Source organism: Erinaceus europaeus, chromosome 4 (genome assembly GCF_950295315.1).
Source record: "Erinaceus europaeus chromosome 4, mEriEur2.1, whole genome shotgun sequence".
NCBI classification, from domain to species: Eukaryota; Metazoa; Chordata; class Mammalia; order Eulipotyphla; family Erinaceidae; genus Erinaceus; species Erinaceus europaeus.
The window spans coordinates 125815187-125937082 of NC_080165.1; the positions used below are offsets into that span (position 1 = coordinate 125815187).

The following is a 121896-nucleotide window of genomic DNA, read 5'->3' on the forward strand; positions in this document are numbered from 1 at the left end:
AGCAGAAGTTCTTTCAGTCTCTGATGGGAAACATTTTGATCACTGTCTCCAGACATTAATCTCTTTTCACTGATTTAGCTTCTGTCCAGAAAATTCAGAAAAAGAAAGATATTCCATAAATGCAATTTATATGAGGCATTTGTATTTGACTTTCTTTTGATTCATATGATTCTCCTTTTATAGAATTATCTAATTTCACCAAATCTGCCCAAAGGGCCATCTTTTCCATTTGATTCTTCAGAAATGAAAATCATTTTCACAGGAAATTTTTGACCAATCTTTTTTTGTTTCACTAAGAAAAAAGTATCTCTTTTGTCTACAGAAACTAGAGGTATTACAATTATCAGTATCCCTGCTCAGGTCCACGGTTCCAGCCTTCAAAAACAAAAGGAAATCTGTTCACAGAGGTCTCCAATAAGCAGAGAAGATGATGTCTCAGAATGCTAGCAAATCCTGGATGACTGTTTTTTGAAATAGAGATACCCTCTTGGCAGGAGAAAGTGGATAGCTCCCAGCCTTAACAAAAAGTTAGGATATTAAGGCAGTTTCTCAATTTGATGGCTGTCTCCAATTGCAGAACTTGAACAACAATCCAAAACAACTAAACTGCCAAGAACACATAGGCATAATTCAACGTTGGACATTTGTTGTTTAGGTTTAGAAGCTTACTTCATTTAAGAAAAAGGAAACTAAAGGGAAGCTAGTTCTATGATTACCGCTGTTGAGATATATTCAGAATTCTCCCAGATACTGTAATGATGAAACAGTACAAGTTTTAGTATTTTCATTGTTGTCCACAGCTTTATCTCCCCAGGCTCACAGACAACATGTTTGCTCAAAATGCCCCCATTTTGGATCAAAAACTGTCAAGTCATAGCCGAAGATAACTTATCTGTTAGAATAGTGTCTTGCAATGCATGTAGCCCAGGCTTAAACCCTCATAGCACAAGACAGTATCAAGGAACCAGGGGAAGCTGCAGCACGGTCTCTCTCTCTCTCTCTCTCTCTCTCTCTCTCTCTCTCTCTCTCTCTCTCTGTCTAGAATAAAAAGAAAGAAAAAGTCTCAAGGCAATTCTATACAATCCTAAAGTGAGCCACACATGCTTGAAGACTTGCACCACCAATAACAAACTACCAAGCCATTAGTCTGCTGCTGCAGTGGCAAACTGCATAACATATTGAGCTTTAACCCAGTGGTGCGTGCAGGCAGGCAGGTGCCATCTTATAGCCAGTTAGGGCAAAGCAAAGCAAGAGGAAGTTCCTTCATGATCTTCCATGATTTGACCTTGTTTGCAGTTCACAGTGAACAAATTGTTCACTCTTTCAATCATAATGGAACTACAAGAATTAGATTCTACCAGCTTCCAGCTACACACTTTGATATCTTAGAATGACATCTATCACAGCATGATAAACTGTACCAACGTGTCAACAACTGTCCTGTAAACCATTATTTCCCCCTGATAAAATGGAAATAAAATAAAATAAAATGGGTCAGGCAATGGTTTACTTGGTTGAACACACATATTACCATGTTCAACCTCTTGACCCTCATCTGCAAGGGAAGGGAAACTTCATGAACAGTGAGGCAGTACTACAGGTGTCTCCCTTTCTTTCCCCCTCTCTACCTCATCTTCCTTCTCATAATACAAAATAAATAGATTTATGTCAGTGGTGACACCATGGAGAATGAGTACTATTTGGAGTATTGATTTACACTTAGCAGGTAGCCAGAGAGCTATATTGGGGAAGTGATGATCAGACAACTTCTTACTTGGGCTTGCTGATTTTTGTGATTAAAATGTTTAGAAAGGCAACAATGTAAATAATATGTGCACATTTCTATATTTAAAAATGTCAGATATTTTACAAAATATTTTTGTCTTTAATTTTAAAACAATTGTGACAGGAAGTGTTCAAGCCCCCAACATTCCTTTCATTAAGCAATATACCATGGCTAGTGGAGTCAACATCCTGGCATTTTATCAAGCCTCACCCCTAGTTTACCTTCTTTCCTTTCCTTCAGGGCATGATGAATGACCTTCCCACCAGTTCTAGCATCTCTAAGCAAGATTGAATATCCTGACTAAGGACTCTCAGAGATTATACCAAAACAGCCTGGGCCTGTGATTCCTATCACACATAAGCTGGGGGTGTTGAGTTCTGGACACAGAGCACTTCTGCCTCACCTGGCCTAGGAGATGAATCCAGTCTTGATCCTGGTTTACAAAGTGTTTTCCTTCCTTCCTTCCTTCCTTCCTTCCTTCCTTCCTTCCTTCCTTCCTTCCTTCCTTCCTTCTTTCCTTCCTTCCTTCCTTCTTTCCTTCCTTCCTTCCTTCCTTCCTTCCCTCCTTCCTTCCTTCCTTCCCTCCTTCCTTCCTTCCTTTTTTTTTTTAATGAGAGCACTGCTCAACATTAGTTAATGGTGGCATGGGGAACTGAACCAGAGATCTTGAAGCCTCAGGCATGAGAGCATTTGCATAACCATTATGCTATCTCCCCCGACCTAAATTGCATTTCTTTCTGATAGATTCTTTATTTTTCTGTGTTCACAATCTGGCCTTGATTACGGCTTACTCCAGGCAGAAAATAAAGGAAGGAATCCGATTCCTTGTCTATCTGCCTAAGGAGTTCCTACTGTCTTGTAAATTTATATGTAGTCATGAAGCATCTTTCCACCTTTGCACATCAACGTCTGAGTGTCACCTGTCCCTAGTCTGAGCACTTGTCTCAGCATCTATCTATGTTACCCAAGATAAGCTCATGAAATAGAAACAACTATATCCTCACTGTATATACAGTTTTTCCTGTCTAAAGCCAGAGAATTAGTATGAAAACTGTCAACGAAAATGGCATAAACAAAAAGGCATTTTTGTGGCTAGGCAGAGCCATACTCAGTTAAGAGGGCATATCACCATCTCAGGAATCTGGGTTTGAGCCCCAGCTCCCCACCTGCAGGAGGAATAATCCACAGGTGTTGAAGTGGGTCTTCAGATGTATCTCTTTCTCTCTTCATATCCGTAGCCCCTCTCCTCTCAGTCTCTTGCTGTCCTGACAAATAAAAACAAAACAGAAAGAAAAAATGGAAAAAATTGCCACCAGGAGCACAGGTGATAACTCTGGTGACAATAAAAAATAAAAAAGAATTTTCCATGCATTTATAAGAATAAATTTTTGAACATTTCCGTATCTCCAAAATAACATCAAGTCATTACAAGCAACCACAACAACAACAAAAAAAAGGTTTCAATTCGGGTTTTTTGTTTGTCTGTTTGTTTGTTTGTTCTATAAAAAGGAAACACTGACAAAACCATAGGATAAGAGGGGTACAACTCCACACAATTCCCACTACCAGAACTCTGTTTCCCATCCCCTCCCCTGACAGCTTTCCTATTCTTTATCCCTCTGGGAGTATGGACCCAAGATCATTGTGGGATACAAAAGGTGGAAGGTCTGGCTTCTGTAATTGCTTCCCCACTGAACATGGGCATTGACTGGTTGATCCATACTCTCAGTATGTCTCTCTCCCCTTCCCTAGTCGGGTGGGGATCTGGGGAATTGGAGCTCCAGGACACATTGGTGGGGTCGACTGTACAGGGAAGTCTGGTTGGCATCATGCTAGCATCTGGAACCTGGTGGCTAAAAACAGAGTTAACATATAAAACCAAACAAATTGTTGATTAATCATGAACCTAAAGGCTGGCATAGTGCAGATGAAGAGTTGGGGCAGGGGGGCAATCTCCGTTTAGTAGATAGCTAGTAGGCATATTTTAGTTATATTCGAAAGGGTCTGTGGCTATACTAGTGTTTTTTTTTTCTCCTTTTTTTTTTTTCTTCCACCTGAGCCTGAAATCTGATATGCAGGTAAATCCAATTTATTGTCTGGGGAGATGATGTCATGGCTGGATCAGGGAAGAGAGTAGCTCCCAAATATGGCAAAGGTGCATAAATACTGTTAACTATAAACCCCATAGATTTTATCTGATCTGGGGCCCATTTACAGCTTAAGAGCCTATGTGACCTGTGCATCCCTGTAGATATAGGCTCATTCTGTGGTCATGAGTAGGAATGTCCCAAGCTGCCCCAATATCAGGACCCATCTTCAGGTGTAGCATAGAGTATATTGTCCAGCCTCCCTTTGGAGGATGGAAACATTCTTTACCGTTGTTGATTCAAGTTGAGGGCAAGGTCCTATGGGGGACCACAGAGGAGTCTATTTTGTTGCTCCTGATAGAAATGACCGGTAGAAATGGAGAGAGAGATTTATTTGAGTTCTAGGCCTATCAAGTCTGTTTGGGAGACTCAGGACTCCCCGATTAGGGCCCCAGCTGGTAGAATGGCCTGATAGTGACTAAAGAGTCATTGTTAAAATATGCCAGTCTCTTGCCCTTATTCAGCTTTTATAGTCCTTGCTTTGATAAGATTAGCTTTGGAATGAGTGACAGAAGTGTAATAGAAGTAGGTGAGGAGGGTATCTAAGTCTAATTAGATACTATTTCATTAGGAACTTGATACTGACTCACTGCAGACTATTGTGTACTTTTGCTTTCAGGTATATATTTTGCCCTAATTTATGGATACATGTGAATATATGCTCTAGCTCAGGGGACCTGGTCTATATCTATGTTTTAAGACTTTGTTAGGAAATGAACCACTTAGAATGGAATTAGAGAATCCTATGAAAGGAAAGGTCTCACCCGAGCAATGAGGGTGAAGGGTTGACATTCCATGTCTGACGTCTCTGGACATAGTCTGAAGTGAAGCGTGCTGAGGTGGTACACAATATGTTGATTATATTGGGATCAGCAGATGCAATATCATTTGGTATGAATTGAGAGAAGCGTGCATGAAAGTGAGCCCCACCCTAAAGGTTCCAGGACTGGGGGAAATATAGGCTTTAAAGAGTAAGTGGGAGGTTCCTGCTCTCTTAGGATTTAAGAGGGCAATAGATAGTTATTGCTATAATCACATTATTTGGCAGTTGGTTTAACTCTGAAACATAACTTGTTAGGATTTGTTTTATCATATACAACATCACCATAGTGTCATTTGACATTATTTATATATAGCTGTGCCACGATTTGCTTCTGTTCTCCCTGGTCTAAGCTATTAAGAGAGTCAACATATCAAAGACTCAGCCTATGGTCTGTACATTAAAAAGTTGGAGACATTTAATCAATTTTTCCCCTCTCATATTAAGTAAATAGTGATTTATATGATTACAAATTGACAGGAGTGTGCATAAACACCATTCCCACCACCAAAAGACTGTGTCCCATTCCATCCTTCCCTGCCCCGCCCCCCTAAAAATCCACCCTAACCCTCAACCCAGAGTTTTTACTTTGGTGCCCTACTCCAAATTCAGTCAAATCCTACTTTGAATTTCCCTCTCTGCTCTTCTTTCTCAAATTCTGTTTATGAGTGGGATCATCCCATGCTTGTCTTTGTCTTTCTGACTTACCTCATTTAACATAATTCCTTCTAGCTCTATCCAGGATGGGTCAAAGAAGGTGGGTTCATTGTTCTTAATAGCTGTGTAGTATTCCATTGTATATATATACCACAGCTTTCTCAGCCATTCATCTATTGCTAGGCACCTGGGTTGCTTCCAGGTTTTAGCTATTATGAATTGTGCTACTATGAACATAGGTGTACACATATCTTTTAGGTTGGGCATTATGGAATCCTTGAGGTATATCCCCAGGAGAGGAATTACTGGGTCATATGGAAGGTCCATGTCTAGCCTTGTGAGAGTTCTCCAGACTGCTCTTCACAGAGGCTGGACCAATTTACATTCCCACCAGCAGTGTAGAAGGGTTCCTCTGTCCCCACAGCCTCTCCAGCACTTGTTGCTGCTGTCCTTTTTGATGTATGCCATTCTCACAGGAGTGAGGTGATATCTCAATGTTGTCTTTATTTGCATTTCTCTGACAATCAGTGACCTGGAGCAATTTTTCATATGTTTGTTAGCCTTTTGGATCTCCTCTGAAGTTAACGTTCTGCTCATATCCTCTGCCCATTTTTGGATGGAGTCATTTGCTTTTTTGGTGCTAAGTTTGCTGAGCTCTTTATATTCTTTAGTTATTAGTCTCTTGTCTGGTGTATGGAATATGGAGATCTTCTCCCATTGTGTGAGGGGTCTCTTTGTTTGTGTGATAGTTTCTTTGGCTGTGTAGAAGCTTTTCAATTTGATGTAGTCCCATTGGTTAGTTTCTGCTTTAGTCTTCCTTGCAGTTGGATTTGTATCATCAAAGATGTCCTTGAGGTTTAGGTGGGAAAGTGTTCCACCAATGTTTTCCTCTAAGTATTTGATAGTTTCTGGCCTAACATCCATGTCCTTGATCCATTTGGAGTTGATTTTTGTTTCTGGTAAGATATTGTGGATCAGTTTCATTCTTTTGCATGTTTCAACCCAGTATTCCCTGAACCATTTATTGAAGAGAGCTTCCTTTCTCCATTTAATACTTTTAATAATACATTTAATACATTTAATAATACATTTAATACTAATCATTTAATAATACATTTAATATTAATCTTTATCAAAGATTAGATGTCCTTAAGTGTGGGGGTTTAGTTCTGGGATTTCAGTTCTGTTCCACTGGTCTGTCTGTGTGCCTGTTTTTGTTCCAGGATGTTTTGATGATGATGGCCTTACAGTATAGTTTGAGATCTGGGAGTGTGATTCCTCCATTACTGTTCCTTTTCCTCAAGGTTGTTTTGGTGATTCTAGTTGTTTTCTGGTTCCAGGTAAATGATTGTAGTTTTTGTTCTATTTTCGTAAAGAAGCTTGGTGGACCTTTGGTGGGTATCACATTAAATTTGTATATGGCTCTGGGGAGAATATTCATTCTGATGATATTAATTATTCCTATCCATGAGCATGGGATGTCTTTCCATTTCTTGGTATCATTTTCTATTTCCTTGAATAGTGACTCATAGTTTTCAGTGTACAAGTCTTTCACTTCTTTGGTCAGCTTTACTCATAGGTATTTTATTGATTTTGCTGCAACAGTGAATGGCAGTGATTTCTGGATGTCTTCTTCCTCAGATTTAGCATTTGCATAAAGAAATGCCACTGATTTTTGTACATTGATTTTGTAGCCTGACACCTTGCTATATTGCCTAATAACTTCCAGTAGTTTTCTGCTGGATTCTCTAGGTTTTTCTATGTATACTGTCATATCATCTGCAAATAGTGAGAGCTTGACTTCTTCCCTTCCAATCTGTATCCCTTTAATTTCTCTCTCTTGCCTGATTGCTATGGCAAGAACTTCCAATACTATGTTGAAGAGTAATGGTGATAATGGACAGCCCTGTCTAGTCCCTAATCTGAGGGGAAATGCTTTTAGCTTCTGTCCATTGAGTATGATGTTGGCTGTAGGTCTGCTATAGACGGACTCCACTATCTTGAGTAATTTCCCATCTATTCCAATTTTTGGTAGTGTTTTGAGCATGAATGGGTATTGGATTTTGTCAAAGACTTTCTCTGCATCTACTTAGATAATCATGTGGTTTTTGGTTTTACTTTTATTGATGTGGTGAATGGCATTGATTGAATTGCTTATGTTTAGCCCACTTTGCATCCCTGGGATAAATACCACTTGGTTGTGATGAAAACTCTTTTTGATATACTGCTTTATCTGGTTGGCCAGGATCTTGTTCAATATTTTGGTATCTATGTTCATCAGAGATAATTGGTCTTTAATTTTCCTTTTTTGTTGTATCCCAATCTGCTTTTGGTATCAGGGTGATCTTGACTTCATAGAAGATGGAATGGAGTGTCCCTGTTTCTTTGATCTTGTGGAAGACCTTTAGAAGTATAGATATTAACTGTTTCCTGAAGATTTTGGAGAATTCATTTGTAAAGCCATCTAGTCCAGGACTTTTGCTATTGGGAAGAGTCTTAATAACTGTTTCAATTTTTTTGTCTGTGATTGGTGCATTTACACTTTGTAGTTCTTCTTGGTTCAGTTTTGGAAGGGCATATGTTTCTAGGAATTCTTCCATTTCTTCTAGATTCTCTGGCTTGGTGGCATATAGTTCTTCATAGAAATTTTCGCATGATTGTCTGGATTTCTGTGGTGTCCATTGTGATATCTCCTTTATAGTTTACAATTCTATTTATTTGAGTCTTTTTTTTTTTTTAGTGAGTCTGGCTAAGGGCTTGCCAATTTTGTTTAATTTTTAAAAGAACCAACATCTCATTGATCTTTTGTATGGTTCTCTTATTTTCAATGTTGTTTATTTCTGCTCTAATTTTAGTGATTTCCATTCTTCTGATTTCTTTAGGGTTCCTTTGTTCCTCTTCCTCTAAGTCCTTAAGGTATACAGTAAGGTTGTTTATTTGAGATTTTTCTTGTTCTATAATGTGTGATTGTATGGCTATGAGTTTCCCTCTCAGTACTGCTTTAGCTTTGTCCCAAATATTTTAATAGCTTGTGTCTTTATTTTCATTTGTTTCCATGAACGTTTGAATTTCTTGCATGAGTGCCTCTCTGACCCAGCAGTTCTTAAGCAGCATGTTGTTGAGTTTCCAAATTTTTTTACTTTTAGTAATTTTCTGTTTGCTGTTGAACGTTAGCTTTACTCCACTGTGGTCTGAGAAGATACTTGGGATAATTTCAGTGCTCTTGAATTTGTTGATACTCTTGTTTCTTTGTTGATTCTCTGCTTCACTGATATGTCTAAGTGTGAAAAGTGGGATATTGAGGTCTCCCATTATTATTGTATTACGATTGATATATTTTTGTAATTCTTTCAATAGGTATTTGATGTATTTATATGGTCCCTCATTGGGTGCATAGATATTAATCATTGTTAAGTCTTCTTGGTTGATAGATCCTCCAATCATTATGTAATGGCCTTGCCTATCTTTTGTTCCTTTTTTAATTTAAAATCTATTGTGTCAGAGATGAGAATGGCTGTTCCTGCCCTTTTTTGTGACCCATTAGCCCATATGATGGTTTTCTATCCATTCACTTTAAGTCTGTGTTTGTCTTGTTGGTTCAGGTGGAATTCTTGTAAGCAGCATATGGTTGGGCTGTGTTTTCAGATCCATCCTCCCACTCTGTGTCTTTTAATGGATGAGTTTAAGCCATTGACATTTATTGATATTGTAGATTTAATGTATTGTAGTGCTATTATTCAACTATTTTTTATTTGCTCTGATATATGCCAAGTATTGTAGTGATGTTCTTATTTATAAGAGGTCTTTTAGAACCTCTTTCAGGGCAGGCTTGGTGATGGTTTCCTCCTTTAACTGTTGCCTGTCTGAGAAGGTTGTGATCCCTAGTTTGAATGAAAGTCTAGCAGGATATATTATCCTTAGTTGAAACCCTTTTTCATTCAGGCTCGATAGATATCTTGCCATTCTCTTTTGGCTTTTAGAGTTTGAGTGGTGAAGTCTGCTGATAGTCTTATGGTTTTTCCCCTGTATGTGACTCTTTGTTTTTTGCTTTCAGCCTTTAGGATCCTTTCTTTATCCTTACTACTTTTCATTGTAACTATGATGTGTCTTGGTATCTTCAGGTCTGCGTTGATTCTGTTTGAATTTTAATTCTCTTGAATTTTAATGTCCTTTCTATTGTTTAGGTCTGGAAAGTTTTCTTCTATTATTTCCTCTAGAATTTTTACTTCCTCTTCCTCTCTTTCTTCCTTGGTAGGCCAATTATATGAATATTACTTGAATATTACTTCCTTTGAGATCATCCCATATGTCTCTGTTGTTATTTTCAGTGACTCTCAATCTTTTTTGAGCTCTTTTACCTCTTTTTTAGTTTTCTCTATCTCATCCTCTGTCTGGCTAATTCTGTTTTCTGCTTCTGTTAATCTGCTTTCCCTTCCTTCAGCTTCTTTCTTCAGTTCAGTTATAGTACTAGCTTGTTCTGTTAATTGGCCTTTTAGCTCAGATATTTCAGCTTTCTGTTCTCTAATCACCTTGAGGTAACCAGTATTTTCCTTGCAGGTCTCATCTGTTGTTTCCCTATTTATTATAGCCCTTTCCTCCATATTTGTCCTCATTTCTGTGATTATTAGGTTTATTACTTCTTGTATACTTTTCTTATATAATGTTACTTCTGACTGATTTGGAGTTTCTTCTGGGCTCCTGTCCTGATTCATTGAGGTATCAATTTTATTTTCTCTTGATTTAACCTTTTTTTATTGATGTGGTTTTTATTTTTCTGTTCTGTCACTCTTTAGTTGTTGTGTTTTGAGTTCAAGCCATGCTATATTAAAGACCTTTCACAAATGTAGGCACAAACCTCAGAAATTACAAAATAGCAACTGAAGCAAGGATTGATGCAGTTCAACCAATACCAGTTAGCCAAACAACACTTTCAGTCCAAGAAAAAATAGCAACCAAGGCCAAAAGAAAAAGAAAGATAAAGGAAAAAAGGGAAAGCAAGAATAGACAATTATGCAAATCTACTGTCCACTATAAATTCTAGGGATAGCATGAGGAGAAAATGAAGTAGAAAAGAGAGAGAGAGACACAGAGAGAGAGAGAGTCCACTCTGAGTCATATTTCTTACCCAAAATAATTCGCAAATGAGTATCAGTGAATTCAGAAAGCAAAGAAGGAATAATAGAAAGAAAAAAAAGCAGTGAAAGGAATGAGTTTTTTTGTTTGTTTGTTTGTTTGGTTTTTAATTAGCTAGGAGGAGAGGAAAAGGAGAGTGGAAGGAAGAGGGTGAGAGGAACAAGTTCCTCTCAGAATGGATAGATAGGGCACCCAGTCACCTATCAATGGAAAAACAACGACAGTTAATTTTGGTCAACCTGAAGAAGGAGGAGGGAAAAGGGACATGTGTATATAATGATAGTAATAATAAAATAAAATAGAGTAAAAAACCCTAGCAGTCAGTCTGATGCTTGGACTGCTCCAGATTGGCTGCAGGCAGCCTGAGCAAAGACAGCCAATTATAAGAAGTATCCAAAAAAAAAAAAAAAAAAAAACCACAACAACCTCCAGGTAGTCTTTCCTAGGCAGGGTTGTGGCTCTGACTGGTCAGGTATTTTGTCACTCAAATAGAGCTCCAGCCACCTAAAAAAAAAAGAAGGAAAACAAAAAGAAAAAGGCTTGGAATGACACCCCTGGTGAGCCAGGAATCTTGGTAAAGAAAATAGCTCTGCAGGAAGCCTGATAGGAGCAGGTGTCCATCCCCTGGGAGCTGGATCTGGAGTGGAGGGGGAACAGTAAGTTCAGAAATAATCAAGCCAAAGATTTTCCTTTCTTTGTCCTTTTAGCTTCTTTTTGACAGCTCAAGAATGGGTTTTAGGATTCTTTTTTGGTGTCAACCTGACCACCTCTTATTCACCCTCCTACTGGCAGCCGAGTATCCTACCCTATGCAGAGAATTCCAGGTTTTAAGCTCCTTCTTTTTGGAGCTCATGCCAGCTGTTGTTTCTAAGTCACCATCTTGGCTCTGCCCCCAGTTATTTCTTTTCTAAGAGTTATTTACTTACTATGAGAGAGGAAGGAAATAGGAAGGACCAGAGCATATGGTGGTGCCAAAGATTGAACCTGTGGCCTCTGGGGTTCCAAGCATGCAAGTTGGTACTCTAAAAGGCTGAGTTATCTCCTCAATTCATTATTTAGTTTATTTTCAGAATCTGTTTTCATAGGCAAATAGGTTGTTTTTTTTTTTTAATGAGTGGAATATTATCGGTGGTTTTTATAATGCCAGAGATGATAATTATAGTGTGGAAGCGCTCGCGCCCCATGAGGAGCTGGCCAGTCTTGCAATGATGTTATTCCTTGCGCCCACCTTTGCTGCAGTTTTTATGAGATGTTTGTGAAATGACAGAGTGCAATCAAGAGTAACGCCAAGATAGACTGGCTGGGCTTCATGCCGGATTCTCATATCGCCAAGCGAGGCCGAGGCATGGTGTAGATGGAAAACAGATGATACCGTTTTTGCAGTGCTAGGGATTAGTCGCCATTTTTTACAGTAATCAGATATCAGAGACATGTCTTTCGTGAGTGTTTCCTCGAGGATGTTGAACTTGGATGCCTGAGTTGCACAGCAGATGTCATTGGTGTAGATGAACTTCTTGAAGAAGTTTCTGGGAGGTCATTGATGTAAATATTAAATAGCATAGGAGCCAGAACAGAGCCCTGGGGAGGCCACTTGAGACAAGTCTCCATCTGCTAGACTTGTCACCCAGATGCACCCGGAATCTTCTGTTTTGGAGAAGAAACGATATAGTGTTGGCCACCCATGGAGGCAGGCGTCTTGAGATCTTGACTAGGAGACCACGGTGCCAGACCATGTCATAGGCTGCTGTGAGATCAACAAAGACAGCACCCGTCTTTAAATTCTTCTGGAATCCATTTTCAATGTAAGTTGAGAGGGCCAGGGCTTATGCATTATGCTATTCCACTGCAGAATACTGTGCCCCAGTATGGTTCCGCAGCCCCCATGTCCACTTGGTCGATTCCAAATTATATTCCTCCATGAGGATCATTTCTGGAACCATCCGTTCCACCCCGGTTCCATGGCTGCCAGTTCTTAGCCACATCGCCCCGCCAGATATTCGTCGGGATGCGGCATCATCTAAGTTCATTTCCCACGTCTACGTTCGACCGGACCTGCCAATATATGCGGATATCTTCGCCCACCCTGTCCAACGCTTGACATCTCGTCACCCAATCTGGTCCCCTATGCCTACACTGAACTTCTCTGTTCCAGCCTCTTGGAAACAGAGTTGGCAGTCAGCTGAGGTCAAGAACAAACACCTCATCACAGACCCCTGCAAGCGTCAACCCGGCTTTGACCTAGCACGTTATGATTGGGCCCTCCTCAATCGCTATCGCACAGGCCATGGCTGGTGCGCCGCTATGTTCCATCGCTGGGGAGCCAGAGACGACCCGAACTGCCCCTGCGGCTACAGACAGACTATGACCCACATAGTCAACGACTGCCACCTCTCCAGATTCAAAGGAGGTCTCGAAACTTTACATCAGGCTCAACCTGACGCTGTTGACTGGCTACGGAAGAAGGGCAAACACTAGAAGAAGAAGTGGTTTTCATTTCTTGCTTTCTCTTTCTATATCATCTTTCCTTCCTGCTGTGAATGGTGGCTCTACACATAAGTATGAATCTGGGTCATTCAAAGCAAGGGACTTGCATTTTGGGGGCATCAGTCTTCAATTCCAAAGTAAAAACAGTTTCTGTTCCAGTTGATTAATTGGAATTAATTTACCTCTTTAATATTCTCTGCTCTGAACAAAAGATACAAAAACAAGGCTATTAAACAAATTACTACAAATGGGACACAAGCCATGGAGTCTTCTAATTTGCATAACTTACCAGATTCTTGCTCTCAAAATAGAAACAACACTTTTGGGGGGTAGGGGATAGTGTAATGGTTATGCAAACGCATTCTCATGCCTGAGGCTCTGGAAGTCCCAGGTTCAATCCCCTGACCCACCATAAACCAGAGCTGAACAATGCTCTGGTGTTTGTCTTTCTCTCTGCATCTCTCTCAAAAATAAAAATTAAATTAAAATAAAATACTTTTTCTAAAAAAGAAAGAGCACTCTACAGTTTATTGAGAATTGTTTTTTATATATATTTATTCCCTTTTTTTGCCTTTGTTGTTTTTTATTGTTGTAGTAGAGAATTGATTTTTTTTTTGTCTGAAATTGTCAGTTTCAAAAAGCTTTAATTTTACAATAGCTTAGAGGCAAAGTATAAAATTTCCCATTTAAGTCTGCCTTTCCTTGCAGCTTCAGACTACAAGTCAATGGCAAATGTGATCTGATAGTCTCTGCCTTTATTTACCTTACACACTTTCAATCCAACTATCCAATGGCTCTGAGATACTCTAGTAGCAGCCAGGTAAAAATATTCTAATGTCAGTTTTGAGAAGAGAAGGTATTTTATCCTTCTTGAACTGTTCACATGCTCCTAAGAAGAGTCCACAGAGCTCTAGTTCATCTTGGATATCAGTTGGCACATAAGCAGATTTTTCAGAACCCCCTGGACTGTCCTCAGACATACCAGAGATCAAGGGTCCCGATTTGTTGCCTGATACCTCTTGCCCTCTATTGCAGACCCACCTTTGCTCAACTATCGGCACCAACATTCAAAGCTTACCACAGCTCTCCAAGAACCCTCTCCAGGGGCTATTATCTAGCATTTTCTGTTCCACTAGTGAGGGAACACCACCAATGACATCATCAGGATGATTAAGTCCAGTAGTAGTATAAGAAGTGACTATGTCAACAGGGCAGTCTCCCTCCACTTCCGGTCCCTTCTCTACCTGTGTTCTGATCCAGCAGGGCCTCCCTCATTCCTATTTCTAGGTTTCTAGCCTTAGCTTCTTCTGACAAAACATTCTATATAATAGTTCTGACCCAGAAGTCTCAAATTATCTGAGATTTCTGCCCTCAACTTTGAAAGTTTTTGCTCACAGATACATTTTTCTTTGGTTCTGTAAGATTTCAAAGTTAGTAAGAATGACAACTTCTCAGTTGTGAGATAGCTCACCAGAGAGGGTATGTACCTTGTCATGTTGTGAGGTTTAGGCTTAAGTCTGGGCACCAAATAGGGGATTGCCATGACAACAGGGGAAGTTCTCATGCTATGCTCTCTCTCCCTGTCTCTGTTACTCTCTCTTTCTCTCTATGTGTCTCTATCTCAAGGGTAAGGAGCACCAGTCTTCAAAATCATTTGGTCTGGCCCTGCCAAGGCAATAGGGGCTTTTTACATAGTAACTACGTGCTGACTTTTAAGTTGATAAGTTTATATGACCTACAAATGACATTTGGCAGGAAAAAATGTTCCTTGTCCCTATTCTAGGAGATCCTACACCTCCAGAAAAGCTATGAAAAGGTTCTGAGAGGAATTCCTTCCTTTTAACCACCCCAGGAGGCAAGTAGGTTAAAGTGAGGGGCAGATAGTACTGAGGTTTGACCATGAGGGCTGGACACAAGCTTCTATGTTCCACCAGCTTGCCAGGGTGCTGAGTCATGCTATTTACTGATGATAATCCTGCTTCCACCCTCCACCTTCTTCCTCTCTGGTAACCTCAATTCTGTTGTCAAGATCCAGGTTATTGTTTAAACCATTCAGTTGATTTGTTTCCTTAATATTGCGCATATAGGCAAAATCATCCATCCATCCATTCATTCATTCATTCATTCATTGTCATCCTTCAGGCTTATGTTACTTTAGAATCCCCTCAAGTATTTCCCTTTACTCCCATTTTATAAAGTGACATGTATTTAGTAAACTATAGCAAAGTAGGAAAAAAAAATAATAAAGCCTGAGCAACCTTAAAAATCTGACTATACTGGAGTAGGGCACCAAAGTAAAAACCCTGGGGTGAGGTGGATATTCAGCTTCGGGGGGGGGGGGGGAGTGAGATAGGACACAGTATTTTGGTGATGGGAATGGTGTTTATGTACACTCCTATTAATTTGTAGTCATAGAAATCACTATTTAATTAGTATGAGAGGGGAAATTGATTATATGCCCCAAACTTTTTAAAACACAGACTGAGTCTTTTTAATACATAGGCTGAGTCTTTGATATGCTGACTCTCTCAAAAGTCTAGACCAGGGAGAATAGAAGCAACTGGTGGCACAGCTATATACAAATAATGTCAAAGGACATAAAATATGGTGATGTTGTGTATGATACAGCAAATCCTAACAAAGGGATTTTTCAAAGTTAACCCAATCACCAAATAATGTGATGATAACAATAACTATCTATTGTCTTCTGGAAACTTAAGACAGCAGGAAACTCACATTTCCACCATAGAGCCTATATTCTTTCCAGTCCTGGAACATTAGGGTGGGCTCACTTTCCTGCATGCTTCTCTCAATTCATACCAAATAATATTGCATCTGCCAATCCCAACCTAATCAGTGCAATGAGTACCACCTCAGCATGCTTCACTTCAGACTGTGTCCAGAGACTTCACGTGTGGAATGACAACCCTTCAGCTTTATTACTCGGGTGAGACCTTTCCTTTCACAGTATTTTCTAATTCCATTCCAGGCATTCACTTCCTAACAAAGTCCTAAAACCTAGATATAGACCAGGTCCCATGAGATAGAGCATATGTTAACATGTATCCATAAACTAGGGCAAAATATATACCTGAAAGCAAAAGCACAAAATAGTCTGCAGTGAGTACCCCCCAACATTTCATCTGCACTATTCCAGCCTTTAGGACCATGACTTCTCAAGAATTTGTTTGGCTTTGTATATTAACTCTCTTTTCAGCCACTTGGTTCCAGATACTAACTAGCATGATGCCAACTAGAATTCCCTGGACAGAAAACCCCACCAATGTGTCCTGGAGCTCTGCTTCCCCAGAGTCCCACCCTACTAGGGAATGAGAGAAGCAGGCTGGGAGTATGGACCGACCAGTCAATGCCCATGTTCAGTGGGGAAGTAATTACAGAAGCCAGACCTTCTACCTTCTGCATCCCACAGTGACCTTGGGTCCATACTCCCGGAGGGCTAAAGAATAGGAAAGCTATCAGGGGAGGGGATGGGATACAGAGATCTGGTGGTGGGAATTGTGTGGAGTTTCACTCCTCTTATCCTACGGTTTTGTTAATGTCTCCTTTTTTAAATAAATAAAAAACTTTTTTTTTAATCTGACTACAGAGGCCCGGGTAGTAGTGCACTGGGTTAAATGCACATAGTACAAAGAGAAAGGACCAGCACAAGGATACCCAAATGCAGGGGGGATGGCTTCACAAGCAGTGAAGTAGCTCTGCAGGTACCTATCTTTCTCTCTCCCTCTCTACCTCGCCCTCTTCTCTCACTTTCTCTCTGTCCTCTGCAATAAAATGGGGGAGGGGAGGAATGGCCTCCAGGAGCAGTGGATTAGTAGTGCTGGCACCGAGCACCAGTAATAAGCCTGGAGGCAAAAAAAAAAAAAAAAAACCTACTATAAAACACAACTCTCTGTCTTCCCCTTTGCTTTCCATTTCTCTCTGTCCCATCCAACAACAGCAATAACAATAATAAAAACAAGGGCAACAAAATGGGGGAAATGGCCTCAAGGAGCAGTGGATTCATAGTGCAGGCACAGCCCCAGCGACAATCCTGGAGGCAAAAAAAAAAAAATACAAAACAACCACCAAAAAAAAAAAAACACAACTCATTCAATAAAGTAATGTTGAAAGTGGAGGTGAATCCTAAGGGTCCCCCCTTCTCAGTAAAACAAAACTGGTTTTGCAGAACATGAAACGTATTTAGAACCCTTTACTTATTGAAGGCTTTTTGATTTGAGTCAACAGAAAACACTGTGTGTCTTAGACAAAATAAACATGGGCTGTATTTTATGAATACTATTTTATGTATTTCATGTATGTTATGAATAGAGAGCAACAGATGAAAGATCATAAATAGTAAAAGGTGAACAGATCAAAGCCTCAGACAGGAACTTAATCCAGAAGTTCTAGAATAAAAGGCCCTTACAGTTCCTTCAGTTATTGCTACTTAAAAAAAAAAAAAGTGAGCTTTGGTCTAACAATCAGAGAATACTTGATTGGCCTTGTTTTGGCTATACACCAGACCTTGACCATTGAGAGGGCAAGTATTTGACTGACAATCCCACCAATCCTCGGGCCTCTGACAAGGTACATCAGCAGAAGAAGAGGGAATAGGTGTCTGGACAACAAGAGCAACAGTTATCTACCGCATTCACTGTCTTCTACCATTGTTATGGTTACCAACAGGTTAAAGTTATCAATAAAAATATCTTTATATTCAAATATTGGTTTTGAATGTGTACCCGTCATCAGTGACTATGAGAACTGACTGATTTTTAGTTTCTGAAATTTAGGAAGCATGTAGAAAATTAAATTTATGAATTAAAAGCAATGATTTATTGATGCATAATAAATTGTTTCAAAGAAAGTGGGCCATTTTAATTTAAGCAAACAAAAATATTAACCTTGATAGCAAAAGTTTAAGAACTCTTAACTTTAGTCATCTTTTCTGATAGGAGATAATAGTTATAATATATGTGCTATCAGTGAAGCCTTGCTTCAAGTTTAACACAGTGATAAGTGATAACACTTATCAAACATTAACGTCCATATAAATTATTTGGGGGGAATCTCATTAAGATGTAGAATCTGAATTGATAGCCTTGACAGCATTTGGGGGATCTTATTAAGATTAACCTTGATAGCAAAAGTTCAAGAACTCTGTTAATGTTTTTTCATTTTCTTTGCTAGGAGATAATAGTTGTAATATACGTGGTATCAGTGAAAACTTGCTTCAAGTGTGAAGAGAATCATCAGCCAGGGAGACACAAATTGCAATATAGCAGAAAGCACAGTCCTCCAATAACTTGCCATGCACTGACATTAGCCTGTTTTCTTTAAAATGCACTTACATGCATTGTACTTGCAATCATCACTTTTTAATTTCTTTAATTTACTCATAAAATAAAAAAAAATTGACAAAACCATAGGATAATAATAGTACAATTCCTTACAATTCCCACTATCAGAGTTCCATATCCCACCCCCTCACTTGAAAGCTTTCCTATTCTTTAACCCTTTGGGAACATGGGCCCACGCTCATTATGGGGTGCAGTAAGTGGAAGGTCTGGCTTCTGTAATTGTTTCTTTGCTGAACACAATCATCACTTTTATTAGCTAGAAGCCACTTACCTTTTAGCAGCTTCAGTGAAGAAAAAATAGTGAAACCTAAATTAGTCTTTTTAAAATTAAGTAGACTTAACTTACATAAATAGTGAATTCCCCACCCCCAAATTTGTAGATTGAAATCTTAGTCCCTTTTTTTAATTTTTTATTTATAAAAAGGAAACATTGACAAAACCATACAATAAGAGGGGTACAGCTTTGCACAGTTCCCACCACCAGACCTCCGTATGCCGTCCCCTCCACTGACAGCTTTCCTACTCTTTAACCCTCTGGGAGTATGGACCCAAGATCATTGTGGGATACAGAAGGTTGAAGGTCTGCCATCTGTAATTGTGTCTCCACTGAACATGGGCGTTGACAGATCAATCCATACTCCCAGTCTGTCTCTCTCTCTTTCCCTAGCGGGGAAGGACTCTGGGGAAGCAGAGCTCCAAGGCACATTGGTGGGTTGTCTGTCCAGGGAAGTCTGGTGGTCATCATACTAGCATCTGGAACCTGGTGGCAGAAAAGAGAGTTAACATACAAAGCCAAACAAATTGTTGAATAATCATGGACCTAAAGGCTGGAATAGTGTAGATGAAGTGTTGGGGGTCCTCCATTTTGTAGATAGCTAGTAGGCATATTTTAGTTATATTTCAAAGGGCCTGTAGCTATACTAGTGTTTCTTGTTTGTTTGTTTGTTTGTTTGTTTGTTTTGCCTGAGCCTTAAATCTAATACACAAGTGGATCCTAATTATTGTCTGGGGAGATGATGTGATGGCTAGGAAAAGGACCAGAAAGCTGGATCAGGGAAGAGAGTAGCTCCCTAGTATGGGAAAGGGGTATGAATATTACTGTAAACCCCATCGATTTGATGTGATCTGGGGCCCATATTCAGCTTAGGAGCCTGTGTGACCTCTGCATCCCTCTAGATCTGAGCTCACATTCTGTGGTCATGAGTAGGAACATTCCATACTGCCCCAGTATCGACCCATCTTCCTCAGGTGTAGCATAGAGTATATTGTCCAGCCTCCCTTTGGAGGATGGAAACATTCTCTCCCATTGTTGATCCAAGTTGAGGGCAAGGTCCTATGGGGGCCCACAATGGGGTCTATTTTGTTGTTCCTGACAGAAATGACCGGTAACAATGGAGAGAGGGATTTATTCGAGGTCTAGGACCATCAAGTCTGTTTGGGAGACTCAGGACTCCCCGATTAGGTTCCCAGCTGATGGGGTGGCCTGATAGTGACTAAAGAGTCATCCTTAAAGTATGCCAGTCTCTTGCCCTTATTCAGCTTTTGCAGTCCTTGCTTTCCTAAGGTTAGCTTTGGAGTGAGTGAGAGAACTGTAATAGGAAGTAGGTGAGGAGGGTATCTAAGTCTAACTGGACACTATTTCATTATGAACTTGAAACTGACTCACTACAGACTAATGTGTATTTTTGCTTTCAAGTATATATCTTGCCCTAACTTATGGATACATGTGAACATATGCTCTCTCTAACGGGACCCGGCCTATATCTAGGTTTTAGGTCTTTGTTAGGAAGTGAACCTCCTGGAATGGAATTAGAGAAAACCATGAAAGGAAAGGTCTCACCCAAGTGATGAGGGTGAAGGCTTGGCAATCCATGCCTGACGTCTCTGTACACAGTCTGAGGTGAAGCATGCTGAGATGGTACTCATTGCATTGATTAGGTTGGAATTGGCAGATGCAATATCATTTGGCCTGACTTGAGAAAAGCATGCAGGAAGGTGAGCCCCACCCCAGAGGTTCCAGGATTGGGAGAAACATAGGCTCTATAGAGGAAGCGGGAGATTCCCATTGTCTTAGGGTTTAAGAAGACAATACATAGTTATTGCAATAATCATATTGTTTGGCAATTGGGTTAACTTTGAAAAATCCCTTTGTTAGGATTTGCTGTATCATACACACCATCACCATATTTTATGTTCTTTGACATTATTTGCATATAGCTATGGCACAGGTTGCTTTTGTTTTCCCTGGACTAAGCTTTTAAAAGACTCAGCATATCAAAGACTCCGCCTATGTATTAAAAAGACTCTTAGTCCTTAAGTGATGATATTGGGAGGTGGGACCTTTGGAAAGCAATTAGGGTTTGAGGTTAGAGACTCATGAATAGGATTAGCAATATTATAAGAGACTTTTGACAGTTTAGTCACTCCTTTCACCTTGTGAGGTTATCTCAAGAAGACAACATTCTGTGAATTAGAAAGTAGGGTTTTGAATTACACTAAGTCTGTCAGTGCCTTGTCATTAAATGTGCTGATCTGAAAAATCATGAGAAATAATTTTCTTTTGTTCAAAATTCTATTGTGGAGCTGGATGGTGGCATATCTTACTGAGCACGTTACAATGTGCAAGGAGCCAGGTCAAGCCCCAGTCCCCACTTGTAGGGGGAAATCTTCTCAAGCAGTGAAGCAGGGCTGCAGGTATCTCTCTGTCTCTCTCTTTCTCTATCTCTCCTCCCCCTCATAATTTCTCTCTGTTTCTATCCAACAGATAAAAGTCTATGGCCTTCATAGGAGCTAAAATAGACTGTTACTAAGTGCCCCCCCATTTTTAGCACAAAAACTATACAAATAATTCCATTTTTCTCTGATATAAGAGTAGACAAAAGTGATCTATATTAAATTTTCAAAATGTTGGTCAACTCAGAAATCTAATATACTGTCATGCTCCAGCATGTAATCAGAATAGGAGGATTCATTTTGAAGTCAAAAGATTACAGGGAGACCTTGAAACAAATCAATTATGTGCCCACTGGACAAAACCCAGACCTTGTCCTCACCTCCAGCAGGGACTGGCCACATCCTGTGAGCAAGGCCAACCCAGATCTTCTGGATTCTGTGAGGTCTTATATCTGCACCTTGTCACTGATGCACTGAGTGATGGATCAAGCAGTGAATGACTTGTTCTCTCTGTAGAGAGACACAGAGTCAACAGTGTTCTTATAGCACACTTGGCCTAACTGGCCTTCAGGAGAGGGGGCACTGGTCACACCCGTTCTGGCATTTCACTTCTCCTACTGGACAGCTTGAGTCAGAGAGCCTATGATAAGATAAAAGTAAAACAGAAGCAGCAGATGTCAGCTTCCAGGGCAAGCACTATTTTTAGAAACTGTAGGTAATCAAATAGCTAAGCCTTAAGGGAAACATCTCCTCAGTGCTTAATTTTGAATTTTTGACATATGTGTCTGAATTTAAGGAATATAAGAACAATCCCACAACCAGGTTTAGAGTAAGTCTATGGAAGAAAGGAAGAAAGAAGAAAGCAGAACCTCCTCATGAAGAATAAAAGCTACAAATCATTTGAAATAAAGCTAAAAGGTGTACGTAATCTTTCCTTTGTTCTTAATGGTCTTTGTCAGGTATTTTTGTTTGTTTGTTTTTGTTTTTTCACTAGAATACTAGCATTACATGGCTGGGGGAAGGGGCTGGTGCTGTAGAAACATCAAAGTCAGCAAAAATAGTTTATGCCCACATTTCCATAGTTAATGATTTCCCCCCCATCTTTTTTTTAAATATTTATTTTATTTATTTATTCCCTTTTGTTGCCCTTGTTGTTTTACTTAGTTATTATTGTTGTCGTCGTTGTTGGATAGGACAGAGAGAAATGGAGAGAGAAGGGGATGACAGAGAGGGAGAGAGAAAGATAGACACCTACAGACCTGCTTCACCACCTGTGAAGCATCTCCCCTGCAGGTGGGGAACCAGGGGCTCGAACCAGGATCCTTACGCTGGTCCTTGTGCTTTGCACCACCTGTGCTTAACCCACTGCACTACAGACTGACTCCCTCCCCCTATATTTTCTCCAGATAAAGTTTCTGAATATTTTCTCAGAGCCATTTTGGACACAACAATGTGCGGTTACATACTCCCTACAGGAGTGTGAGAAATGATTTAACTCTATACAATCAGGTACTATGATTAGGCGTTGGAAACACCACGATGAGGGGGATAGGGGTCTCATCATGAGAATCCTACAGCCTAGAGAAGACAATAGCTAATAGTCATAGGTAGTACAGCAAAATGGTCAAATAATCTCATTAGTAAGATGTAGGTTCAAATCCCACTTCTTACATTACTCACTGCAGAACCGTTTCACTTACCTGTGTGTTTCAGTTACATTATCGCCAAGATGGATGTAATCTCAAGAACACAGAGTGGTTATAAAAGTTATATATTGGGAGTCGGGCTGTAGCTCAGCAGGTTAAGCGCAGGTGGCACAAAGCACAAGGTCGGCATAAGGATCCCGGTTCGAGCCCCCGGCTCCCCACAAGCGGTGAAGCAGGTCTGCAGGTGTCTATCTTTCTCTGCCCCTCTCTGTCTTCCCCTCCTCTCTCCATTTCTCTCTGTCCTATCTAACAACGACAACATCAATAACAATAATAACTACAATAACAATAATAATGAAAAACAACAAGGACAACAAAAGAGAAAATAAATAAATAAAATATTTCTTATAAAAAGTTACATATTACAAAAAAGCACATATCACTGGGCCAGCGAGATAGTTCATCATCAGGTGCCTTGCTATGGCATTAGAGAGACTCTCCCTCTCTGTCTATTTTAATGGCAAACTGCCTAGAGCAGTAAGGATTTGGCTCTACCAAAGCAAAAAAAAAAAGTGCATATTATATATAACAGCCTATCAAAATTTAGTCTACACCAAGGCAAAGGACTCTGGGGTGAAGTGGGGGAATATTCATGTCTTTGAACATGATGGTGCAGGAAGACCTAGGTGAGGGGTTAGAGTGTTATATGGAAAACTGAGAAATGTTCCACATGTACCAACTATTGTATTTTCCTGTTGACTGTACACAATCCCCCAATGAATAAAAAAGTTATATGCAAGAAAACTTAGTCTATACTATCTAGAATAATTATCATCAATATTGTACTTCTGAGAATCCCCTCACTACTCCTAGCCTCTGTCCACTAACTGCTTTCCTTAATCTTCATGCTTTAGTTCTGTGGTGCAGTATACTTATTTTAGCTATATGATATGTGATCCAAAATATATTGAGAGACTAATCAACTATTTGAATTGTGTGGTTTGTTACTGGCTTGCACTATTTAGTGATCTTTTTGGGTCCAGAATCTTGAACATGAACTTACATATCTAGTAACTAACCCAATTTATGGTAGAGCAGTTTTCTGCCTATCTTTGGCCATCAATAGGGAAGGAGACAGTAGTGCTGATAGAAAGAAGAGGCTAAAAGGCTAAGTTCTTGGGGTCTTAGTTGGGGAGTCCTGAGATTCCCAAACAGACATGATGGGCCTAGACCTTCAATAAATCCCTCTCCCCAATGTTACCAGTCATCTCTATCAGGAACAACACAATAGACCCCTTTGTGGGCCCCCATAGGACCTTGCCCTCAACTTGGATCAACAATGGGAGAGAATGTTCCATCCTCTGAAGGGAGGATGAACAACATACTCTATGTTCCACCTGAGGAAGATGGGTCCTGAAGTTGGAGCAGCTTGGAATGTTCCTACTCATGACCACAGAATGTGAGCTCAGATCTAAAGGGATGCAGAGATCCTAAGGCTGCTAAGCTGAATATGGGCCCCAGATCATATCAAATCGATGGGGTTTACAGTCAACAATATTTATATACTTTTCCCATATTTAGGAGCTACTCTTTTCCCTGATCCAGCTTACTTGTCCTTTTTCCAGCCATGACATCATCTCCCCAGACAATAACTTGGATCCACCTGCATATCAGATTTCAAGCTCAGGGGGAAAAAAAAAAAAGCTAGTATAGTCATGGGCCCTTTGGAATATAACTAAAATATGCTTACTAGCTATCTACAAAATGGAGGACTCCCCCCCCCAGAGTTCTTCATCTGCACTATTCCAGCCTTTAGGTCCATGATTAGTCAACAACTTGTTTAGCTTTATATGTTAGCTCTCTTTTCAGTCAACAGGTTCCAGATGCTAGCATAATGCCAACCAGACTCCCATGGACAAACAACCCCACCAATGTGTCCTGGAGCTCCGATTCCCCAGAGCCCTGCCTCACTAGGGAAAGAAAGAGACAGACTGGGAGTATGGATCAACCTGTCAATGCCCATGTTCACTGGGGAAGCAATTACAGAAGCCAGACCTTCCACCTTCTGTACCCCATAATGACCCTGGGTTCATACTCCCAGAGGGATAAAGAACAGGAAAGCTATTAGGGGAGGGGAGAAGATATGGAGTTCTGATGGTGGAAATTGTGTGGAGTTATACCCCTCTTATCCTATGGTTTTGTCAATGTTTCCTTTTTATAAATAAACAATAAAAAAAAGGCTAAGTACTTCTTCCATACCTGCTCCCATACATAAGGGGATATACTTAAGATTCAAGGTAGGCTCCTAGCCTTAGGGCACTAGTTAAGTTCCGTCAGCTCAGGCATCTACATTGATCTATATAGAGCTATCCAGCTAATTGGCCACTATGATTCCTCTAGGATTCAAGTTCAAAGGTTTTTTTTTTTTATTATTATTAAACACTGAGCAAAAATTCACCAATTCCTTCCCCTCAATGGGAGCTTCCAAACTTCTCCAGAGTTCCCCAAATAGGGGCAGCTAACAGATTAAGTATTTTCATTCAGGCATCCCAATACAATTCATCAAAACATAAATAAATGAAATTTCCCTTAATACGAGGATGATAAATAACTTCACAGATAATCCAAGACATAAGACTTCAGTCCCCACTACTGGAAAGGCAAGGTAACCATGGATACCCTCAGACTGTTGCTTTGAAATAAATTTTACTTCTTGCCACAGAAGAATGAGCATGTGGCATAGGAAGTGAGGTGACAGCAAAAGCTTGCCAACCATTGATAGTCTCTCAAACAGCTTGGGTTCTTGTTTAAGATAATTTATATAAAAAAAAAAAAAGCACAAAGCAAATTTATCATTTATAGAGTCTACGAATTCATAATTGTGCTTTTAAAAAATAAAGAAATCTATAAAAGGCATAAGTTTAATGTTCTTTTGGTAAAATTGCAAAGGAGTTCACAGGCCAGAGAATGCTGCTCCTTATCATCAGCAATTGCTATAGACCTCTCTATTTGGCTCCTGTCAGCACTAGACAGCTTTTCTTTGGGCCTGCTACAGGCACAGACAACTGAAAGGCAAGCTATCTCATCTCCTTACTTCTATCTTCAGAGGATAAACAAGGGCTCCAGCCTAGGGCTATCGGGCTAGTTCCTCCACACACTTGCACATTCAGTTGTCGGAGGTGTCAGCATTCCTTTCTAAAGTACAACTTCCCCTGAAACAAACAGGCAAGATTTGCCTCAGGCATGATGGTGACTTACTGAAGTAATGACCCTACAGTAGTCTTTATTCTCTCCCAACACACAAACTTCCAGAGTCACCTTGACCATGTCTTTCCTTAATTGGAATTCACTAAATGAAATGGAAAAGAACCAAGCAGCCCTAGAAGCAAACCTCATCTGAAGCCAAAGATGGCCAACTAAGGCTGATAGAAAAGAAACCATATTATTTGCTTACATCTAAGAAGACTCCTGCTTCTGTGTGGTCATGGGTGAAGTCAGAGAAATAAAAATGAAAACCTTTTATTTTCTTCCTCACTAGGTCCAAAATCCTTTCCACAATTTTTCACTGGAAGCTTTGAAATCAAATGGGTTTCTTGGGCAATATTCTGTACAATTCAACATCACCCTATGACAAATATGCCCTACAAATTGAACCTTAGAATCTGTGTTTTCTAAAATGCACCCATGCATATCATCTCAAAGGGTTCTCATTCTAAGGAAGATAGCTAAGAAAACATTTTTGTGTTAACAATAAGGAAGACATAAATGAGTTCAGTTATCCTGACAGAGTTAGATGGACCCTCTAATTCAGGGTCTTTTATCCTTGCTTCATAAGACTTCAGTCCCAATGGGCATTGCAATTATAGCTTTATATTTGGACTACACTTTGTTGTTTGACATTGAGCTAAGCCATCTGTGACAGTGGCTTTCTCTAGCATAGGGAACTGGGTAGCTGAGAGACCTTTGGGGAAGGGAAGATAGATAGGGGAATAGTTCATTGGGTACATCTTTCTGAACTGCTTTGATTCTTAAGCCGTGTAAGTGTATTTTCTATTTACAACATTTAAATTAAAAAATGTAAAGTAAAAATGTTATGAAACACTGAGGAAGCATGAAAAATGTCAATAGAACTTTATAGGAAGAAATGTGACTATTTAAAAAATATGGAGGCATAAACAATGCACATTAAAGGAAATGTACACTTACTTCCTTTAATAATCCCTCTTAGTCTCTCACCAGTCCCAATCTCACCCAGAGAAGTCTATTTGTATTTTCTTTGGTTTTGTTTTTTTTTTTTTTTTAAATATAATTAGTATCAGAGTTTGGGACTCTGAAGGGATATTTTTAAATAATGTAACAAAAATCAAATTAACCAAACATTGTATCTATCTTTATAACCTAAAAAGCATACCTTTTTTATGCAGAGACTCTCATGCGTGAGGGTCAGAAGTCTGGGGTTCAATCCCCTAAACCACCATAAAACAGAGCTGATCAGTGTGCTGGTAAGAAACAAACACCTACCTTCTGTTTATGTTTGTGTCTGAGGTGATTAGAGGTTGATATGTATCAATAATGCAGTGAATGTTGAAGGAAAAACCAAGCAAGAGAATCTGAGAAGAAAGGCAGACTAGGGCCAGGGGAGTCCATACTGCCTTCTCTCATTCTCATTATCAATCATTTATTTAAAATGAAATGAAGATGTGGTGACTCAAAAATGCTCAATATTGTTAAAATAAATAATAAGTAAATAAAATGGCTCTTTTTTCTGTGGGGTTATCAATGTGAAAAATCTTTTAAAAATACTTTTATTTATTTATTGTTGGACAGAGACAGTGAGATTTTGAAACAGGAGGAGGAGACAGAAAGGGAGAGAGACAGAGGGAGAGATACCTGTAGCACTGATTCACCACTAGTGAATCTTTCTGCCTGTAGGTGGGGGGGGGGGCAGGGGCTTGAACCTGGTTCCTTGCACACTCTACTGTGAGAACTTAACAAGGTGCACCACCACCTGGCCCCTATAAAAGCAGCAAATTAGGTTCTTAAAAACCACAGTAGCAAAATAAGCAAAAAAGGAAGACTGACTAGCCAACCACGCAGCATCAGGCACGAGTCCTTAAACATTCACCAGCATTCAGCATCCATCACATATGGGTTCTGGAGAAGAGAGGACCAGGCAAAGGACAATAGTCAAAAAGGACATATTTCCATGAGACCATCCCTTAAATAATGTCTAATCCCCACAATTCCCATGTTATACATCTGCCATATGCGGGTGAGGTCAGTGTATACTAATTATGTACACATGACACAATCTTCCTTTTGTTCACAGTCAATGAATCAAAGTGTAGTCCCAACACCTGTTATCTAGGTATATTACTTGAAGGAGATGGGAAAGACAAGAGCTAGAGTTTGGGAACATTTTTCTTCAGGGTGAACTTGTTGTCATAGAATTCAGACCCCAAGGCAAAGTTCTGCACAAAGTAAGCAATAGTGTTTGCATCATGAACCATTATTCATTTATGACAGACTCCTTGAGGTTGATCTGTAAGATATTCTTTATATATATATGGCTAGAATTTCAAAATTATGACATTTCAACAGCTCATTTATCTTGAAGTGAAAACCAGCTCCTGGAGACAAGATTTATGCTTGTCCTTGGAAATAAGGACAAACACAAGTTGGCAACCCACAATCTTTATTTTCGTCAGCTTGCTCTTTTGCAGGCCTACACCGTCAGCATTGTGTGAAGAACAAAATCAATAAAAGTCATCTTCCTGATTTCAAGAGGCCAAGACAACATTGTTTCCTGGCTCTGGAGCAAATATCTGTCAGTTAGGGTCAGAGTGTCCTCTGCTGCATTTATCTGAGAAATCTCTTACACAAACTAACTGAAATTTAGGAAGGCTTTAAGTTTAATAAAATGAGGCTCTAAAATGGCAGTGTTTTTGCTCCATGTAGCTCTGGTACGTAACTCACATGATTCAAAGGTCATTAGCTTAAAATCAAGTGGGAAACAGACCCTAGAGAAAAGGCAAAGCTACAAACCCTTTCTCAAGAAAGTCGAACACTTCCACCACAGAGCAGCAAAATTTTGTTAAGACATTAAAATCTGACATCATCATAAGGGGATGGAAAACAGAAAAAGGGAGTTTCTCCACAGATCAAGTACAGATTTTGCACAACGCATATGTGTTCCTTATGCTCTTGTCCCCATTCCCTCTGCATCTCTACTTATATCCAATATATCTACCTCTAGGCATAAAAACAACTTGAATTACTACCCCAACTATATTTTCTTAGCCATTGTTCCCTTTGCCTGGAATTCACCCTTACCAGGCAATACCACATAACAGCTTCTATTTCTTCTAGAGTTGACTTTAACATATACATCATCCTGTATCAGAAATCTTCCTTGACCCGAACTTTAATCACACATAGATTTTACTTACTTATTTATTTTTGTCATCACCAGGGTTTCACCACTCTGGTTGAGCTTTTCAGAGAGAGAGAGAGAGAGAGGATACCACAACACTGAAGTTTTCTCCAGTGCAGCTGAGGCCAGATTAGAACCTGAGTCAAGCATATACTAATAATACAGGCACATTATTCAGGTAAGCTATATTGCCAGCCATCCCACATACACGTTTTAAACTACAGACTTTATGATAATCCAAACATAATAAGGCAAACATATTAGAAAAAAACTTTTATTAAAAAACAGTTTAGGGTTGGGGAGACAAACAGCAAAATGGTTATGCCAAAGACTTTCATACCTGAGGCTCTGAGGTCCCAGGTTCAGAGTCCCTAGCACCACCATCAGTCAGAGCTGAGCAGTGTTCTGATCTTTCTGTGTCTTTCTTTCTGTATCTCTCTTTCATTGAAAAATAATAAATAAAATGTTAAAAAAAAAAACATAGCTTAAGATGACCAGACGGTTTTGAACTCCAATTCCATTAGAACACAGAGAGAAAAGAAAAAAGGAGGGCATTCAGAAGTAGTAATAGGAGGGGCCAGGCGGTAGCGCAGCAGGTTAAGCACACAAGGCGCAAAAGGCATGGAATGATGTAAGGATACCGGTTTGAGCCCCCAGCTCCCCACCTGTAGTGGGGGTCATTTGGGGGTCGCTTCACAAGTGGTGAAGTAGGTCTGCAGGTGTCTGTCTATCTTTCTCTCCCTCTCTGTCTTCCCCGCCTCTCTCCATTTCTCTCTGTGCTATCCAACAACAATAACAGCAATGACAACAACAATAATAACAAAAATAAACAACAAAGGCAACAAAAGGGGAAAAAATAGCCTCCAGGAGCTGGAGGTGTAGTGCAGGTGCCGAGCCCCTGTGATAACCCTGGAGACAGAAAAAAAAAAAAAAAAAAGCAGTAATAAGTGTAAGTGTGACTTAGGACAAGAAGACAGGAGCATTAAAAAAAAAAAAAGGAGATAGTGGTCCAGGAGGTAGCACAATGGATAAAGCACTGGACTCTCAAGCATGAGGTCTTGAGTTTGATCCCTGGCAGCACATGTACTAGAGTGATGTCTGTCTGGTTCTTTCTCCCTCTCCTATCTTTCTCATCAATAAATAAATAACATCTTTTAAAAAATGGGATATTGATAGATAGATAGATAGATAGTTATAGAAATAGTAGTCACCTCAAATCTGTGATCTTGGGAGAACTATTGCAATTTAATGGAGGGAATAGAGACACAGAACTCTGGCAGTGGGAATGGTGTAGAATTATACCCCTGTCATCTTATAATTTTGTAACTAAGTATTAAATCACTGGAAAAAAAAAAGTTCCTAGTTTCTTAAGATTCCCAAAAGAAGAGGATATGCCATGCAAGGCCACAGAGTGAGTCCAGAAACAAAAACAAAGTTTTGTTGGCTTTATACTCTTGATTTGTTTCTCCAAAAACTAAGGGGGGATCTAATAAAAGTAAAATCAAACAAATAAACTGTATTCATTTATTTTGCTCCAAGAGATAAGACTGTTTACAGAATTAAATGTCAAGGGAGCCTCATGACATTTTCTGGCAGAATTTCTGTGTGAAGCTCTCAAATAGTTTAATCCAAATTAGTAGGAGCTTCAGAATAGGCCTTTGGATGATTCACAACCGAAGAGAGGTTCTATCATGAGCTCTGCCAAATGCACAAAGCTATAGTGAAAGAAGGTAGGGGAAAACTGAGGATTTCAATTCAACTTTTTTTTAAAATAAGTAAAACAACTAAAGCCCCAAATTGAATGTCCCCATGTGCTGGTCTACACTGTAATTTTTGTATCACTGCCCAAAACCTTTTGTGCAATTACTTAAATGATAAAAGAAGATGAAGTATTTTCAATATTTAAAAGATACAAAGACTCAACAATTTGTTTGGCTTCATATGTTAACTCTCTTTTCAGTCACCAGGTTCCAGATGCCATCAGGATGCTGGCCCGGCTTCCCTGGATTGAAGACCCCACCAATGTGTCCTGGAGCTCGGCTTCCCCAGGGACACACCCTACTAGGGAGAGAGAGAGACAGACTGGGAGTATTGACCGACCAGTCAACGCCCATGTTCAGCGGGGAAGCAATTACAGAAGCCAGACCTTCTACCTTCTGCAACCCACAATGACCCTGGGTCCATGCTCCCAGAGGGATGGAAAATGGGAAAGCTATCAGGGGAGAGGGTGGGATATGGAGATTGGGTGGTGGGAATTGTGTGGAGTTGTACCCCTCCTACCCTATGGTTTTGTTAATTAATCCTTTCTTAAATAAAAAAAAAATTTAAAAAATACCTGGCTGATTAGAGGGAAAAAAAAAAATACAAAGAAGAGGGAGTCGGGTGGTAGCACAATGGGTTAAGCGAACCTGGCGCAAAGCACAAGGACCAGCATAAGGATCCCGGTTGGAGCCCCTGGCTCCCCACCTACAGGGGAGTCACTTCACAAGCAGTTAAGCAGGTCAGCAGGTGTCTACTTTTCTCTCTCCCTCTCTGTCTTCCCCTCCTCTCTCCATTTTTCTCTGTCCTTAACAACAACGATATCAATAACAACAATAATTACTACAACAACAATGAAAAACAACAAGGGCAACAAAAGGGAAAATAAAAAATAAAATAAAAAAAAGATGCAAAGAAGAGTGGGAAATTTTCCTAAATTCTTCCCTTTCCACATCCTAAGTCCAAACAGTGGTAGCCTGTGTGTTTCATTAGCACGTATTTCTTAGAGGCAACTTACAACAGCTTATCAGTTTAAAACCCAAGTCCACTGGGAGTCAGGCGGGTGCAATGGGTTAAGCGCACATTGCGCAAAGCACAAGTTCTGGCGTAAGAATCCCAGTTCAAGACTCTGGCTCCCCACCTATAGGGGAGTCACTTCATAGGCGGTATAGAGGGTCTGCAGGTGTCTTTCTCTCCCCCTCTCTGTCTTCCCCTCCTCTCTCCGTTTCTCTCTGTCCTATCTAAATAAATAAAAATAATTAAATATATATTTGTGTTTACTTATTACGGGATGGAAACAGAGAGGAATTGAGAGGGATAAGGAAGATAGGGAGGGAGACAGAGACACCAGCAGCCCTGCTTCACCACTTGTGAAGCTTCCCCCTGCAGATGGGCACCAGGGACCTGAACCCAGGCCCTTGCACACTGTAATGTGTGCACTCAACCAGCTGCACCACTGCCTGCCCCTCTAAATTTCTTATAATACACTTCAAATTACAATATCTCAGATACAACTTAGGTCATGCCAATTCTGTCTTTAAAAAATGTATTTATTCCTATGAGTTAGAGACTGAAAGAGAGAATGTGTGTGAGAGACCAAAGCACCACACAGGTCTGGCATCAGATGGTGCCAGCTATTGTACTTGAGGTTTCTGAGGTTTCAGGCATGCGGGTCCAGAGGCCAACCACTGAGTTACATTTCCAGAATGCCAACTCTCTTTGCTAAATACACATAGTACAGAGGGGTGGAGGGGAATTTAAAACTTACTGTGTATTTTAGCTTGCTAGTTATTTGCTCCATAAAAGGACCTTCTACCACTCAAATACAAAGCTTTTCTTCTTCATACTGAACACACTGTGCAGTTTCCCATACTCATTCCATCAGCTCATCATACTTAGTATATCTGTTAACTATGCCAACACCCAGTTGAAACCCTGGGCAACATCCTCATGCCTGTAGCCATTCCATTGCAAAGTCCTGTTCATAACATCTTCTAAATATTTTCCAATCAGTCCCTACTACCCCTGCTCTAATTAGGATTCCTTTTTTTTTTTTCTTTTTGCCTCCAGGGTTATCACTGGGGCTCAGCGCCTGCACTACAAATCCACTGCTCCTAGAGGCCATTTTCTCCGTTTTCTTGCCCTTGTTATTGCTGTTGTTGGATGGGATAGAGAGAAATCAAGAGAGGACACAGAGAGGGGAGAGATAGACACCTGCAGACCTGCTTCACTGCTTGTGAAGTGACCACCCTGTAGAAGGAGAGAGGGGCTCAAATTGGGATCCTTGGGCCAGTCCTTGTTCTTTGTACCATGTGCACTCAACCCTTTGCACTACCACCTGGCCCCCACTCTAGTTGGGATTCTTACACTTCAATGTTGACGACTCCATCAACTTTTTGACTATCATTCCAGTTTACAGTCAATCTCTCTCCATGCCAAACCACTACCACCAAGTGACAACCATAGCATGCTTGAAAATCACCTTCCCTCTGAAAATGAGGTAGCCTCTCCTTCCTTTCTCAAAGGTTGAGGAGGGGAGGCAGAGGGTCCTTCTGTCAAATTATTTGATTTTACTTTATTGATTCTGATTTGCATCTCATCCATTCTTAACTGCATATAATCCCTTACACATCATGCTCTTTTTATGCCTTTGTATTAGCCAATCAGTAGCTAGAAAGTTTAGAACACATGTAGTAAGAAAATTAAAGTGATTCATTTATAGTTGTACAGGAAATGGCAGTTAGCATTAAGATAAAATGGAAATTTTGAGAGGTTTCTCTGGTTTTTTTTTAAGTTTCTAGTTTATCTTTATTTCTTTTTTATTTGTTAATTTCCTTATTGGGGGATTAATGTTTTATATTCGACAGTAAATACAATAGTTTGTACATGCATAACATTTCTCAGTTTTCCACATAATAATACAACCCCCACTAGGTCCTCTGTCGTGCTTTTTTGAGCTATACTCTCCCCCCAACCCACCCCAGAGTCTTTTAATTTTGTGTAATACATGAATTCCAGTTCAAGTTCTACTCATGTTTTCTCTTCTGATCTTGTTTTTCAACTTCTGCCTGAGAGTGAGATCATCCCATATTCATCCTTCTGTTTCTGACTTATTTCACTTAGCATGGTTTCTTCAAGTTCCATCCAAGATGGGCTGAAAACGGTGAAGTCACTGTTTTTAATAGCTGAGTAGTATTCCATTGCATATATATATATATATATATATATATATATATATATATATATATATATATATCACACCTTGCTCAGCCACTCATCTGTTATTGGATACCTGGGTTGCTTCCAGGTTTTGGCTATTACAAATTGTGCTGCTAATAACATAGGTATACACAAATATTTTTGGGTGGGTGTGTTGGTTTCCTTAGGATATATCCCCAGGAAAGGAATTGCAGGATCATAGGATAGGTCTATTTCTAGCCTTCTGAGAGTTCTCCAGACTGCTCTCCACAGGGGTTGGACCAATTTACATTCTCACCAGCAGTGCAGGAGGTCCCACAATCTCTCCAGCGTTTGTTCCTGCCACCTTTTCTGATGCATGACATTCTCACAAGAGTGAAGTAGTATCTCATTGTTGTCTTTATTTGCATTTCTCTGACAATCAAAGACTTGGAGCATTTTTCATGTGTTTCTTGACCTTTTAGATCTCTTCTGTGGTGAATACTCTGTCCATGTCCTCTCCCCATTTTTGGATGGGGTTATTTTTTTTCTTGTTGTTGAGTTTGGCGAGCTCTTTATTTTGGTTGTTAGCCTCTTGTCTGATGTATGGCATGTAAAGATATTCTCCCATTCTGTGAGGGATCTCTTGATTTGGGTATTGGTTTCTTTTACTGTGCAGAAGCCTTTTAATTTGATGTAGTCCCATGGGTTTATGCTTGCCTTAGTCTTCTTTGTAATTGGATTCATTTCATTGAAGATGTCTTTAAAATTTATGCGGTAAAGAGTTCTGCCAATATTTTCCTCTAAGTATCTGATAGTTTGTGGTCTAACATCCAGGTCCTTGATCCACTTGGAATTTACTTTTTTATTTGGTGAAATACAGTGGTTCAGTTTAATTATTCTGCATGTTTCAACCCATTTTCTCCAACACCATTTGTTGAAAAGACTCTGCTTTCCCCCATTTAATGGTCTGGGCACCTTTGTCAAAGATTAGATGTCCACAGGTGTGGAGGCTTACTTCTGGGCTCTCAGTTCTATTCCACTGGTCATTTTGTCTATTCATGTTCCAGTACCAAGCAGTTTTAATTACAATAGCCCTATAATACATTTTGAGGTCTGGGAGTGTGATACCTCCAGTTCTGTTCTTTCTTCCCAAGATTGTTTTGGCAATTCTAGGTCTTTTCTGGTTCCAGGTAAACATTTGTAGCATTTGTTCTATTCTACTAAAAAATGTGGTTGGGATCTTGATGGGGATAGCATTAGATTTGTATATGGCTCTGGGTAGTATATTCAATTTTTGGTAAAAAATTTATTTATTTATGAAGATAGAAGGACAAAGAGAGAAAGAACCACATATCACTCTGGTACATGTGCTGCTGGAGATTTAACTCAGGATCTCATGCTTGAGAATCCAATGCTTTATCCACTGCACCACCTCCCAGACCACAGTACATTCATTTTAATGATGTTAATTCTTCCAACCCATGAACATGGAGTATCTTTCCACTTCTTTGTGTCTTTTTCTATTTCCTTGAGTAGTGACTCATAATTTTCAATATACAAGTCTTTCACTTCTTTGGTTAGGTTTACACCTAGATATTTTATTGTTTTTGTTGCTATAGTAAAAGGAATTAATTTCTGGATTTCATCTTCTTCTAACAGTGTTTGTATAGAGGAATGCCACTGACTTTTGAATGTTAATTTTGTAGCCTGACACCTTATTGTATTGTTTGATGACTTCCAAACACTTCTTGCTAGATTCCTTAGGTTTTTCTATGTATACTATCATGTCATCTGCAAATTGGGAGAGTCTGACTTGTCTTCCAGTCTGTATCCCTTTAATTCCTTGCTCCTGCCTGATTGCTATGGCAAGAACTTCCAACACTATGTTGAATAGTAATGCTGATAGTGGGCATCCCTGCCTAGTACCTGATCTGAGGGGAAATGCCTCCAGTTTTTCACTGTTGAGTATGATGTTGGCTGTAGGTTTGTTATACATAGATTCCACTATCTTGAGGAATTTTCCATTTATTCCCATTTTTGTAGTGTTTTATTCATAAAGGGATGTTGGATTTTGTCAAAGGCCTTCTCTGCATCTATTGATATGACCATGTGATTTTTGGTCTTGCTTTTATTGATGCGGTGGATCATGTTGATTGATTTACATTTATTAAACCAACCTTGCATGCCCCACTTGCTCATGCTGAACAGTCTTTTTAATATACTACTATATCCAGTTGGCTAGAATTTTGTTCAATATTTTAGCATCTATGTGCATCAGAGATATTGGTCTATAGTTTTCTTTTTTGGTTGTGGCCTTGACTACTTTTGGTATCAGAGTGATGTTGGCTTCATAGAAGCTGGAAGGGTGTATTCCTGTGTCTTCAATCTTCTGGAAGAGTTTTGATTAATTTTGGAAGTTCGTAGGTATCTAGGAAATCGTCCATCTCTTCCAGGTTCTCTAGCTTGGTGGCATATAGTTGTTCATAGAAGCCTTGCATGATATGTTGAATTTATGCAGTGTCTGTTGTGTCCTCTTTTGTTTACAATACGATTTTTTGGGGTCTTCTCCTACTGCGTGAGCATGGGGGTGCCTCTTCCCAGGTGTATAGTCTCTGGGTTGGACAGAACGGGACTGGAGCCAGTCTGGGCTGCTACTCACTCAGTGATGCAAGAGAGATGACTCAAGAACAGACTTGTGCTGGTGAGGCAATTCTATTCTTTATTGATCAGAAAGCCAAGGCTTTTAATGGTCAGACCCGGAAGTGGCAAGTCAGAAACAGAAATGGCTAGGAAAGGGGGGGAGAAAGGCAAAAGGAGCTGGAAAGGTAGGAACTTCCTTAGCAACTGTTGCGAGGGTTTTAACTGGTAGGATTAATAATACCCTGAAGTCAGGGAGGGTCTTGAGAGTAGAAAAAAGATAGATCAAAGGAATGGAATGGGTGGAGATCTCTCAGGCAAAACAATGATTATGTAGATAATATGGGAGCAAGCCATAGTATCAGGAATGTAGGGTGCTTTGTGAGGCAGGAGTCTGATAAGACAAGAGGATTGATGTCCCAAGTCAAGCCCTGCCAAGCTCAACCACATCCTTACAATTTCCCGACATTCTCCCTTTTTTGTTTTGTGAACGACTATACAAACTTCCAAAATTAAATAAAGAGGAACTAGATAATATGAACAGACCCATCACAGCTAAAGAAATTGAAGCAGTTATCAAAAACCTTCCCAAGAATAAAAGTCCTGGACCAGATAGTTTTTCAAATGAATTCTACAAAACCTTCAAGGAAGAGTTAATATCTCTACTTTTAAAAATCTTCCAGAAGACTCCAAAAAGGTGCTTTTTCCCCCATATAAATTCAAGATGCTACTGAATTAAGATCAGACACCTTTTTTTTTTTTTTTCACTCCATGGTTATTGCTGGGACTTGGTGCCTGCTACCAGGTGCCTTTTCTTTTCTTTCTAACTTTTTATTATCTTTATTTATTTGATAGAGATAGCCAGATATCAAGAGGGAAGGGGGAGATAGAGAAGAAGAGAAACAGAGGGACAACTGTAGACCAGCTTACTTGTGAAGCTTTCCCCTTGCAGGTGGGGACTGTGGGTTCAGACCTGGGTCTTTGAGCATTGTAGCATGTGCACTCAACCAGGTGCGCCACCAATCAGCCCCTTCTTTCTTTCTTTCTTTCTTCCTCTTCTTCTTTTTTTTTTTTTTCCATTTTATTCGATAGCCAGATATGGAGAAGGGAGAGGAAGATTGGGAGAAAGAAAGATAGACACACTCTTATATACCAATTCCACCTGGGAAGTGAGACTTGTTGAGTAGATTCTTGTCACCTATTTAATTTACCCTAAAGTCTATTTAATTTACCCTAAAATGGAAACATTAGCCTGTTAACAATTGTTTTTCTTAAGAGAAGTGGATAAAAGAGGTAGAGATACCATGTCTATCTTTCAAGACTGCCCATGCACAAACCCTGAAAGAAAGTCTAGGATTCAGAGAACTAGTGACTTCTTAGCAAGATACGTTTTTTTTTAAAAAGGTATAGATGTAGAATTTCCTCCCAACAGATAGAAAGATTAAATATTGGGGTCAGGTGGTGGTGCACCTGGTTAGGTACACAGTTATGCACAAGGATCAGGATCCAGCTTAAAGCCCCCAGTCTCCACTTGCAGTGGGGAAGATTCATGAGTGCTGAAGCAGTACTGCAGGTGGTCTATCTTTCCCTCTCCCTTCCTATTCCCCCTTCCATCTCAGTTTCTTTCTCTATCCAAATCAATTACTTAAACAAGACCATAGCCCAATGCAAGTATTTTACTGCTTAAGAAGGAGAAATTCATTGCAGGGGTAGATAGCATAATGGTTATACAAAGTGATTCGCATACCTGAGGATCCAAAGTCCCAGGTTCAATCCCCCACATCATCATAAGCCAGAGCTGAGCAGTGCTCTGGTAAAAAAAATTTTTTTTTAATTTAAAAAAATGTTTAAAAAAAGATGGAGACATTCACGCTTATGAGATCATCTAGTTTATAATTTGGATACAAATAAATATTAAGAAATTTTTACAGATGTCTTCCAAACAATACTAGTTCTTGATCATCTGGACCTACTTCACAAACTTACAACACTTCAGCTAAACTATAATAAATACCATTTACATTTTCAATTAAAAATTTCTCATCATTCTTATTTTTAATTGACTAATTTTACACATAAATGCAGTTAATCTCCACTACTGAATGTAAGAGAACACAGAGTCCTTCCAACAAGCCTCAGGAAAGTCATAAAGGGCATGAAGGGCTGGGTAAACAACTGTAAAGATGGGCCAAAGCAGACTCCCTTTAGGCAACACACTTTGCAACCACTGAAGTTATTATTTTAAGAGCATGCAAACACTGTAACAAAAATATGGAGCATATTCTAACATAAAGGGTTAGCAATCATATAAAGTGAAACTGACTTATTTTAACATCTATTTATTAAGTCCCATTTTGTTTCATGACCCAGTCTTTTTTTAATTTTACTTATTTTCCCTTTTGTTGCCCGTGTTTTTATTTTTGTTGTAGTTATTATTGTTGTCGTGTTGTTAGGACAGAGAGAAATGGAGAAAGGAGGGGAAGACAGAGAGGGGAACAGAAAGATAGACACCTGCAGACCTGCTTCACCGCCTGTAAAGCGACTCCCCTGCAAGTGGGAAGCCACCCCAGGATCCTTATGCCGTTCCCTGTGGAGCTTCGCGCCACGTGCGCTTAACCTGCTGCACTTCCGCCCTTTGACCCAGTCTTTTAGTTGCAATGACAATTTAACCTCCATGTCCCCAAAGAGCCTGTCTACAATGTCTTATAGCGGTAGGGATAAGACCTAAATTCCAGGTTGCCCTCAGCGATGTCTAAAAGTCAGTTTGCTTATCCCACACAGTGAAACATAGGAACATTCTGAGGCAGACCTCTATTAAGGGGATAGAGTCAGGCCCCCCCAGTAAGCTTTTTCAACCCCCAAAAGACAGGAATGTGCCGTCTGACTCTATAGTAAGACTGATCCCCAGACGTATTTATCATTCCATTATAATTCTTTATACACTCTAGACTTTATGTTCTCAACTACTCTGTTTTAGAGATCTTAAAGTTTTAGTAAAGTACAAACATCATCAGTTTAATATTATGCATCTTCTGAATTAAGGCACTTTTTTGCAGGAGGGATTACAAATCACATTACTCATTAAGTATTAGAAAAAATTGAGCTGGAAATGAAAGTAGAATTCACTTATTCACAATACTAAGAAAGTAGATTCTTACAAGTGTTTAATTTTCTAAATAACATTATAATGGAGAAAAAAACAGCAAAAAGTCGTCCTTACTCAGGCATAATTTATTGCTTTTAGGTCAAACAGGAAAATCAACAATAAGGTCATCAATTTCCTCAGCAACATCCAACTCCACTTCTACTTCTACGCTCCATTAAGTAACTCATTTATTTCCTATTTTATCTATAAAGGATTTTTGATTTTCTTCTGGAAACAGCAATGTCAGCTTAGTTCTATTGTGCTTTTTCAAGGGAGAGTAAAATGATGTAAAAAAAAAATCATTTCCTACAAAATCATCTTCAGTTTTCAACACAAAATCATATTTTACTCCACATTACTCTCTTTGAGTTAATAATAGTTGATAATATATACAGTAAGTGTATCAGTTCTTTTAACCCCAGATGACTAAGGCCTTCAATTAAGAGTTGGATTCACTTATACTGACATCTAAATAACCTCATCATCTAACTCTCTTATGTTAAAAAAATAATAAAAAGCCAAATTCCTGCTTCTTTAATTACATTGAGTATAAAACATATTACCTCAAAAACTGCTTCTATGCCTAAAACTTAAAAAGCGCATTTTTCATCCAACAATATAAACACATTTCATAACACATCTGGTATGTTAACTCATGCTCTATGTTCTCCTACCAAACCCGAAGGTTCTATTTAACTGTAATCACCATTCTTCTTAAAGATGTTGAAAATAACAAATTTTAAGTGTTTTCTCTCCACAAATTAATAGCAGTATCACTGACTTTACCTGCCAGAATTTAAACATTTGAGAGTATTTTACTGTTTCATCTTTGTACTTAAAGAATTAACAGTAAGAAAGCAGTGAAGCAGTCCAAATCTGTATCACCATGGACAGAAAACAGGTGAGAAATCTGCAGCATATTTTAAACATTTATCTGTTGGCCACTCTGACTAAATATACCAAAGACCACCTACTCCCCTACTCCTAGCTATCACAGGGAAAAAAGAAAATCCCTCTCAGAATGAAGAAGGCTACTTGTAATGAAACATCACCAAGGTAACTGGATTTTGATTTAATATAAGCTAGAAACAAAATTTAAAATTTGTGTCATATTACAAACAGTTAAGTTAGCTAGTCCACAGAACAACGGCTGACCTAGACTATACTATAAGTTCATACTAAAGGACGATCTTGCTGTGAATTGATGAGGAATATATATAAAACTAAGGCAATCCTGGGTGGGTGTGATTTGCTTTAACTTATGTAGAAAGTAGTAAGATACTGGTGGCAGTCACTTTTTAGAATATGAAGACTTGTAACCTCTGCACTAAAATATAAATTGGTTGAAAGTGATTGATTAGGTTGAGTTCTAATTTTAAAATGGCTATACAAATTTATGTTGAATCTATGAAACTTCAGTAATGGGAGACTAAACTTACTAGCAAATGTGTCTCACAATAAGTAAGATAACTTAAAGATCAGAAGACTTCAATCAATGGTAATAAGAACTAATTTGAAATATTTCCAAAAGTTGGATAAGTTTTAAGGAAAAAATGATTATGATTAATGCTGCAACTTATTTGTGACTATTTGAGCTAATTATTGCAACAACTAAAAATGATGCTAGTCTGAAATCTCAAATATTCTAAATTTAGTAAGTCACCAAGTTTCAAACTCAACCCCCAAATAACCTTAAATTTTTTTAAATAAGATGGTTTATAATGGAAATACTGAAAATAAATCATCCTCGAAAACTTTTACACTTTCCCCAGTATACCACAAATCACATCCAAAAACCCAAACAAAACAATCATTGAAATGTTTGCAATCTACTGCTGAAATTCAGAACTAAAGGGTAAGAAGAGGAGAAAGAACTATACAGAAGGCTCAATCTCTTTGGTCTTTTGGAGTTCCCATGCTATGCAGGTTCATAATGTGAGTCCATAAAAGTCAGCGGTAACACTAAAATATTAGTAATAATAACAACAACATAAATAAAAATGGGTACTGGTAAGAGGGAGAGGATTCATTTACAGCCTCCCTGCTGAGATACATTTGACCACTGAAAGTAGGAAAGCTATTAGCATACTGAATTGATGGGTATGGTGGTTTTCAAATAAGATATTTTCATGATGGACACAATGTAGACTCAGCAAAGTTTCTCCTTCAAGAAAAATAAAGCTTCTATTTTTGAATAGAATTCTGATTAGACTTAGTACCATTAAAGAACCATCAAGGATTTGTGTTGTTATTGTGTTTAACTATTAGTTACTCTCTAAACCAAAAATTGTGGGTACTTAACTTGACCAACAGTCAAGGGTTAGGAATCCAAGAGGAAATTCAAGGTACAGACGAGCTTCTGATGTTGTCAGGTCCTAGGCTTTCTTGTCTTCACTATTATCGCTATTACTTATCTAGAATGGATAAATTAAAATTCGTCTTCTTCATCATATTCCACTGTGAAGTACTGAGTAGTATATGAACTTAGGAATCCTCAGTAAGCTTTATTAACGGCAAAGTAAATCAATTACAATCAAAATCCAAATTAAACAAATTTAATAAATAAATTTTCATTCACTGTTAACTGCCTATCAATTATCTGGCTGACATGTATTTTTGAAAGTCAGCAATATTAGATCTCCCTGTAGTGAATACCAAAAAATAGAAATCTTTTCAATTTCCATAATACTTAACATGACAAATATAAATTATAAAGATTCTGAAGTCCAGATACAACAAAGTAGTCTACAAAATGAAGTCAACTTTAAAAGAATTGTTCAATTGGCTTTGTGCTTTGTAGCATTTATTTTATTGTATAAAATAATTTAAAATAGTGCATGTCTTCTGTTTCATACACAAAAGTTCACATTCAGATGCCATTTCTATCACAGTTTTCTTCTGTCTTCATTGACAAAAATATTAATTTTTCACTCATGGCTGCATTTCTCTTCCTTAGCAATTCTTTTTGTTACCCCACTGAAATATTTTTCACGGAAGGAATTATGACCTTGGTATGGCAAGAATCGATCACTTAGCAGATGTGAATACTGGTCCTGGTTCTGATTAGATAGAAAATAGAAAAGATGTTTGAGTTATTTATTTTGTTAGCTTGTGATCAAAGTAGTATTTACTTTAAGCAAAGTATCACTTTCAGGCTCATACTTTTCATTTATTTCATATATTAGAAATACATAGCCACTTACATCTTTTTCATGCTTGGACATCCAAAGTGCTTCTACCTACTTTACCTCATTTGACCTACACACCAGTCCTCTGAACAGAGAAGACAGTTTTACTAGGAAAACAGAGACCCAGAAAGGCCCAAGGGGATCAGCATAGGCAAAACCAGTCAAAACAGCCACGTGCATTCTCTGATTTCTAATTTACCAGAAGTTGAAACCTTCAGCAACTATAAGAATTCTCAAGGAATTGGGCAGTTGCACACCCAGTGGAGTGCACACATTACATGTGCAAAGATGCAGGTTCAAGGCCCTTGTCCCCACAAGCAAGGGGAAAGCTTCATGAGTAGTGAAGCAGTGCTGCAGGTATCTCTCTCTCCCTCTTTATCTTCCTTGTCATTCTAAATTTCTGTCTCTACCCAATAAATAAAATGTTTTAAAAAGAATTATCTAAAGATATATATATGTATATATATATATGTGTGTGTGTGTGTGTGTGTATATATATATATATAAACTGGGAGTCGGGCGGTAGTGCAGCGGTTAGGCGCACATGGATCCAAGCGCAAGGACCAGCGTAGGATCCTGGTTCGAGTCCCCGGCTCCCCACCTGCAGGGGCATCACTTCACAGGTGGTGAAGTATGACTGCAGGTGTTTATCTTTCCCCCTCTGTGTTCCCCTCTTCTCTCCATTTCTCTCTGTCCTAAAAACCATGACATCAATAACAACAACAACAACAACAAAATTTAAAAAACTGCATTTGTATAGTGTCTTACCAATAAATAAGCATATGTGTAGATGGTATGCCTACATATAATTAATAAACTACTCCTGGTAACTTTAATTACAACAGATGAAGATGCAGACCAAAAAAGTGAATGATTTTCACACATAGGTAAAGACCAATACTCAGAATGATAAATTAGACATCGAAAATATTACTATAGGTTAGAATGCTGTATTTCAGCTTAGAAATTGAGGGACAGGAAGACTGACAGAAAAGACTGCACTAACTTTTCACACATTCTTAAACAGTGATTAAAAAAAGTCAAATTAGAAACAAAATCTCATTTCTCATGAAAATTCAGACATATAGATTTCTGTGATTTTTGAGGAAAAATATGGAAATATAATTAGGAAATATTATAATAATATAATAACATTTTATAATATTATTATATTTTATATTATAAATATAAAAATAATACCTATAGGGAGTCAGGCAGTAGCGCAGCGGGTTAAGCGCAGGTGGTGCAAAGCACAAGGATCGGCGTAAGGATCCCAGTTCCAGTCCCCAGCTCCCCACCTGCAGGGGAATGGCTTCGCAAGCGGTGAAACAGGTCTGCAGGTGTCTGTCTTTCTCCCCCCCCCTCCCCCCCGTCTTCCCCTCCTCTCTCCATTTCTCCCTGTCCTAGCCAACAACGACATCAATAACAACAATAATAACAACAAAAATAAAACAAGGGCAACAAAAAGAAATATTTTAAAAATCTTTTAAAAAATAATACCTATAAATATATATGAGGATTATAATGATCTTCAAAGTATTTTTCGTATTTCTGCATGAGATGAATATCCTTTTTATAAATTTTTTTAATCTTTATTTATTGGGTAGAGACAGCCAGAAATCAAGAGGGTGATAGAGGAGAGAGACAGAGAGACACCTACAACCTTACTTCACCACTCACAAAGCTTTCCTCCTGCAGGTGGGGACCAAGGGCTCGAACCTGGGCCTTTGTACATTGTAATATGTGCGCTCAACCAGGTGCACCACCATCCGGCCTAGAGATGTATATCCTAACCCTTTCTGTCTTCTATCAATTTCAGTTGCTCAAGAAGTAATGAAACCTTTGATTTTTACTATAAATGCAAGGTTTAGCCAAGATAGAATCATGTGGTTCACTTGTTTATTGGAAACTAATTGCTTTTTAAATCATATACACAAATTATTAGACATGCTAAGACCTCCTAATTAATCATAAACATATATACCATTAATTTTATGACACTAAGTTTGTTACATTTCAAATTCCTAAAAGCATATGCAAATATATCAACTACTAACTTTATAAAACTCACAAAAGATAAATTTAACTTGTATGAATAACACCAAAGATAGTTTTTCCTCAGTATTGATTATGATCTCAAAATGGTGCTCAATGTTTTATAAGCTTTATTAATATAAACTCATCATCTCTAAGAGGTATTTTACTATAGCTATTTTTTTGCTGTTTTATTTTATTGAGGGGTTAATGTTTTATAGTGGATTCATTACATATGCATACAATTTCATTATGTACCAGGCCCCAAAATTTTCTCCCTCTTTTCCCAACCCCTCCTTTCCCAGAGTTCTTTGCTTTGGTGCAATACATAAATATTTTTATTTTTACTATCACTATATTAAGCAACATGAATTACTTAAGAGTGCAGAACTAAGGCCTAGTAGTGATGCACCAGGTAGAGCACACGTTACGATACATGAGGACTTGGTTTCAAGTTTCCAGTCCCCACCTAGAGGGGGAAAGCTTGACAAGTGGTGAAGTACGGCTGCAGGTCTTTCTTTCTGTCTCCCCCCCCCCCATCACTCTCACATTCTATCAAAGAAAAAAAAAAAAGGAAAAATTAAATAAAAGGCTGCCAAGACCTTTGGGGTTGAAGTTGCCATGCAGGAACAGAGACCCGGTGGCAGAAAAAAAGAGAAAGAGAAGGAGGAGGAGGAGTAGAAGACTGCAGACCCAAAATAACACGGCTGGTTAGTGATAAGGGTTAGGATATGAATAGAACAGAAGAGAATTGGGGGTCTCCAGCTTGGAAAAAGCTAGTCAGTCTATTTTAGGTATATTCCAAGGGGCCCATGACTTTACTAATTTTTGCCTGAGATTGACAGCTAACATGCAGGTGGGCTAAAGGTTTTGTCTGGGGTGATGGTGTCAGATTTGGAAATAAGACTATAAAGCTACATCAGGGAAGAGAGTAGCCCCCAAATATGGGGAAAGTATATAAATACCACTAACTATAAACCCCATCAATCTGATCTGGGGGTCCATATTCAACACAGGAGCCTGTGTAACCTCTTCACCCTGTAGGTCTGAGCTCACATTTCATGGTCATAGCTAGGAACATTTTAGACTGCACTCATTTCAGGACCAGTCTTCCTTGAGTGACAGAGTATGTTGACCCAGCCACCCTTCAGAGAATGGGGCAGTCCATACCATTTCTGTTCCACATTGAGGGCAGGGTCCTATACAGAGGCTACCATAATGCCAACCTGTGTTCCCTGGGCAGATGAACCTCACCTATGTGTCCTGGAGCCCCACCTCCCCAGATCCCTTCCCCATTAGGGAAATAGAGAGACAGGCTGGCAACTCCCATGTTCAGCAGGGGAAGCAACTACAGAAGCCAGACCTTCCATCTTCTACACCCCATAATAACCCTGGGTCCATACTCCCAGAGGGATAAAGAATAGGAAAGCTTTTAAGGGAGGGGATGGGATATGGAGTTCTCTAGTGGTGGGAGCTGTGTGGAACTGTACCCCTCTTATCCTGTGGTCTTGTCAATATTTCCATTTTATAGGTAAAATAAAATAATAATAATAAATAAAAATTTAAAAAGAAAGAAAAAATATTCCTCGCATTAATGCTGAAAAAAGGAGTCGGGCGGTAGCGCAGCGGGTTAAGCGCACGTTGTGCGAAGCGCAAGGACTGGCATAAGGATCCTGGTTACAGTCCCTGGCTACCTACAGGGGAGTCGCTTCACAGGCAGTGAAGCAGGTCTGCAGGTGTCTTTCTCTCCCCCTCTTGTCTTCCCCTCCTCTCTCCATTTCTCTCTGTCCTATCTAACAACAACAATAATAACTACAACAACAATAAAAAACAAGGGCAACAAAAGGGGGAAATAAATAAATAAATAAAATGTATATACTCTAAAATGCTGAAAAAAGACAGACTTGATAAAAAAATTTTCTTTCTTTTTTTCTTTTTAAAGATTTATTTATTTTTTAATGAGAAAGATAGGAGAAGAGAGAGAAAGAACCAGACATCACTCTGGTACATGTGCTGCCAGGGACTGAACTCAGGACCTCACACTTGAGAGTCCGATGCTTTATCCATTGCACCACCTCCTGGACCACAGATAAATATTTTTTCTTTTCTATCCTTTTCTTCCTATCTTTAGTTCACCAGGACTCCACACTTGAAACAATGATATTTCACACCACTTCATCATCTGGGGCCTTATTCAGGGAATCCTTGGACTCCCACACAAATATAATGGGCCTCAACCGCCCATGTATCCCTTTTTGCACCACCACTAGTCACTGCCTTCAGGAACATCATCATAAGCCCTCTTATGGCCTTCCCAGGACTTTGCCCTCCCCACAAAGCAGTGATGGTGGGGACTGCCCCAGTCTCTGAAGGGAGATTGGAGTATCCTGCTCTGCCTGCCACTCGAGGAAGAATGGTCCTGAAATAAATGCAACCTGCAATGTTCCCAAATGTGACCATGAGCTACAAGCTCCGAACAACAGGGACTCAGAGGTTACACAGGCTCTGGTGCTAAATATAAAGATACATATGGGGCCTGAGCTGGGTGGATGGAAGTAAATAGTTAATTATATTCATAGATTTTTTTTTTTTTTGCAAGAATGGGAGTTATGCTCTGCCCTAATCTAACTTTCTAGCCCTTTTCTCTACTCTGACACTATTTTCTCAGACAATATTTTTATCCATCTTCAGGCTAGCTATCAAACTCAAGCAAAAACGACTGTAGTTGTGGGCCCCTAGAAACAAGCCTAAAATCACAGAGGACCTAGTGGGGGTTGTACTGTTATATGGAAAACTGGGAAATGTTATGCATATACAAACTATTGTATTTACTGTCAAATGTAAAACATTAATTCCCCAATAAAGAAATTTAAAAAATAAATAAATAAAAATTAAAAAATTTAAAAAAAGAAACATGCCTAAAATGGACATCCTAGCTTCCTTCCACCCTAAAATCCCTAATCTCATCTGCTCTATTCCTACTTTTTGGTTCCTGCTCATTAACCATTTTGTCTCACTTTATATCCTGTACACCCTAGGGATAGACAGAAATAGGCTGGGGATATGGATCGACCTGCCAACACCTCTATCCAGCAGAGAAACCATTACAGAAGCCACAACTCCTACCTTTGCACCTCAAAACCAACCTTGATCCATACTCCCAATGGGGGAGAAGTGATAGGAGGAAAAAGATAAGAGGGCTTTGAACTCCAGCTACATCAGGACCCAGAGAGAGGGGAGGAAAAAGGGACGGATATTTGATGTAGTAATAGGGTTATGTGAGCTTGGAGGAGAAAAGAGGGCAGGACCTGGAAGAAAAGGGGGCAATTATATACAAATGTAGACGGATAGTTGTAGAGATGACAATTAACCCATGTCTGCAACTTTAGGAGAAATGCTGTGGCTTGCAATGGAGGGACTGGGGATTCAGAACTCTGGTAGTGGGAACGGTATGGAATTATAAACCTGTTGACATGTAATTTTGTAAATAAATACTAAATCACTAATAAAATTTTAAAAAGACAAGATCCAAAATAAAAAGACAATATTTTACCTCTACATATTTTTCACTGCCTTTTCATAGCTCTTCTCTATCCGTATCTCCTACCCAAAGCCAAACGGTTTACTTAAAAGTAGAGGAGTACCCACAAGCAATGCAAGACTTGATCTCTTTCAGTAACTCAAATTTGTGCTCTGGGCTGGGAGTCCATAACACTTCCAAATCTGTCTACTATTATCACTAATATATCATAAAGCTTAAAGTTCTGCCAATTTTTTAATGTGCAAGAGGTGCTTGATGGAAAGTAAAAACAATTCCAAAAGAAAAAATTATAGCAATAAAGATTACAGACCCCTTTTCCAAAATGTCCTAAGTACTTATTTAAGTTTTGGCACATGGTCTTAGTAAAGAGATATAAATAATTAGGATTGTTGTCTATATTGCCCATTTTCCAGAACATTTTTATAACTAGAAATTAAGAATTTCTGTAAGAAAGACTGTTAACCATATGTGACTCAATAATGAAAATATACAGCTTTTAGACTTATTACTTACTCTTTTTAAGAAAGACAACAACATACACACATACTCACTTTTTTTCAGAGCAGGATTCTCATATGTGTGATTTTACCATTTGTGGGCTAATGTTTTTCTTCTTTTAATTTTAATTTTTTTAATGATCTTAATTTATTTATTGGATAGAGACATTCAGAGATCAAGAGGGAAAGGGGAGGGAGAGAGGGAGAGAGATCTGAAGCCCTGCTTCACCACTCGCAAAACTTTCCCCTTGCAGGTGGGGACCAGGGTCTTGAACCTGGGTCCTTGTGCACTGTAATGTATGTGTTTAACCAGGTGCACCACTGCCTGACCCCTGGGCTAATATTTTTCTTATGGTATTGGAGCTCAAACCTGGGTTATGTGCATGGCAATGCATAAGTCCTTACAAGCACTGCTGTAACTGTAGCTCAGAATAAATTTCATGCTTTTCCATCACACTTCTTTTTATTGGTAGAAATTACATCAAAAGGATGGCTAGAGTTAATTTCCAGCTAGTCATTCAAAATGGAATTTGACATTTAGAGGACATTCCTTACTGAATGGTAACATTAGGGTAGCACATTAGGGTAGCACATATTTCCGTTCTAAACTTTAGACAGAACCCCTTTAACCACTGTCCCACCCAGCCAATTTACTGTCCCATCAGTACTACTAATTCTAAACATAAACCACTCGAGGAATTTTAACACATTTGCCAAAGAAATCAGTCAAAGGCTTACTATTTACTGTCTGTGTACTTTTATGTGTATACTGCCCTCTGCTGGCAAAAAGTAGTTAAGTTCTTCTTTAAAGACTTTCTGGATGTGGATTAAAATGGAAAACAGTAGGATACCATAAAAATATAAGGAGACAACTATTTAAATGAGACGAAGAAAAAGACAAGAGTTCCCTAATGAGATAAAATTTACCTGAGAAAGGTCTAAAAGAATGAATTAAACTTACAGAAATTGAAGGGAAGATTAACAATCTAAAAACATACTGAGAAGGTAAAATAATGTGAGAAGACCGAGACTGGAAACGGGTAAGTAGTATATTTGGAAGTGAACAGCAGACTGGAGTGGCTAAAGTTCTGTAAACAACTGGGAACTGGGTCAAAAATAAAACTGGAGAGACAAGAGGCCTTGAAATTTATGTGGAAAATTTTAGAATTTATTTTAAATTCAATTTAGAAGTTGATATTAATAATTTTTTAAAAAATATATATATTTATTTATTGAATAGAGACAGCCAGATATCGAGAGGGAAGAGAATGATAGAGAGAGAGAGAGACACCACTCATGAAGCTTTCCCCATACAGGTGGGGTCTGGGGGCTTAAACCCGGATCCTTGTGCATTGTAACACATGCACTCAACCAGGTGTGCCACCACCCGGCCCCGATATTAATTATCTTTTTAAGATTACTTATTTATTTACAGGAGAGGAGAGCGTATGCATTATAATACATGTGCTTGGGAGTTGGACGGTAGCACAGCGGGTTAAGTGCAGGTGGCGCAAAGCACAAGTACCGGTTCGAGCCCGGGCTATCCACCTGCAGGGGGAGTCTCTTCACAAGCGGTGAAGCAGGTCTGCAGGTGTCTTTCTCTCCCCTTGTGTCTTCCCCTCCTCTCTCCATTTCTTTCTTTTTTTTTTTTTTTTTTGCCTCCAGGGTTATTGCTGGGGCTTGGTGCCTGCACCATGAATCCACCGCTCCTGGAGGCCTTTTTTTTTTTTTTTTTTACCCTTTTGTTGCCCTTGTTGTTGTAGCCTTGTTATGGTTATTATTGTTGTTGCTGATGTCGTTCGTTGTTGGATAGGACAGAGAGAAACGGAGAGAAGAGGGGAAGACAGAGAGGGGGAGAGAAAGATAGACACCTGCAGACCTGCTTCACCACTTGTGAAGTGGCTCCCCTGCAGGTGGGGAGCTGGGGACTTGAACCGAGATCCTTACACCAGTCTTTGTGCTTTGCGCCACCTGCGCTTAATCCACTCTGCTATCGCCCGACTCCCTTGCCCCACCTTCTAATACAAACTGAAGCTCCCTTGCTTTTCACTCTACAGCCTCATTACTCACACCATACTCCCAACCACATTCTGACTAAAGTTAAATTTCACTCTCCTACTGTTGCTTTACAGCCAAAAGTTACTTTTCTAGAATGCCCAGAACTTCAGTGAAATCCCTAGGGATAAATACCAATTTAAAAAATTACTGTTTACAAACAAGAGATTTCCCCTGGAAAGGTATCATCTGTAACATTCAGTTGCAGATTTTTACAGATGAAAACCAAATGGCTATTTCAATTTAGGTCGGGTTTAACTTGTCCTTTTACTTGCTGACAGTTCCTGGTAATGAGAAAATGATTTCTTCTATCCCAGTAGTTTTAACCTTTAGTCATTAATATTCACAAAGTGACAGTAGTTTATATAAAATGGCAGTTTCGCTGCAAACACTTGAATACAAATGGCTTATGAAACTTAATCTCTCTCTCTCTCTCTTTCTCTCTCTCTCTCTTCTTTTTACCAGAGTACTGCTCAGCTCTGGCTTATGGTCATACAGGGGACTGAACCTGGGATTTTGGAGCCTCAGGCCTGAGAGTCTCTTTGCATAACCATTATGCTATCTACCTCTGCCCTATGAAACTTACTCTCTGATAGGTGAAAACCACTGATGCTATCATCATAGTGAAAGTCACCAAACTAGTGATAAGCATTTCATCTTTGTTGTCAAAGGATTCATGAAAGAGATGAAATCCATGATATACATTCTTAAATAAAGTAAGAGGAAGAAAGGAAAGAGATGGAAGAGAAAAATAGTCAGTAGAGTTTCTTAGAATTATCAGAGTGAAGAGAAATGTAAATGGCACTTCTGAAAGTAATGAGACTTAGTTCAACCACAGGATAACTACCCATGTCCGGCTTTTGTTTAAAAAACCTGCTCCCCTTATCAAAGCTTTCCACTATTTTACATCTGGTACTGGACAGTAGCTATAGAAACCACTTGGGCTAAAATTATACAACTATAAACAGTACTAGGTCATCTCCACACCAAGGACAAGCAGGTCAAAAGTCTGGTATCCAATGCCATTAAGAGAAACTTCTAGCATTATTCTTAATAGGAAGGGAACAAGAAAAGATTAGACATACTCATCCTTAAATTAAGTTTTGATATATAATTTGCAATTTTATAAATTTTCAAATTGGGGTAATAAGTTATCCAAAGCACATTAAAATATTTTCATGTATAATTAATTTTTCATATCTATAGTCCTGAAAATGAATGTTATTTAGCAACTGAACTGTGACACCTGGCACCCAGCACATAATTTCTGTCTCACTATAAAAAGACCATCATAGATATCCATGTTACAGATTTTTTTTCTATACACACTTACTTACTCTCTACTAAAACCTAAAACTTGAAACTTAAAACCAAATAATAAAAATGCCAGAAAAACATTAATGAGTTTACTAGGTACTGTATCTAATTTTTACCTAAAACAAAGAAGAACATTACTTTCTTTATTAAGAGCAAAGAGCACTTCTGTTTTAATCAGCTGATTACTCATCTCCTAGATGATTTGTGTAAATTACCAAAATTAATTAAAACAACAATTAATAAAGCACATCTACATAAAAATAAAAAATGGGCACAGTTCTTCTGGTTATAGATGAATTAGACAGCTACTATTATAAAAAGAAGCAAGAACATTACTGTAAAGTTTAAAAATTACAGTTGCAGGGAGCCGATGCTATGATTCAAACTGGCCAAAAAAGAAAACTTCATAGTGACTACATAGCTGTTTATTTTATAGTTATGCATTAAACTATACATGTATGTTTGGAGCAAAACATACATGTTAAAGTCTTGGGGCTGAATTCCTGGTAGGTCACTGGGTGGGAAAAAGACAAAAGTTCTTATTCAAATTTGGAAAACACCGGAAAGAAGATTCTGCTAAAAACCAACCACATGATGACTAAAAGCATGAAGTAAAAAGATAAATAAATAAACGTGTCTTATAAGAGTTACAAAGGAGAGACTTCCAGGGTGATGCTATGGCGACCTAGTCTCAGGAAGTTGGCTCTCCTCAGAAAATGAGTATTTTAACAAAACATCTCAGTGGGTTTCATCAGAACACTGCTGAGATTTCTACTACAGCAAAAGAAAAAAAAAATCATCTAAAGGTCAGTGGTTGTACTTGGACAGTGGGAACAGGAGGAGAGGGAGAGAAAGAGTCAAGGAGAAACACAGTACTGTAGTATTGCACTGCCCAAAGGCACCTTATTTACAGTTACTTCAAACCCACTAAAGGATTTAAAGGGCCCATGTGAAAACACTCAGGAAACGAATGGCTTTCAAAAAGGAGCTCAGGACTGCTGTTAAGCCATAGGCTCTTGGGTAAACCCCTGGGAAACATGCAGAGGAAGTAGGGAACTGAACATGGTATACTTCTTCTAACAGAAAGTTAACTAAACCCTAATGTGCCCCAGTTATCACAGCTCCCACAGACACCCTGGTGAATGGGGTCAGACTGCCCTGCACCCTAGAAAGTGACTTTGACCTCACAGCAGAGTTTCAGGAAATTGTCTGGGAAGAGAAGAAGGTTTAGGATCTTCTCCCACCCTAGAGTAGAGTTCTGTGTAAGGAATATTAGATACCATAAAACCCTAGTACTTTTGCAAACTCTTCCCCTTTTCCCACAACTCACACACAAAGCAGAAGCAAGCACCACCAGCCGACCAACAACAGAAAACATAGATAGATGGGTAAAACTAGGAAACCACCAATAATGTAAAATCACGATGATAGCCAGGCACTTCCATTTTTTCTCTCCTTTTTTTCATCTTCTCTTTCCAGGTCCTGATAGAATTGGAGATCAGAGCCCTCAGCTCACCTTCCCCTAACATTTCTCCCCCTCTAGGAGTATGGATGGAAATTCTTTATAGGGTACAGAAGGTAGAAGGTCTGGCTTCTGTAATTGCTTCTCCACTGAACATGGAAATTGGCAAGTGGATTCATACGCCCACCCTGTTTCTATTTTTCCCTTGTGGGGCAGGGCTCTGGAAAGGTGGGGTTCTAGAACACAATGGTGAGCTCATCTGCCCTGGGAGTTCAGAATGAAATCACAGCAGCAATTACTGCAGTTTTTAAGAACCTAATAAATCTGCCAATTTTATATATCCCAGCAAAAAGAGCCTTTAAAAATTTTTACAATGGGGGGCTAGAGCAGTGGCACACTGGGTTAAGTGCACATAGTACGAAGTGCAAGGACCCATGCAAGTATCCCAGTTTGAGCTCCCGCGTTCCCACATGAAGAAGGGTCACTTCACAATCGGTGAAGCAGATCTGTAGGTATCTATCTTTCTTTTATCGTCTCTATCTTCCCCTCTCAATTTATCTCTATCCTATCAAAAAAAAATTTAAAAAACAGCCACAGGGGCAGAGGATTTGTAGTGCAGGCACCAATAACCCTGGAGGCAAAAAAAAAAAAGTATAATGAAGAAGAAGAAAAGAAAAAAGGGTTTAGGCAAAGAATGAAAAATGAAAAAAAAAATTAAAAAGAGGCAAAACCATATTCAAAGAAATAATAGCAGAAATTTTCCAAAATTGTAGATTTCCAAAATTGTAGATTTCCAAAATGTAGATGTTCAGGAAGCAAGAGAGAAATCCCAAATTCCTAAACCCAAATAGACCTATACCAAGACACATCATTGTGAAACAATCAAAAGTCAATGACAAAGAAAAACTTTGGCAAGATGCCACAGAAAAGTTAACAAAAGTGACCTGAAGGTAGCATTGTCAGACTCACATCAGACTTTTCAGAAGAACCATGGAGGCCAGGAGAGAGTGGGATGGTATATTTAAGGTGTTAAAAAAAAAAAAAAAAAAAACAACTGCCAGCCACACATATTTTATTTACCCTGCTACTCACATCCTCCAAACCCAACTAAATGTCATAAACTGCTTTAACTTCTCTCTCTGGAATTCAGGTAGAACCAACAGTCTCCAAACTCTATTACAAGTAAACAGTTAAAAAAAAAAATCTACTTTTGATTCTTCTAGAATTTACTAGGAAAAAATATTAGGATGATTTACCTCAAATTGTTTCACCTTTTCCATTGTTATCAAGCGTCTTGATGTGTGACTGGAAAGTTTCTGCTCGCAGTTGCTAATGAGTTTAAGGCAAGGGTGCCAGGGTACCATCTCCTCTGTGTATCTAAGGAAAGAAAAGCTAACTGTTATAAACAACTCAATGTGTGCCCCAGATGGGATCATCAAGGGAGTTCTCTAGTGGTACCATGGAACAGTCTCTCAGCACTACATACTGCACCATTTTGTTTCATATATCCTAACTATTCACATAAAATATGAAATATTTTAATATTACTACATCCAAAAATTTAGGTTAATTTTTTTATCTACAGAAATTCAAAAATGTTTCATCAAGCAAGGTCATGCATTTTTTTCAAATTTATTTATAAAATAAAAAATATCGACAAGAATATAGGATAAAAGAGGTACAATTCCCACTACCAAAGTTTCATATCCCACCCCCTCCCTTGAAAGCTTTCCTATTCTTTATCTCTCTGGAAGTATGGAATGTCAAGCAGTTTAATAACAAAATCACAAAGTAATTCCACCTTAAAAATTCCACAAGAGAAAAAAAAATTCCACAAGAGCATAGACAGAAATATGCTTCACGAAATCCTTTGATAGCTGGAAAAATTTAAGTAGATTCTTTAGATATCAAGTCCACCATAACATATGCCTTCCTCTATAAAATGAAAAGTGCCAGCACCAGGCAGTTGTGCACCTGTTTAAGTGCACACATTACAGTGTACAAGGACCCAGATTCAAGCCTCTGGCCCCCACTTGCAGGAGGAAAGCTTCCCAAGTGGTGAAGCAGGGCTGCAGGTGTCTCTCTGTCTCTTTCCCTCTCTATCCCCCCTCCCCTCTCAGTTTCTCTATCCAACAATAAATAAAAGATTAAGAAAAGAAAAAAAAATCTTTAAAAAAATTAAATAAAATGAAATGCCCCAGTAAAATTATTTAATGGCACATAAAGTTTCGATGAACTTTGTATACAGGGCTAATAACTTATAAGATTATTTAAATAAATTATCACTACAAGAAACACTACAGATAACATCAATCCTTTAGTCACCTTACCCACGACATAACACTAAAGCCGTGACAATGAACAATGACCGCTACCCAGTAGCATATGTACTCCATGAATGGAGACAATGATACTTGGGGAATATAGGCTCCAACAGATCAAGATTTTTCATCTGTCTGACAGTGTTGTTGGGAATAATCTTGGCAGAACAAAACACATGTCAAATACATAGGAATGAACTATGAGACAGAATGTGATAGAACAGTCGGGGGGATTCATTAGTTATGAGGTACCATTGAGAACACTGTGATAGTCAGTTCTTAATTTTCCTTTATAAATCTTTATACCTTTCCCACTGGTCTCTGTAAACATTTGTTAAAAAGATAATATTAGGGAGTCGGGCTGTAGCGCAGCGGGTTAAGCGCAGGTGGCGCTAAGCTCAAGGACCGGTGTCAGGATCCCGGTTCGAGCCCCCGGCTCCCCACCTGCAGGCAGGTCCCTTCACAGGCAGTGAAGCAGGTCTGCAGGTGTCTGTCTTTCTCTCCCCCTCTCTGTCTTCCCCTCCTCTCTCCATTTCTCTCTGTCCTATCCAACAACAATGGCATCAATAATAACTACAACAATAAAACAACAAGGGCAACAAAAGGGAACAAATAAATAAATAATAATAAAAAACTTAAAAAAAAAAGATAATATTAAAGATCTAATCCAATATGGGAAAGGTACTGACTAGCATGTCATCTAAAGGAGCAGGACCTCTGTAAGCTTGTCCTAACTCAACGTCTTTATTGTTCACTGTCTTTACTATCATTCTCTCTTCTCTGTCTCTCTCTCTCTCTCTCTATCACTATTTTACCGACTTTTCTAGGACTGTCTGACCTTCAATGATTCCCTCACCACATCAAGCACATGCTCAAAATCTTTATCACCCACTTACCAAGTAACATTCAGAATGCACTTCACTTTACTATCAATAGAAGGAATTCTCTTGAAGTTACTTTTGGTGTCCTTTCTTACGACTTTAAAACAGTGAAGGACTGTTTCAGATTTCACCTCATCTAATAATGCTCTGATATTCACTGTCATATCAGAAATTCTGTACTACTTGATACATAATAGTACTTTTTTATTTTAAAGGAAAAATGTGTATTTTAATGCCTGAGTTAACTAAAAAATATATTTTTATTGAAATACTTATCTAAATGCACACATGAATAAATTGGGTATGAAGTCCATAGCTTATATCCCTTATATAATTATAAAACCATAAGCAAATTTATAATTCAGAACTAAAAGTACAAAAACCAATATAATTTTACTATTTATGATAGGAGTGATACTAAGCTGCTGAAATAAAATCAACAACTACTTGTCTTAAGAATAGAAAAGCAGGGCTGGGTGATAGTACACCTGGTAAAGCATGTACAATACCCTGCATGAGGTGCAGAGTTCAAGTCCCTGTTCCCACCTGCAAGGGGGAAGTTTCACAAGCTGTGCAGCAATGTTGTAGATGTGTCTCTGTCTCCCTCTCTATCAAAATAAAATATATTTTTTACAAAGAGCAGGAAAGCATCATTTAAATGTTTTAGTTTATTCTTTCAGTTTAATCGCCGAGTTTAAGCATGAAAGCACAATATTTGGGTTAATGTCATCAACGAACAAACCTGTTCTTAACCACTCCTCCACTAATGAGCCAATTAATGTAAAAGTATACTCCGCATCTGTTTTTTGTTGACCTCAATTAACAAGAAAGGGAAAACACAAAGTGAAATTTGAACTAGGTGTGGGGTATTGCACAAAAGCAATAGACTCTGTGGAAGCGGAAGGAAGAAAATGAAGGGAGTGTTGGGCCGAAATACATGATGGTGGAAACTGACCTAAGTTGGGGGGTAAGAGTGTTTTGCACTTAATCATGAGGAGAAGTGAAACAGTACCAAAGCGTCAACTGTAAATCATACTGTAAACCATTAGGCTCTCAAATACTGATAAAAAAAGAAACAAATAGTCTGTTATAGGAAAAAAGTATACTCCCAACACCATACTAAAAATAGAAGGCAGCAATTAACTTATGTTCTTCATTATATTTACTAATATATTTCTGAATATATTTCAGTGGCATGTTTGCAAGTTTAAGTCAGAGTTGTAACTCTTTACTATGCTTGAACTACAATAATAGATGACATTCTATCTTTATCGTCTATTTTTATTACTATTCCCCCTACAATTCAATTATTAACAAAAAAAATCTAAATCATTCAGAAGAGGAAAAATCAAAGATAAGAGGTATCCAGCAAGACAGATGGTAACTGCTTATGTGAGCAGGGCTTTGGGGTGATGAAAAGATTTTGAAATTAAATAATGATAATAGCTGTATAACATATACAGGTGACTTTCATGGTGTGAAAATTATATATATATATATATTATATTATATATTTAAAGTTCATGAGGCTCTGAAATCCTAGGTTCAATTACCTGCACCACCATAAGCCAGAGCTGATCAGTGCTCTTGTTAAAAAAAAGAAAGAAAAAAAAAAAAAAAAAAGCTATGGACTCCTTGCTTCCATGAATCTGTTTCTAACACTCATTTTTCTGTGACTTTTCACGCCTCAAGCTATTTTCAAATATCACTAGACCCTCACCTTACAGTTATGAAATAGATTTGGCACTGACTGAGTCATCTACCAAACACAGCTTAACAAATAGTTACTTCTTGTTTCATAAATAAAAGAATAAAATCTTATCATATCAAGCAATGGGGACTGTCTTGAGACACCACAAAATTTGTTTTACTACAATTAAAATTTATCCTCATATCCTACACTCTTAATTAGGTTTCTCTATTATCATTTTAATCATAAACATTAGCTGCTAGATTTCTAATAAAGAATATCTTTCACTAGGAAACATAATATAATTTCCATTCACTTCAAGAGAATTATCTGTGTATAATAACAATTTGAAAAAAAAAAAGATGTTTGTGACGTCTATCTAAAAAAAAAAAAAAAGCCTGGTGTAGTGTAGACCCAGCAATGGGGAAAACACACACACACACACACACACACACACACACACACACACACACACACACACACACACACCAATAGTTGACAGTAATTTTGCTCCAGGTTTCTAAGAGTGTTAAATAACTATGAGAGTGCAGTTAAAGGATTAATCCTGTTTAAAAGGGGCCTAGGCAAATGTCAAAGATGTGTTAACAATGAAGCCAAGCCTCAGAAGATGACTAAATTCTACAATCCAAGGAAAGAAACAAAGTTATATATCAAACAATAAGGGCAAAATGAAAAAAAGGTGAAAAATAAAAAATGCAGAGTAGCCTAATGCTGGCAAAAACTGCAGTGGGAAGAATTTGGAGTAGAAAAGAAAAAAATCGGAAACTTCTGCTGTTTGATATAATTATATTGTCAGTGAAAAAAAACTTTTACAATCATCAAATGCCCTGACAATCCTTCACATATTATCTTTCTGTAGTGCTTTACTTTTATTATATCTTATACTTTTCAAAATGATCTAGGATTAACAGTAACGTCTGAACTTGATTATAATATGATTTTTTTTGTTTTAAACTTGAATCATAATAGGATTTGACTATGTAAATTAACTCAATAGTAGAACTAAAAGTCAATACTATATCAAACATAAAAGTTTTAAAATTAAAACTATAGTAAGATGTAATTTTAAAACAAATTCTTTATTCCTAGTTCAAAATCAGCACCTTTTCATGACTAACTCTAAATTACTTAATTCAGTAAAACGTTATTTCAGACTCAAATTTTTTTTATTTTTAATATTTATTTTCCTTTTATTTGTTGCCCTTGTTTTTTTTTTTATTGTTGTTGTAGTTATTATTGTCATCGTTGTTAGATAGGACAGAGAGAAATGGAAAAAGGAGGGGAAGACAGAGGCGGGGAGAGAAAGATAGACACCTGCAGACCTGCTTCACCACCTGTGAAGTGACTCCCCTGTAGGTGGGGAGCTGGGGGCTGGAACCCGGATCTTTACACTGGTCTTTGCGCTTCGCACCACTTGTGCTTAAGCCGCTGTGCTACCACCTGACTCCTGTTACTTCAGATTCTTGTAGATATGTTAGTCTCAATAACTATCTCAATATTGTGTTATTTAAAAAAAAAAAAAAGAATAAAGATTTTGGATAGTGTATAGTATAAAAGAAAACAGTTCATCTTCTAACATAAAGTGAAGTCAAACTTTATTACTGAGTTAAAATTATAATTCACTACTAAGATCACTTTAGACTGAAGAGAAGACACAACAAAGGTCTAGTAATGAACATCATATGATCTGAAAATAACTCTTCGGGACTTAGTAAATCAGAGGACTAAATGCCATAGTAGTCTTCCCATGTGTGTACTAGCCACATAACTGACAACATCTGTCCCTTGATAGAACATCTAAAGTTAAAAAAGAAACAAAAAAGATTAAAGACATATCTCCTTTCTTACTTCTAAAATATCTTTCTGGACAAATGTATTTGGAAACGTAACCTTGTCAAAAATTATTAAAACAAATAAATGACTCAACAAATAAATGACTCAAGAATTATCCAAATGTTCAGCACTCACTTTTTTTTATTAGAGACTTAATATTGATTTATAACCACTATCTTTAGATATAGACAAAATACCAATGGTTGAAACGTCGTCCAAACTTCTTTTTTTTTCTGATTAAGACTCTCCCTGTCTTCCCATTGCTAAAAATTGTACACACACAAATATATTTCTCCAAGTATATTATATATATATATATATATATATATATGGAACCAAGAGGCAGTTCAATAGTATCACATAGGCACAATGCAATAGGCTCATTACCAACATTGTCCCAATGGCAATCTTTATTAGAATCATTAAACAAGTAAATGCAGTAAAACTTAAAGTTAACTTAGAGCCAGCTAAAAACTTAGGTGTATTTCCTCCCTACTTTGAGGCCAGACCCCATAAAAGTAATACCAGTTTGAATACAACAAATCACACTCAATGATTTAACAACTGGGAGAAAGTTTAATCCTGTTAGATAAAGAAAGGACTACATAAGCTGGGTAAGGGCAAGAGACTGGCTCATTTAATGCTGGCCTTTCTGGTCAATTACCACGCCACCCAATCATCTAGTTAGGGAATCCTTAGATTCCCCCACAGACAGTATGGACCTAGACCTCTAATAGATCCCTCACTGCACCATCACTGGTCACTTCTTCAGGAACATCATCATAAGCTCTCTTGTGGGCCTCTTCAGGAACATGCCCTATCTATAAAGTAGATAATGGTAGGGACTTCCCTATTCTGTGTCATTCTACTCTGCCACTCAATGAAGACTATCCTGAAATGAGTGCAGCCTAAAATGTTCCCAGCTGTGACTATGGACTACGAGCTCAAATGACAGTGACCAGAGGTTATGCAGATTCCTATGCTAAAGATGAATATATATGGGCCCTGGGTCAGATTGATGGGACAAATAGTTAATTGTACTGATATACTTTTCTTCAAGTTTGGGAGCTACTCTCTGCCATAATCTAGCTGTCTAGTCCTATTCTCAACTCTGACATCACCTTCCCAGATAATATTTTTAATACACCTGTATGTCAGCTCAAGGAAGAATTATTAAAGTCATAAGCCCCTAAGAACACACCTAAACTAGACTTTCTAGCTTCTTTCCACCCTAAGATCCCTATTCTCATCTGCTCTATTCCTACTTTTTGGTTTTTGTTTATTAAACTTTTTGTACTGTCTTTCGGCCACCAAGTTATAGATGCTAGTATGATTCTATCCTGGTTTCCCTGGGCAGATGACCCCACCAATATGTCCTGGAACCTCACATCTCCAGAGCCCTACCCAACTAGGGAAAGATAGAAACAGGCTGAGGGTATGGATCGACCTGCCAACACCCATATCTAGTAAAGAAGCAATGATGGAAACCAGAACTCCCACCTTCTGTACCCCATAAAGAATTTTGGTCCACACTCCCATAGGGAGAGAAATGTTAGGTGAAGGTGACCAGAGAGCTCTGAACACCAATTCCATCAGGACCCAGAAAGAAAACAGGAAGAATATTCGAAGTACATGTAGGTTTAACTTAGAAAGAGAAGGCAGGATCATAGAAACAATGGGTAAATATATATAAATATAGTTAAAGAAATAACAGTCAACCCATATTTGTGACTTTGGGAGAACCACTACAGTTTCCAATGAAAGGAAAGGGGACACAGAACTCTGGTAGAAATGATGTGGAATTCTACCCCTGTTATTTCATAATTTTGTAAATGAATATTAAATCACTAATAATTTTCTTTTTCCTCCAGGGTTATTGCTGGGCTCGGTGCCTGCACTATGAATCCACCGCTCCTGGAGGCCATTTTTTTTTCCCCCTTTTGTTGCCCTTGTTGTTGTAGTTATTATTATTGCCATTGTTGATGTTGTTTGTTGTTGGATAGGACAGAGAGAAATGGAGAGAGGAGGGGAAGACAGAGAGGGGGAGAGAAAGATAGACACCTGTAGACCTGCTCCACTGCCTGTGAAGCGACTCCCCTGCAGGTGGGGAGCCGGGGGCTCGAACTCGGATCCCTACGCCGGTCCCTGTGCTTTGCACTACATGCGCTTAACCCACTGCGCCACCACCCGACCCTCAAATCACTAATAATTTTAAGTGTCTTTAAATCTAGGTCCTGACTGGCTCACATATCATGTCTCTCATCAAGAATGTGTACAGCTCTTTTTTTGTTGTTGTCAGTCGTATTTCTAATTAGTAATCATTAAATAATAAAACCTAAATCACTAATGCTGAACATTATCAGGCTTCAAATAAATGCATTCTTTTGGTCTTAGCTTTTAGAAATGATTTAATGATTTGCTGCATGCAGGGTGATCACAATGGCCAGAATATATTAACATAAGACAGTTGTAATAACCATTCAACTAATTGTTGAAAATTTTCTATGTCTGCAGCCTGTCAGAACAGCTACTGAACAGTGTAGCTATGATAGATGTGAGGTAAATGTGGTAGACAAAAGGAATTGGCAAATTTATCCTCTAAAGTGCCAGATAATAAATATTTTAGTCTTTGTAGGTTAAATAGGTTTCAGTTACATATTCTTTCTTTTGGGTTTTTTGTTAGCTTGTTTGGTTAATTTTTTTTTTTTTTTGCCAGCAAAATTATCCTGCTGATAATCATTGCTCTTTAGGTAGAAGACGAGAGAGGGTGGGTGGTGGCACACCTGGTTGAGTGCACATATTAGAATTTGCAAGGACCTAGGTTCAAGTCCCCAGCCCCCACCTGCAGGAGGAAAGCTTTGTGAGGAGGAAACAGTGCTGCAGGTATCTCTTCTGCCTCCCTATCTCCCCTTTCTCACAATTTCTGGCTCAATTTCTATCCAATAAATAAAAGTATTAAAACATCTTTAACTAACAGAAGATAAGAGAAACAAAGAGACAGAGATTGAGAGACAGAAATTAAAACAGATAAGACACTGCAGTACCACTCCACCACTGTACCCCATAAAGAATTTTGGTCCATACTCCCATAGGGGGAGAAATGTTGGGTGAAGGTGATCAGAGTGCTCCAATTCCATCAGGACCCAGAAGGGAAAAAGGAAGGCTATCTGGAAGTAGTTGTAGGTATGACTTAGAAAGAGAGAGAAGGCAGGATCATAGAAATAATGAGTAACATGCATTCTGCCAGGTGAGCCACCTTCTGGCTCTTCTCTCCCTTCTGTTTTTTAATTTTTAGAAATGTAAAAGTAAGTCTTAGCTCAGCTATCTTCACAGGCAGGCTCAGATTATATTTGATTCACAACCCATAGTTTGCCAACCTTGATAGGAAAAAAAATAGGTTAAGAAAAGTTAGTCAGTAATAGGAAGTGCCCTGTTTTATATACATACATACGTAGTAAACAAATGCCATCATACACATTAAATACAAAAGCATTCATCATAAATACAATTACAAATAAGAAAAAAGTGTTAAATATACAAACACCATACTAATGACATTAAAAACAGTATTACATACTCTGGTGTGTATACTGGTAACCAGTAGACTAGTCTTCCACCTAACACAAGAGTTTCAGCTGCGAAGTTCAGGAGGTCAAAAAACATATCACTCAGATGATAACTCAAGGAAACAGGAACATGGCTTTCTGGGCTAGACAAAAAAATAATAATAATAATAGTGAAAAAAATCAAACTTCTTTAAAATTTTTTTAAATTATCTTTATTTATTGGATAGAAACAACTAGAAATCAACAGGGCATGGAATATAGAGAGAGGGAGAGAGCAAGAGAGAGACACCTGCAGTACTATTTCACCACTTGTGAAGCTTTTCCCCTGTAAGTGAGGATGAGGGACTCAAACCTGTACCCTTGCATATTGCAGAATGTGTGCTCAACCAGGTACGCCACCACCCGACCCTTAACTTCTATATTAAGTAAACTGAGAAGAAGCTTCATGCTTTATCTCAAAGTGATAATACAACATTTCATTTTACTTACCACTTTTCTATTCCCTTTGGTATATCCTTCTGTGAACCTGTTCTTCTTGTAGATTCTCTGATACCATACGGAGCTAGACAAAGTACATGTAATACAGATAGTCAAACATCACCTAGTCACCAACGAAGGGCAGATGACTGTCGTATATCTCCGGATATAAGGACACAATTTCACTATGCGATATGCTAGTTAACAACATGTAGCATGAGGAACAGTCTATTTAAAATGCTGTGGTTCACAGAGGGCAAAAGACTGTGTTCTTCTAAAATGTCAAACTCTTAATAGGCAGAGAAAGATTATGATATATTACAAATTAGGATTTCAAACTTTAATAGCTATCCTTATACTAGGGTACTGCCTAAACTTGAGTGGAAAATATTCTGTAAAGATATATCAATGAGAAACTGTAGAATAAAGGGTGATGTCAATTTATTAAAATAGATAACTGCAACTTAGTTACCTAAAAGAATATCCCTACTCTTTGGAATACTGGACACACAGATATAAAGGGACAAAATGTGTAGAACATACTCTCGTTAAAAAAATAATAACATATTTTATATTAGTATTCATATAGAAGAAAACAAGTAAAAAGACATTTCTGTAGAGTTTGTAGATTTACTACTACATACAACAGAAAAAGCAAATGTATTCTTAGAAAGGATTCCAGAGAAGTCCACAAGCTCACAAGGCATGAGAAAGCAAGCTTTTATAGACACCCCTGAAATTCAGTGGGTTCACAAGCCCAGCTACAGAATCCCTAATTTCATATAACACTAGAAGGGAATGATGCCTATAAAAACATGCACTACAAAACACAAAAGGCTACACATGGGGAAATATGTTGATAGTCAAACTTTTCTCCTTAGAAATCTCATACCATAATTGTAAACAGCATTTTAGTAATAGCTGATATACTAATAATCAACTGTAGTCAAATACAAAATAAATACATGCCTCAAAAAATAGAGAGAAAAAAGATGCAAGCTAACATATCCAGTAAAATAAATAAATAAATAACACAAACTCTCAACTACTTAAACAGCTTTACTGCCCTAGGTTCAAAAATTTCTTCTCACAGAAACTGGAGTATATCTAGGTTATGGGACTTTGTTAGAAAGTGAACTACCTGAGATGAAATTACAGTGTACTATAAAAGGAAAGGTCTCACCCGAGTAATGAAGCTGAAGGGTTGTCATTCCACACGTGAAGTCTCTGGACACAGTCTGAGGTGAAGCATGTTGAGGTGGCAATCGTTGCGTTGGTTAGGTTGTGATCGGCGGATACAATATTATTTGGTTTGGATTGGGAGATGCATACGGGAAAGTGGGCCCTATCCAAGGGTTCCAGGACTGGGGGAAGTAGGGGCTCTATAGTGGAGATGTGAGGTTCCTGCTGTCCTAGATATATACCAGTTTCTGTGAGAGAGAGCTTATGTGCACACGTATCCATAAACTACTGCAAAATATATACCTGAAAGCAGTAGTACACTAGAGTTTGCAGTGAGTACCTCCCTAACACTTCCTCTCCACTATTCCAAGCTTGGGATCCATGATTGCTCAACAAATTGTTTGCCTTCGTATGTTAACTCTCTTTTCAATCACCAGGTTCCAGATGCCACCAGGATGCTGGCCAGGCTTCCCTGGATTGAAGACCCCACCAATGTGTCCTGGAGCTCAGCTTCCCCAGAGACACACCTTACTAGGGAAAGAGAGAGGCAGACTGGGAGTATGGACCGACCAGTCAACGCCCATGTTCAGCGGGGAAGCAATCACAGAAGCCAGACCTTCTACCTTCTGCAACCCTCAACGACCCTGGGTTCATGCTCCCAGAGGGCTAGAGAATGGGAAAGCTATCATGGGAGGGGGTGGGTTATGGAGATTGGGTGGTGGGAATTGTGTGGAGTTCTACCCCTCCTACCTTATGTTTTTGTTCATTAATCCTTTCTTAAATAAAAAAATTTTTTTTTTAATTTCTTCTCATAGTGAAAAAAAAAAACTAACAAGGAATACCAGTATAAGCTGATAATATGTTATGTGTACTGATAAATTTTTAGATATAAATGATGTTAGGAAGCCAATCCTACCCCATTTTGTATAAAAACAAACTTACGATCAGTGATGATTGCATCAAAATATGTGCTCTTCCTCCAGGAAGGTTTAGATGCATCTGAAACCAAAACATCAAGGTAATACTTCTCTAAACCATATTGACGAAGATTTGCTCTAATGTTTTCATCTGGTCCTCTCCATTTCTGGTTTTTCCTACTAGCCTTCCCTGAGGAGAGAGATAAAAGGTAGTAGAAAATACTAAATCAAAACAAGTATTTTATATTTCTTAGAAAAAAGTAATACTTAACTCATCTAGATGTGCATTTACTCAAATAAAACTTACTTTCATTAAAAATCTTAACTTTATTTATACAAATTAATTATTTCTATTTCACCTTACAAAACACTCATACAAATGGAATTAGTTAAAACAATGAAAAGGTTATCAACTGTATGGCAGTGGATAGAAATTATATGACGTCAACCTGACTGCCCTGGGCAGATGACCTCACCAATGTGCCCTGGAACCCCACCTCCCCAGAATTCTACCCCAGTAGGGAGGGAAAGATAGAATCAGGCTAAGTGTATGGATCAGCCTGTTAATGCCCATGTCCAGCAGAGAAGCAATTACAGACGCCAGACCTCCCAACCTCTGCACCCATAAGAGTGTTTTGTCCATACTCCCAAAGGGATAAAAGAATAGGGAAACTTCTAATGGAGGGAAAGGGATATGGAACTCTGGTGTTGGGAATTGAATTGTATGGAATTGTACCCTTCTTATCCCACAATATTGTCGATCATTATTAAAGCACTAATAAAATAAAATTATAAAAGAAAAGGAAAAAAAAGAAATCACGCTTTTGGTGGCAATCATAATGTAGAAAATACACATGCATAGATTATGAAATATAATAAATACCATATGCCTGAAACTTACATGATGACCACTCTCAGGTTTCCTTTGCTTGCTTTTTAAAAAAAAAAAATCAAAATAGTGCTTGGCTCTGATTTTTTTGATGCTGAAAACTGAACATGGGATTTCAACATGAAAGTCTTTTACATAACCACTATATCTCACCAGCTTATGTTATTAGTCAATATGATTCCAATATACATTTTTTAAAGAAGCAAAACCATCCACTATTTAATAAACTCAGCATCCTAGAAGTTGGCACAGCAGGTAAAGATTCATGTGCATGTCCCCAGTTATACCCTCAGCATCACATGTGCCAGACTACTGCTCTGGTACTCTCTCTTAAATAAGTAAGTAAAAAAAAAATAATAATAAGTAAGTAAATGAATAAATAAATCTTTATAAAATATTTAATAAGCTCTAAACATATATTGACTATAACATGTCCTCCTTCCTCTAGCAGTAGCTAGTCTGATGTTGAGATAATGATCAAATAAAACAGTTAAGCTGCTCATGGAAAAGGGAAGCAAAAAAGAAGATATCAACAATAAAAGTTGGGAGCCAGGTGGTGGCGCACCTGGTTGAGCGCATGTATTACAATGCGCAAGGATCTGGGTTCAAGCCCCAGGTCCCCACCTGCCAAGGGAAAGCTTTATGAGTGGTGAAGCAGGGCTGCAGGTGTCTCTCTGTCTCACTCCTTCTCTATCACCCTCCTCCCTCTTGATTTCTGTCTCTATCCAATAAATAAAGATAATAATAAATTTAAAAAAACAAAGTTAAGGTAGGTGACATTTTATCTACATAAGTATTTTCTCCATATTTCATGAGCCTCAGTCTCACTTAGTAAACTGTTCATTTATACAATTTAATATTAGTTATTTTTATCTGATTGTTCACATATTTATTAAATATTCTTTTTATACTCTCAAAAGAAAAGTAAAGTTTGAAGAAAGAAATTTAAGTTTTAGCTTAAGAGACACAAGTCAACAATCAATTCAGAGCAAAGAAACCAAGAGGAGAAAAAGTTTAGAGAAAAAAACGAGATGAGTTTTATTTGAACTCTATCAACCTTGACATTCCAACAAAACACCCAGAAGCAGATAATCAATTGTCAATTGAAGATCCTAATATATACACAGGAATCTCAATGTAAACTATATAAACTTATGTTGGATATATAGGAATGAATGACATTTTTTCAATATTAGATGGCAGTTAGCAAGTGTATGTTCTATTTTTATACTCTTCTGAATTATTATTTAAGGGGCCAGGAGGTAGCACACCTGATTAAGCTCACACATTACAGTGCACAAGGATCCAGGTTCAAGCCCTATTCCTCACGTGCAGCGGGAAAGCTTCACAAGTGATGAGGCAGGGCTGCAGGTGTCTCTCTGTCTCTATTTCCCCTTCCTCTCTCTCAGTTTCTCTGTCTCTAACCAATAATAAATAAATAAAATTAAATGGGAAAAATGCAATATTAAATCACAATAAGAATTCAACTTAAAAATCAAAAAGAAAAGAATGATATGAGGTCAGGAGAGATGGCATAGTGATTATGCAAAAACCCTCATCCCTGAGACTCCAAATCCCAGGTTCAATTCCTTCACACCACCATAAGCCAGAGCTGAGCAGAGCTGTTAATAAATAAATAAATAAAATGATACCCATGTAACATACAGTATGCCAGGAAAAGGAGTCAAAGAAAGATGTCTAGTGAAATGGTCAAAGCCAACTTTAAGAGACTGATCAAACAATCAGAGAAATGGCAGTACCATTAAGATCACGATTTAGGAAGAAGCTTTATAAAAGTTAACACTGCCAAGTGATGCAGATCTGTGGCCTTACTAAGTTTTTGAACGGGACACGGACACGGGGGACGAAGACAGAAGATAATATGAGCAAAGGAGTGAAAAATGATGAAGAGGCAGCAAGTAAATACAACTTTTAAAAGAAGCCATTTTGGCAAAAAAGAAGAGGATAATAAAATAATACCTGGAAGGCACTCATAGGATTGACAGAAAGTATAAGAAACAAAAAGCATATCCAGCAACATGGGGGATACATTCAGAGGAACTCTAGCCAGTCAAAATTCTGTCTAAGCAAACTGAAAGTTTCTCTGAAACATCGAGCATAAGGGGCCAGGTGGTGGTGCACCTGGTTAAGCGCTCACATTGCAGTGGGCAAGGACCTAGGTTCAAGTCCCTGGCCCCCACCTGCAGGGGGAAAAGCTTCACGAGTGGTGAAGCAGGGCTGCAGGAGTCTCTCTATCTCTCCTTCCTCTCTCAATTTCTCACTATCTCTGTCCAATAATAAATAAATTTTAAAAAAATTTTAAAGAAACATCAAGCTTAATAATAAAATTTAAGTGAAATTACAGAGCAAAACTTCCTTAAAAATAACCATATTGGGAGTCGGGCGGTAGCGTAGCAGGTTAAGTGCATGTGGCACAAAGCACAAGGACCAGCGTGAAGCTCCTGGTTCGAGCCTCCGGCTCCCTACCTGCAGGGGAGTCTGCTTCACAGGTGGTAAAGCAGGTCTGCAGGTGTTCTTCTCTTCCCCTCCTCTCTCTATTTCTCTCTGTCCTATCCAACAATAGCGACATCAACAATAATAGCTACAACAACAATAAAAAAAAAGGGCAACAAGAAGGAAATAAATATTTTAAAAAACTTAAAAAGAAATAAATAAATAACCATACTGTTTCTACTAAAAAGCAAACTGGAATAACTCTTTGTAGCACTATGTCAAAGAACCTGGGTGTTTTGATCAATTACGAAATTAAAAATGTACGCTCAATGGATTACTACTGGGAAAAAAAAAACAGTGATAATCTTTAAATAGAAACTGTATTTTTTTTAAACTACCTTTTGTTGCCCTAGTTGTTTCACTGTTGTAGTTATTACTGTTGTCGACGTTGTTGGATAGGACAGAGAGAAATGGCGAGAGGAGGAGAGAAAAGAAACCAAGTTTTCCAGTTTGCTTTTTAGTAGAAACAGTATGGTTATTTCTTTTAATATTTATTTATTTATTTATTCCTTCTTGTTGCCCTTTTTTTTTTTATTGTTGTTGTAGCTATTATTGTTGATGTCATCGTTGTTGGATAGGACAGAGAGAAATAGAGAGAGGAGGGGAAGGTAAACAGGGGGAGAGAAAGATAGACACCTGCAGACCTATTGACCTGCTTCACCACCTGTGAAGCGACTCCCCTGTAGGTGGGGAGCCGGGGGCTTGAACCGGGATCCTTCACTAGTCCTTGTGCTTTGCGCCACGTGTGCGCTTAACCCGCTGGGCTACTGCTGGACTCCCAAAAACTGTATGTTTTATAAACACTAGCGTACTGGTAACACAATGGCCAGGTACACTATTCTACTTCTCGCATTGCTACACTAAATATCACAAGCTTGTTATTGGACTATTTAGGAAAACAAAAACAGAATATTCTCTTACAAAGAACACAAAGACATGCTGCTACTCTCAAGAGCCATGTCTTATTTTTGTGTGTGTGTATTTCCCTAGGATATCATGTTGCATACACTGGACCACTTCATAAAAAGCAGATGCCCAGTTAAGTCTTACTATTGCAAAAATAAGTAAAGTTTAGTATCACAACCTTGTATTTTAGCATTAGAAAAAGATGTATAGTGCCATATAAAACTAATGATTTAACACTGCACTGGCTATAAGAAAACCTAACACTGTCTTGAACCTCTACTCACCCAAGCCATGAATCGTGTTGTAGTCTATGTCTGTTCCATAAACATAAGCACCAAAATGAGCAGATGCTATCAGAAGGCCACCTAAAAAAAAAAAAAATCACAAAATGATGATCCCTTAAGCAGAAACTTCCAAATTCTTATTTCTTCCCCTATTTAATCTGATCTACTCCAATCTACTCCTGATTATCACCAGAGTTAACATTAGTTCTGACCATACTTAGCTGATTTCAGAACTAAAAGAACAAACCCCTTTGCACAAATTAGACTGGTCACAAATCAGAAAATAAATGCAAACTCTTATAACATTCTTTAAGCAGTACTACTTAGAGAAAATTAAAGTCACGGTTTTGTCAAAATAACGTGTATCAAGCATTTTCATTCAATTGTGAGAGACTGACATAAAAGTACCTTGCTTCTTTCATACAAACGAACATGTTAAACTACACAGATAGCTACACAGAGAGCTGGCAATAAATAAGTTCTGACACGTAGGATCAATTCTCTCTGAAGCCAATAAAATGTGAGACATTATACAAAACTAAAATGTAAGGACAATTACCAGACATCCACAGTAGCAATCAATACTATGACTCTTACCTTTACACTCTGGCCAATGCAAAAAGAAATATTCCCAATTGCTCAAAGAACAATTTAACTGGGCTATATAACTTGGAAGATATGATTAGCTCATGTATAATAAAAAATTCCAATAAAGATTAAAAACGGTTTAAATCTTTTAAAATAAAAGGTAATATTATCTTTAATTTTTTAAGAAAATAATTAAAATAGTTAAATACTTTTTTAGTATTTGTACTTGTCATTAAACTTGATTTTTTTTTTTTTTAATCATTCATATTAAACTGTTCTTAGTGCTTGGGCAAGTCCCAACATCTGGAATCAGAAACATATTTTTAGATGACAATATATATTTATTCAGCAAGGTGGGGGGAGAGAAAAGAAAAAAAAAGGATTACCCTTGTATCTTTTAAAATAAAATCTCTACAATTAAGATGGGTAGTGCCTCCAGAGGGTTAAGATCCATAAACTGACAGTATTCCTTCCACAGCCAATCTGGTAACATGTACTTAAAACTATTTTGCTCAATAAAAAAAAAAGTGTATCTGACTACTTCAGATGGGAGTGCATGAAGAAAAGAAACGTAAAGCTAAAAGTACAGCAGAAACCAAAACCTAGGTCCACTCATAGTAATTATAAAAGCCATCTATGTGAGAGGTAAATAAGACTTCCTAATTATTACTTCATACTGCGTGTGATGGCTTGGAATACTCACAAAATCACTTCACCCAAATTATGAGGAATTGCTACAATTCTGCCAGTTAAGGCAGATACTCACCTAGAAGAACTAGCAGTCAAAAGGAACAGAAAAGCTTTCCTGTGCTTCCTTAAACAGAACCTTATCCATTTGGTTAGAGTTTTGAGAAGGCTGAATTTACAGTACACTGCTGAAAGGAGATGAATAATCTGTTAGACTGTATCTGTTAGTTTTGTCCCTTAAGGTTTTTCAATCAATTCATTATAAATTAGCTTCTCTGAACTGATCACTCACTATAAATTATCTATTGGGTCTTTTGTTTTGGTTGAAACTAAAGCAATTATAGTTCTGTCTTGTTTTTGATTATAACCTATTTGAAGTTTCCTTAGAAGTGGAAGAATGGATGATTGAAAGAGGAGGGTGAAGTGCTGAGAGGGCTGGTTTGTTATCATGACTCACCCTGTTCCTTATTACACTATCAAGTCTAAAAGTACTATAAACTTTCTTGTAACTTAAAAAATAATAATAACTATTCTAACATTAGGATAATGTCTTGACGACAAAATAACACAATTAATAAAATTTACTTACTAAGTAGAAACTAAAGGATTTTTCATATTTAGACATTTAAATGGAAAGCTTTACAAAATGTGGAAATCAGAGTCTGGGCTTTGGTTTTGCTGAAAGAAACAGAATAAGAAGAAAAATAGTGATATGGTTACATGGATTTTATTCTTAGAAAAAAAAAAAAGACTTAAAACTAGCACTCTGAGCAAAATGATATCTCTAGAAAATAAACAACAACAACAAAAAAATCCACCACAAAAACTGTGAGGTTATAGCCAAGAGTATAAAGAGCTGTGGACAAAATAGAAAACAGAAAGGATCACACAAGGATCCACTATCTCTTCCCTGACTTTTTCACTATCACTATGCCTTTCTATCATTAAATAATGGTAACAAAAGGAACAAAACCTCTTAAGTATGTACAAGTTATCTAAAGGTAGAAGCAGCCATGGAATACACAGTAGTTTCCTGACTGTATTCTTTCTCTCTCTATTTCTTTCGTTCTTTCTTTCTGTCTTGCTTTTTATTTTTTTCTGACTGCATTCTTAATTACTAAACAATCTAACTCACTTGAGAGGAAAGGAGTGAAAAAGTCAGACGATCAGTATCTACAGAAACTGAGAAGATATTCATACCAATTACTTCATTATAACTAAAGAATTAGAACTTTGCAATTTAACTCTTCATTTATTGGCCTGCTGCTATAATTTGTGTATAGCTGCACTTTATAAATGACAATTAGTGAAAGGAAGAACTAGAAAATCAGTTAACGGAGGAATCACAGATCATTACCATTCAATATTGTCTATATCTAATGTTCAACAACAACAAAAAAAAATCTAAATTTTTAATAAAATAATGATTCAAGCACAGCTTCCACAGCTGTGGTATCTTTCCTTCTCTCTCACTGTTTTTGCATTTGTTTTTATCTGAAAAAGTTGGCCTGGAGAGAGAATCCACAAGGACAACCAGAAAATAAAACAAAAAATAATAATAATGATAACCATTACAGTTCACTAACTACATCAAGAAAATTATGAATTTCATGTTAACCTATAACCTCATTTAACCCTCACAACGTTATTACCAGTTTATAAGGCTCACACAACTTAAGAATTGGTCTTGGGTGGGGGAGATACCATAATGATAATGCAAACAGACTCTCATACCTGAGGCTCCGAAGTCCCAGGTTCAATCCCCCACACCACCATAAGGCAGAGCTGAGCAGTGCTCTAGTGTTTCTCTCTGTCTGTATCTCTCTCAAAAATAAAATAAATATTTTTAAAAAAGAATTGGTCTTGACCGTCAAAGAGTAACTGGTAAAGGATTTAGTACTCACTCCATTTGCTCTTTTCTCTATCATTGTCCTTTGGGATCAACACTAACTGAAGTAAATATGCATTTGCTTACCAATTAGGTAAACAAAATTTAAATTTGTTATTAAACAAATCAATTTCAGTAAGTTGTGTACCACTCACAAATCATAAGCAAGACGGTGCTACTGTAGTTACTTAGCACTTTTATGCCATCCATTCCTTTAGTCATTCTTTTATTAGAACAGCAGAACACTGAGAGCTAACCCAAGGATATATATCGTCTACATCAGAAAATGAAAATATACAACTTCAAAAAAGAAAACCCTAAAATAAGAACCAAAGTGCTTACTAAAATGGAAAAGAAAATGTTTCTCCAGCTCATAATATAGTTCTAGAATACCTAAAACAAAACCAAAAAAAGTGTGACCAGGGAAGTGTCCCAGTTGGGTAGAGTCCTTGTTATGAATATTGGAAGCCCCAGGTTCTATTCCCAGCAATTCAAAGGACAATCCCTGCTCTTGCTCCCTTTCATTAAAAAAAAAAAAAAAAAAAAAATTAGAAGAAAAAAGAAAAGGTTTTCATGTACTACAAGATGACACCATGCTTTTCAAGAATCTTTCTACCCTACTTAGAGGATATCACAGATATTAAATACCAGTGGGTGAAACATTTAGGAAACTTGAATACATTTTAATTTTGGACTGAAAAGCTATGACCCTAGAGAAGGCACGGGGCTACTTTTATGTCTAACCACTCAGAAGGTACTACCCATCAATAAAACAGAAACTTCAAGAAAGAAGACAAATTGTCCTTAAGAACTGTGTTTATTCACAATTATTGCCTACTACCAGCTGTAAAACAAAAGCACTAAAAAAGTAGCTAAAGTCCCAAAGATATGATACACTACAAATATAAACTATAAAAATGTATTTTAGCAATATCTTTGCAAAGATTTTGCTCTTTGAAGCCTTCTATTAAACTGTCCTATAGTTCACAGTTCTCCACTGATTGTCTTAAATGAGCAAGCAACATGTTACTCACTGGAAGGAGCTTCCCTAAAACAAAGTAGGGGTGGTCTGCATTGCCCCTCTGGAACACTAATGGTAGTAATTTCCTTGACTGATAGTACCTTGATGTAGCAATTTGCATTTCATAAAATACCCAGCTCCATCTCCATCCTGGGACACATATTCTATCAAAATTCAGAACTATTTTTAAACTTTGTGCTTCTCTCTCTCTCTCTCTCTCTTCCCTCTCCCCCTCCCCATCCTCACCCCCCTTCCCAACACTCCTAGTTTATGGTGATGCTAGGGATTTAAGGTGGAACCTTTGGTGCCTCAGGCAAGAAAACTTTTTGCATAGAAACTATGCCCATCAACCCAGCCTGACTTTGTGGTCTATTCTACATGAATGTACACATAGTAAGCAGTGTGCACATGTCAAAAAAAAAAATCTCACTTTACAAAAGTTTTTAAGATACACAAACAAAATTAAAGATTAATAAGTAGAGGAGCTGGGTGGTGGTGCATGGTTAAGTGCATGTGTTACCAGTTGGAGCCCCAACTTCCCCACCTGCATCGAGGACACTTCACAAGCAGTGAAGCAGGTCTGCAGGTATCCTTCTGTCTCTCTCCCTCTCTGTCTCCCACTCCCCTCTCAATTTCTCTGTCCTATCAAATAAAAGGAAAAAATAAAAGGAAAAAAATGGCTGCTGGAAGTGGTGGATACAATAACCTTGGAGGCAAAAAATAAATAAATAAAGTGCTGAATATTTAGAAAAAGATAAGTTGAATTCATTTCTGATATCTACAAAAACAATAAACTCCAAATGAACTAAAGATCCACAAAGAGATATTTTAATTATGAAAGTACTAGAAGAAAATGTAGCAGGATTTCTCTGTAAAGTGGATGGTGGGAATGATTTTACATAGCAAAAGCAATCATAAGCAAAAGCAAAATATAAATAAGCTGGGGAAAAACTTGTTACATATTTATTACAAATTATTTCTATATCTCATATACATACATATGCACACACAGACACAGAAATGTATATAGAGACAGATATAAATAGATATATGAACAAGTATTCAAGCACATCTCACATGGGAAATAGTAGTGGGGCCTAATGTCTCTAACATACACAATATTTTTACATATTAGGGGAGAGAAGTGGTACAGTAAAAAGTCTACCAAAAAAAATATCATTTAAAGGGCCAGGGAGATGACAGTCTGTTACAGCACTTGCATGCCAAAGGTTCCAGAGGCCTCTGGTCCAATCCTCGGCACTATCTTATGCCTGAACTAAGCAGTGCTCTGGTGTCTCTCTGTCTCTGTCTCTTTCTGACTTTCCTTTGTCTCTTGTCCTCTTTCTCTCATAATAAATAAATCGCTTATCACTTAAAATATAAAAGGTTATTAGAATACACTCATAATAAGAGAAATGAAAATTAACATTGTATTAGGGTTGCCTAAGAGACAAGCAAAATTCAAAAGTTTAACAAGACATTTTTTGGTTAAGACATGAAAGAAGAGAGATTCTCACATATTGTGGACAAGAATGAGAAATACTATAATGGAAAGAAATTTAGTAGCATTTAAAATATATATATATATATATATTATGCATAAAGCCTTTAGCCCAGCAAGTTCACCTCTAGGAATTTACACCAAAAAGCCTTATCTCTAAAATTACTAAAGTATATGTGCACAAATTATTCAGTGTATACATTATTTATATACAGTAAAATACTAGAAACTACTTATTCTAAGTGTAAGAGACTGTTTAGATAAATTACAACACAGAAATGCATGGAGTACATGATAAAGAATGAAGAAAGTCTACTCAGGGCTAGGGAATATCCAGTGACCATATACAGCCTGTGAAGTCATTAGATCCGGCCCTTTAAGGACTCAAAATTCAGGGAGTCGGGCTGTAGCGCAGCGGGTTAAGCGCAGGTGGCGCAAAACACAAGGACCGGCATAAGGATCCCGGTTCAAACCCCGGCTCCCCACCTGCAGGGGAGTCGCTTCATAGCGGTGAAGCAGGTCTGCAGGTGTCTATCTTTCTCTCCCCCTCTGTCTTCCCCTCCTCTCTCCATTTCTCTCTGTCCTATCCAACAACGACGACAACAACAATAATAACTACAACAATAAAACAACAAGGGCAACAAAAGGGAATAAGTAAATAAAATAAAATATTAAAAAAAAATTTAAAAAAAGGACTCAAAATTCATTAAATCTGGAAGCTTTTTCATAGCAATATCAGTGCTAATTTTTTTTAATTTTTTCCCCTTTGTTGCCCTTATTGTTTTTCATTATTATTGTAGTTATTGTGGTTGTTATTGATGTCACTGTTGTTAGACAGAACAGAGAGAAATGGAGAGAGGAGGAGAAGACAGAGAGGGGGAGAGAAAGATAGACACCTGCAGACCTGCTTCACCACCTGTGAAGCAACTCCCCTGCAGGTGGGAAGCCAGGGGCTCGAACTGGGATCCCTAAGCCAGCCCTTGCGCTTTGGGCCACCTGTGCTTAACCCGCTGCGTTACCGCCCGACTCCCAGTGCTAATTTTTAAACTGATAATTTTGTAGGGTCCTTGACAGAAAAAAGTGAAGATAGAGAGTGAGAGAAAGAGAGATACCTGTAGCAGTGTTTCACCACTCATAAAGCTTCCTCCATTGTAGCTGAGGACCAGTGGCTTCAATCCAGGTCCTTTTGCATGGGAACATGTGAGCTCTACCAGGTGTACCACCATCTAGGCCCATGTATTTGTGTGTGTGTATGTGTGTGTATAAGAAGGGAATTAATAAAACTTACACATCTGCTTATCACTACCAAAAGAAGCACAAAAAGAACTACAGAAGAATAAAATTAGTTATCCATATGGGGTTAAAGGGGTGGAGCAAGGTGGAAAGGACAATCATTTCTAAATTTACCATTTTATGAAGTTCTGACTTCTAGGAGCAACATAATCTATATATCTAGAAGTAAAAGTAAACCAACAAGGATGGAAGAGAACAAAACCTATAACTCAGTGCAAATTAGAACCCAAATGCATTTTAAATAGAGAAGACACAATATTTAACTTCTAACTACTGAGATAGAAAATTACATGCCCAGTCCAATTCACATATTTTAACAGATTTTTTTTTTTACTAGCGTGAGTAAATCAATTTGAATATGTTTTAAGTGTATTCGAGAAAAAAGATTAAAAGAGTGAATGTGTTGCTGTTGATAGGAGCAAGGGTTATCACTAGAGGACTAGGTAGACGTGTATATGGAATGTCTGTAGGCAAGAAAGGACTCTTGGGGCTCACTGGAATTTTTAGTATGTTGTTAAAATTTCGGGTCTCCAGCAGGCCTGGCTAGCTTCCCGGTGGTAGACAGAGATGACCAGAGACACACGGCTGGGCCGGGAAGCTGTATTTCTTTATTCACGAACAACGATTCATTTACTAACCCAAACTAATCCCCACACAGATCTGTCCTACATCCTTCTCCTCATGCGGCCGCGCCAAGAATTCCCGAACTACTTAGCATAGGGGGCGGGGAGAAAGAGAGGCGCCAAACTAGCAAGGGCCAAACCAATTCTCCTGGGGGGGGATCAAGACCAAACCAATGTGAAGCATACAACAGTAGTATATGCAAAAAGTCATTATTTCTAAAATATTAGTATCTATATACATAAAGTATAGTAGAAATACCTGCATGTATATTTGCATATATATTGTTTATCAACACATATATTTCCTAGCTTGTCTTCTGTCTCATACATAGGTCGTGGTCTTTAGTACTACTCCCCAATAAAAGAAATATGGGTTCCTAGTAGAAATAACTGATTGCAGGAGCTAGCCAGGTTGAAGATGAGCTAGAAGCAAAAGAAGATTATATCAAATAGAATACATCACAGAGAATTCCAACACAAAACTGCTCTGAGGACCTGGGCTTGAGTTCCCAGCACCACATGGGAGCATCAGGCATTACACTAGTGAAATCTTCATGAACAGCAGAGTGGCACTATGCTATATCTCCTATTTCTCTCCCCTGCCCCCTCTCCATCTCTCCTCTATCCCTATTGAATTTAAAAGGAAGAACAACAATAAAAAAGAGTCTGCTAGAGTGGTAGAACTGAACAGGCATGAATTCCTAGCACCAGAAAAACAAAACTCAGAAATTCAAAGAATCACAAGAAACTATTATGAACAACTTTATGCCATCAAAGTAGAAAAACTAAGAAATGGACAAGAGGAAAAAATAAACCAGGTGGAAATAGAAAACTTGAGCATATGAACTACCAGCAAGTCAAAAGAGAAGTCATACAAAACATGTGAAAAGAATACAAACAAAGTTAGCTTTAAAAATGTTGGAACATACTCCCAGAGGGTTAAAGAATAACCCAGGGGAGGGGATGGGATAAAGAGTTCTGGTGGTGAGAATTGTGCAAAGCTGTACCCCTCTTATCCTATGGTTTTATCAGTGTTTCCTTTTTATAAATAAAAAAAAATTTTAAAAGAAAGAAAAATAAATAAGTAAATAAAAATGCTGGAACAATCTGAGCAACAGAATACTAGAAGACGGTGATTAATTAATTACAGGACACAGGGAAAAAATCAACTAGCTCACATAATGAGAGGCAAACAAATACATCAGTGATTTGAAAGGACTTGAGTATGCATGCAATGGGATACAAAGTGGCCGCTAATAGATATGGAGGGACTGGTAGATATGGAAACCCATCCTTTTGCAACTGTCAAAGTCAAAAGTAAATCAAGCAAAAATTACCAATGACTGCTAAACCTGACAACAGAGAGGTGAAGGGAGATTTACACAGTAATAGAATATTTACATGGAGTTAATGTATCTCCCCCCAGACTGCCTTTTATCTGCAACAGGGGGGAAAAAAATAGTAATTTTACGGCAGGTAAAATAGAACATATTCTTAATAGTTGGTTAAAAAAAAAGTAATGTTACCAATGAAAGCCATCATGTGGATGCCCTGAGAAGAACATAAAACCACTGATGTAGCTAATCAAATCAAGAATCTATAACCTGAAGAAATGTCAAATAATCTAAAATGATTTGGATTCTAGGTTTGGAACACTATTCTTCAAAACCAAAATTTCACAAAAGGGCTTTGGATCTGTTCCACATCAAAGAGGTCAGAGAAGAGTTGGCTGTTGACACACCCAGTTGAATATACATATTATCTAAGAAGTCAAAGAGAAATTGACCAAAACAAGTAAATGAATAAAATACTTGATACTTGGCTGGAAAAAAAAATAAAGATATAAAGAACATTTGTGAGTTCTTAGAATATGATATCAAAATATTGCACTAGTAGTACATTTCTTAGTATTGAAAACACGTGGGCCAAAGGGTGATAGAGCACTAGCTTGCAAACAAAGTCCCAAGTACAATCAAAGATACTACATATGCCACAGTGATGCTCTGGTGTCTATCCCCAACCATGTGTGTGTAAGTCCCAAGTACAACCAGAGATGTTAGATATGCCACAGTGATGCACTCTGTGTGTGTGTGTGTGTGTGTTTGTGTGTCCCTAACCATGTGTGTGTGTGTCTTGTGAAACAAAATACAATTAATCTTCAAAAATAGATTAAAGCCCATTCTGTAATGGATTCCAATGCTCCAGTAAAGAAAATTATAAGCAAAAAGAGACAACAAATAATAAAGTAAACAAGGTCAAATTTAATGTGGGTGATTAATTTGAGAATTGTGCTGGAGAAACAGCTTATCAAATAGGGGCATGCCTTGCCATGCAAGGGACCTAGATTTGAGCCTGGGGAACATATCAAAGGTGCTATGGCACCCGCAGAAAGATATATATGTTTTTTTTTTCCCCTCCAGGGTTATCTCTGGGGCTTAGTGCTTGTACTACAATCCACTGCTCCTGTGACCTTTTTTTTTTCCAATTTTTTGCCTCCAGGTTTATTACTGGGGCTCAGCGCCTGCACTACGAATCCACTGCTCCTGGAAGCTATTTTTTTCCCTTTTGTTGCCTTTGTTGCTTACCACTGTTGTTATTATTATTGTTGTTGGATAGGACAGAGAGAAACTGAGAGAGGAGGGGAAGATAGTGAGGGAGAGAAAGATAGACACCTGCAGACCTGCTTCACCGCTTGTGAAGTGACGCCCTTGCAGGTGGGGAGCCGGGGCTGAAACCAGGATACTTGCTCAGGTCCTTGCACTTCATACTACGTGTGCTTAACCTAATGAGCCACCGCCCGGAACCCTCATGTATGTTTTTGATGCTACTAAGAACTCAGTAAGTCCTCTCTTGCTCTCTTTGAATTAAAAAAAAAAAAAAAGGAAATGAAGATTTAGATGACTTGAGATATCAATAAATGTATACACTTGCCAAATCAATTAACTGTTCTCTCTCCTCAGGGAGATTTTTTTCAAGTACTTTATCAGTTGTAAAAATTCAATCAGAGAGTAAATTTACAGTGCATTAGAATAGGGGCTAGGAGATGTCACAATGGATAAAATGTTGGAACTAAAAGCAGGAGGTCCCAAGATTGATCCCCAGCATCCCATCTGCCAAAATGATACTCTAGTTCACTCTTCTCTTCTCCCTCTCTCATAAATTCTCAAAAATATTTTATTTTTTTATTATTTTTATTTGTTGGATAGAGACAGTCAGAAATCAAGAGGGAAGGGGTGATAGAGGGAGAGAGATAGACACCTGCACCCCTGCTTCCCCACTTGCAAAGCTTTCCCCCTGCAGGTGGGGACTAGGGGCTTGAACCCGGATCCTGGTGCATTATAACATGTGCACTTAACCAGGTGTGCCACCACTCAGCCCCTCAAAAATCCTAAAAAGAAGTGCATAGCATAGTTCCTGAATGTTACTATTGAACAAACGTTATTATCGCAACACTATAAAGTTTCTAATGGGGATAAAATGGTTTCAGGGAAGAACTACAACCACAGACATAATTTGCTTGCACACAATCTGAATCCACAATGGGTTCAGGCAGACAAATCCAAATCTGACTACTCCCTTTTTCTTTAATTTCTTATTTATTTTATTTTAATGAGGGAGAGATACAGAGAGAAAGACACAAAAAAGACCAGAGCACTGCCCAGTTCTGGCTTGTAGTGGTGCTGGGGACTGAACTTAGAACCTCAGAGCCTCAGGCATGAAAGTCTTTTGCATCATCATTATGCTGTTTCCCCATCTCAGTATAGATGCTGCAATGATCAAGCAAACATGGGCTGAAGCAGAAAAAATCCTTCCATCAAATAAAACAGACTTGGAATCTTAGGACTTCTACCCTAAGTTAGTTACAGGGTTATCCCAATAGGCTGTACACAGAGCCTCAGTAGTAAGCTTAGCCCACTGTTACTTAATTTTCTAATTCCACTCTGATTTATATAATGGAAATTATAGACCTCAAAACCAAATAAAAGATAAGACACACCAACTATTTTCATCACTAAGTATATGGTTATTTAAAAGCCAAACAAAATTTTAATCCTGCCATTCAAGTCTTCACCCCTTCCACAGAATTTTCCTATTTAAATAAATTTTATAGTTATACATTTCCATAATGTATGGTATGCACCACCACCACCACCACCACCACCACCACCCCATGTTTAACATGAGGAAAAAAAAAAAAATCCCACAAAATTCTATCATGCCATCACTGAGCACAGCAAAAGAGTCAAATTCTGGCTATCATACAAATATGTAGTTTTTAATCATAATAAACATTAAAAACTCTTTAATATTTTAGCAAAACATTACTATGACTTTGGCAAACACAAAACAAGCAACATCTCTATACTAGCTTAACAGTTAAGTGAAAATACCTGTTCCAACAAATGGATCAAAGACAATATCATTTTCTTTCACTTTCCCATGGTTGGCCATGATGAATGATAAGCCAGCATCCATGCTTGTATTCCCAATAAAGTGTCTCTTTTTGACACTGTAAGACTCAATAAGTTCTCTCTGTCCATCTGCAATCTAGACCAGATATATTTTTTCAAATTAGTGTAAGTGTAGTAAAAAAAATTAAGATGATCATTCACAATAAGATCAAGTACCTTGATGAAGAGAACTTCCCACTTACTTAGTCCTTTTAAAAAGGATGCTTGCACCATTTCTAGTTAAAAGAATAATAACAATATAGACACACTTTAAAGTATGATTGAAATAGTATGGACAGACACCTTTTATTTGTTAGTGTATTGCCATTTGTCTTGATTTCGCCAACTAAATGACAAGTGATTTTTTTACAGTTATACCAGGGCTGGTGATAAGTTTTTTCCATTCTTTTTTTTCCATAGGTAGCAACATTCTATAACATATACCACCCACTAGCAGTTTCAGGGAAGTAGCAAAAATCCTCTATGGTAATTTCATTTAACTGCAGAATGAAAAGCACTCGACAAATCAGATCCTTTAGCTACACAGCACTCTGACTTTTTTCTGCTTTATTAAAAACACAGGTCAGACTTTCTGGAGAGTCTCATGCCAGTGTTTCCAGTTACACCAATGTCTATCTCAGCCCCTTGCCTACCAATGTATTGTTATCATATGAATCTCTGACAAAATAAACAAAACACATAACTACATAATCTCACTGATTATAAAATTCATATAACAATTCTGACCCACAGTTCTACACATAAAGAGTGAGATACAGAGGCCTAGCGTTTAGCTTTTAAAGAAATAAAATGAGTAAAGTTGGGAGGGTGAGGATACAGAAATTTGATGGTGGGTGTGCAACTATACACTGTAATCTTATAATCTGGTGACATACTATTAATAATAAAAAAAAAAAATTTAAAGAATACTTGCTTACCCATCTACCAAAATAAATATTATGTGGATTCTCAGGGATGCAATTTGGGTCCAAACCATAATCTTCCAAAATAGAAAATACATGTTGTGGCTTCTTTAAATTAACTTTTCCTTCAAATGGCAGAAACTCTAGTGCCTAAAAAATGAAAGTGACTCAAACTGGGAAATGGTATGCATGTACAAACTATTGTATTTAATGTCAAATGTAAAACATTAATTCCCCAATAAAGAAATATAAAATTTTTTTTAAAAATCTAATGTCTTATGATTATATATACATGTATATATAGTACTTATATAATACCTAATGCCTCTTGTATAAGTATAGATAGGGGGCTGGTGATGGTGCACCTGGTTGAGCGCACTTGTTATGCAAGGACACAGGTTCGAAACCCTGGTCCCCACCTGCAGGGAGAAAGCTTCAGAAGTGGTGAAGCAGTGCTGCAGGTATCTCTCTGTCTCTCTCCTTCTCTCAACCCCTTCCCTCTCAATTTCTGACTGTCTCTATCCAGAAAATAAAGATAAAAAAATTTTTAAAAGATATGCATATTAAATAAGACAAAATAAGTAATGCACTTAGCACACTTTGAAATAATTACAAGCAAAATTTTAACATACAATATAGTACAAAAGTCCTTAACAGACCTAATAACAGAGGTGAGACTACATTAATCTCATAGGTTTTTTGCTAAATTTACTTACATCTATTCGTTTGATTTTTTCTTCCTGTGTCAGTGTTTTATTAAACGTGTGAATCTTTATTTTATATGTAGAATTGGGATGTAGAAATGGAACCTAAAATAAAAGCAGATAAATTCTTTAACATTAGTCATTCTACATTATCTGCAGATAGACCTATATAAAACCTTGTTTTACTACTCACCATCTTCTCCACTGGGTACTTTTTAAGAGAACTATACAGCTCCTCTGGAGATTTCCCATGACCCCATAGTTCAAATACAGACCTAGGATGTAAATTATTGATATTGACCTTAGTAAAGAAACTACTTCACATAGTAAAACATAACAATTTTTTCACTAATTCTTTATGTCCACTCCACTGAAACAATTATTGTTTATGCTTTCTTTTTAAAAAAATTTAAAATTATCTTTACTTATTTGACAGACAGCCAGATATCAGCTGGGAAGGGAGAGTTAGAGGGGAAGAGACAGACACCTGCAGAATGCTTCACCACTCGTGAAGCTTTCCCCCTGCAGCTGGGGACTGGAGGCTTGAAACCAGGTCCCTGTGCATTGCAACATTTGCACTCAACCAGATGCGCCACTACCTGGCCCATTGTTGATGTTTTCTAAGTAAAAAATGAGAAATGTATATTCTGAAAACAAATATAACAAGTCTAAATTATACACAGAGCTGAACTTTTCACAGAAGAATGGAAATTCTTAACATAGGTCAATTTTTTTCCAAGTTTTTGTCTTATATTAATATACTGAAACACATCATGTGCCCAGTTCTCTCTCAACTCATTCCCACTTCCCAAAGTCCTTGGCTTTGCTGTAACATGCTACATCTGGTACAAGTTTCACCTTGTTTTTTCCCTTTATTTCCTGCTTTTTTGTTTGCTTCTTACTTCTTAAGGTATGCCTACAAAGTAAGTTTTTCAGCCATTTTACCACTGAAATTCTCTTAACCTGGTTCAGCAAATAAATCTCCTCTGTTCTTGGACCACCATCCAGTGGCAAATGCATGTAACTGCAAGTAACACTAAGCTCTGAGCTCAATAACCAACCACTCCCACCATCAGTCAATATAGCAAAAAATTAGAACTGATTAATTATAAGCATAGTATACTCCCATCAAGAGACACTGTAAGTTCATCTTACTTGGCACACACTGTTCGTTTCATTAAGTTTCTAGCAATGTCTTCAGAAGGAATGCTAAGAATCCAAAAAGGAGACTGGAAGAAATAACAATAAACAACTTAAAAAGATACATTAATACGTACTAGAAAAATATAATACAGTGTAAGAACACTTTCAGAAATGACTATGTAAACAAAGTCAGTGATTTAAGACTAAAGTTTTCATATTCAAAAAATTACTGTAAAAAGGGAGGGGGTAGATAGCATAATGGTTATTCAAAGACTCTCATGTCTGAGGCTCTGAAGTCCCAGGTCCCCTGCACCACCATAAACCAGAGCTGGGTAGTGCTCTGGTTTAAAAAAGAAGAAAAAAAATTGATTAAAAAATTGACGTATAGTATGTATATCCCAGTCTTCAGAATTTTTTTAAAGATTTTATTTATTTATTAATAAAAAAGAGGAGAAAGAGAAAGAACCAGACAGCACTCTGGTACATGCCCTGCCAGGGATTAAACTCAGGACCTCATGCTTGAGAGTCCAATGCCACCTCCCCGACCACTAGTCTTCAGAATTTTTACTGTTGTTAAATCATACTTTAAATATAGCTGTTTTACTTTATTTTTTTATATTTATGTATTTATTCCCTTTTATTGTTGTAGTTATTGTTGTTGTTGTTGTTGTTATTGATGTCGTTGTTGTTGGATAGGACAGAGAGAAATGGAGAGAAGAGGGGAAGACAGAGAGGGGGAGAGAAAGATAGACACCTGCAGACCTGCTTCACCGCTTATGAAGCGACTCACCTGCAGGTAGGGAGCCGCTCAACCGCAGGTCCTTGGGCTTTGCACCACGTGCAATTAACCCACAACGCTATCGCCCGACCCCCTAGCTGGCTTTTGTTTTTTTGTGTTTTTTTTTATTTATTTATTCCCTTTTGTTGCCCTTGTTGTTTTATTGTTGTAGATGATATCATTGTTGGATAGGACAGAGAAATGGAGAGAGGAGGGGAAGACAGAGAGGGGGAGAGAAAGTTAAGACATCTGCAGACCTGCTTCACCGCCTGTGAAGCGACTCCCCTACAGGTGAGGAGCCAGGGGCTCGAACAGGCATCCTTAGGCGGGTCCTTGTGCTTTGCGCCACCTGTGCTTAACCCGCTGCGCTACGGCCTGACCCCCTGCTGTTTTATTCTTAACATCATAATGTGTTCCTTTCAATCATTTCTTTTTCTAGGTGGTTATGGTCATCTGTGGGGTGAGTAGAGCTCTCACAAATAGCCATGGTGGAAAATTACAGACTACATATCATTAAATCAGTGTTGTTTTTTGTTGTTTTATTAAAGGAAAGTCTCCAGGCACATGGGGGAGGGAGATTCCTATGTCCATGTTTCAACACCCAAGATTACAAAAAGTTTAAGTTCAATTCAGATAACCCCTTGCCTAAACGTAGTAAAGCCCAGCAGAACCCTGACCTCGATTCATCACCATCACTCAATCATATCCACTTTCTCCCTCTTATTATCCTTCCTTGGCAAGTAAAAGTGGCAAAATAATGTAAGGGGACCATATTTAAATTCCCTTATCTTTGGCAAGGAATCCTCCCCAGCATACCCACTCTTTCTTCTTCCAGAGTTTATAATGCTTTACATAAAATTTGAAATAGCCCAAACAGGAAAAAAAAGGTGGTGATTTTGACATTACTCTTACTAGAGAAAACATTAAAGCTACCTAATGAAATAATAAGATAAATCTTAGCAAATCTAATCAATGAAAAATATTATGCTGCCCTGCTAGCGGTAAAATCTGTATAGTAACATGCATTAATAATATCAAATGAAAGTCAGACTGCCTAGTCATAGGTAGTATTCCCAACTGAGAAAATAAGGTAAATGAAAAAGAACTGGAAGGCAGTATATGCCCTAATCAAAAACGAAGGAATAGGTTCTGTTAAGGAGGGGAAAAAATGTGGATTTTTTTCTTGTTTTATTTTCCAAACTTACATAATATACTGATACATTATTAAATACAAGATACAAGTTTCAACATTGACAGTTTTAGACATGTACAACTTTACATTTTCATCAATATAAACCTGAAGTCCTGCTAAATTCTGTATTCTATCATACCTCTTCAACAAAATAGCCTCTTTTCAATAGAGGAACAGACACAAATTATGGTACAACTATTGAGTTAAAAATAAACTATATACAGTAATGAATACTAGAACTGCATCTACATTACTTTCCAAAATATACTATTTCCAAAATATTCTTTTAATTCAATTCTTCCTAGAAACAGACATAAGTAACCACAGAAGTATAAATTTAAGAATTGCAGTTTCCTTTCATTCCAAAGATTTATGTATAATACGCCTATAGTCAACTAAAAAATATTAATTGGATTTACCTTTCCATAAGTTTCTTGAGTACTGGTGAACTGACCTCCAAAAAGTGAAAGCAAAGACTTTATTTCCTGTATTGAAAATAGTACACAGAGAACATCTTTTAGCATAGGTAACTCAAAGTCTGTTAGCAGATACAGGTATAAAATAGTGTGTTTGTTTGTTTGAAGTGGACTGATGCTCTGCCTGAGTCACTGAAATGTCATCAACGTACAAAAGGCAATGCTGGGGTTTGGGTGGTGGCGCACCTGATTGAGAGCACATGTTATAATGTGCAAGGACCCAGATTCCAGCCCATAGTCCCCACCTACAAAGGAAAAGCTTTTCAAGTAGTGAAGCAGAGTTGTAGGGGTATCTCTCTCTCTCTCTCTCTCTCTGTTTCTCTATCACCACCTTTCTTCTTGATTTCTGGTTGTCTCTCTCCAAAAAATAAAGATTTATTTATTTATTCCCTTTTGTTGCCGTTGTTTTATTGTTGTAGTTATTATTGTTGTTGTTGGATAGGATAGAGAGAAATGGAGAAAGGAGGGGAAGACAGAAGAGGGGCAGAGAAAGACACTTGCAGACCTGCTTCACGGTTTGTGAAGCGACTCCCCTGCAGGTGGGGAGCCTGGAGCTTGAACTGGGATCCTTATGCCAGTCCTTGCGCTTTGTGCCACCTCCGCTTAACCTGCTGTGCTACTGCCCGACTCCCAAGATTTTTTTTTAAAAGGTAATGCTGAACTGAGAAGTATTTTACAATCACAACCATAGTATTTCCTAAGAAAGTTTAGATAGAAGAGTTAAAACCCTCACATGAAATACCCTGGTTTTAAAGAGAAACAAAAACTGTAGATTAATAAATATTATAATTAAGCAGTAAAAGTAAAATGAATGAATAAACTGATGATTTCAGAATGCTTAGGAAAGAAATAGGTGACTAACTTGGGTCTAAGGAGTATCATTATAAACACATTAAGCACAGTTGTGGCAAATTAACTTCTTTCTAGATAATGTTACAGCAGTAGAATAAGAACCTGGTGTGCAACTGAGATAATAGGGGCATTCTTTTTTTTTTCTAATTTATTGATTTAACATTCATTTACAAAACACTATAAAATTTCAAGATTATAGTTTCAGGCCGTGTGTGTGTGTGTATGTGTGTGTGTGTGTGTGTGTGTCTGTGTGTGTGTGTGTGTGTGTAGGATGTATCTCTCTCTGCATCTCTCTCAAAAATAAAATAAATTAAAAAAAAAACCCAAGGGGGGGAAATAGCAGAGTATATATACATCACAAACTTCTTTATCTAGTCATCTATACACCAGCATTTTAGATGGATTCCATCTTCTGGCTACTATGAACAGTGCTATATTCCCTTGCAGGTGAAGAAATAAGGGCAGCGAGGGAAAAACACAAAGCAAAACATGGACTGAGTGGGGATTATTGTACCAAAGCAAAGCACTCTGGAGAAGTGGGTGGGAAGGTAGGCTTAAGTAACCTTGGAGTCCTGTTGCATAGTGATATAAAAGAACTCACGTTGTGGGTGAGAGTGTTCTGCAGAGAACCTTCATGGGGAGAATTCAGAGTGGAAGCACTAAACTAAACCTATGCTATTTAGAAATCAAAATGATGGGGGCTGGGTGGTGATGCACCTGGTTAAGCGTACATGCTACAATGTGCAAGGGTTCAGGCCCCAGTCTCCACCTACAGGGGGGAAAATTCATGATTGGTGAAGCAATGCTATAGGTGTCTCTCTGTCTCTCTCCCTATCATCCCCTTGCCTCTCAATTTCTGGCTGTCTCTATCCAATAAATAAAAAAATAAATAAAATTTTTTATTAAAAATATCAGAATGATGTAGTAGGACTAATGTTAGGTGATAAAATTTCCAATTCTTTCCTTTTTTTAAGCTTTTAGGTGTTTTGCATTTTTAACCTTTTGCTGATTTTAACAGTAGATTCCAAAAAAGCAGCAAACACTAATGTTTCAAATGTAAAATTTATTTCACAATGTTGCTTTTTGTTTGTGCTTTACCATAGCACTACTCAGCTCTGGTTTATGGTGGTGCAGGGAGTTGAACCTGGGACTTTGGAGCCTCAGGCACAAGAGTCTCTTTGCTTAACCATTATCCCCACCCTCCACAATATGTTTTAATGTACAGTGAGCAATGTTCATTCTTAACCTATAATTTTTCTTTTAAGTCTTTTTTGTTTTCTTGACTTAAAAGTTATAAAGAATGAATATTGCTCATTGTACATTAACACTATTAAAATCAGCAAAAGGTTAAAATCACAAAGCACTTACAAACACATTAGAAAAGACAGAAACACTAACTGGTGGAGAGGCTGGGGTGGGGGGACTCTCCTACATTGCTGGTGGGAATATAAATTGGTTTAACTCCTATAAAACTCAATCTAGAAATTCATCAGAATTATAGAAATGGACCTACCTTAAGACCTAGGGATCTTCCCAGGGAAAAGAAAGACCTATCCAAAAAGACGTATGCACACCAATGTTCACAGCAGTACAGTTTATGATAGCCCAAATTTGGAAGCAACCCAGATGCCCAATGACAGGTGAATGGCTAAGGAAGTTATGGTACATATACACAATGAAGTACTCTGCAGATGCTAAAAATGATGAGGCCATCTCCTTTGCAATAGTGTGGTCAGAACTTGAAAGCATCATGCTGAGTAAGACAAGCCAGAAAGAGAGAGACAAATAGCAAATGGTCTCATTTATCCGTGAAACTTAAGAAGAACAGTAATGGAAAACATAAGGTGATACTTAGAGTTAGGTGAGGCATATTGCACCATAGCAAAGATCTCTTGGGAAGGAGAGAAAGGGGCAATGACTTTAACTGACAGTAAGGACAATATCCCAAGATTCAAATTTTAAAGCAAAACAAGAATTGAACAAATATACTGGGAAGGGGAGAAGTAACACTGTTCTTACACACCAGACTATCATTCCTGAGGCACCAGAGGCTCTAGATTCAATCAGTGCAATACCATAAACTAGAGCTGAGGAGTGCTCTGGTAAAAATTAAATAAACAAACAAGAACTTGGGGAAAGCAAAACACATTGTTATTCATGGCACATTCACTTTCCAGTTGAAAATTTTTCCACATTAGGTAAAAATAACTTATACTGTACAGTGAATATAGAAATGTGACATGAGTTAGAACATGACTGGTGTATTAACTCCTATTGAGTTTTTCTAGTATTTTAGCCACTCATATTTCCATCCATTTATTTCGACTTTAAAACAAACAAACAAACAAAAAAAAACAGGTGACTTTACTTTTAGCTCCTGAGACAGCTGCCAATTGAAAATGGCACACACTCCATAGAAAGAAAAACTAAAAACACATTCTAAACTAAAATAGATTACATTCTAATCTCTCATTTATTTTTAAAAAATAAGACTTTTTAATGTTAGTATTCAGTATCTATTTTTTTCACTTACAGCTTTTTTATTAGTGATTTCATAATGATGAACAAGATTATAGAATAAGAGGGGTACAATTCTATACAATTCCCATCACCAGAGTTCCATATCCCATCCTCTCCATTGGAAGCTTTCCAGAAGCTACTCATAATGGCTCTAGCCAGCAGCTCAAATGTGGTAGATGAGTCCCAAAGTTTCAATCATCCCTTTGATTACTTTCCCTGAATGGATCTTACATCACTCAATTTAATACTCATCAAAACAAAACTAATATGGACAAAACTCGAAGTCAGGCAGTTGAAGGCCTAGTCAAAGTAAGAAAACATTTAACCTAGTAGCCAAAATTTGAGATGTAAAGCTGTAAGTATTCTTAAGAAAATAAAACAAAAAATGTATATTAGAACACACAGGAAGAAATGATTATTTCAACTGTAGAAGTTTCAATGAAAACTGAAGCCTTAAAATGCAGGGAGGAGGACTTCTGGAGGCAAGGCTACAGAGTAGCAGCGCTGCATCTCAGAGCTGTTACCTCTCCCTGGTCAGCTAAGAATAACAAAGATCACCTGAGAACACAAGACAAGATTTGGAATACTTTGGGAACCCACCAAACACGTGTGGCTATGGACAGAGTGGGGCCTAAGGAGAGATTCCTGGGGCTGAAAGCCCATATCTACTCAGGAGTGACTGGTAACGGTCCGGCTGTTTGCCAGTTGAGGCACCACCTACAGTCTGAGTTTTACCAACAAATAAACTGTTGATGGGAGGGAATGAGAGGGTCCCCTATGGCTCACCAAATGCAACTGTGAGTCTCCATTGCTACTGTTCTCTGGAGGCTGGAGTAGCAGCAGGGAGGTCCCGTGATGACACTGGGGGCAGAGACCTTATCGGACAACTCAGGAGAAGATATACACTCTCAGTGGTCTGGAAGTGGGGCTGTATAGTGGGAACCTTTCCACATTGTTCTCCCCATGAATTTGGAGACACATTCAATAACTGCCTCAGAACCCATGGAGTACAAACAAGATTTGTTTAGAAACTCAAGAGGGCCAAGGACTGCTGCCTAGCACAGCACTTGATGCTGACAGAGAAGCCAATTGGCCTGGGGTTTTGGACTCTCAGAGCATAAGAGCCACCCTGCATAACCACTGTGTTATCTCTCCCCCATCCTGTTTTATCTCTAGATTAGGAGTGGGTAATTAAACTAAAAATCTACTTATACTGAAAAAATCCACAGGCTCCCACAGCCTACAGGGAAGATAAAGAACAAAAGAGGGTTTAACAGCCACTGTGCTTCACCTCAAGGATAGACAACATTGAAACAACTGTTAATCTTCATAACTGTAAACTCTTTTAGTACCTTACTTAGACACAAGTCAATCCAGGCAAGTGTTATTAGTGGATTGAATAGCACTGAGAGAGGAGCCTCATAATACACCATATACAATGGTTAAACCAAGAAGAAACATTGGAGAAATGAACCAGGACAAAAGCCCAGGTAAAACTTGCCCGAAGGCAGAAACACATAATGAGAATGAGAATAAGATCCAAGCACTAATTGAAACATTAGTCACAGGAGTGAGGAAAGAATTTGAAAACAGTATCATCAGGAAAGGGGAAACAGCAGATGAGATTCTGATAGAAAACACTGTTTTGAGGTAGAGAGCTGAAATAGCTGAGCTAAGAGCACAACTTGCTGAACAAGTTAATACAGTGTCAGAACATGGTAACAAAATACCTGCGCTACAGAAAACGGGAGAGAGAACAGAATAAGTGATGCAGAAAACAAAATTAGTAAAATTAAGGATGAACTAGAGAAAACTAAGAAAGAAGTAAGAGATCTCAAAAAGAAATTAACAGATACTGAAAACAACAACAGAGACCTATGGGATGACTTCAAAAGAAGTAATACATGCATTATTGGCTTGCCAGTGGAAGAAAGAAAGGGAGGGGAAGAAAGCATTCTTTCTACAGGACATAATAGATGAGAACTTCCCACTCTAGACAACATAAAAGACATAAAGGTTCAAGAAGTTCAGGGGGTCCCAAACAGAATTAACCCAGATTTAAAGCCACATATTTAGAATGGAAAAAAATAAGGGCAAAGAAAGGATTTTGCACGTTGCAAGAGAAAAAGAGTCACCTACAGAGGAAAAATCATAAGATTAAGCAGCAGATTTCTCCACAAAAACACTAAAGGCCAGAAAAGAATGGCAAGATACACACTGAGCTCTCAATAAGAAAGGCTTTCAACCAAGACTACTGTATCCTGCTAGACTGTCATTCAGACTAAATGGAGGCATAAAAACCTTCTCAGACAAGCAACAGTTCAAGGAATCAACTATCACCAAGCCTGCCCTACAAGAAGTTCTGAAAGGTCTCTTATAAACAATCACATCATCAAAAACATGCTATATACCAGAACGCTTTAAAATTTTAGAATAATGGCATTAAAATATCTTCATCCTATAATGTCAATAAATGCCAATGGCATGAATTCACCTATTGAAAGGCACAGAGCAGGAAGATGGATCAGAAAACACAACAAACCATATGTTGTCTGCAGGAATCCCACCTAACTCAACAAGAGAAACACAGACTCAAAGTAAAAGGATAAGGATGGAAAACTACCAATACAAGCCAATGGACCACAAAAAAAGAGCAGTAACAGCTATTCTCAATCTGACATGAGAGACCTTAAAATAAATAAAATTTAAAAAGATAAAAGATGGACATTACTTAATAATCAGAGGATCAGTCAGTCAAGAGGTCTTAATGATTATTAACATCTGTACACCCAATGAGAGGCCATCTAAATACATCAAACATCTGCTGAAAGGGCTACATCAATATATTAACAGCAACATAGTAATAGTAGGGGATTTCAACACCCCTTGGATGTTAGACCAGACTACCAAATACTTCCATATAAATTTTAAAGGTATCTTCAGTGAAACGAATCCAATTACAAAAAAAAAAAAAAAAGTTGAACAATAAACACAAAGCAGAAGTTGAACTGGGTCTGGTGTATTGCACCAAAGTAAAGGATTCTGAGGTGTGTGTGTGTGGGGGGAGGGTCATGTTCTGGAACACTGCAGAGGACCTATAGGGGGGTTGTTATGTGGAAAAATGAGAAATGTAAACTTTGGTAGATGGCCTAATGGTTATGCAAAGAGACTCTTATTCCTGAGGCTTCGAGTGAATTCACCCCCTCTACCCCATCTTGGATGGAACTCAAAGATAACAAGTTAAGTGAGATAAGTCAGAAACAAGAGGATGAATATGGGATGATCTCACTCATAGATGGAAGTTGAAAAACAAGATCAGAAGGGACAACTCTAAGAAGAACTTGGACTGTATTACACAAAAGTAAAAAACTCTGGGATTGGGGGGAGGGTTCAGGTCCTGAAACATGATGGCAGAGGAGGACTTAGTGGGGGTTGTATTGTTATGTGGAAATGTTATGCATGTCTAAACTATTGTATATTACTGTTGACTATAAACCATTAATCCCCCAATAAATTTTTAAAAATGCAGGGAGGACCTATCAGATGATAGTAAACTTCCACTTCCAATTATGGCAAACGAGATAATATAGATTAAGCTTCCTGTTGAAAAGAACTAGAAAAGTCTGACATCTGTTTGAAGGCATAGAGAAATTACAAAAATGGGGTCCAAAACAAAACAAAACAGAACTGAGTTTTTGGTGGATTAAACTGGCATCAGGGCATTAACCTGAAAAAGAGAATACAGGACAGAATAGAAGAAACTACCAAGTAGTAGGAATTAGCATTCTAACCATCACAGCCTTGACTACAGGCTAAAATTTAACCCTCCTTGGTTTCTCTCTAGTTTCATAACCTCTAAATTATGGGTTTTTTCTGATACTCTAGAACTGTCTTTTTAAAATCAAATCACTACTTATCCCTTCCTGATTAAAAGGAAAATCGCTGTCACTTGACTTACAAAGGAAAAAAGGGTCAACATCACTCAACCAAACCTAGCATATTGGGTTGTTTGAAAATAATTGGGTTGTTCGAAAAGTCATGATGTTATTTTTCTGTGTTTTTCAAAGCAAAGCAAAAATGAGTCATGACTTTTGCATCAACCCAATAAAATCCTAATTCTTTGAAATGGCTTTCAAACATTCTCCCAAATGTAGAATGGGGATCCTACCCCATCCACCTCTGTAGTCCCACTACCCATCATTCATCCACCCTCCTCACACATCCCACATCCCAAAAAAAAACACCTGGTTGAGCACAAGTGTTACAATTTGAAACGTCCAGGCTCAAGTATCTGTCCCCACCTGCAAGTGGAAAGCTTCAGGAGTGGTGAAGGGTCCCTCTCCCTCTCCCCCTCTCTCCTTCCCCTTCCTCTTCCCCTTCCCCCTCCCTGGCTGTCTCTATCCAAGAGATATATAAAGATAGTAAAATAATTTAAAAAGAGAAATATTTTTTTGGATTTTTTCTTTATTTCCTTTTGTTGCCCTTGTTGTTTTATTGTTGTAGTTATTATTGATGTTGTTGGATAGGACAGAGAGAGGAAGGGAAGACAAAGAGGGGGAGAGAAAGACAGACACCTGCACCTGCTTCACCGCCTGTGAAGCGACTCCCCTGCTGGTAGGGAGCCGGGGGCTTGAACCGGGATCCTTATGCCGGTCCTTGCGCTTAGCGCCACCTGCGCTTATCCCGTTGCGCTACCGCCCGACTCCCAGAGAGAAATATTTTTTAAAATTTAAAAATAAACTTAAGTAAAACCATCCTAAATTTAGAACTACCTATACAGTCTTATTTCACTCAAACTCTCAAATGACTCATTCATATTATTGTGAAAGTGATTTTTTTTTAACATTCTGATTCTATTACTTCCTTGCTTAAGTGTTCAATAAATCCCCGGCATTCAAGGCTTTGCAAACTGGTTCCTATCCATCTCTCCTGCTGTCCTCTTGTCACTCTTTGAAATGTTATACATTTGGTAACCCAATAATAATGAAGAGCTTCTAATTCTAATTTAGTTATTTCATTCCTTGGTCTGGCTAACTCTTGCTCAACCCTTAGGTTACAGTTCAAGTGCTGTACCTTCATACACGTCATTTTAATTAAAAACCAATATTCCCCACCCCTCTGGTGAATTATGTACCCCCTTTTTATATAGTTATATTTCCCTGTGCATCCGTCACTACACTGACCAATGTCATTTCACAGTCCTATACTTTAGGACTCTTCTCAGTTCTCAGCGAACAGCATAATCCTTGAAAACAAATTGTCATTTTTTTTTCTATCTCCAACGTCCCTCACACTTGATTGCAGACTTCTTCAACCAATTAAGAAACAAATTCCCATGTTTCCTAACTTCTCTGTCATCGACCCTCTCCCTCCACCTCCAACCTGCTCGCGTGACACTTAACACCTCCCCGAGAATCTACCAGCGGTTCCCAATTACAGGTTCGACGAAGAGATCCTAAAAGGAGGCCGTCGCTGTCACCTGCCGAGCTCCAGTCAGTAGCACAACAGCGGGGAAAACTCATGCAAACACTAAGCAAGAGGTCAGCCTCTCACACACACACCCTCCGCACACCGTCCACCTGCCCAAGGTTCACATCACCCGCGACAGCGATCAGGCTGGGCGGGTCGGCTCCTCCAGCCCAACACCCGCGCCGCGCCGTCTTCACCAGTTGGAAATTGCGGAGAACTCACCGGCAGGCGGAACTCCAGGTGCTCTTGCGCCATGAGCAGCAGATACCTGTTCAGAGAGGCTGGCAGCGCCATTGCAACGGCCCAATGTGCGCCTGCGCGGCCCGCACGGTGCCTCCCCGACTTGGGTCCCTCCGAGTCTTTTTCCGCTGAGGCGGAGCTTCCAGAGGCGGAAGCAGAGGTTCTGCGAGGTGCAGAGTTGTCCTCTCGCCGCGCTTGTAGGCAGAGGTGGAGTTCCCGCTACCTCTGCTGTAAGGTGCTTTCTGGTTGATGCCCCAGCCTAAGTAGGTGGAGTGGCTGCGTTGTGTTCTGAACACCTGAAGTACACTTCCCACTTTCTCTACAACTTTTCAAATGCACCTTCCTCTGAACTGCACGGAAATGATCCCTTTTCCTTGCAGACTTAAACTAACCACTTAGGGCTTTTGGGGGGAGGGAGGGCCTGACAAGATCTGGGCCACACATTATGCATTTACTATATTCTTGTAGTTTTTCTTTTTTTTTTTTTTTTTTTTGCAATAGCTTTTAAAGGGTGCATTCCTGGTAAACCAATTGGAATAAATTCTTAAAGATTGAGATTATCTCTGTACCTAGTAACCAAATCATCTTCCTGGGCATCAGTCCTCTAATTATTAGCTGTGGTCATGCATGAAGGTCACGGGGCTAATTTATAGCCAGTTGTAACGATGATAAGAATTACTGTTAGCTATTGATAATGACATTTTATAGGAGCACACAGCTCATGAATTTTAACAACTTGCTTGTTCTGCTTATGCTTTATTGCTTTTGAGAGTTCTAATGAAATTTTTAAAAAATAATAAGGCAAAGAAAGATATGCCACCCATGTGGCATATCTTATCCTGCCCATCTTCAAGGCAGCCAATGATTGGTGTAGATCCCCAGCCCCCTTAAAGTGATGTTCCAGTAAATTTTGAGACCAACCTTCTCCCAGACACTATTCAGGAAAAGATAACAGTAGCTAAGACAACCAGACCCTGATGATTCCCCCACCCTCCTAGCCTAGCCTATTTCTATGTGGCCATAAATAATTATACAATTAAGTATCCGATTTTTCTTAATCAGAAGTGAACTTAGCCAATTTTATATATCTTGGTGCATTGCACCAAAGTAAAAAGCTCTGGGGCGAGGGGGGAGGGTTCAGATCCTAGAACATGATGGCAGAGAAGGACCCAGTGGGAGCTGAATTGTTACATGGAAAACTGAGAAATGTTACACATGTACAAACTATTGTATTTTACTGTAGATTGCAAACCATTAATCCCCCAATAAAGAAATTTTATTGTGGAAAACTGGTAAATGTTATGCATGTACAAACTACTATATTTCCTGTCGACTGTAAAACATTAATCCCCAATAAAGAAATTTTAAAAATAAAATAAAAATACAAAAATGTTCTATTGACATTTCAATGTATATGTATGTATATAATTAAGAAACTATGGTAGAAAATGCTGAACAGAACTCCTTGTTGCTTTTTTTTTTCCAAATCATTTTATTGAGATTAATGGTTTACAATACAGTTACTGGCAAATGTGATTTTTTTTTACCTTTTTAAATTAAATTTTGTTTTACAAATGTGTCCATTGTCTTATCTTTCCATGATAGGTGTCTGCAAAACACCCTCACTACCAACCTAGGTTTTTCCCATGATCCTGCACCAGGACCCCAATACTCTTTCAATGAAGTAAAGTTTAATATCTGGGGGGAAAAAAGATTTTATCATATGGATGTCTAGAATAAAAGCTGATTCAGAAATAGATCAGTCAGTAGGTCTCAGCTTCATTTCATTGACTACAGCAGTGAAAACAATAAAAGTCATTTTTGTATATGACTTTTTGATATCAAAATCTAGGAATATATAAATATAGTAACAAAAACTATGCTCTTAAATTATCAGTGTTATGTAAGATGCATGTCTACATCACTGACAATGATCCTTTCATAAGTTAGAATCAGTCAACTCATTAAACACCTTTCATTTGAATCTATTTTTATTACTATTTAAAAAAAAAGTCTAGGTGGCAAAGTGGAATTTATTCCAGGTATATGAGTGTCATTTAACATTCAAATACCAAACAACATGGTTTATTACACTACAGGATGAAAAATCAAAATGATGATCATATCAGATTAGGAAGCATAATTAAAAAGATATCTCCCAGTAAACTAGGAATAACAAGAAACTTTCTCCCTGAAACTAACAAGAAACTTTCTCCCTGAAAGTGATTTACAATGGCAGAGTGGTTGAACGCAGGACTTGCAACTGGAAGGTCCTGAGTTCAATCGCTGCCATCACCTATGATAGATTGATATAATGGCTCTCTCACTAATAAATCTATTTAAAATTTTTTAAAGAAAACATGTAACTCAACAAAAAAAGGCCAGTGACTTTAAGAGGTACCTCATCCAAAATGACATACAGATAGCAAATATATATTACATATGCCCCATGGCATATGAAATCAAGGACATTCAAACTGAAACAATGAGATGCACAAATGAGAATGAACAAAATTCCACATTGCTAACACCATAAATTCTCACTCATTATTGACAAACAAAACTGTATACCCATTCTGAAATCCACTGGCATTATTTATTTATCTATCTTTCCAAAGTTAAACACATTTCTCTCACATAAAACCCAACAATCATGCTCCTTGGTATTACCCAAAGGAATTGAAAAAGACATCCACAAAAAAAGAAAAAACTCTATGCAGGTATTTATTGCAGCTTTATTCATAATTGCCAATACTTGTAAGTAACCTGTGTTTTTCAGTAGGTAAACTGGAACATGCATACAATGAAATATTCTTCAGCAATAAATGTGGTAAAGTTACCATGTCATGAAAAGACATGAAGGAAACTTAAGGTGAATATTTCTAAGTCAAAGTATTCAATCTGGAAAGGTCACATATTGTATGTTTCTAATTGTATGACAGTCTGGAAAAGACAAATGTATGCATATATTAAAAAGATAAATGGTTGTTATGGGTTCCTTGGGAAGGAATGAAAAGGCAAAGTCCAGAGAATTTTTAGGGCAGTGAAAATACTGTGTGACATTATAATGATGGCTACACATCATTATGCATTGAGGCAAGTTGACAGGATGATCACTACTAAGAGTAAAACCTTTAGGTTACTGGACTCTGGGTTATTTTGATATGTCAACATAGGTTTAGCAATTCTAACAAACTTAACCACTTTGGTAGGGGATGTTGATAATGGCAGAGGATAAGCATGTGTTGGGGTAAAGTGTACGTGAGAAATCTCTGTACCTTCCTAATTTTGTTGTGAACTTAAAACTGTTCTAAAAAAATATGTAGTCATAAAAGTATCCAAGAAAAAAAAAGGTGACTTAGTATTATGTATCTTTATTTAGCTTTCACTAAGTAAGCAAGGAATTTTACCCAAGTAATAGCTCATTAACAATCTTACAACTCTTCAATTACGAACAGTACCACAATAAGTATGTTTAATGCTTTCAGTACTACTTTAAATAGTAAGACAAGTTATAAATTAGTTTTTTGTTGAGCTACTCTTTATAAGTAGCTAAAGTTATGAAATAAAACTACTGATGAGACTTGGTGAATTTCAATTATTGGGATTTAACAATTTCAATTATTGGGATTTAACAATAGGTTTTACAAATAATTAGACTTTTCATGAAATCATTAATGGCTTTTTTTTCTTCATGGTTATAAAGGCTCTATTGAAGTACTACCTATACCAGCTTATTCTACATAAATTAATCACTATTATAATAGACTACCAAGAGATGAAAATATTTTGACCTTTTTTCAGTTTTATTGAGGGGTTAACATGCCATAGTACAGTTGTTGACACATAGGTAAAACCTCTCATTTCCTTGTGATAGATATCCACTAAACACTCCCAGCCTCAGCCTAGGTCCTTCTCCACTACCATGCACTAGGGCCCCAACACCACAATATAGGCCATGCTTGATTACCTGAAATTGATTTAACAAATTTTATCTATAGATCTTACACCTTAGACAGCAATCATTAAAACAAAGAAGTCAATGGAAAAATATTCATGGAGTTACATCACAAATCTCAGGAAACATATATTTTAAAAAGACTTAAGGCTACCCAGTATAGCTTCTCATAAATCCCAATGAACCTTACAATTAAAATTAAGACTTCAGTGGGGCCCAAATATTAGTTTATAATGTGCCAAAATTAGAGAAATCTTCCACTGTAAACAGGTTCATGTTCTCAGTTTTTCAATCAAGTAATCAGCCTGTAATGAAAGAAAAAAAAACTTTCATTATAATAATCATGGGCTATATTAAATAAGTCTATTCGCATGCTTATTTCAACAAACGACAGCAAAAAAAACTGTTTCTAAAAAAATTATCTTAAAAACTCTTAATACACTAGTTTTAATCTATAGTAAAGAATATTGTATATAAATAGGCAAAATTTTATCAGTATTATCAGGAACACCACTATAAGCCCTCCTGTAGGCTTCTTTAAGACCATACTCTATGAATTAGCAATGGTAAGGGCTGTCCCACTCCCAATAAAGGAGACTAGGTCATCCTACTCTTCCACTGAAGGAAAACTGGTCCTGAAATGAGTATAGCCTAGAATGTTCTCACCTATGAATGACCATGGACTGCACAGACTGACAAGGACTCAGAAGTTATAAGAACTCCTGTGCTAAATATGAATAGATACAGGCCTAGGTCAGATCAACATGGTAAACGGTTAATTGTACCTATATACTTTCAAGTTTGGTAGCTGCTTTATGCTCTACTCCAGCTTTCTTCTTCTTCTAGCGTTTGCCCTTCTTCCGTAGCCAGTCAACAGCGTCAGGTTGAGCCTGATGTAAAGTTTCGAGACCTCCTTTGAATCTGGAGAGGTGGCAGTCGTTGACTATGTGGGTCATAGTCTGTCTGTAGCCGCAGGGGCAGTTCGGGTCGTCTCTGGCTCCCCAGCGATGGAACATAGCGGCGCACCGGCCATGGCCTGTTTGATAGCGATTGAGGAGGGCCCAATCATAACGTGCTAGGTCAAAGCTGGGTTCACGCTTGCAGGGGTCTGTGATGAGGTGTTTGTTCTTTACCTCAGCTGACTGCCAGCTCTGTTTCCAAGAGTCTGGAACAGAGAAGTTCAGTGCAGGCGTAGGGGACCAGATTGGGTGACGAGACGTCAAGCGTTGGACAGGGTGGGCGAAGATATCCGCGTATATTGGCAGGTCCGGACGAGCGTAGACGTGGGAAATGAACTTAGGTGATGCCGCATCCCGACGAATATCTGGCGGGGTGATGTTGCTAAGAACTGGCAGCCATGGAACCAGGGTGGAACGGATGGTTCCAAAAATTATTCTCATGGAGGAATATAATTTGGAATTGGCCAAGTGGACATGGGGGCTACGGAACCATACTGGGGCACAGTATTCTGCAGTGGAATAGCATAATGCCAGAGATGATGATCGTAGTGTGGAAGCGCTCGCGCCCCATGAGGAGCTGGCCAGCTTTCAAGTCCTATTCTCAGCAAAAATTACCACAGTAATGGAATCCTATGACTATAACCTAAATTGACTTCCTAGCTTCTTTCTACCCTAAGATCGCTATTCTCATCTGCTCTATTCCTACTTTTTGGTTCCTGTTTGTTAAACATTTGTCCTACTTTATATCTTACTGCCTTTCAGCCACCAAGTGGAGGACACTACTATGATTTCATCCTGAACTCCCTGGGCAGATGACCTCACCAGTGTAACTAGGAACCTCAAATCTCCAAAGCCCTATCCCACTAGAGAAAGATTGAAACAGACTGGGGGTACAGTTAACCTACTAACACCCATGTCCAGCAGAGAAGCAATTACAGAAACCAGAACTTCCACCTTCTGCACCCCATAGAACATTTTCATCCATACTCCCAGAGGGATAAATGTTAGGTGAAGATGATTAGTAAAATCACAAGCCCCATAGAATATACCTAAAATAGACCTACTAGCTCCTTCCAACAAGAAGACCCCAAATTTCATGTGCTATACTTTTACCTTTAGATTCCTGATTATTAAAAAAAATCTGCTTTTTTTTTTTTGAGCCCTTAAACTTTGGGTTATAATGTTTTATCATTGTAGTATTAAGGATTACAGCAAATGTACTGATGGTGAGAGAAATGTGAATGTATAGGTTCAAAGGATAAAATCTATTTTTTAAAAGTTAAAGTAATTCAGATACTTTTCTTAATCATCTTATATATCTGGTATCACATAAGAGAATTTGAAGTATACTTTGTTATCTTTATCTTGCTTTTTTATTTTCCATTTCATAATAGACTCTGCCCCAGATTCTAAGAATGGAACATTAACAGATCTTATAACTTCACCTGCTGATTCTTTTCCAGCTAAAAAAGTCATATAAGGAATCAGTTAAGAATTATAGAATGCATTTTGATCTTTTTATTATAAAAGCATGGGTCCTGCAGAAAACTGGAAATTCAAGCAAAAAAGCAACACATTGTTGCAGTGCTGATATTTATTTATTTTTGCCACTGGCGCTGTTATCTCTGGGTCTTAGTCCTGCACCACAAATCCATGATTCCGGTGCTTATTTTCTCTCTCTCTCTCTCTCTCTCTCTCTCTCTGTCTCTGTCTCTCTCTCTCTATCTATCTCCATCTCCCTCCCCCCACTGCTTTCTCATCTGTGACACTCGACAGGACAGAAAGAAAATGCTGGGGACACAGGGAGGGAGAAAGAGACCTACTTCAGCACTCATGAAGCTTCGCCCCTACGTGTGGGGAGTAGGTTCTGGAACCCAGGTCTTTCCTCACAGAAACTGGTGCACTCAACTAGGTGTGCTACCACTTGGACCCCACACTTATTTTCCAAAGAACCTCACCAGCTTCCCTCCAGAATGTCTCATTTCTTATTTCAAATACACTCTCATATCTTAAATATACTTTTATTTTAATTAAATCATCTTGAAGAGTGATTACATGATTAATTTTTCTAAAAACTAGTTTTTTCTCCCCTTTGGGTATTTATACTATTCATCAGTAATTATTTAATTGGATTACTCAGATAAAAAAAAATACAGCTCACTTTATTATAAAATAAGAGATTGGTAAATTAGCAAAATGGTCCAGAAAGGTTAGAGTCACTCAATAATAACAAAGGCTTGACTGGATTATTTTCCATTTCACTCTAGCAAGACAGAATTCTACAATTTGGGAGGTTTAAAATCTCAACCTTAGATACAGTAGTTGATACTAATGTAGTCCTGCCGTATAGCCTTCAAACTATCAGAAATCCTATAAACTCAGCTTCTACAAAGTCATGATATGGAAGCAACAGCAAATATTTATTGAACACTTACTATTTGCAAGGTACAATTTTAAGTGCTTTACATGTAAACTATCCTATCAATACCAGAGAAAGGCATCACTATCTATATAAGGGTAATAAACAATCTGGGCCTCTAAAAGTTTAAACAACTTACACATGACCCCTTTAATAACTACTGGAGTTAGAATTTGACTTTGTGCTAAACAGTAAATAGAGGATTTCTGTCTGACTCTGGTTGATGACCTGGAACTTCTCCAAATTAAACATATCATTATAAGCAAGCACTATGCTAAAAAACAGATTAGGCCTACGAGAGCTGATGCCTTCTATTGCCAGAAAGAAAAACCTACAATGGAAATGACAAATGGCTTTGTATGCTTCCCATATAATAACATCGTACTTACTGTAATAAACCAATAGGAATTCATTCTATAAACCAACTTTGAAAAGAAGCCAAGCTGATCTACTGGTGCCAGAACATGAAGGTGTAAGTGGGAAATAGAACAGAATGGCGGTACGTGGAAACCCATTCTGAAAAGGAAACACAAGAGGTCACTGAAAAATCAGTTTGAAAACAGTTTAAAAATACTTTTTCAAGTTACAAAACAAAACATTAAAGATATCCAAAATTTTTACCTTATATAGCCTGACCATAGAGTATTAACAGTTACTTTCATGTTAAAGTTCACAGTAACAATATCTTCTTCAAAGAAAAGCTTAACAGCATATTAATGCCAGTAGATAGCCTTGAAGGAAATAAGGTGACATAATCTGACCACTGAAGTTTTTAGTCATACTAGGTATTTAATTTTCCTAAGATATACCTGTGCATATATTTTAACACTACTAAATGTAATAGTATTCATTTATTCCAAAGGTAGCCAGTAGGTGGCATGCTTTCTTCAATAACCAGTCACTTCTTTACCAGCCAATATTTCAATTATCTTGTTAGAAAAACTTTGTGATTACTTAACTTTCTTGCTTAGTATTGAAAACAAGCTAGATGATAATTAATAATTGTATTCTTTATAAGACATTCAAAATAAAACTTCTCTTAAGCACCAAAAAACAAAAGCACACGATTTTATCTTATAAAAATCAATTTATAAAAATTGTTTTCTAAGTCTATTTAAGCTGAGTAGAGCAAGGCAAGCCTCCATCAATCATATAAACCTAGAGATTCTAGTCTTTTCAAACTATAGGTAAGAAGGCACAGGATAAATGCAGTCAAATATGTGACAAATATTGGAAAATTTCAACCACTACCCACAACAGGGGACTAGGTTTTGTTTCTTTTCTTTCTTTCTTTTTTCTATTTATTTATTTACTCCCTTTTGTTGCCCTTGTTTTATTGTTGTAGTTATTATTATTGTTGTCATCATTGTTGAATAGGACAAAGAGAAATGGAGAGAGATGGGGGAAGACAGAGAGGGGGAGAGAAAGATAGACACCTGCAGACCTGCTTCACCGCTTGTGAAGCGACTCCCCTGTAGGTGGGGAGCCGGGGGATCCTTATGCTGGTCCTTGCGCTTTGCGCCACCTGCGTTTAACCCACTATGCTACAGCCCGACTCCCTAGGTTTTGTTTCTGTGAAATAAGATTCATATAATGTAGAATCAAGTAACACACAATACAGAAGCAACTCAAGTGTTTACTTAATTCTGACGTTTTTAACTTTGAGTTTTCCCAAAGTTAAAAAGTTGGGTGGAGGCACTGTTGGGACTAAGGCTCAGGGTTCTTGACTCCTAGGAGAGTCATTCATTTAATTAAGTTCTCCTATGTTTGGGAAGAAAATATGCTGCTTTGGGTTAAAGGATTCTCAAATAGCACATGTTCCTTGTTATTACCATTCATGGATAGTACTTGACAGTCTTAGAGAATTTTCATACACTTAATACTGCATATCTACAGGTGTTTTTTTCCCCCGTTTTATTGTAGGGTTTGTGGTTTACAGTGACAATGGGATACTACTCGGCTGCAAAGACAGATATTAACTTAGGTTAAATGACTTCTCTAAAGTAACTCAATAAGGACAAATACAGGACACAGAAAGTAGCATAAATAGCATCAGAATCCAGATCTCTTCTGAATTCCAATTCAGTTATTACAAGTAATCCCCACTAAGGACACAAACAGAGTTCAGCCTGTTAGAGCACCAACTTACATTCCTGAGACCCCAGAGGCCACAGGTTCAATTCCAGCAACACCTTCTGTCATAGCTGAGCAGAGCTCGAGTATTCTCTTGCCTTCCCTCCTCCGGCATCACATGGAAGGACCATAGCACCACGGCTTCATCTATCTGCCTGCCTGTCCTTATCTGAATGAGAAAGTGGTCTAGAGTAGTAAAATCACACATACACAATACCCTCCTCAGAAAAATAAAGAAATAAATAAATTTATTTAAGCTAATTACATTTGGCAAACTGAACAGTATTTTCTTCTCCCCAAATTTTACAGAAATCCAGTTTCCAATATGCAATAAAATTAATTTCATGTAGAAGTATAATATGGTATTTCTGAAACTGCCTGACAATATTCTTCAAATGGAATTCAATTTAAACTTAACTTTATAGAAATGCACGTATAGGGAAGTCAGGCGGTAGCGCAGTGGGTTAAGCGCAGGTGGCGCAAAGCGCAAGGACAAGCATAAGGATCCCGGTTCCAGCTTCAGGCTCCCCACCTGCAGGGGAGTCGCCTCACAAGCAGTGAAGCAGGTCTGCAGGTGTCTATCTTTCTCTCCATCTCTTTGTCTTCCCCTCCTCTCTCCATTTCTCTCTGTCCTATCCAACAACAACAACATCAATAACAACTACAACAATAAAACAACAAAGGCAACAAAAGGGAATATTCTTTTTTAAAAATGCACGTATGGGATAAATAAAAGTTTTCTCTTTTTTTTTTTTTTTTAAGTTTATTTTTTAGATAGACAGAGAAAGTGAAAAGACCACAGCACTAAAGTTTTTTTTTCAACCTGGTGGAAGCCAGGCTCAAACCTGAATCTTACAAATGGCAAAAAGTACACTATCCAGGTGAGCTGTTTTGTCCATCCCAAACAAAAGTGTTCCTGTAACTATTTTACTTACTTACTGCCTGAATATATTTGTCTGTCCAAACTTTAATAGGTCATTATTAGAAGATACTGAGACAAGTGGTACAGGAGTGGCTAGTACTAGACTGAAAATTACAAGAGGTCCCAAGTGATACTCTGGCTCACTCTCCCTTCTCTTTCTTTCTGCATTAATAAACACATAAATCTTGAAAGAAAAAAAAAAAACACTACGAAGAAGTTTTGTTGACTAGATTTGTACTACCAATGAACTATATACACTCACCTTCAACTATACTTAAACCACGAACTCTGCCACTACTACCTCTACTTTTTACAAGGAAATGATATTTCCAAAGAATCAGTTATGTGTATTGGTTTCTATCTGGAAGTATACATACCTCACATTTTCAAAGTCGGTGAAATTATTCTTTTCAAGAATGGTTTTTCCTACAGCTACCATGCTCTCAACTGTAAAACAGGAAAGAAAATATTGTATATTACACTGTAGAAACTATTAAGTTCACTAAATTACTATTCATTCTTTTCTCTTTCATTCATCTTTCTTTTCTAATAAGTGAATTAATAATGGTTTTATAAGATTACAAAATTATAGGTATAGAGTTCCACAGCTTACTCACCCTTCCACAAATAGTTCTGTGTCTCTCCTGTGTCCATATGACGTCTACAGTTCCCTATATCTGTTTAAATTATTATTGCTTTGTAGGACAGACTGAAGTCAGGAACTGTGACACCATTTTATTTTTCATTTTTTTCCTCAGATCTGCTTTGGCTACATGTGTTTGCAGGTACGTGTGCATGTGTGTTTCTGGTCTCACATGAGTTTTTGGATAACTAGTTTAATTTACTTGGAAAATGTCATTAGGATTTTCATAGGGAGTGCACTGAATCTATAAACTGCTTCTGGGAGAATGGACATTTTAATTTAATAACATTTATCCTTCCAATTCATGAATGAAGACTAGAACGAAAGTTCTAGTCAAAAGTCCTATCACAGGTAAGCATTAAAAACACATTCAACATGATTATACAGTAAGTTCACTTTCAGGAGCTGTTTTCATGTTTTTTTTTCCCATTTGACTTATTTCTGTTGATGAACTTGCAAAAACATAAAATAAAGTTGGTAACCACATTGTCCCTTAGACTTTGTAAGAACTATAGTGGTTATGAGGGAATGGAGCAGAGAACTCTGGTAGGGGCTGGGGAGACAGCATAATGGTAATGCCTTTTAAACCTGAGGCTCTGAAGTCCCAGGTTCAATCCCTAGCACCACCATAAGCCAGAACTGAACACTGTTCTGTTATCTTTCTCTCTGTATCTACTCTTTCTCACTAAAATAAAATAAGTAAAAATATTTTTAAAAAAATAAGAAGAACTCTGGTAGAGGGTGTGCTAACTTACACAATGTGTGTATGTGAAAGCAAACTCCCTAAAATCTTATTTGGTAAAATGCTGTTAATTTACTAATGAAACATGAAAAAAAAAAAAATGATATGTTTCGTTGCCCTAAGTTACAGAGATGCTTGTTTATCAACTACTTAAATAAAGGTTCAACTTGAACCTCATGTAAAATCACTACTACAAACTTTAATGTGTAGGCTTGCTCCTTAAATCCTCTTTCTTATAAAACCATTTAAAGCTACAAGCATTTCCATCAAGGCACTGCTTTAACCACATTCCACTAATTTTGGCATATTGAATTTTCCCACCAACTAACACACACACACACACACACACACACACACACACACAAATAAATAAATAAATTCTTTTTTTTTCTTTTGCCTCCAGGATTATTGCTTGGGTTCAGTGCCTACACTATGAATTCATTGCCCCTGGCAGCCATTTTTCTATTTTTGGGGCAGGACAGAGAGAAATTAAGAGGGGAGGGGGAAATAGTGAGACAGAGAGACACCTGCAGACCTGCTTCACCTCTTGAGAAGCGACCCTCCTGCAGGTGGGAAGTCCGGGCTCAAACTGGGATCCTTGCACGGGTCCTTACACTTCATACAATGTGCGCTTAACGCCATCGCCTGCCCCCCCACAAAAAATTTCTTTGTTGAGATATATTTAAAAGTGTTTTTAATTTTTTATTTTATTTTCCCTTTTGTTGCCCTTGTTATCTTTTTTATTGTTGTTGTAGTTATTGTTATTATTGATGTCGTTGTTAGACAGGACAGAGAGAAATGGAGAGAGGAGGGGAAGACAGAGGGGAAGAGAAAGATAGACACCTTGCAGACCTGCTTCACCACTTGTGAAGCATCTCTCCTGCAGGTGGAGAGCCCGGGGCTGGAACCAGGATCCTTACGCTGGTCCTTGCGCTTTGCGCCACATGCACTTAACCTGCTGTGCTACCGCCCAACTCCCCAAAAGTGTTTTTAGAATTTTTTTTCTTTCCTCCAGGGTTATTGCTGGGCTCGGTGCCTGCACCGAGCGCCACCGCCTGACCCCCAGAATTTTTTTTTTTAAATGTGTTTGCTTTATGAAAATCAGAGCACTGCTCTGAAATATGTGCTAATTGGGACCTGACTTACTCCTCGTCTGCATCTATTACTGAGCCACCTCCCTGCTTGCTAGGCGTTTGTTATGTTTCTTTATTATTTTTATAAAGAATGTAATACACTGCTGGAGCATGAACCTGGGGTCTCATACATGTGCTACACCATTAGGCAACCTCCTGAGTCCTTTTCATTTTTTATTTATAAAGATAGAGATGAGAGACAGAGGAAAGAAGTTATTTTTAAAGTGTGTTGCTTAACTTTAAAAACAATGCTATTAGGGGGCCAGGTGACAGAGCAGTGGGTTAAGCGCACATGATGTGAAGCTCAAGGATGGGCTTAAGGATCCTGGTTTGAGCTCCTGGTTCAAGCCCCCAGCTTCCCACTTGCAGGGGGGCCACTTCACAAGTGGTGAAGCAGCTCTGCAGGTGTCTTTCTCCCCTTCTTTGTCTTCTTTGTCTTCCCCTCCTTTCTTGATTTTTCTCTCTCTGTCCTATCCAGCAATGACAGCAATAACAACGATAAACAACAAGGGCAACAAAAGGGGGGGAAAATGGCCTCCAGGAGCAGTGGATTCGTTAGTGCAGGCACCCAGCCCCAGCAATAACCCTGGATGCAAGAAAAAAGAAAAGGAACAGTGCTATTCTACATTATATCATTTTTCTAGTGTAATTACATGATTGTGACAGACTATATTTTATAAGATTTCAGTTACTGGATATATAGTGAACCCTGTTTTATTGCCAAGAATATGAACTGCCCTGGTGAATAAGCCATCTTAAAAATGTATTCTTTATTTGAGTAGAATTCTATAAATCTAAATTAGAGTCACATTGCTTGACAATGTCATTGAACTCTTCTATATAATTACTTTATAGGCTGCAGATAATAATTGTAGTTAACTTCTGAAATTTATCATGTAAATATACACAGAAATTAAAAGAAATGCATAATAAAATTCCAAACACCCATATAATGCTTCAAAATTAAGTGAATTGTTTTAAGTGATTTAAATAAGTACTAAAAAGAGATAAATAAGCATAAGCACATTTCTCCCTCCTTAAGAATAATAGTACAAAAAAGTGCTTAAAACACTATTGACAAAAATATCAAAAGCACAACTGTGTTCACCTGTTAGAATATGTGTCAGCTGTACTGACAGAACTAAGATAATTAAGGAACTCTGTACTACCCAGAGAAAAACAGCATAAAAAACTGATAATTCAGGAGCATGAACATAATTAAACTGCATATCAAGGTTTCTATCTAAAAGAGATTTCTTACTCATCTTCAAAAAGTCTGGGCCAATGTATCTATCTTGTAATCTACCTTCAAGAACTGACCAAACTAACTCCAGATTCCAGTGACAGAAGAAAATATCAAAGACTTGAACTAAATTGAGAAAGGTCTTAGTGATCCCTAAAAAGTCACAGATGTTATAGTAGGAAAATGTAGGGTGAGCCTGCAAGAAACAAATCTAGAACTCCTTTTCAGAAGCTAAAAAATTTTCAAAGTTTCATCATTAAACTTTGGTTGCAGTTCATCCACATAAGAAACAATGAGTACCACTGATGTAGTCCCATTCTCAGGCAATATGAGCTTATATTATAACTTATCTACATCATATCTTTCATCTTTTAAACCAAGAAAAGACATCATCCAAAATGTCTTAAGGGCTAAGAAATAGATTACCCAGAAGGGTACCTACCTTTCCATGCACATAGCCTGAGTTCAAGTCCTGGCTGGCAGTACCACGGTGCAGAGGGAAGCCCTCCATATCTATCTATCTATCTATCTATCTATCTATCTATCTATCTCTTTCTTCCCCCTGCCCCCAAAATAAAAGGGGAAAATTTGGCCCAGGAGCAGTCCAGTTGTGCATGTACAAGGCTTAAGATGATATCAAAAACAAAATAAGTCATAGAAGTATTATTATATTTTCAACATTTTATATTTTAAGAGTTATTTATCTCCTAAGATAGAGAAGTTAGGAGAGAGAGAAGAGGATGGGGAGAGAGAAAAGTTAATAAATATTGCATCTGGCTGTGAATACGTGAAGATTATACTATTTTCTTTGTGCATATATTGAAATTTTTATAATTAAGGCTCAAATATTTAAATATATTTTACTGATTTAACATTGGCTTACAATATTGTAAAATGTAAAAAATATACCTTCATAATGAAATTTTTTTTAATCATAATTCTCCTTTATTTGGTACTGCTTGGTTTTGTTTTGTTTTTTTCCTTTTTAACCATCACTACCATTACTAATGCTCTTTCAAGATAACATAGCCAGGCAGAATATTCCCATCATCTTACCCAGTTCTATTTGATCTTTCTTTAGATCTTTGCAATTTCCAATATGCTTCTTTGGCACCACAAGATAGTGATGAGTTGTAGCCGGTTTGATATCTTTGAAGCAAACTAAGTCTTCATTCTAAATGAGAAAAAAAAAATCATTTGTTGATTTTTTTTTTATCACTATTTCCCAATGCCATTCTAGTTTAACTTAAACATCATAAATCTACATTTGATAGAGAAGTGGCACTTTTTACAACTAAGCCCCAATAGACAATTTTGTAATTATGCATTAAGTCCGGCAAGTGAAGCTTTGGAGACAGGTAATGGTGCACCTGGTTAAGCACACATGTAATATGTCCAAGGACTCAAGCTCTAAACTCCAGTCTCCACCTGTAGGAAGGAAGTCTCTCAAGAGGTGAAGTAGTGTTGCAGGTATCTCTCTTTCTCAATCTCTATTTCCTGCTCCCTTCTCAATTTATCTCTGTCCAATCAAGTTAAAAAAAAAAAAAAAAGCTAAAAAGGAAAAATGACCATCAGGAACAGTGGATTTGTTGTGCAGCCACTAAGCCTCACCAATAACCCTGTTGGCAAAGGGGGAAAAGTCAAGTTTTAGCTACCTTCATGAGTTACTCATTTATTCAAGAGAATTTATAAAATGGTTATATATTTTTTAAATATTTATTTATTCCTTCTTGTTGCCTTTGTTTTATTGATGTAGTTATTGTTGTTGATGATGTCATCATTGTTGGATAGGACAAAGAAATGGAGAGAGGAGGGGAAGACAGAGAGGGGAAGAGAAAGATTGGTTCACTGCTTGTGAAGGGACTCCCCTGCAGGTGGGGAGCCGGAACTCAAACCGGGATCCTTATGCCGGTATGCTTTGCGCCATGTGCACTTAACATGCTGCGCTATCACCCAGCTCCCAATGGTTATACATTTTTATCTTTTGGGAAAAAATAATGATTTCAAGATAGATGCCACATGAATGCAATTTCTTTTTTTCTTTTCTTTTCATTTTTTGAATACGGTTTCTTTGCTTCACATGATAGATATCAGCACACCACTCCCACTATCAATTCAAGTCCTCTTTCACCACTGCACTCTGGGGCCCCAAAGTCCTTTCAACCTCCTCTTGCCTGCCCGCTCCCAAGTCCTTGACTTTGTTGCAACAGACCATACTCTTTCCAAGTTTCACCATACATTTTTTCCTTTCCTTCCTTGTTGTCTATGTCTCACCTACAAGTGAGATTATCTTCTTCTCACTTAACACAGGTTCAAGTTCAATCCAAGATGTAGCAAGGAATTCATCATTTCAGTACAGTTCAATAGTATTCCACTGTGTTTTTGTTCTCCTTGGCTAAATCCTAATAGAAGATTCGCTGATCGTGTGAGTAAACCAAGGCCAGCCATCAAAGGCCTAAACAGCACAACAGAAACTCTTAAATCTCAATCTTTGCCTCACCTTTGCTGGAAACAGAAGAAAAATTGTTGCATGGGGTAGGTCAAGAAAAGGAGACGAATATGGGATAACTCCACATCTAAGTGGAACTTGGGTGACAGAGTTAGGGAGAATAACAGGATGAAACATGGACTGGGGCAGGGGTACCACAGTAAAGCAAGGGATTCTGGGAGGAACAGTGAGTCTGGGGGATGAGGGAGTTTGAGGCCTCTGGGGGGGTGTGTGTGCAGCAGACAATTATGCAGAACAAGGAAACCATACACATGTATAAACAGATGGACTGTAATTCATTAACACTCCCCCAATGAAAGAAAGAAAGAAAGAAAGAAAGAAAGAAAGAAAGAAAGAAAGAAAAAAAGAAAGAGAGAAAGAAAGGATGAATGGATGGATGGATGGATGGATGGATGAAAGGAAGATTGTACCAGAAGTGCAAGAATACTAAATAAAACAATTTTGCTGCAGGGCATACTGAAAACATGTAAGTTAAACTGTAGGTGACTATATGGTTTTTTAAAAACAATGATCTTTAGCCTTTAGTGATGATCTTAAAACATCTTTTGAAAAGAATACTCAAGGGGGCTGAGCGGTAGTACAGTGGGTTAAGTGCACATGGTGCAAAGCGCAAGGACCAGCGTAAGGATCCTGGTTCCAGGCCCTGGTTCCCCACCTGCAAGGGGGTCGCTTCACAAGCGGTGAAGCAGCTCTGCAGGTGTCTATCTTTCTGTCTTCCCCTCCTCTCTCCATTTCTCTCTGTCCTGTCCAACAACAGTGACAGCAATAACAATAAATAAGAGCAACAAAAGGGAAAAAATGGCCTCCAGGAGCAGTGGATTCGTAATACAGGCAACAAGCCCCAACAATAACCCTGAAGGCAAAAAAAAAAAAAAAGAATACTCAAATTTTTTTTTTGGGGGGGGAGTATGAAAGGGTAGAATCAGGGTTTCATTCATGTGTGATTTTACCACTCTAGATTATTTCTTTTTTTTTTTTCATTCAGACTGAGATAGATAAGGATAAACCACAGCATTGAAGCTTTTTCCATTGCCATAGCATCTCCCATGTGATGTGAAGACTCAAACCCAAGTTATGAGCATGACAATGCAGAGATCCTATGTGCTAAACTATTTCTCTGGCTCCTTTTAGCATTTATTTTATCTATCTCAGATAAGATAAATAGAGAATGACTTATGAGAGACATCAAAGCCAGAGCAATAAACACATTGATACATGTGGTGCTTAGAAGTATACTGGGAGCCTGACTCATGCAAATGCATGAGTCTCTTTTGCATAAGTCTCTTTCCCCAAGTTACAACACTCAGCTTTTTGAACACTACTGTACAAGCATGCATAACTGCTTAAATTCTGTATTATATGGACTACTGTTTATATTTACCCAGGACTCTGTATTTAAGGTATAATTTAGATAACGGTATTGACTCTGCCTGATTTTCTCTATACAAATGTCAGCAGATTTTTGATACAGTTTACACTAGCTAACGTTCTTAATATTGACAAAACCCTATCTTTAGCCAGGAATAAAACTATGAGAAAAGTTTGGACTATACCATCCCTACCTCCTACCTCCTACTTTTTCTTAAATTTCTTTCTCTTGTTCTTTTTTTTTTCTTTTTTCTTTTCTACGGCACTATTCAGTTCTGGTTTCTGGTACTGAGGTTTGAACCTGTAACTTTAGGTGCCTCGGGCAAGAAGATCTTTCTGCAAAACCACTATGCCATTTCCCCAGTCTTCCCACCCTTTCTTAACAAGTTTTTTTTTTATTTCTTCATTGGGGAATTAATGTTTTATAGTCGACAGTAAATACAATAGTTTCTACATGCATAACATTTCCCAGTTTTCCACATAACAATACAATCCCCACAAAGTCCTCTGTCATGCTTTTCGGACCTGTACTCTCCGCCCCCACAAACCCCAGTCTTTTACTTTGGTGCAATATGCCAATTCCAGTTCAGGTTCTACTTGTGTTTTCTCTTCTGATCTTGTTTTTCAACTTCTGCCTGAGAGTGAGATCATCCCATATTCATCCTTCTGTTTCTGACTTGTTTTACTTAACATGAATTTTTCAAGGTCCATCCAAGATCGGCTGAAAACGGTGAAGTCACCATTTTTTATAACATTTTTATTTTTTTGTGTGTATATACCACAAATTTCTCATATGTTGTTGGACACCTGGGTTGCTTCCAGATTTTGGCTATTACAAATTGTGCTAAGAACATATGTGTACACAGATCTTTTTGGATGGGTGTGTTGGGTTCCCTAGGATATATTCCTAGGAGAGGAATTGCAGGATCATAGGGTAGGTCCATTTCTAGCCTTCTGAGACTTCTCCAGACTTTAACAAGTTTTAAACCAACAAAGCCTCATACAACTACTAATACCTACTATTACTTTTGTTCAATATTGGTACTAAAGTGTATAAAATCTAAAAGCACTTTTAGTTTCTAAAAAAAATACTAAATTCTGTGACACTAAATTTTAACTCTAGCAAATCTATCTTATATTTGGCAAATTAAGGAGTAAATAAAGAGACAGATCTTGGTTCCTTCTGAATCTATGAATCAGTTCAGTTCAGAGATCTACCTTGCAGACAACTTATATCCATCCCCCACCCAGCACCACCAACCCAGTCAGATGTTTCCTGTCTTCATGTCCTCAGACTATCCAACATAAACTCTATGCCTATCATTTTAGGCATATCTTAACTTTGCTCCACTGCATTTCATAATGCCCACATGGCCACACCTAACCCTGGCCTTCACAACTAATTACTTTATCTAAAACAAGACAAACTGTTGCTAGAAAGGGAGAGAAAAATCACAGTTGAACAGATCTTAAACTAGAAGGCCTCATCTGATCCTATTCACTATACTATAATCCTGTTCCCCTAATTCTCAGTCCTGCTTCAAACTTCATACTTTAAAATACAATCCATGCTCTCATCTCCTTTGAGGCTTCATTCAAATGCCCCCTTCTGAGGGGAGATTTTCTTAACCAATTTTTTTTAATAGTGTCCCCATCCTCTTCTATCTTTCAGTAGGTGGTAAGTTATGTATTTGACCTGGTATAATGCGTACTATCTATTTTCTATGTGAATCATGCAAGGGCAGGAATATTATCACTCTTTCCCCCTACTGAAACTCAAGCCTTCCAATAGTTTCTGGTACGTAGAAAGCAATCATTCAAATTCTGAGTGAAGAGCAAGGGAAAACCACATATGCCCGTTGTAAAAACTTTCAGAAATCATAACCTTTAGCAGAAATCAATCCCAAACCCACTCCTCCTGGATACTTATAAGTCAACTGAACACACAAGTACCATGAGCTACCATCTACTACTCGTTTTCTCTTTGGCATCAATATTAGGGTGTGAGGGATTTAACAGTGTCAAGGAAAAAGAAGAAGATGATGAAGAAGAAGGAGAAGGAGAAGGGGCAGGTATTGCAGAACCCATAAATACTGTCTTTCTGCCAAGTGCCTTGGTACCTGCAGCGGGGCCAAAGTCCTGGTCTGCATGAATTACTACCTGGCCTCCCAGCCGATCAAGAGCTGCAGACCCTTCCCGGGGAGCGGAAGCAAGGGTCCCTTGGGTGCCCACCCACCTCACAATACAGGAGCTCGGTGTTGGGCTCCTTCTGCCTCGCGATCCGGCAGAAGACACACTTGCTGTTGTAGTCCTCCGCGGCGACCTCGGCAGCCGCAGCTGCCTCACTGCGGGGATGCGACTCGGCCATCGCCCCGGCCCGTGGCTTCTCCCCTACAAGCCCGGCTCTAGCTGCCCCCCAATCCTCTCCCGGGGACACCTGTTCAGATTTATTTTCAGGCGTCGCCCCCTTGGGCCTGGCGCAGAGTCCCGCAGGAAGCCCGGGGCACGCGCTGTTCTAGCAGGACTGTAGAGGGAAGGGCTACACGGTGCGGGCTCGCAAAAGTTGGCAGCGGGTGACCACGAGGGGGCAAGCGAGTAGCGTGGGGCTGCTAATGGAAATGTAATGGAAGGTCGACCGCGGGAGCCGTTCAGCCTCCAGCGTCTCTTTGGTGATGACGCAAGACGTCCGCTGGGACGTAGGAACGCACCCCGCGCGCCCGGTGACGTCACCGGCGCGCCCTTCCGCCCAGCCTAATGGAACGGAAAGGTGTTTGCTAGGCGCTTCAGCGTGTGGGGGAAACGGTCGAGTAAGAATTTAGTTCGCTGTGGTTTAAAATAGAATTTGTAGCAGTGGGGAGGAAGAGCAAACTTTCCAAGGACATTTTAAAATCAGGATTGTTTGATGCTTTGTGTATACATCTGCAGCCACGATAAATTTTAAATACTTAAGCCCCGAGTGTGTGAAAGTGCTATCTTTTATCTTTTTTTGTTAACGGCACCAGCTCTAAGTAACGAACTCATTCACATTCTTCACAAGTCATTAAATGCAGAGTTCTGGAATTCACAGTCTGAAGTTGGAGAGACTTGCTACTTCTAGGCCACTGCTGGGGCCTCCTAACTGGTTTCCCGCCTTGGCTCTTCTGTCATTCACACAAAGACCTTTAACTCTCTAGCATGGCAAAAGAAGGAAGGAAAAAAAAAAAGTATCAGTTTTTTTAGCTTGGTATTCAATATGTGTATACAGATATGACCTTAAATTTCCGTGTTGTAATATTTGGCATTTTCAGAACACCTTAAATGTGACATATACTACTCTAAAATCAAAACAACAAAGTTGATTTGGTAACCTCCACTATAGAAATGAAGAATAAACTCAGAAAGATTTTTCCCACACCATCAACATACCTCTACTTGTCCTTTCTTTCCCATTACTTAATGATCCATTTCTTAGTGCTCTAGTAGTGGGTTTCTTTGCCTGTACAATGATTCCACTAATCCTGGTGGCCTTTTTTTTTCTTTCTATTGTTGTCTGATAGGTACAGGAATAAAAGTCTGTATTCTTTGCAATCTTTCAATGCTGCAGTTCCATCCAAACTCTTCTTTTCATTCAGTATCTGAGTATCAGGGTTCAAATAAAAATTTGTCTGTCTACTTCTAGGATGTACCAACCTTTCAGAAAGCAAAAATCCTCTAGTGCAGTGGATAAGGTATTGGATTCTCAAGCATGACGTCCCAAGTTCAGTCTTCGGCAGAACATGTACCAGAGTGATGTCTGGTTCTCTCTCCTCCTGTCTTTCTCACTAATAAGTAAATAAAATACGTTGTTTTTTTTTTTAATCCTCTAGCACTGGAAAAGTTAGACTAATTCATTATATTTTCACCCTTGGTATTTTCTGATATAGAAAATGCATATTAACAGACTCCAGTTATGAATTCAATAATGTTTTAATAAGTTCATATTGTATCCATCTAAAGTGTATATTAAGTAGTACATATACATTTAAGACATTTTCTCATTCCTTTTGCAGTTTGTCAGTGATTTGCCATTACAATACCTGTATAGCCTTTCAAGAGACCAAAACAAGGTTTAGAATTGGTGCATTATTTAGCCTAGTTTAAGTATTAGCTGTTTTCCTTCATTTTAGTATATCATTCATGTGACCATCTCTACACAGCTAAATTCCACCTTCAAAGCCACTCATCACGTTTTACTTCTGCAATTTTTTTTTAAAAAAATAAAAGCCAGTTTTACTGAGGCAGCATTAATGTATACAACTGTATGCGTTTAGGATACATTTTCATATGTTTTCCTGATGCTGTTACCATATCATACCCAACATCAAAGTGCCGGTATCCTCTACAAAAGTCTTTTGAACCTTGTCAACCCCTACAATTCCTCCTTCCCATATGAAACCTCAATTCTGTAGAATCCAAGGGATTGTTTCCCTTTTACTTTGTTCCCGTGCTTCCTCTACATACCACATAAAAGTGAGATGATCCACTATTGTCCTTCTGAATTACTTCACTTAACATGAACCCTTCCAGTTCCATCTATACTGTAGCAAAGGACAAGATTTAATCTTTTCTCTTAGCCAAATAAGGTTTCACTGTGCATATTTATACCACAATTTCTTAATTCAATCATCTGGCATTGAGCACTTGAATTGACTTTTTTTTTTTTTTATTAAAAAAAGGATTAATTAACAAAACCATAGGGTAGGAGGGGTACAACTCCACACAATTCCCACCGCCCAATCTCCATATCCCACCCCCTCCCCCGATAGCTTTCCCATTCTCTATCCCTCTGGGAGCATGGACCCAGGGTCATTGAGGATTGCAGAAGGTAGAAGGTCTGGCTTCTGTAATTGCTTCCTCGCTGAACATGGGCGTTGACTGGTCGGTCCATACTCCCAGTCTGCCTCTCTCTTTCCCTAGTAGGATGGGTCTCTGGGGAAGCTGAGCTCCAGGACACATTGGAGGTGTCTTCAATCCAGGGAAGTCTGGCCGGCATCCTGATGACACCTGGAACCTGGTGACTGAAAAGAGAGTTAACATACAAAGCCAAACAAATTGTTGAGCAATCATGGACCCAAAGCTTGGAAAAGTGGAGAGGAAGTATTAGGGAGGTACTCACTGCAAACTCTAGTATACTTCTGCTTTCTTACTTTGGTGCCATACTCCAAACTCAGTCAATTTCTGCTTTGCGTTTCTACTTCTTTTTTTTTTTTTTACATGCATAACATTCCCCAGATTCCCATTTAGCAATACCACCCCACTATTTCATTCATCATTTTTCATGGACCTGTATTCTCCCCACCCACCCACCCACCCCAGAGTCTTTTACTTTGGTGTAATACTCCAATTCCATTTCAGGTTTGACTTGTGTTTTCTTTTCTAAACTTGTTTTTCAACTTCGGCCTGAGAGTGAGATCATCCCATATTCATCCTTCTGTTTCTGACTTATTTCACTCAACATGATTTTTTCAAGGTCCATCCAAGATCGGCTGAAAACGGTGAAGTCACCATTTTTTACAGCTGAGTAGTATTCCATTGTGTATATATACCACAACTTGCTCAGCCACTCATCTGTTGTTGGACACCTGGGTTGTTTCCAGGTTTTGGCTATTACAAATTGTGCTGCCAAGAACATATGTGTACACAGATCTTTTTGGTTGGATGTGTTGGGTTCCTTAGGATATATCCCCAGGAGGGGAATTGCAGGGTCATAGGGTAGGTCCATTTCTATCCTTCTGAGAGTTCTCCAGACTGTTCTCCACAGAGGTTGGACCAATTGACATTCCCACCAGCAGTGCAGGAGGGTTCCTTTGACCCCACACCCTCTCCAGCATTTGCCGCTGTTACCTTTTCTGATGTGTGACATTCTCACAGGAGTGAAGTGATATCTCATTGTTGTCTTGATTTGCATTTCTCTGACAATCAGAGACTTGGAACATTTTTTCATGTGTTTCTCGGCCTTTTGGATCTCTTCTGTGGTGAATATTCTGTCCAATTCCTCCCCCCATTTTTGGATGGGGTTATTTGTTGTCTTATTGTTGAGTCTGGTAAGCTCTTTATATATGTTGG

At 38.1% G+C, this 121896-nt stretch overlaps 2 protein-coding genes across 3 annotated transcripts; both read right to left on the minus strand.

Annotated features, from left to right (window-relative positions):
- Positions 1-39926: 39926 nt before the first annotated feature.
- On the minus strand, positions 39927-97907 carry TRMT11 (tRNA methyltransferase 11 homolog). Of its 2 annotated transcripts, XM_007528342.3 has the most exons (13): positions 97766-97907; positions 88646-88711; positions 86269-86342; positions 85307-85388; positions 85126-85218; positions 84425-84559; positions 83427-83583; positions 71435-71515; positions 66867-67031; positions 64755-64827; positions 64277-64408; positions 55210-55330; positions 39927-42918 (listed from the first exon to the last, which is right to left on the minus strand). In XM_007528342.3, the coding sequence occupies exons 1-13, from the start codon at positions 97835-97837 to the stop codon at positions 42787-42789; spliced, it is 1383 nt and encodes a 460-aa protein (XP_007528404.1). In that variant the 5' UTR covers positions 97838-97907; the 3' UTR covers positions 39927-42786. The 2 variants fall into 2 exon arrangements, with proteins under 2 accessions (XP_007528404.1, XP_060046486.1); XM_060190503.1 differs by lacking the exon at positions 84425-84559.
- A 2584-nt stretch (positions 97908-100491) lies between these two features.
- On the minus strand, positions 100492-118456 carry HINT3 (histidine triad nucleotide binding protein 3). Its single transcript, XM_007528350.3, has 5 exons — positions 118049-118456; positions 112992-113109; positions 108552-108621; positions 105509-105635; positions 100492-102046 (listed from the first exon to the last, which is right to left on the minus strand). Exons 1-5 carry the CDS (start codon positions 118178-118180, stop codon positions 102014-102016), a joined length of 480 nt encoding a protein of 159 aa, XP_007528412.1. The 5' UTR covers positions 118181-118456; the 3' UTR covers positions 100492-102013.
- Positions 118457-121896: the final 3440 nt, after the last annotated feature.

Bases quoted from the DNA above. Each gene is read 5' to 3' on its own strand.
- TRMT11 (XM_007528342.3), bottom strand. From the start codon at position 97,837: ATGGCGCTGCCAGCCTCTCTGAACAGGTATCTGCTGCTCATGGCGCAA. The intron at 83,584-84,424 runs GTAAGCAAGTAT...TATCTGGTCTAG, and splicing joins ATATTTATTTTGGTAGATGG to ATTGCAGATGGACAGAGAGA. The intron at 71,516-83,426 runs GTATTTTCACTT...TTTTTTTTTTAG, and splicing joins TGATCCATTTGTTGGAACAG to GTGGCCTTCTGATAGCATCT.
- HINT3 (XM_007528350.3), bottom strand. From the start codon at position 118,180: ATGGCCGAGTCGCATCCCCGCAGTGAGGCAGCTGCGGCTGCCGAGGTC. The intron at 113,110-118,048 runs GTGGGTGGGCAC...TTTCTCATTTAG, and splicing joins CCGAGCTCCTGTATTGTGAG to AATGAAGACTTAGTTTGCTT. The intron at 105,636-108,551 runs GTATGTATACTT...TTTCCTTTTCAG, and splicing joins ACCGACTTTGAAAATGTGAG to AATGGGTTTCCACGTACCGC.